This window comes from Maylandia zebra, linkage group LG3, assembly GCF_041146795.1.
Source record: "Maylandia zebra isolate NMK-2024a linkage group LG3, Mzebra_GT3a, whole genome shotgun sequence".
NCBI classification, from domain to species: Eukaryota; Metazoa; Chordata; class Actinopteri; order Cichliformes; family Cichlidae; genus Maylandia; species Maylandia zebra.
Window position 1 is genome coordinate 56,573,475 of NC_135169.1, and position 131,044 is coordinate 56,704,518.

Consider the following 131,044-nt stretch of genomic DNA (forward strand, 5'->3'; position numbering starts at 1 on the left):
TTCAGGAAACTCGTCATAGGCACAGGTAATCGATGGTTATTGTGAAAACTATCTTTAAATAATCAATCCCAGGTGTTAGGGGGAATATGCAAACATTGCCAGTGTTGATTGAGTTTATTTGTAATGTGTTGATTCAATAAATGAGTTCGAAGAATGAGAGTTGTTTTAGCAATTCAGAAATAAACTGGTGAGTCCACTACAAACCATCTCAGCAAATAAAAATGCATGTTTTTCTTTAGCTTCCTTTTCAGATAAGGATCGGCTCTAAACAGACACGTGTCTCATGGTGTTGCAGCTCAGCTGATGCCACAGCCGGAGGGAAAATGAGACTGAAAACATATGACCAGTTTAAATTACAACACCAGTTATTATGTGGGGCTAAATGAGGAATTCAAAGTCAAAGTCAACTTTATTGTCAATTCTGCCACATGTACAGGACATACAGAGAATAGAAACGACGTTACTCTCAATCCCTAGATAAAATAGCAAATGAACATTTAAATATAAGAGTGATTAAAAAATGCAGGTGAAATAATTAAAAAGTAAAAATTTTAATAAATACAATACAATTTTACATATAACAAGAAAGCTATACAATATACAATATAATGGGTAAATGACATTGGGTGTAAACCAGGCAGAGTAGTGCAAATAGGCAAATAGTGCAAATGGAGATTTGGTAATGTACGGTAAGAGATAGTGTAACAACAACGTCTTATGAGGTAGTGGCAGTCCAATGCTCCACAAAGTGACTGGTAACTGGTGCAGGCCAGTGAGTGAGTCAGAGTGTGTGTGTGTGTGTGTGTGTGTGACAGAGTTCAGTGAGACCGTGGAGGAGAGAGGGGAGAGGGGGCAGAATCGGGAGGGAGTTAAGCTTCCTGACAGCCTTATGGATGAAGCTGTCCTTCAGCCTGCTGGTCCTGGCCTGGAGACTCCGCAGTCTCCTCCCCGACGGCAGCAGCTTGAAGAAGCTTTGCATTGGGTGCGTGGGATCAGCCGCTATGCAAAGGGCTTTTTTAGTGAGACGGGTGCTGTAAATGTCCTGGAGGGAGGGGAGAGAGACACCAATGATCCTCTCTGCAGCTCTCACTATGCGTTGGAGGGTTCTATGACATGTATGTATATGAATTGTATAAGTTATAAAAATTATGTATGATACCACACTAATCACACAGCATGAGTGACATCAGACAGATGTGAGACCTCAGAGCTCCCTTATTGAAATCATGTATAAGCTTCATTTTCTTCTCACTGTGTGCTCTGAGATATTTATAGTCCTTCACTATTTTCACATCGACCCCCTGCATTGAAACTGGGGTCACTGGTTTCCTGGTTCTCCTAAAGTCCACAATCATTTCCTTGATCTTTGTCACACTGATCTCTAGATGTTTGTGTTCACACCGCATGACAAAGGAGTCCAGCCCAGCCCAGCACTCCATCTCATCACCTTCACTGATGCATCAAACCAACGAGAGTGAAGATAGCAGGTCTCTGTGCAGTCTCCATATTCCCTCTGACTCTGCAGTATCGCTGTTAGCTCCTTTGTTTTGTTTGCTAGCAACCTAACGTTCCTCATTACAATAGACAGGAAGCAGTACAGCCCCATACTTCTATTTTGTAGAAGTGTTTATCAAATAAAAGGGCTGGTGAGTCTCGATCAATAAAGCAGCACTGACATGCAACAACATACTGTCCTACTCATGATGTCCAAAGTAATTTGTTGGTACCGTAAATGAAGAAGAGGAAACTCGGGATCAGTGATTGAGATTTAGCTTGTATATAATACTTTATTATGGGGCCATTAAATTAAGAGTATGTCAATGAAAAATAAAACAGAATATGATTTGCTGTGGAAAGAAAGGAAAGGAAGGAAGGAATTACTAAAAACAAAAAAATATTCCAAAATAAAATTCTTTGATTGTGTGGAGTCATTTCTGACTGACTTGGCTGAGTCAACCGACAATAAACATCCTAGAGAGGGTGGTTTTAAGAAGCAAGAGTTGGATACCATTAGTGGATATTTAATGATGATACAGAAGTTCCTAATCCCAAAATAGATAAAGATTACATGACTGATGTGTTTAAAGTAGTGCGGTCAAAAATAACGGGTTAACGCAAATTAATCCGTTAACACGATTAAAAATGTTTAATGCAATTAACGCATCTGGAGTGCAGAATGACTCAAAATCACTGAAATGTTTCTGTCAACGCATTTCGGGCAGTTTGTCCAAGTAGAGTTACCTTCGCACATGTGCAAATGGGCAGTTGATCTGGTAGACGCATTTTAAGGGGCTGAAACTCCTCGACCCTTTGTTATGACCCGGCCTACGGGTAACCGGGACCCAACATGCAGGTGCGACTCCCCACTCCCACGACTCCCATGACAGGCCAGCAACACACTAACTAAAGGGGCTAATCAGCAGTTTATATTCTTCAAATATGAACAATGTCAAAATAACAAACAAAAAGGTTTCTCCCGTCTTCAGAAAGTAAAAGCAAACAAGACAATTGTCTAACCTAAGCTCCTACAAAAAAGAGAAAAAGGGCTTCTCACTCACTGCTGCAGTGCTCAATGTGTACACATGAATAAGACTTCACAAAAATGCTTTTAGCCCAACACAAAGATATCGTAATTACAAACAGCTCACACTGTACGAAAAGACTTTCTCACACAGATGCTCAGAACTACAAACAACTAGCTCTTTGTTGGGTGTAGAGCAGACAAGGGAGGGCGCTGTCAGCTGGAGGTTAAGAGGCTGCTGTCCATTCAATCATCCAATCCAGACTTCAAGAGCTTGTTTGAATTAGCCAATAAGCTCTCTAACCTGTTTCACCAGCAAATACACAGACACACCCCCACACCCAGCCTGGAGGGAGGAGATTCAAAGAACACACATACACCAATGGGAGGAGCCACACATCAAAACAGCCAGCGTGTGATCACAAACCACAACATTTCATCGAATCGAAACACCTTCATCTAATTTGAATGTATGTATTGTAATGTACTGATACCCTCAAATGAAACCTGAGAGTCTACAGATTATGTCTGTTATTTAACTATAATTGGAATTTGTTTCAGTAAACAGTTAAAAAAAAAAACAACTTGTGTGAGAGTCCAAATACATGTGGACGTACCTGTAAAAATATATCTAAAGGATTAATGGATAGTTTTAAAATTACAGTAAGGAAGTATGAGAGAGGAGCAAAGAGTTAAACTGATAGTAAATGCATTATAGACGGTATAACTAGAGTGAAGTGGTAAAAGAACTTGATATGCTAGTGCGTTATTTAGATAAAGAAAAACTTTGGTTTAAAAACTATCAGCAACAGAGGGGCACCACAAGCAGCTATTGACTGCACAGACTTCAGCCACTGCACAGAGTCCTGCCATTTTCAGAAGTTCTCTGCTTACTCTGTGATGGTTAGTTGCATCGGTCAGGGTAAAGAGATGGAGTCATATAATGTGGTGCACACAGAATCATCTGCAGCTCAGTGTGACAGACACCAAGGAAATAAATGTGGATCTTAAGAGGACCAGGAAACCAGTGACACCTGTTTTAATTCAGGGGGTCAAAGTGGACACAGTGAAGGATAATAAATACCTCAGAGTACACAATGACAATAAACTGGACCGGGTTAAAAGAAAAATACTACTTCACACTACAGGAAGGGTCAGAGCTGTCGCTATTTCCTGAGGCAGCTGTAATCTTTTAACATCTGTCAGACAATGCTCGGGATTTTCAGCCAGTGCCATCCTCAATGGTGTTGCATGCTGTAGTTGTGGGTTGGGATACCAACAGACTCAATAAACTCATCTGCAAGGCCAGTAACATTTTGGGGTGGAGATGCACTCTGGTGTAGGTGGTGTACGAGAGGTTTAAGGTTTATTTATTTATATAGCACATTTAAAACACCAGGGTTGATCAAAGTGCTTAACAATCAGCAAAAATCATCGAGTCATTGAAAGGCAATGCAAGGGAAAAAAGTTAACAAATAAACAACAAACACACCAAAAAAAATCAAAGGTGACAAACATAAAACAGGCCTGATGATGATTTAAACTAATTTGATTCAAAAGCCAAAGTAAAAAGTTGAGTTTTAAGACGCGATTTAAAGGAATGAATAGACTCAGAACTACAGGAGGTTGTTCCAGCGTGTCGGTGCTGCAATTACAAAAGCCCGATCACCTCTGGACTTCAGCCGCGATCTAGGTTGTTCTAAGAGCATCTGGCAAGATGAACTTAGTGCTGTCCTGGGGTTATACAAGCTGAGGAGTTCAGTCAGATAACTGGGTGCCAAATTGTTTAAAATGTTAAAAGTAAGGAAGAGAATTTTAGAGTATAAGGTATTTGACAGGGAGCCAGTGTAAATTAGCTAGAACTGGGGTGATGTGATCCTACTTTCTAGTACCTGTTAGAACCCGTGCAGCAGCATTTTGAACTAACTGCAGACGGTAAAGGGAAGCGTGTTGGAGTAGAGAGAGTTACAGTTACGAGAGGTGGATGTTGTCCAAGACGAAAACAATGCTAGATGATTCCTCCCACCCACTCCATGACATGCTGGCCAGTACAGAGGCATGTTCAGTGAGATACTGAGATTACCCAAATGCAATGCAGTAGCTGCACACCCTTACTATCATCTACGTTCAAAAAAGAGTTCAAACTAAAAGACAGCACATAAAACTAGGAAAGCAAACTTCAACTAATCTTAAGGGAACACAAACTGTAAGTGAGGACAAAACAACACAGGATGAGGCAACAAAGTCCCAACAGAGTCTCGTAGAATAAACGCACACCAGGAAAATTCCTCCCCAAACACCGGGGAACACAGCTGAATGGAATCAGACAACAAGACAAGGGGAAGCAAAACTAAACACAACAAACACGAGACGAGGGACTATCTAAACAAAACGAGTAGTAACAAACACTGAGAGCTGGGGCCCGTTCTTCGTACCTCGCTAAGTAAGTTAGCTGGATTTGATTGTTGACGATTTCGCGTGATCTTGGATCGTTCGGTTCCCCGAAGCTCATCCGGGACTTGCTGTCATAGCAACAGAGCCGTAAGCGTAAACCTGCTCGGGAGCAGGTTTACTTTATGTAAATAGGATTAGATCGCGGCCACGCAGGTATGTCCGCTTCATGTATACGAAAGCAACAGCGATATTTTTCCACTGTTTCACCATAAATAAATAACATCAATGTAACTAAAGATAATGCAGCACTTGATCCTTTTATTGATGTCACACAGATACATACAGGTCATTTCCTAAAAAAGGGAAATGTACTATTAACATTCTATTACATGTATGTGATTATTACAGATGTAATTCATATTTCAGAGTAGTAATTGCAAATTACTTCGTGTAATCAAGATGAGAGACCACGGCTATAAAAGCGAAGGTGGATTTGGGAAGCCTGTTGCAGCCATGTCCTGTCCGTATACGCGACCAACCCATTGCGGAAGGTGCAAGATTGATAAGGAGAGTCCTCAGAATTCAGCGTATATTGCGGGATAGACAGGATCCTTTAGCTCAGCGCGACAGTGTGCTCATTGAGAGATATCGATATTCCCGTGAGGGTATTATTTACTTAACCAACTTGTTGACGAGGGGGTGCAGGACCACCACCTGTCTTTTTTTGCTCTGCCCTTTTCTTGGTTGCTGTTATGAACAAACAAACAGATTATTTCAGGGTCTCTTTCCAAGAGACTAAAAGCAATATAAGTGATAAATATTACCATTCTGTAGAATATTCTTATATTTCACTTTTACCTGTTCCCATGTTCTAGTGGGTCCTGTTGTGGCTCTAATGTGAAAGGGGATATAATATAACATAATATAATATAATGTAATATAATATTGGATAATATAGTGTGAGATGAAATTACTTACGAGTTTGATTTGTCAGCAACTTTCTGCCAGCCCTCTCTCCTTGCTTTTGCAGCCTTTGCAGTGTTCCCTTGCGTTTTAATTGAACTCTGAAACTCCTGAAATCCCTCAATCAAGAGTTCTTGCTCTGCTGCCGAAAAATACAGAACGCGCTCCTTCGACATTTTCGCCGACCAATCAAAGGGTTGCCGATCAATGTTTCTACTATCGATGCGTAGCCCCTTTTACGACACCCAGTGATCTCACATTACTTCATCCAGCTATACTAATCGTCAACAGCAGGTGTGTTCGGAGAACCGGATTAGCGAGCTCACGGTTAGCGTGATGATTTGGTCTTGGATGTGTCATTTGATCTTGGATGTAGTAAGCGACGTACGAAGAATGGGCCCCTGGACAAACATGGACACATGACTGACAGAGAAGACAGAAAAGAAAACAAACACACAAATGAGACTGAACCAGAAACAGAAACACAAGGAAAGCAGGAAAAAACTGAGATTGAAAAACCTGACTGAAATCAAAAAGATACTGCACGAGTACGAAAGTATGAAATCAGAAAACATAGGGGAATTTTCACATAAATGGTTTGTTTACTCTGATCTGAAACAGTTGATGAGTTTGAAATGAGAGAAAAACCCAAGTGAACTACAAGTGAACCAAAATGGATCACTACAAACCACGAGACAATGTTCAGTCCACCCATCGTCCAAATGTGTCTGCGGTGGGAGCAATAAAAACAAATACAGGATGAAGCTGCTGTGTGACTATTGGAGAACACAGAGAATCCACTGCTAGTTGCTAGCCCATGCACACCTTTGCACATCTATAGCATTTTCCTAGATTGATATTGCAAACCACACGTTGCTACAGGTGGGCAAACAAAAATGATCAAAAATACAAGCTAAAGAAAACTGAAAACATCCCCCAAAACAGGGACTGTGACAGAGTAGGAACATAGATCAACACTTTCTGAAACACTCAGACAAACAACCATGCCACTCACCTTTCTACCTGATGCTCTGTTTGAACTTCATAAGCTGTCTTGACCATGTCTACATGCCTATATGAATTACTAACCTGAGATTGGCTTCTCACGTCACACGATGTCAGACGGGCTTCTGTACGAACATTGTTGTACTGAGATTTCCCCTGCAGAAGACAACACTGGGGGCATGTCGCTCGGCTACAACAGGAAACTAAGGCTACATTTTGCACTGAATCACCAATAAAAGACAGCAGAATATCATCAGCGTACAGTGAGATCTTATTGGAAGTGTGTCCTGTATTGTAGCCATGTATTTCTTTATGTTTCCGAATTGTTTCCGCCAACGACTCTAATGCGAGGCCACACAATAAAGGGCTCAGCGCGCATCCTTATCTCGTGCCATCAAATAGCTTAAATGGTTCGGAAAGGGTTTTTTGTTTGTGAGTATTCTGGCACACGGATTACTATATAACAACTGAATCCAGGAGACAAAATTAGGTCCAACTCCAAACTTACTTAATACTGCATATAGATATGACCATTCGAAACAGTCAAAGGCCTTTTCTGCATCAAGGCTCAGTATCACTAGGTCTGTGTGCGCACCGCGGATGACGTCAGTGCGCACACTGTGTCTGAGGAGGATGTGCGGAAGTGCTTCAGGAAGGTGAACGCACGCAAAGCTACTGGTCCGGACGGGATTCCCGGCCATGTCCTCAAGTCATGCGCGGCTCAGCTGGCTGGAGTGTTCACACACATCTTCAACCTTTCCCTCTCTCTGTCTGTAGTCCCAGCCTGCTTCAAAATGGCCACCATCGTCCCTGTACCCAAATCCTCCACCATCTCCTCATTGAACGACTGGCGACCTGTAGCCCTGACCCCCATCGTGAGCAAATGCTTCGAGAAGCTGGTCAGGGACTTCATCTGCTCTGCACTACCCGACTCACTGGACCCTCTACAGTTCGCATACCGCCACAACAGGTCCACTGATGATGCCATAGCCCTGACACTACACACTGCCCTGTCACACCTGGAGAAGAGAGACACGTATGTGAGAATGCTGTTTGTAGATTACAGCTCAGCATTCAATACCATCGTTCCCTCGAAGCTGGACAGGAAACTGCAGGATCTAGGACTGAGCAGCTCCCTCTGCAGCTGGATCCTTAGCTTCCTGTCTGACAGACGCCAAGTGGTCAGACTGGGCAGCATCACCTCATCCCCCATCACACTGAACACTGGTGCTCCACAGGGGTGTGTACTGAGCCCTCTCCTGTACTCACTCTACACCTACGACTGCACGGCCACTAACAACTCCAACATCATTGTGAAGTTTGCGGACGACACTACAGTGGTGGGTCTTATCACCAACAGTGATGAGACGGCTTACAGGGAGGAGGAGGTCAGCGCCCTGACCCACTGGTGTCAAGACAACCATCTCACCCTCAACGTCGCAAAGACAAAGGAGTTGATAGTGGACTTCCGGAGGTGCAGAGAAGTACACACCCCCATCACCATCAACGGCGCTGCTGTGGAGAGAGTGAGCAGCTTCCGGTTCCTTGGAGTACATCTGGCTGAGGATCTTACGTGGTCAGTACACATAAACAAAACAGTGAAGAAGGCCCAGCAGCGCCTCTTCTTTCTCAGGAGACTGAAAAGATTCGGCATGAGCCCCCGCATCCTCAGGACCTTCTATCACTGTGCCATTGAGAGCATCCTCACTGGATGCATCACCACCTGGTATGGCAACAGCACCACCTACAACCGCAAAGCTCTCCAGCGAGTAGTGCGGTGCTCTGAACGGATAATTGGAGGTGAGCTTCCCTCCCTCCAAGACATCTACAGGAAGCGCTGCCTGAGGAAAGCGGGGAGGATCATCAAGGACTCCAGTCACCCCAGCCATAAACTGTTCAGACTGCTTCCATCAGGAAGGAGGTTCTGCAGCATCCGGTCCCGTACCAGCAGACTGAGAGACAGCTTCTTCCATCAGGCCATCAGACTGCTGAACACTTCATAGACACCTCACCTTCACTACTGGAACTTCAACACTATGCACTCCATACTGTACAGTAATGCCACTGTTTTGCACATGTCTCACTCTGTATATTTTTATATATTTTATTTATTGTTTACTCTATTTAATTTGTAAAATATGTGTACACACACACACACACACACACACACGTAGAAAAATATTTGGTATACACATCCAGAAATGCATATACTATTATATATTGTACATATATTTATTAGTTTCAGATGTAGCCATTCTTGTATTTTGCTTGTTTACATTATTGTATTTTGCACAACTCTGTTGCTTGTGAAGCTCGCACACAAGAATTTCACTCACATGTGCTGTACCAATGTACCTGCACATGTGATGTGACAATAAAAGTGATTTGATTTGTATCTGGATCCCTAGAGGAATAAATAATGGTAAATGGCCTGTATTTATATAGCGCTTTTCTAGTCCCTAAGGACCCCAAAGCGCTTTACATATCCAGTCATCCACCCATTCACACACACATTCACACACTGGTGATGGCAGCTACAATGTAGCCACAGCCACCCTGGGGCGCACTGACAGAGGCGAGGCTGCCGGACACTGGCGCCACCGGGCCCTCTGACCACCACCAGTAGGCAACGGGTGAAGTGTCTCGCCCAAGGACACAACGACCGAGACTGTCCAAGCCGGGGCTCGAACCGGCAACCTTCTGATTACAAGGCGAACTCCCAACTCTTGAGCCACGATCGGCAGTGATGTCTGGCGATTGTGGGTTATGACGTCTCGGGTTATAAGATGCATGCCTTATTGGGATAAACCCTCTTTGATCTGGGTGAACCAGTTCACCTATGTTGGAACTAAGTCTCCTGGCTAAAGATTTGGCCAGTATTTTCTGATCTGTGTTCAATAAAGAGATTGGTCAGTAAGAACTCACCAATTCTGGGTCTTTTCCTGTCTTTGGAATGAGAGCCACAGTTGCTTCATTCAGGGTCTGTGGGAGTGCACCATCTTCCAAGGCCATATTAAACATTTTCAGCAAATATGGGGTTAGTAAACTGCTTTTTATAAAACTCATTACATAGACCATCAGGTCCTGGGCTCTGCCCGTTTTTCAGGGAGCGTATGGTATTAATCAATTCTGGACATGTTAAGTCTGCATCTGGAGATGTCCTGTCCTTTTGTGCTAATGTAGGCAAGTTGCATTTGCTTAGTAAATCCACATAATCACAGGGGTTGCATTACACGGAGATGTATATGTTCATACAACTGTCTAAAAGCAGTATTAATATCCTTATAAGAATTGGTCAACAACCCTGAGTCTGACCTGACTGCATGAATGGCCCTATCACTTTTTCTCTTCCTTAGATGATTGGCCAGTAATTTATGTGGCTTATCACCAAATTCAAAATAGGTCTGCTTAACATACATGAAGGCCCTGGAAATTTTATCTGAGAGCAAGTTATTGAGTTTATACTTCAGAGCTGATATTTTACTATGTAGCTGTACAGACGGTTGTCTGGCATTCACAGAGTCCAATTTTTGTATTTGAACCATGCGTTCCATGTTATTACGTTTACACAGCCTCTCACATATGCTTTAAACGTCTCCCACAATAATAGAGGTGATACATCGTCTTTGTCATTCATCTCAAAAAACAACTTGATCTGTTCTTCCAAATAATTGCAGAATGCTTTCCTTGTAAGAAGTTATTGGCTGACTCACCAATAATAGACAACACTGTAGTCCAATGGCCTGCTCAGTCATCAGATCTGTTTCCAGTAGTCCCTGGGATGTACTTGAAAGAGAAATTTGGATGAGCAGCTGTGACACTAGACTGAAAATATGTATTTATATTTGTTGCAAGTAAACCTCTGACAGCGAGTTACTGTATTCACTCTTACGTACATACTTCAAAAAATGTGGAAGTAATTTGATTGTAAACATTAATGCAGTGCTGGATAGTATTCAGGAAAGTGAGCAATCTGGAGCTGTGTGTGACAAAAGTACAAACTGCTTTGATGAGTTGTCAGATTGAAGTGAGGAGTGAATGTAGATGAGTATTGAGAATGAGTTTTCTGCTGTGAGATTCATGGTCAAGCACGTACAGGTCCCCAGACCTACCTTGCAGCATGTGCAGTATACAGACCAGGGATGTCAAATATAACACCTGGTAGCCAGAACATCAGCAGAACATCTGTCTACTACCCAGCTGCAAACTGACCAATTGAACGGTTTTATCGCGTCCTCCGTATGAACTCCTGTCTGGCAGGAAGATGTGTACTAAACTGGACATCCTCCCTTTGCCTTCTACGGTGTCTCCACTGGATGACTTTGCACGTCACTCAGTGAAGAAATGTCAGTTTAAAATGCAGCATGACGCTGATCATAAGAATCATGCAGAACTTTCTACCAGGTGAGAGAGTGAGGATAAGGAAACCATAGAGGCTGAGGTCTATCACACCAGGCAAGACCCCGGGTGCAGGCTGTGCAAAGACGCCACTGAGACAATCCAGCGCATATCCAGGCTGTCTTTTTGTTGTCATTCTTTAAAAAAACTATTTTGTAAGTTATTTTTGTTCATTTGTCATTATGGAGTCACTTTAGCTGTGGTTTCAATTTACTGAAAAGTTCATATTTACAGTTGTGGTCAAAAGTTTACATACGTAAAGAATATAATATAATGGCTCTACCGAGGGTCCCGTTATTTCTAAAACTCTGATTTTTCTCTGATAGTGATTGGAACAGATACTTTGTCACAAAAACATTCATGAAGTTTGGTTCTTTTACGACTTTACTATGGGTTAACAGAAAAAAGTGATCCCATCTGCTGGGTCAAAATTATACATACAGCAACATGAATTAGAAATTTTGGTGACTTAGAAAGTTGTCAGTGAACTGAGCTTCATAGCGTGGCCTCTTAACTTCTTGTGAGTGATTATGAGTGACTACAGCTGGTGACTTCTCCTAGGCCAGTTAAATAGGGCTCACTGGATACAAACGCCCACAAACGCTACAATGGGAAAGTCAAGGCAGCTCAGCATGGATCTGAAAAAGTGAACTATCGACTTGAACAAGTCAGGAAAGTCACTTGGGGCCATTTCAAAGCAGCTGCATGTCCCAAGAACAACAGTGCAAACAATTGTTTGTAAGTATAAAGTGCATGGCACTGTTTCGTCACTGCCAAGATCAGGAGGAAAATGCAAGCTATCACCTGCTGCTGAGAGAAAATTGGTCAGGGGGGTAAAGAGTCAACCAAGAATCACCAAAAGGCAGATCTGCCAAGAATTAGAAGCTGCTGGAACACAGGTGTTATTGTCCACAGTTAAATGTGTTTTGCGTCTCCATGGACTGAGAGGCTGCCGTGCAAGAAGGAAGCCCTCACTCCAAAAGCGGCACCTTAAGGCTCGACTGAAGTTTGCTGCTGATCACATGGACAAAGATAAGACCTTCTGGAGCAGGGGTGGGCAATTCCAGGCCTCGAGGGTTTTAGATCTCACCTCAAACGAAACTAAACAAAAATCGAGCTTTTTGGCCACAACGCCCAGCAATATATTTGATGGAGAAACGGTGAGGCCTTTAACCCCAAGAACACCATGCCTACAATCAAGCATGGTGGTGGGAGTATTATGCTGTGGGGCTGTTTTGCTGCCAATGGAACTGGTGCTTTACAGAGAGTAAATGGGATAATGAAGAAGGAGGATTACCTTCAAACTCTTCAACATAACCTAAAACCTTTAGCACGAAGGTTGGGTCTTGGGCGCAGCTGGGTGTTCCAACAGGACAATGACCCCAAACACACATCAAAAGTGGTAAAGGAATGGCTAAATCAGGCTAGAATAAGGGTTTTAGAATGCCCTTCCCAAAGTCCTGACTTAAACCCCATTGAAAACATGTGGACAATGCTGAAGAAACAAGTCCATGTCAGAAAGCCATCACATTTAACCGAACTGCACCAATTCTGTCAAGAGGAGTGGTCAAAGATTCAACCAGAAGCTTGTGGATGGCTACCAAAAGCGCCTAATTGAAGTGAAAATGGCTAAGGGACATGTAACCAAATATTAGCACTGCTGTATGTATAATTTTGACCCAGCAGATGTGATCACTTTTTTCTGTTAACCCATAATAAAGTCATAAAAGAACCAAACTTCATGAATGTTTTTTGTGACAAAGTATCTGTTCCAATCACTCTATCAGAGAAAAATCAGAGTTTTAGAAATAACGGGACACTCGATAGAGCCATTATATTATATTCTTTACAAGTGTATGTAAACTTTTGACCACAACTGTAACTAAGCGTGTTCTGTGGTCACCTTTAATTTTATTCACGTATCATGTTGCTGTCATTTTTAACTCATTCTTGTTTTAATTGGCATTTAATAAAGAAATACCAGTCAAAAATCTGTCCAACTGTCTGTGAGGTAGCTGTGGCTCAGGAGGCAGAGCAGCTCATCTGCTAAGTGGAAGGTTGGTGGGTCAGTTCCAGGCAAGATACTCAACCCAGGTTGCTGCAGATGTGTTGCATTCATTGTAGCATGAATGTTAGACAGCACTTTGACAGTTTGCTGGTGCATGAATGAAACTAGCTGCATAAGGTGCTTTGAGTGCTTGAGCAGAGTAACAACTAGTCAGTTTACCATAAAAGAGAATTTAAGGGTCGCATGTTGCTGACATAGTGCTTTATCTGACTACTAGTGAGTACAATAAAAAGAACTGAAGTATTTTATGGCAGTACATTTGCAAGACTTGCAGAATGTGTATCACTTTATGTGTCTGATTTCATGACTGTGACAGTTCTTGTGTTTCTACAACACTGCTGCTAGTTGGCTGCAATTCTGAGCTGACAGAGGAACTGACTGGAGGACAGGAAGTGCTGAGTCTTTTCCTGGGATGTTGACGAGGAAAAAAACTCAAGTCAAACCCACGTGCAAGCAAACAGAGAGAAAAAGTTGATGGAAAATGTTTGGAATAAATGCGTTCATCTCCAAAAAATGCTTTGGGGTAGAGGTAGGGGACAAAGCAAAGAGTGATTTAATAATATCATGTGACTCAGCTGCTCACTGGGTGATTATTAACGTGAAGTCTACGCAATTTAATTTTAAGGAAAAACTGTGCAACCTTTCCATGTTCAAGCACAGACACGTAACTGAATTGTTCTGGTTATTGGTGTGCAGATAAACAAGTGGCAGCATTTATAATAAAAGAAAAACTGAAATAAAGCGACAGCTTTTCACTATACGTCAGTGTAGAGCTCACCGAACCAACACAGGAAATAATCCACATTTAACGTCATAATAAAAGTTGCTTCGGTATAATCAGTATACTTTGTTAAATGTTGATTGAAAAATGTAATAATGTAATATACCGTTAATTAGGTTATATATGACATTAAGTGAAAAAAGATTTTGTGATATATTTATAAATGTAAATAACAACAATATGAGAAAAGGGAAGTAAGCAAACAATGAAACAAAGATCTCCCTCTTTGCTTACATCAAGGTCAACATATTGTATTACCCATAAAACGCACCACAAACACATACACAAAAAACATTTGCACCTAATTCTACAGTAAAATCAGAAGGATTTATTTATTAGTAGTATTTATTTATATTGATTTATATTTATTAGTAGTAGTAATAGTATGTTAATTCGGACTCGTTCGTATTGACCTACAGGCTCACTAAGTCAAACTTTTGAAGACTTTTACTTTGAAAAGGAAAAGCGAGGCAGACCTCCGTGTCCCTCACTGGGAGTTTACCAGGTGCATCGTGCACAGGCATGTGATGCTGTGCTGCTGACTGGTCGCAGAGGACGTTGCGCAGCTGCCTTGGAAATGTCAGCCCGGTCGGAGCGGGATTCTTGGAGCCACAAGTACCGGAGACAGCTTTCCACTGACGTCCAGCAGTACCGGCATATGACGGAGATACTACACCGGCCGAGCGGAATGGGTAATGAGACAGATCCTTCTCATGCTGCCGTTCACTACAAATTAGCAGATGCGTTTTATATTGTTTTTTCACAGTAATTGTGTGAAAGCCTGAAACTTAAAGACAAATTTTGTTTTGCTGTTTTCTGTTTATATAAGCAAATTATCTGTTGTAAAGCAGCTGACTGTGTGACTTACGTAAAAATATGTGTCTAACATCGTGTTCTGTTAAAAGTTCTTTGTTAAAGTTAAGTTCAGATACTCTTTGTCACTAAAAAAAATTACATTTAGAAGTAAAAGTAGCGTTCTAATAAGAAAATTTCCTGCTGTAGCTGATTGTACATGAGATCATGAAATTGCAATAAGTCACACATTAACATATAAAAGCAGGATTTTACTGTTGGTTTAGGTACTTTTATTTTTAAGGATTTTGTGTCCAATCCAACGAGCTTGGAAAGCAAAGCGACTGGACTTGTTTAAGTTTCCTAAAGACGTCCAGTCACATGAAGCTTCAACCTCTCATCCCAGAAGCATCTTCAGTTCTAACAATAAATGGCAGAGCCCAGGTATTTAAGCCCTAGTGGGAGTTGTCCCTGAGGGTGTTGACTCACTACCGGTCATGTGCCTCGTCACACGAGCCAAGGTGTGAAAAAGGCTGTGGGTCATTACAAGCAGACGTTTGATGAGTTTCTACCTGCTACATAAGGAATGACAGTGTTGTTCCATTTAAATGCATCTTCACCATTTCTTCAGGAAGCTTAAAGAAGTCCAGTCGCTTTCCCTTCCTCCTTAGACAACCAGAACCTGGATGACTGAGAACCTACACAGACATTTTGTGTCCAACTGCATTCAGTGGTTATTTTCGCTGATTACTTTTTCCACCAAAAATGGTTTAAATTGTGCTAAAAGAGTGGTGCTGTTGGCTAGTTGATTATTCAACTAATGTTTCATGTGCAGGAATGAACTGTTAGGTAGCTACATGTAGAACAAAACACCACATTTTAAACATGTTGTGTGCAAAAGTCCTAACCATAGCAACTAATAAAAATATGAATCCCCTCTCAGATGTATTATTGCAAAGAGTCACTGGATATTTGTAGAGTAATTTAGTAATTGAGTATTGTATTTAGTTGTATTCAGTTATTTCGAGACTTATTATGCAAACTTCAAGCATTTTATTAAATAAACAGTTGTTTGCTATTTCACAATATTATTCGATAGCTAAACATTTAATTACTTTGAGCAAACAACTTCAATTGTTCATTGAATATTGTTAGTTAAATATGAAGTTTAACAAATTAATTTTGCGTGACTGAACAAATAATCAGATAAATCCAACTGTAAAGGTCTTCTGTATTTTAGATATCATTTGCACATCTATAATTATGCTTTATCTTTCACAGGTTATTAACAAATGATTGTATAATGGTAAAATGTAAAAACACATAACACTTTATGTTTTTAGCAGTGCATGGTTTGTCTGGAGATGCTGTGAGTCTGAAGGGAACTCTGTCAGCGTATGAGGAAAACTTCCCAGTAGGTGAGTTTATCAATTCCAATTTAATGCTGTCAAACCATCTTTAACTAATTATATATATAATATATAAAATTGGTGATTGAATTATGAACATTCATTGAAATACTTGGAAATTCCACATTTCAAGAGCGTTACTAGAGACTATCACAACTATCACACGTTTTTTCCCCACAATTTTCAGTGTTATGATGCAAGTCAAGTTACAGTAAGTACTTTCTTGACAGATGATTGGTTAACACTACAAGTAAACGTGAGTGTTAGTGAACGTGAAAATGCTGTATCAGTGATGAAGTTGCTTATCTATGATGTGATCAAAGTAGAGCTGAATCAGAGTAGTTTACTATTCTTATACTGGTTAGTAGGTATTCTATCTTCTTAAGAACTACTAGAATAACTCGCACGTTAATGGCTTTTTTTTAATATCACATCATCACTGCATTGTCAATGACGTTTTCCCCTCCTGTAAGAATTCCACTTGGGAGTAAGGCTCACCTATCTATTGTTTCATTCAGCAAACTCTGAGATTTGGAGCTGAGAATGCCTGTCTGGGTCAGGTGTAGCTCATATGGTCATTACAAAATAGCCAATAACAGGTACTAGAGGCTAGACAGCCTTGGTAAAGGTCCTGGTAAAACCTTGATGCACAGTCACATTGCTAATAGGTAAACAGTGGCTGACTATATACAAAATTCCCTGCTCACCCCTGCAGGGGACATTTTATCCTTCAAGCTCGCGTCCTCTTACAGAGCCCTGGGAGTTTGAGGGTCCAGCGCAGTTTCTTAGCTCTTCCTAGGACTGCACTCTTCTGGACAGATATCTCCGATGTTGTTCCTGGGATTTTCTTGAGCCACTCGCCTAGCTTGGGGGTCACTACACCTAGTGCTCCGATTACCACTGGGTCCATGTTTACCTTCACCCTCCACATCTTCTCGAGCTCTTCTCTGAGCCCTTGGTACTTCTCCAGCTTCTTGTGTTCCTTCTTCCTGATTTTTTTGTCATTTGGTATCACTGCGTCTATCACTACAGCTGTCTTCTTCTGTTTGTCTACCACTACTATGTCCAGTTGTTTAGCCACCATTTTGGCCGTCTGTATCTGGAAGTCCCACAGGATCTTACCTCGGCCATTCTCGACCACCTTACTGTCCCGATTTGACCTTGAGACTACCAGGCCTTATTCGGCACACATGTTTCTGTTTCTGTGCGTCTTGCACCCTGCTGTTATGTGATGTATTATCTCAGAGCATCTTTACACAGCCTGCACCTGGGGTCTTGCCTGGTGTGATAGACCCCAGCCTCTATGGATCTTGTACTCAGAGCTTGTTCTTGTGCTGCCATGATTAGTGCCTCTGTGCTGTCTTTCAGTCCAGCTTTGTCCAGCCACTGGTAGGATTTCGGATGTCAGCCACTTCCTTTATCTGCCGGTGCTACATACCGTGCAGGGGCCTGTCCTTTCACGATGGTACCTCCTTTTGCTCCTCTTTATTGGGTTTCTGCTGCTTGAGGCATTCACTGAGCATGCAGCTGTCCATGGCCATCTTCCTGAGGTACTCGTGTGATCGATGTCTCGTTCACTCTTGGCATACAGCTTGATGTCCATGTACAGGATTGTTCCATTCCATAGTCGGTAACCATAGCCACTCTTTTCAATGATCTCACTGAGGGGGTTCAGGCCAATCCAGAACAGTAGTGGGGACAGGGCATCTCCTTGATAGATCCTGTGCGATGGGCTTGAAGTTGGTCTCTAATGTCCATCCCCATCGACTTCCTGATGAAGGCTTTTAAGGTCCTGTTATTCTTGGACAATTCTAGGCATTCCAGTATCCAGGTGTGGGCCATTGAGTCATGAGCCTTCTTGTAATCAATCCAGGCAGTGCACAGGTTGGTCAGCCTAGTCTTACAGTCTTGCTCTGTCTATCAGTACCTGGTGTTTCGGTTCTCTGGTATTCCTGCCAATTCGTTTCTCTTCCCTGCTTACGTATTGAGCCATGTGCCTGTTTTTCTTAACCTGCCTGACAGGAACTTCCACGTGATACTGAGGCAGGTTATTGGCCGGTAGTTGGATGGGACCGGTTATTTCTGGAGTTCCCTGGGGATCAGGAATCTTGGACCTTTGGTTAGCCATTCTGGGTGTCTCTCATTGACTACCAGCTGGATATCTGCCACTATGATGGTTACTGGATCCTGTTCAAGGAGGTTGCTGTGGTCTGCTCTTAGATCCACTAGCCACTGAGCATTGTTATTATGGTTTGCATCCTTCTCCCATATGCTTTTCCAGTGCTGCTCCGTCTCCAGCCTTGGTGGTGCTGTTCTCATATTGTTCCCTACTGAGAGTACACCTTGGATGGTTCTGTGCAGAATAGATGGTTTATTTTCCTGCCTTCTACTTCTCTGTGTATACCTCTTCAAGCAGCTGTCCAAGGCTGGTAGTCTTTGCCTGGGTGTCTTCAAGGCCTCAGGCATAGACAGCTTTCTGTGCTTCTTAGGCACCTTTCTGCAACTCCATTAGTTGTGCTACCTTGGTCTTGGCCTCTAGTCTCTTTCTCCATGGTGGGTACTGCTCCTTGTGGCTGTTCATCTTATAGTCATCTCACTGATCACTGCTGCCATGGTGTTCTGATCTTGGTAAGTGGCTACGGAGGGTCCAGGTTTCAAGTTTCCCCATGATCCTATTATGTACCTTGTCAATCTCTAGCTGTGAGAGCAATTCCTTCTTCTGAATGTTTGAACACTGAGCTACTAGTTGTTTTGCTGTCAGTCTGGAGAAAGTTGCACACCAAAAATAGTGATGTTTATAGAAGTTCTTTGAACCATTGTCAGATGCTGGGATTGCAAGGGTTATCATGTCAGAACACGCTATGGTCTCATGAAGTCTATTTTAGATGAGTTAGGAGTCAGTGTTTTTTTTAATGCATGATAAAACATTTTAGGAGGAAGACAAATCACCCTAACAAATCATATTGCTTTTAGTGGTACTTTGATCCTGGAGTATTACAGGAAATAATCTAACCTGTAAAACTGAAGTGACTTCAGTAGAAAATTATGAAACATTTTAAAGTGGTTTATACCTTGAACCCACAAGTTCCTCTTCAGTCACTTATTAAACTGTGAGAGAGACACTCAGTTTCATCATTAGCTCATCATTGGATGATTTTATTTACAGTGAACTCACTGGCAGTTTGTATTTTAACCCATGTGAGTTGATCTTCTATTGATCTTCTATTGTTATAGAGGCTTAATAGAGGTTTTGGCCATACCAGATCAAAGGTAACCAAGAGCACTCATTTTATGAGATCTCCTTGGGTTCAGTTTTGGAATTTGGCCGGAATCCTATTTGTAGGTTGAAGCCTATATGGAAACAGTTTATATGGAAATGATTGCGCCTCCCTTCGCTTTTCGAGAAAGCTCTGTATTGCAGTTGAAAGCCTGGTAGATATAGTGAGCTGTTGGGGACATGTTCACCCAGCCAGATATCATTGAGGCACAGGGCTGAACATTCGCTGGGTGAAATGAAAGAAGCATGGACCAGCCAATGTACGATCGGAAGGAGTTTAAGTTTCTCATCAGCATCTCCTAATCCTGTTGAGAGCTGCTCCAACTAATAGTTTTGCAGAATTCTCCAGATGGATGAAAGACAGGGTAAAGTTTTATTTAAAAACAAACAAAACAACCTGATTACTTTGTTGATGTGTGTGTGAACAGGAAGGAAGAGCTGAAAACTGAACAGATAAACACAAGCAGGAAAAGTAGCACTGAGCAGTATTCAGGCTGCTATCAGCTGCACCATCTTGAATATGGAGATTATTAATGACTTTCATTTATAACACTGTATTTTCCTAATTATTCATTCTGTGCCATTTACTCTTGTTTTTATGCATGGTTGAAAACATGTTGTATGGTTATATCTTTAATAGACACCACACAGCCATATATGTAAATTCAAGGAGGCATAAACTCATTTAATAAAATATGAAATAATTGGTCAACAGATACATTTTTTTAGCTGATTTCATTTTCATTATAATCTGTGTTGTCCAGTCAGGACAGGAAAGCTATGAAATCAGCACATTAGAGTTGATTCACTCATAGTCTTGTCTGTCACGTCTATATTAAGTGTGTGTTGTGTGTTTAGCTCTTCCTGTACTGCTGGATGTGGTCAGGGGTCCAGACCATCTTCCTGCAGATGAAAAGTCACAGGAAATGCTGCGAGGGAAACTGTGCATGCTGGAGGCTGACAGCTCCGAGGTCAATACCCTATTTAAGGTATAACTCCTGACTCATAACACACAGACACACACAAAAGCCTTCTATTGAGTATTTTAGTCCATTATATATGTGCTCCAACACAAAGTTCCTCCATGAATTGATAACAATGCAATAAATATCTTCTCCTTAGTTTGTTTTTTGTGTATTGAAAACTTAAAAGTGAGTGAAGTATCCCAGGAAGGCAACCGTCTTCTGGCCTGCCCATCACAGAAGCTATAAGGTGCTGAACATGGAGAACATTGTTGGCCATTACACAGCTTACAGTGTGGAGAAAAAATGTCTTCTTTGTACTTTTTGGGGGGAGGAGGGAGCAGTGAACGAGTACCTGAAGTGCTCATGGATCTCCATGAGCCTCATGGTAGGCACTGTTCCTATTCTGTTTCCTTCCTCGTGGAGTGTGGAATGTACGGCTTGACGTAGCAGCAGGGGTGGCAGTACTTTGTCTCTAAGGAGCTGCCAACTGATAAACCTTTTGGTCAAAGAGGTTATGAAATGTTGAATTTTACCTGAGGGGGTCGCTCCTTTAGTTTAGGTTGAAACTCTACCCCTGAGGTTTCAGTGAGCCCCAAAACCTCACTACTGATATTCTGTGGTGAAACATTTTATCCTAATCAAGTGATGTGTGGCTGCAACAGTTCCCAGTGTAGAATTCAGCAGGGATTGGCTTTTGAGGCTGCCGACACTTTGCGAGCTCAGCTCCAGGATTCTGTGGGAATTCCATGGAAATGGCCGGAGACGGTCTGCCAGTGATGCCTGTGCATGCTTGACACCGACACCGTTCATGTTTCAGAGGGAATATTCTTACTGATCACCTAAAGTGCTTTAGATTAAAGCTTTCACATTTAAACACATGTTCGTACAGTACTTTATTAACTCCATCTGAAATGCCAGCAGCACTGCAGTATGTATAGTATAGTATAACAGCTGTTTTTACTTCAGGGGCCACAATCGGCCTGCAATGAGAGAGACGGTTTTGTTAAACATGAAAGGGGGCAAACATTTTTGGTATTGAAACTATATTTTCTGTAGATTTATGGCTTTTCCTATTCATAACCCCCCCCCCCCCACCCCCCCCCCACCACCGTCATTCAATGAGCTAACATAACTTTTTCTGTAATTTTACTCATCTGTTTATTACAATGTAAGCCCACAGACTTGTGCTAACATATTTGTCCATCTTCATATTTCTTTAATACAGTGGCTTTCAGAAGTATCCGGCCACATTTTGTCACATTACAGCCACAAACATGAATCAATTTTATTGGAATTCCAGGTGAAAGACCAACACAAAGTGGTGAACACGTGAGAAGTGGAACGAAAATCAGACATGATTCCAAACATTTTTTACAAATAAATAACTGTTTATCAAAAGTAAACGTAATTATTCAGCAGAAAATTGTCCCCATTGCTGTTAAATAGATTAATATTGAACTCATTTTAAATACTTTATATTCTGCTCATTGTGCAGCCTCGTATTCTATAAAGCATGTGTTTGTGATACAAATGTAAAAAATGATTTTTCATTTAAGTGGCGATTGAGGAGGAAAAGCTGAGAGTGGCCATGTGAGGAGGTTTCAGACAAACTGATCAGGAGTTGAACCCTCTAAAGCGTACCCTGTCACTGGTGTCAGACAGATGTTTCACAACATCTTTTAAACATCTGTAACTCCTCATCCATTTTAATTGAAAAAGTTCAAACACTTCCTGACAGCTCTGCCGTGATATTAGGGTCACTACAGTGATCCTAGGCTCTGTGTCGCAGCGCCCCGGTGAAAACAAAGGTTGGTTGAGAGAAGAGTGAGTGAGTGTTATGGACCTCCACAGAAAACAGACATTTGTGTTCTTTTCACTGTGTTGTGTTTTGATGTCATTTGTGTGCACTGGCAGCCATGTGATTGTGGTCAGTGAGCAACCTGCCACTGTTTGAATTATTCGAGACACGTTTTGGGCAGATCATCATCATATATGTTTTCTGCTGGTTTTGTTTATTTTTAAATACTTATTCTGAAGTTTGCTTGTCTTCATGTGGTGTTGCTCACTCTCTGTCTCATACTTGAAAAACATCTGGAAAGTGGTGGTCTTTAGAGTTTTTATGGCTGGAGCTGTGAAACATTATTGGACCACGTTTCAGTTAAATATTAACTCTTCTCTTCTTGTTGTGCTGCCACAGCTCATTTTTCTGCTGTACTTCCTGTAACTGCTGTAAAACTGTAAAATGCGTTTTACTGAGACATGAAAAGTGGCTGTCAAAACCTTCAGTTTGATGTTTAAATGACATTCATTATGTGTCAGTTTGTTAAATGTGAGCATCAAATGATAATTGGATCAGAAGGACAGTTAAGAAACTTCAGTATTAACACTGTTTTCTGTTTTCTTCAGGAGCTGTCCGCCCATCTCATCTCCATCAACAGTGAAAGAAAAGCCATTTATGTGATGTTCACAACATTTGAAGACATATGGAAGTTCACCACATATTACAAAATAGGTATGGAGTACACTGTAGCGTGGCTCCGCCTGAGCTGTACCTGTAGCTGCACCTGTAGCTCAGAAGGTAGAGCAGGTCATCTACTGATCGGAAGGTTGGCGGTTCGATTCCTGGCTTCTCCTAGTCTGCATGCCTTGGGCAAGATACTAATACCAAATTGCTCTCCGATGCATCCATCAGAGTGTGAATGTTAGAAAACAGAAAAAAAAATGTGCTGGTGTGATTGGGTGAATGCACAAAGTTGTGTGAAGCGCTCAGAAGAGTAGCAAAGCATTATATTAGAACCAGGTGGAAGTATATGTGATGTCATCTAAGGAGCTTGGAAAGAAAAAGTAGAATTGAGCTGAGAGATCTATCGCTTTATCACCTCTTCAGGTTTTAAATCTTGTTCATAAAAGTAACTAAGTAATTAATTACTTTTGAAAATATGTAATCAGTAAAATAACGGGATTACTTTTTGGGGGAAGTAATCAGTAATTAGTTACTGATTACTTTTTTCAAGTAACTTGACCAACACTGCTAATGACAATTGAAGTTGTATAACTGGAGACAGACTATGTTCTGTGTGGAGTCGAGTGTGAGGGACTCTGTTTGGAGGCTATAGCTTGGACAGTGAGCCCAAGAACACCAGCAAATCTACAACAGAATGACTGAAGAAGGAAAAAAACGAGGTGTTGTACTGGCCCAGTCAAATCCAAACCTCAATCCAACTAAAATACTGTGACAAGAAGTTAAGAGAGCTGGACATAAACAAACGCCTGTTAACCTCAATAAACAGACAAAAGATGATGTAGATGTTGTAGAGATGAGGATAAAAGTCCTCCTTTTAAATTAATACATAAACTTCAAGTTATTGTTGCTAAAGGTGTTGGATTAGTGGAGTGTATTTGGTTGTTCCACACTGCTCTGGCATTTTGTCTTAGTTCTTGTTAATAAATAATGACACAGTGTAAAATGTCATGTTTTGTGGTACATCTTATCCAAATACCTCACACTGCCTTCTGTGAACATCCTCCTCTCCTCCAGGTTTCCTGCGCCATTGCATGGAGAACCTACTGCTAGAGCAGACGTTCTGGCTCAGTTCTTTGAAGGATGACTTTGCTATTGAGGTGACCATTCAGGAGGAAACACTTAACCTTTTCTACAGAGGCATCCTCCTACAAGAAGGTTGGCACTAAAATATCATTTTAGAAGGTGATTAGACATGATATCAGGAAACTGTAAATTAGTAACAAAGGTGTGCATTTACCTGGTAAAATCTTAGATGAGTGAAAGGATAAGTTAACTATTTAAATGAGTTACATATGTTTATATGCTGATAATTCCAATTCACACCAAACGCAACATCATTTTATATGCAGGCATTGAGAAAACACAAATCCTCCCACTCAAATGCCATGTTGTGTAGTGAATTTAAAGGACTGATATAAACTTGTTCTGAGAAATAATTTCACAAGCAGCCTGACTGAGGTCCATTTATTTAAAGGACCAGCCACACCTGTATCATTCCTATACCAAACAGTATAGGAACCCATGATATTGCTTTTTTTTGGGGGGGGGGGGGGGGGCAATTTAGTCATGGGTCCGCTTATTTAATTTATGGCCAGATCGTACTGTCATAGCTGAGGAGATCAGGTGGGCTCAGGAGGCCAGTTTGGAAGATCAAGCTCAGTGTGTTTATTTACAGTTAATGTTCAGCAATAAATGCAGGTGAGTGAATATTAGTCAGCTGATCTCAAAGCTCCAGCTCAGGCTGTTGCAGTTTTCCACGACAAAATGTTTTCTCTCTCTCTTTCCCTCTCTGTTGGACATTTCTAGCCCTCAGAATGTAGACAACAGCAGGAGCCAGTCAGTTTGTGCAATAATGTCACTAAGAGCTTTTTGTATTTTTAATGTCATTAATGTCCTTATGACCTCCAGCTTGGCTGGGGAAGGCGTTCCTCCAGACTAGCTGGAGGGCTCTGAGTATCCCAGCCACCAGGAGGTCTGGGCTGCCCCCAGTTTTTTAATTTTTTTAATACATGTGTACGGAGTTGCTGTTTTACTGTCATTATATAAGTAAACTTAGCCTGCTCACTCTCTTTGTTGTTAGGTTCATTGTTTGCCAGTTGCAGTGCTAGCCAGATGTTTGACAGTTCAACCTCTGGAGGAGACCTGTACTTGGAGCAGGGAGACATAGCCCAGTTCGAGCCTCCCTTCCTAGGCTCAGGGTGGACTGTTCTCTGTCTGGCTGATGGAGCGCGGGGCACTGCACCTAGACCTGCTCTGGAGCCAGTCATCCCTTTCCATCAGTGAGTTACAGCCACATAAAGGCCCGTGTGGACCTTAAGCAGTCTCATAGTAACTTTGATGTGAACATGAAGCACCGTAAATGAGGTCAGATAATCCCATCTGTCCACAGGTGGTTTCTCAAATCTTGTGCAGAAAGCATTTTAATAGGTGATGGTAAATCTACCTGTGACTTCCCTCTGCACTTTGGTAAGTGTTTGCATTATGTTAACTTCAGTTACTTTCATTTATCTCATATAATCATTTCCAGTCTAGCCTTGAGGTCACTGTGCTAGGACTAGGGCTACAACTAGAGCCTGGCTCACAGTATCGCCTCCAATTCATCCCAAAGGTGTTCTGTTGGATGGAGGTCAGGACTCTGTGCAGGCCGTCAAGTTCTTCCACACCATTTATGGAGCATGCTTTGTGCACTGGTGCAGTCATTTTGAAACAGGAACGGCCATCTGCAAACTGTTCCCACAAAGTTGGGAGCATGAAATTGTCCAAAATGTCTCGGTATGCTGAGCACCCCCAGACAATAATTCCCCCCCCCCCCTTTACCCAGCTTTACACAAAGCAGTCAGGTGGCATGCTTAACACTTTGTATGTATTGGGTTTGGTGATGTGACAGTTGGCCACACATACGCCACGTATACCATTGATTACATTTGGGCAAATATGCATTAGTAAAGTTGATTTTCCAGTTTTCAGAGATACTTATTGCTACAGAAACCTCTCTCACAGTTTGGGACTATCTTCATGCAGTGTCTCCTCTGTTTAGCCAGAGGAACCTGTCTAGCTAAAAAGGAGTATGATGCTGAGGGCCCGGACGAGCTGAGTGTGTCACCTGGTGATCCCATCACGATTGTGGGATTTTTGGTGCCTTGTTTTGATTGGTTCACGGGGAAGAAGGAAGCAACAGGAGAAATAGGTCTGGTCAGGACAAGCTTGGTAAAACCGTCCACTGACGCTTACGAGTGAGTGTAACAGCCGATACAGTATACAGTTATATTGTATTACACCATTTTAGGTTGAGATGATGACAGTGTGTACCTGTTTTCTTCTCTGTCACCACTCCAGCTCTGCAGAGATTTTTTTAGATGAAGAGGATTGGATTTTCTCGAGTCCGCAAGAGGAAAAAGTCATCGAACAATCCATTGCCATATTGAAGAAAAAATCTCATAATGATATTGGGCATAATTACAAACTAGGTGAGAAGGAAAAGGAAAACGGCTTACTGATACCTACCGATGCTCATAGTACATATGCTTACATACCAGTTAAATAAAATCTTTGCTGTAAATACCATATTTTGGTTTAGCAAGCTAGCTAGTGATTGTTGGATGACTAATAATAAAGACTGTGCAAGTAGTATTTTGTCTGTATGTCAGCAAGATTATGGAAAAAAGACCAGCCAGGAGCAGCTGTAACATGGGAAGAGAAGAAAAAAGTATTAAACGATGGAGCAGATCTAGGTCACCAAATTGCAAGATAGGAAAGTTATAAGATATTACAATTGGCTGTGTCTGAGACATTTTGACACAAATAGATGAACTCAGCCCAACAACAGGTTGTTTAGTGTGCCAAAGTTTGTGGCAAGAATAAAAACCTGACAAAGAACCGCCATCCAAGTCCAACACGAAGACCTGTAAGTGCTGCTGTCAGCATTGCTTAACTTCCATTGATGAGTTCATGGAGGCAAAATCTACAAGCATAATGAGGTGTTATATGAATTAGGGACATGAAAAATTGCAATCCTCCAAATGATTACTTACTTATTAAATGTAAATTTTTGACGTGTTGGTGGCATTTGAGGAAAAGTCTAAAAACATTACGTACCAACCAGCCTGCTAACATCTGTGCCATCTGTGAAATCTTGCTGCTAGCATGACTAAAATAATTCAGATCACTGTAAACTGCCACTGCTGTGGTTATGGTTGTGTTTGATTAAATATACAAAAACTGTTGCCATGTTGTCACAGATGAAAGAAACCTGTGTCTGGTGTCCTTTGCTTTACTGTGACAAAGTTACACTCTTTTTGCCTTTATAGGCTATTGCGCGCAAAGATTCCAGTTAGATCACCGTGCATATAATAATTTTATGGCATTTCTTTGTGTCTATGAATTTCAAGACTTTTGTGGCCACAGTCCAACTTCTCGCTTGTTTTGGATGCATGCAGTTCTCTGTCGCTACCGTTTTGTATAAATAAAGGTTCAAAGACAAGTATAAAGTACATTTGTGTATATAATTTGCACCAAGTTTTGTTTCTGAGCATTTATTTACCAGTTACTGAGGATTTTGTTGTTTACACATTCACTTTCTCATAATGGCTGTTGTTCAATCTTAGATATGGTCACTTATCAGGATTCTGAGAAAAAAACATCACGTAAGTATGACATTAGCATTTCTTTACTAACTGGCCTCCTGTGCATGCCATCATTATTGTCTCTCTCATTATTCTTTTGCAGCCAGCTTTTCAAGAAAAGTTGAGTCTGAACAGAAACAGTTCAAGACAAACATTCACAGGTTTCTTGATCAAGACAAACAGTCGACCCCTCATTACACCGTAACCAAGAGGGAGACTCTAGAGGAATCGGGCCTGGCTGCGGAGGCAAAAAGCCCCAAACTTCCCTCTTTCGTGGTGCAACCAGTTGAAGGGAACAAGAACACATTGATTCCACTCTTATCTTTTTTGGACGGCCGAGACTACAAAGTAGAGTTTGGCATTCTGTACGGACTGAGTTCTGAAAAACTGGCCTCCTCCACTTTCACTGGTCACTGTGATGAGGATGAACTGATTTCCTTTCTGGGTGTTGCCAGGGAGACAGCCAGGAAGAAACACCTTTTCTGGTCACAAACTCGTTTATGCTTCCTGTTGGGGAAGCTCTGTGTGGGTAGGTCAAAGTTCAATCAAGCCCAGGTTTATTTTGAGGAAACTCTCAGTGTCCCAAGAGAAGGCTTCACAGACCTCAGGCTGTTGGCCAGCATCTTCTCCAACCTTGCTGCAACATATCTTTTGCAGAAAAATACAGAAAGTTTCTTTGCTGTGACAGAACGACTTGTTGCCTTACTAATAGGAATCCCAGATTGTCTGAAAAGCTTAGAGGACAACTCTTCTCTTAAATACATGCTCAAGAAAGCTATCCTCTCTCACAACAAAATGGCAGAAGCCCGGGCTTGTCTGCTGTTGGCAAAGCACCACTGGACTTCTGCTATGGGAGCTCAAGTTGTTCCTTATCTGGAAAGGCTACTCATTCTTTGTGATGAAGCTCAAAGACCATGGAGGATCTCTCCCAGTCATGGACATCTGGCACTGGGAAAGCTTTACAGTGAACTTCACCGTCCCCACCTCAGTGCCAGTTCAGTCAGGAGAGCTTCTCTGCTGCCCTCTGCCACGCTCTCTGACTGTCTTGGCAGTATGGTTTTACTTTTGGACACTGTCGCTGAACAAGAAACCCCCGTTCCACCTCAGATGGCTCCATATTTGCACAAAGCTCTCACTTTTCCAAAGCTCCAAAGTAGAGAGAGAAACCATTACCAAATTTTGAGCCACCAGCTCACTGTTTGTCTTTGCCAACTCTATTGCAAACACAAGATGACGGGACATGCGATTTGCCATATGCAGGCTCTCATCAACAACAGTCCTTCGAGGCAAGTTTGCGTCTCTGTTTCAGAAAGAAAAGGTTTTCTCATCTGGCTGGCGTGGCTTTACATTGACAACAGTCAGCCTGCAGTTGCTTTGGACATACTGGAATCAATCCTGGCTTCGATTCCAGAGCACTGCACAACTCCTCAGGAAGGTGAGGGGGTTTCTATAAATCGCATTAAAAATTTAAAGTGTTTTTTAGTTTTCACCAAATTTGCACAGATGCCCTTCAGGCTGAGCCTCACAAAAGTTTAAGATTTGCTTCTACAAATATGTCCTTTACAGCAAGTTCACTGTAAAGCTGATAAACAGGAAGTGATATCATATTTTATTTGCTTTTTATATTCTTGATCCCAGATCTGTATGGACCGTCTCTTCCTGAGTTTTCATTTCTAAAATGTGTCATTTGACCTTAAGAGACTGGAATAAGCAAAGCTGTGTGTGCTGAGCTGTTTAGCTTTTTCCTTTTGTCTTCAAACTATACTTTGTTTTAAAAACTGCAGCTCATATTTCAAAGTTGTAATCTGCTGTTTCACACTCTTAAATGTAGTTATAAACCAAGGTCTACCTCAAAGGCAGATAACACACAACAAGTAGTTAAACTTCAGGAATGTCTAAAGACATAAAGACCTGGACGAGCTCTAATTTCCTGCTTCAAAATTCAGATCAAACTGAGGTTTTTGTACTAAAAATATCTGAAACATGTCTAACCAGATGCTTACTCGGGATGTTGTCACGTTGGCCTCCAGTAACAGTAAGAATTTTGGAGTCATTTTCGACCAGGATTTGTCCGTTAATTCATGTATTAAATATGTATAACTTTCTTCCATTTGTGCAACATCTCTAAAGTTAGAAACATCCTGTCTCAGAGTGATGCTGATAAATTAGTTCATGCTTTCATTACTTCCAGACTGCTCTACTGTAATTCATTATTATCAGAATGTCCTAAAATTCCCTGAAAAGTTCATCTAAAATGACACCCTTTGTACTTCTGTTTAGTTAGAACTAGATCAGGTGACTCTGAATCCTTCCTTAGTAATTGGCTTAGGAGTGTTTCTGCTTCACACTCATGCATCACTCAGCATTTAATGATTAGTTATTATTAACCTCTGCCTCTCTTCCACGTCTTCATTCAGAGTTACATCAGAGTTTAACCACAGCTTTGCACATATAACTATTTTGGTATCTGGGATCTTGACTAACTCATTTTGTTATATATATTACATACAGCTGAAACTTTTAAATAAAGAAAGCGGTCACCTTTAGAAAGACTCAGACCTTCAACTGATTAATAAAACTATGTGGAGTGTACTGTAGGATAAAGATTTAGCAAACAGGCATTTCTTAAATGTTAAAGTAAATTTCTTTAATGCAATACAAAGGTGTGGTTCTCAACATGCGGGGCGTGGCACTTCGATGTATGGGTGATGTTCGGAGGGCAGCAGAGAGCTACCAGGCTGCTATTGACATCTGCCAAGAGTTTGAAGATATGCCAAACGGGGCCGTAGCTCAGGCCAATCTAGGTGAGCTAGAATATCCTACTGCGCATAAATGTTTCGTTCCAACTATGTTATGACTCTTTCTCATCTTCATAAAGGGTTGTTGTGTCTGAAGGCTGGAGCGAAAACACTAGCAGAGAGGCATCTGTGTGAGGCAGTTCAGCTTTTCTCTGAGCTCAGTGAAGAAAGCAATGTGGAAAACTTTATCCCCGTATTGATGGAGCTGGGAAAGTATTATGTGAAGCAACAGCAGCTGGACTATGGGAAAGGATGCTATGAGTGGGCTCTGCTTCTGGCAATCAATGCTAACTTGTTAGAGTGTAAGTATGAATGTCACATAACCATAGCAGTATCTTATATTCTGTGTTAAAACTGTCCTTCTTTCTCTCTGTCACTTCGCCAGACGAGCTCGGTGTAACACGATGTCTGTGTCGTCTGTATGAGTGTAAGATTCCAAACCAGGTTCAGTGGATAATCTACAGTCAGCACCAAGTCCAGCTGCTGAGACGCACCGGATACAGAGAACAGGAGGGAGAAGCACTGGAAGCAATCAGCCAGATCTACCTTTCTATTGGCACAGAACAGTACGTGCATGTAGACTTGCAGTATGACTGGAATATGACATTCACTTACCTTTTATGCAGCAAAGTGCAGTGTTCTGTGGTTTAGATCAGATCGGGACTGAAAGCTGAAGGCTCCGGCAGTTTGAGAGCGAAGTGCTCTATTGAGGTCTTTATGATAAGACGAGGCCTGATTATTCCAGACCTTCCATTTGAGGAGAAGAATTTTAAACACTCCTGTCATGTTACTTTCACAGTGCTAAATGTGTTTTGCCCAGTGCTGGTTTCGGATATTTTTGTTTAGCTTTTCCATTCTACAGAACTCAAAGGGATCTATACACATTATAATTTCACACCGCTTGCTCCTCTTTTATCCTTCAAGCTTCGGTCCTCTGCCAGAGGTCTGGGAGCTTGAGGGTACTGTGCAGTATCTTAGCCATTCCTAAGACTGCGCTCTTCTGGACAGAGATCTCTGATGTCATTCCTGGAATCTGCTGGAGCCACTCACCTAGCTTAGGGGGTCACTGCCCCGAGTTCTCCGTTGACCACGGGGACCATGGTTGTCTTATTCTGCTTCTCCACCACTACTATATTTGGTTGGTTAGCCATCGCCAGTTTGTATGACTGTATGAGTTGGCTTGAAGTTAGCATCTAGTGTTGTTCGCCACATCCCCATTGAATTCCTGATGAAGGCTCTTGGTTGATCTTGTATAGTTCTACACATTCAAGGATCCATGTGTGAGGCATCCCATGACCAGACTTTCTTGTAGTCAATCCAGGTAGTGCACAGGTTGGTCAGTCTGATCTTACAATCTGCAACTATCTACCGGGAGCAGGACTGTCCAGCCTTCAGTTAGCCATTTTGGGTGTGTCTCATTCGTTAGCAACTGGTTCATTTGTGCTACCAAGCACTCATGGAGTACAGTTAGCTTCTTTAGCCAGTAGGCTTGTGTCATGTCAGGCTCTGATGCTGTCCAACTCTTCATGCTTGAGACTCTGTTTTGGATGTCTGCCACTGTGATGGTTACTGGATCCTGTTCAGGGAGGTTGCTGTGGTCTGCTATTAGCTACACTAGCCATTTAGCATTGTTATGTCTTGTTTCCTCCTTTCATGTGATCTTCCAGTGTTGCTCCATCTCCAGCCTTGCTGTTTTCATCATGTTCCCCTGCCATTTAGCGTATACTTAACCTGTGGTAGCTATAACTCAAGTGCTAGAGCAGGTCACCTACTAATCAGAAGGTTGCTGGTTTGTTTGCCGAATGCTCCAGTCTGCATGCCAAGTTGCTCAAGTTGCTCTCTGATGGATCCATCAGAATATGAATGCATGTGATTGTCAGATAGGAAGAGTATATAAAAATAGTTTTTTCCCACTGTCACGAAGTGTTTGCTCATAGGTGGCTGTATGATTGTGATGATTTTTTTCTAATATTGTAGGGTTTACCTTATAGTGTAAGGTGCTTTGAGGCAACTGCTGTTGTGAAGGGTAAATGAAATTGAATGGAATCAAATTAACACTGGGACCACTGTAGACCTTTAAAGTTATCTTTGAATTGTTTCAGGGCGTACCGAGCTGCTCTTGACTACACCAAGACCAGTCTGGGTATTTTCATTGACCTGGGCTGCAAGGAGAAGGAAGCATATGGCTGGCTACAAGCCGGGAAGATCTACCAGCTGCTGGGCCAGATTGAACTGGTGGACATTTATGTTCAGGTCTGATACCAGTGTTTTCATTTGTATTGTCTTAAACTTTTATTATTCTCAGAATTGCAAGTTTACATTGAAAACTATGTCAGCCATCATGAATATCTCTCAAATTCAATCCATCCATTCGTCTTCTTCCACTTATTCTGGGTCAGGTTATGGGGACAACAGCCAACTCCCCAGTCACTTCCTCCAGTTTATCAGGGACACACTGAGGCATCCCAGGCCAATAAAGAGATGTAATCTCACCAGTGTGTCCTGGGTCTGCGCAGAGTAGAAAAGTATTATAAAAGAATTACTCCACTTACCACAACTCTTAAGTCAGATAATCAGCAAAGAAAATGTGTGGATGAAAGAGCAGTCTTCACAATTTTAGCGATTTTGGCTTTGGCCAAAATGAAATTTGTTTATCATACACTGAAATCCTGTATTTCTGGTGTTTTCAGGCAGCTCAGGATGTAGCTTTGAGCACAGGAGACACAAGCTTTATCTTGAAGCTTCTTGAAACTGCAGGAGACATTTTCTTCGACAGCTGCCGGGACAGGGACAAGGCTGTCCTCTTCTACAGGGTACTTTAGAATAATGTGATTTCAGTCATTCTTATGTAGGATTAGATTATTTATCCATGTTTGTTAAAACTTTTTCAGCATTATTGTGCTATGATGATATTACTGTAATTTCTCCAAAATTGGTGCAAACTAATAAAAGCTCAACACTGTAATTATCATAATTAAATGGCTGTATTTTTATGTTCATTGCATGTAGGACCGTGCTCTGCCAATCGCAGTGAAGAGCAACAGCATTCACAGTAGACTGAGGTTGTGCAATAAGCTCACTGAAGTGATGTTCTGTCTCAAGCTGTACGGGGAAGCAGTGGAGTTTGCTCACATTGCAGCTGACATCAGTAAGAGTCTGGGTAAGCAAACCAGCACACACCGAAGTCGTTTCCATCTTTTGTCTTTCATGAAGTGTCAGCACTGGACCAAAGTGTATTCTCTGTACTTTTCAAAACTATTGCTACTATAATTAAAAGCACTTTAAAGATGCAGCTTCACCCAGTCCCCTTTTTTCAGGCTCGTCAGGTGCTGATGCTGACTTAAAATATTCAGGTTTAGGAGTTGTTGGTAGTACCCAGTGTGTACCTGTACTGTCACTGATTGCTAACCTACATAACACAGAACATAAATTAACCATTTTTAAAAACCCTTTGGATAATAGGTGTGTTGTCAGGTGACTACATGCTGAACTATGGAAGCATTAATGGCATGTCGGAGCGGTAACATTAACAGTTTTACAAACTGTACATATGTAAGGGGCTTCCATTTGTCCTACAGGTAACTTCGAATAGACACTCAACCAAGGGTTTCCTCAGCACACAATTATTGCTTACTAGTGTTTTCTGTTCCTGTCTATTGCCACTCAAAGCAAGAGTGTTAGTAGGTTATTTGCTAACTTTGTTTTGTAGCTTTTTTGTGGTGCTTTGTGCATCCACAAATCCCAGAGCCTGAATCCAGTTAAGCTGCTTTGCACTGCCCACAACAGTATCAGCTGTTATTTTAGATAAGCTGCCTTCAACGATTGCATTTTCCTTTTCAACATTAACTTGTTCTAAACATTAGTTTGTCTAGTATTTTCATTATCTCCTGTATGACCTGAGGCGCCTCAAGGTACTTTGAATTGTGAGATAAAGACGTTAAAATAATACAGAGAACATCCTAACAGTCAAACAAACATTTTCATTTTTAATGTAATTTACTTGGTGTTTGCAGTATTTTTTTCTTATTAATCTCTATTAATATAATGACGATAAAATTATAATGTCTTCTTTTGGTTTTAGTAATTTTGGGGTGTGTAATGACAAATTATAATAAATCATGACAGCTGTGAACAGCACGTATGATTAGACTCCAAAGTTTGCTCCTATGAAAACGTATCACTGGCTTACATGCTGACATTAGGTCCTGTGCTAAAACCAAATGAACTGTGTACATGTAGGTGAGCGTCTGAATGAGCGAGTGGCGTGCCACCGTCTGGGCTCACTGTACCACTGTCTGAAACAGTGTGAACTGGCTGAGCACTATTACCTGAAGACCCTGACCCTCTGCCCAACACCTCTGCAGTTCGATGAGGAGCCACTGTATTATGTGAGGCTGTACCAAACACTGGGAGACATTATATTCACTGATCTGAAGGTAATGGACTGGGTCATAGATGTGGGTTGTTTTCTGTATTTTAAACAATAAAATGTGAATCTGATGAACATAGTGATCTGCGATATGCCTAAACTGAAATCCTGCCTCGACAGGACCCTTTTGATGCTGCTGGATACTACCACTTAGCTCTCGCTGCAGCCATGGATCTGGGCAACAAAAAGTCTCAGTTGCAGCTGTGCACCCAACTCGCCACCATCTACCACAACTTCATAATAGACCGGGAGCGCTCGCTCTTCTTTTATCAAAAGGCACGAGGATTTGCTGCAGAGCTGAACGCAAAGAGGATAAATATTTCACCAGGCCAGCAGTACAGCAGCGCACAATACAAGAATATAGGACAGTAGGAGGGACACTGCATGAAGACAGGAGATGCTATTTGTTGGTACAGAGTAGACATGAAGCAACGTTGCACACTGAAGCTGCTTTTCAAAGTTTCACAGTTTTGTTTTCCAACATGATGATAAAGTCAATAATTCCAGAGAAAAAACAGATTTTTTTCAGCAGTTTAAATAATAAAACGTCATAACTCTGAGCCACCGTTGCTGTAAGACGAGCGTGCCAGCGGCATAAACCAGGCATATACTGAAATTTTTTTATCATTAAAATGAAATACATAATGAAATATTTATTTAATATCGTTTGTTTTAGGTCACATAGAGGGATCTTTGTCTCAAACCTAATTAAGCTCTTTAATTCGATGTTTCTTTCTGAGACGCACCGTGTTTGATGCTGTTTGCTTCCCTGAAATCTGAATGCCTGTGGGTCTCTAACTTTATCTTTGTGTTTACTTCATATTTCATTTAAATAGACAACTGTGAACAGGTACGTCCTGACACGTGGAAACAGGGAAACACTGTTCACTCGTTTAAAATCGACAGCTGGTCACTAGTGAACATCCCAGGCTGGATCTTATTCATGTAACTTTCTTTTTTTTTTTTTTTTATTAGTTTTTCTGTTTTCACAAACAGTACATAATTACATAACATAATAAAGTGTACAATTCAGAACCAAAAATAAATAAATAAATAAACAAAACAAATAAACAAAACAAAAAAAAACAGACTGATAACTAAGCACAGAACGACAGCTCAGTTCCATCTAAAAAATAAATAAATAAAGAGAAAATACAATACAGTACAATACCTGTGGTCTCAGTATTACGTTGCAGTTTGAACACTCAAAAGAATCCTTGTAACATAATATTAGAAACATCAGATTCCACATAATTCAAGTATGGTTCCCACACCTTAAAGAAATGATCTGTTTTTGAGTGCAATACACATGTAAAGATATTCCAATGGCACTAGATCCAACACTACTCATTGCCAACCTAAATCCATTGGAGTATTATATTCTTCTTTGCCGCATAGGTGAGAACACAGTACAATCTCCTATTATTCTTGGATATTAATCGCCGGCTGGGGAGGCCCAGTATAAGAGACAGAGGGTCCATCTCCAATTCACAACCGAAAATCTTCTCCATTTGAGATAACACATTAGACCAATATTCTTGCAATTTCAAACATGACCAGAAGCTGTGAGTTAGGGTACCAATTTCTGTCTTGCATTTGAGGCACATGGGTGAAAGGGTAGGATTATACTGATGTCTGCGAAATATGGATATATGCATTCTGTGTATGATTTTTAACTATTGCTTTGGTACGATTACAAACTGAGATTGATTTGGCATAACTCCAGACATCTTTCCACTCTTCATCATCAATTGCTATACCTAACTCCTTTTCCCATGTGCCTTTAAGCCTCTGTGACATCACTGAAAGTACAGAATATAAAGCCTTATAAAATATCTTATTCATGTAACTTTCTAAAGTGCACTTGCTTACTACTTTGATGTGACTTTGATGGGAGAAATAATTATTCAATCCCCTGTTGAATTTTTATGAAATGAATAGTCCTTTACTTCTGTAGTCTAATAGTTCTTTATAATAATTTCAGTTTGATGGAGAGAGACAGAATCTCAAAAAACTCGGAAACATTACAGTTACTTGAAGTTGATTTAAAAATTAATTTGTGCGTTTTTGATCCCCTACAAGCCAGTTTGACCCCAGTGTAATCTGTGCACCACAGAGTCAGTCAATTACAAACACTCCTACTCTCAGTTTGTTATGTGTACACTGCATGAGTGTGTTATGGGATCAGCCGCCTCAAGGTCAGAGGTCAAGTTTTCTGAAAATAGTTTGAATGCAGTAAATGAGTTATATGAGTGACAAGTACGAACAGTTCTAAAGACGTTCTCGTATTTTTAACAATTACCGGATGATTCCCAAAGAGTTGGTGATCAAATATTGTTGGGTCCTGAAAAAAAACTGGATCAGTGGACAAAAGAAGTCACGAAGCTGAAACGGTACATCTGAAAGTTGTGACTTTCACCTGCAAAAGGTCACACACACAAAAAGCAACAGTATCTTGTATAGTATCAAAAACGGTAGCTTGTGTCATATGAAGCATGTCAGTTTGCCTCCTGTTTCTACAGGAGCAGAGCAACTGCCAGTACAGTCCTGAAAACCTGGAGGAGCCTCTGTTGTGGTTTGGGGCTGCCAGACAGAATTTTGTGTTGCGCTGTTCATTTTGTCTGCTGTATTTTTCTTTATGTAAGCTCTTAGTGGCAGCTGACTAGCTGGAGACCAAATGGTACTGACTATAAACTGGGATTGGAGCATAAGAGAAAGCATAAATGTACTGTCAGATATTATCTGTCATGCTGTACCATCTAGAAAACATCTTGTTGGCAACAGCTTCATTCTGTAGTTTGGAAATCATTCCTAACCAACGCAGTAAAATCATCGTTGAATAGACTGAAGTCATGGATTAGCCTTCCGAGAGTCTGGAATCTCAACATCGTTGAGGTAGTGTGGGATTATATGGACACCGACAGGAACAAAGGAGAGATTGTTGAAAGAGTCTGCAGATCATCTACCTCCTTTAAGATGCTTGGAAAACTGTAGACCTGAAGACTATTTAAAGGAAGTACAACAAATGGCACTTAAGAGAGTGCCATTTGTTGTGTTGAAGAATAGAGATGGCCAGCAGAATTGTACAAACCCTGGTTTTGCCTCATGTACTGTTTTTCCATGTAAATTAGGTGCAGCTATTGATTAAACCTATTTCCCGTTTTCCTAGCAAAATATTAAAAAGTGACGATTGACCCAAGACTTTTGTATAGTGCTGGAAATAGTTGGGGTTTTTTTGTAAATCATACAATTTTAAATTCTAAATCTTTTCAGTTTTTATTCTTTAAACATTTTAGTGTTTCAGGAGATCAATCCTGAATTTATTTTTTATTTGTTTGTTTGTTTGTTAACAATAATAAATCTTTTTGGATGTCAGAAAAACAACCTACTGTCTTCTGAGTTGACACAAGGACAAAGTCATTAATATAAAAACAGAAAAACCATTAATGCTTCTAATGATGTCAGTGACACACGTTGTGTAGTTTACATTATTGGCTCTAAGAAGACGGGAAAGAGCTTGGGTTTGGAAAAATGCTGTGGGTGGAGTTACAAACACAGTTTGTACGTCATGAATCAGTTACCCTGACCTTCCAATGACACCAGTCTGAAACATTCTGTGGAAGCTGGTTTCTGCTACTGGAAACAAAAGAGTAACTCCAAGAATAACTCAACATTTCAAGTTAACAAGTAGAAATTTAAGAAAAAAAATTGATGTTAAGTTAAAATTTTGAGTTAGTAAAATAAGTTAAAATTTCTAGTGAGCATTGCCAGTCTTGAATTACGTAATTTCTTCCGCTTCTGCTTCAAGAGTGACAAGGACATTACGTAACTTCACAGCACTTCCTGACTGCCAGGGCTAACTTGAAATTTCGAGTTCACTCATCAGAGTTAAATGACTTATATGAGACTGTGAGACTTGGATCTGACAAAAGAAGCATTTGAGTTATTTAGGTGTAGGCTCTGTGACGAGCACTTCCTGCCTCAGTGAACACAGTTTTTTTATTAATATGTATTGTGAGGAGGATCTTGTTCTATTCTATTAAACCGATCATAACTTTGTTTATTGCACTGATGTTGAAGATCTTGTGGTTTGCAATGAATTTTGAGTATGATGCAGATAATTGGAGGCTGTTCATTAACCAGCCCAAAATATGTAACGTGTTCAGCTGCACATTTCCTTTGCATCTGTGCCAACTGGTCATTCTGTCTAGTTAAAAAACACCTATGAAAAAAAACTGTATCTTACTGAATATCTGTATTTTTTAACGTGGCATCACTGAATTCAAACATTCAAGACTTGAGAGATTCTCAAGTGCTCAAATTTTACACTATTCATATTCTGATTAAAATAAACTTAAAAAAATGTGGACAAGCGGTTTTTATGTTTTTAATCATATTTTCAATAACAGTATTACCATCCCCAGTAGCATAGACTTTTTTTAAAATTAGGATCTTTTCCTAAAATTGCATAAACAATAATCTCATGGCTGAAAACTTTGCTTTCACCATTTTTCAGTATTTTCATCTCTTGGCAGTATGTTATATGACTTTAGCTGCCAATGACCTGTTTTTGAGTCCGATAGCTGTGATGTCACAAGACAGTACTGGTCAGTTTTAATGATGGTGCTGATGAACATTTCTCATGACACTGTTGGAGCAACATTGACAGGGAGACTCAGTACTAGTTGCTTTGATTTGGTTTGGTAAAACGCCTACAAGAAGAGAGAAGCGATCACCCCCGATCAGACTGTTAGCACTCTGTTAGACCTCTGCCTCACCACCACACATTTAAATACAACAAGGGTTTTTACATGGACCTTTACATGGAGGAAGTGGAAAGGAAGGCTCTTGGCTCTTTCAAAGGAAGAGTACCCAGCCACTGGTACAGATATGTAGACGACACCTGGGTCAAAATCAAGACACAAGAAGTGGAATCCTTCACTGCGCACATTAACGCTGTGGATAAAAACATCAAGTTCACCAGGAAGACACAAAGGACAACTGTTTGCCTTTCCTGCGCTGTGCACATTGAAGAGAACGGCAACCTCAACATCGAAGTTTACCGGAAGCCCACACACACGGACCAGTACCTCCTCTTTGACTCCCATCACCCTCTGGAACACAAACTTGGAGTAATTAGGACCCTACACCACCGGGCAGAACATGTTCCCTCTAAGCCTGAAGGAAAAAAGTTCTTAAAGTCAGCAAAGAGGCACAGAAAAGAAGACCAGACACCAGCGAGGGAGGATAAGAAGGACAGACGCAACAACTTTGTCATCCCCTATGTAGCCGGTGTATCAGAAAAACTCAGGAGAGTTTTTTCCAAGCATGACATCCCAGTGCATTTCAGACCCAGCAACACGCTCAGACAAAAACTGGTTCACCCGAAAGATAAAACGCCAAAACACAGACTTAACAATGTGGTGTATGCTGTACAGTGCAGCGAGGAATGCCCAGACCTCTACATTGGAGAGACCAAACAGCCACTTCACAAGCGCATGGCACAACACAGAAGAGCCACCTCCACAGGACAAGACTCAGCAGTCCATCTGCATCTTAAGGATAGAGGACACTCTTTCGAGGATGCTAATGTTCACATTTTGGACAGAGAGGACAGATGGTTTGAAAGAGGAGTGAAAGAAGCATCTATGTCCACTGTGAGCGACCATCTTTGAACAGAGGCGGGGGTTTACGACACCAACTCTGAAGGAAACGGCTTCCAAGGCCTAATCTGTGGATCGACTTCCTTCGAGGCGTGGACGTCTATCAGCAGAGAATGTACCTTCACCTATCAGCAGAGAATGTCCCTTAGTCTGTAACACAGTCAAATATATTCTCAAGTAATATTCAAGCATGCCATTCAGCGTGTTAGTACGAGCTCGGGAGCAGCTTGGGAGAACAAGAAAACAGAGACTGCTTTAGATTGTCTTCCCAAATTGACTCAACTTTATTCACAAGTACAACAGTTTATATAGAGGGTAAAATTCATGAGACAGCAGATTATCAGTTTAAACCAGTACAGACCAAGATAAGGGAGCGTCTTCCTGCCCATGGGTGAAGAAGCATCCTTTGTGTAGTTTATCACAGTTCAGCTACAATTGTGATTATCTCAGCGACATATTTTCAAGGCACAAAACGAAGAGTTCTTTTATTAGTGAAATCTGAAACAAACCATTTGGCCTTCAACAGGCGTCTAAAAGATTAAGAAACTAATGTAGCTGAGGGAGTGATCTCTGTGGTATTTCAACCTTGTACCAGCCTGTGATTCTCACACATCAATTCTTGGGTCAAAGAGAAAAATAACTAAAACAAATGGGCCTTATTGAATAACAGAGTTTTCCTGCATAATGTCACTATAAAACAATATCCAGTAAATGCTAACCGTAGTGCTAAAATACCTAACAAACTCTCTGCCATCTATAATCCAGTTTTGAGATCCCTTCCCAGACGCCTTAACGCCCACTCACATCCTGGGCCATCTGACCACAGGAATTCGTATGATAAGGTGGGGCCAGGTTTCACAATGAACCCACCCGAAACTCTGGCTGATTGGGACCCACACCCAGTTTCACACCTTGTCTCAGGCGATTAGAGGATCATCAGGGGGTCCTTTTGTCCCTCTGTGGGGGGTCACTCCCACTAGGTTTATATCTGGGACTCTCCACCATTTGACCTTAGAACTGAAGAAGCTTCTCGGATGAGAGGTGAAACGTCTTCAAGTAACTTAAAGAAGTCCAGACGCTTTTCTTTGCAAGCTCCTTTGACTACGATGACCTGGATGACTGAGAACCTTCACAGACACTATATCAGAGAATTTTACCAGCTGATACAAACCACAGGAAGACATTTAAAGAACAGATCCTTGGCCATAACACGTGCAGACTTTGGTAACGGCTACACTTTATTCTGTTTCAATCTGGAAGCTGACAAAGGACATTCAGGGAATGTGTCGTTAATTAAAACTGGGAACGTGAGATTGGAAACCCGTTTCAGAAATCCACTACCCCGTACAGTGAACCTCTTGTGTTATTCTGTATTTGATTCAGTCATTGAAATATCTAACATGAGACAGGTGCTCTTGGACTACTATTGAGACAAAAACGGTCATGAACACTATAGAACTATCAGCCGTGGTCGGCGGCATTATCAATAAAAACACACATTTCCTAGGCGTGTTAGCCTATGATCAGCTAACCACTGAACGGCTTCAAAGACTCCCAGCTATGGGTATTGTAAACACCCACCCTTCTACGATGCCAGGGGAACATTGGCTTGCTGTTTATATTTCGAGAGACAGACGCGGTTATTTTTTTGATAGTTTTGTTCACTCGTTAGACAGTTTCCCCCCAGCAATAAAGATGTTTCTTCTAAAAAACTGTTCCACTGTTTTATGTTCAGGAAAACAAGTGCAGAAGGACTTCTCCATCACATGCGGTCAACATTGTGTATTTTTTTTTAATATCATATGCAAAATGGTGTATCTTATGCCCGCCTGCTTAACATGTATGGGTCTAATTTAATTTGTAATGATGCTATGGTGTGTCGATTTGTCAACAACATACAACCTGTTGCTGTATGCAGTGATTATGTGTGTGTGCAATGTGGATACTGATATGTACTAATGAGAATAATAATAAAAACAACATGAGAGCATGATTTAATCGAGTCAATGGTATTTATTATCAAATCTCGTATATATATATATATATATATATATATATATACACACATATATAGATTCATAACATACTTTGTTTAAACATAAATAAAAGACATCAAACATTAACCAGTAATAAAAGACATAAAATATTTAACAGTAATAAAAGAAAAGAAAAGAAAACAATTTAGCAGCAATAAGTGAAAAAAAAACCCATAACAGTAGAAAAACACCAAACAGCAAATATTTTTAGCAGAAGAACAATTTCTGCAATAAGAAAAAAACCTGAATTCAAAAATCCAACCACTCTACAGGACCCCCCTTTAATTTGTTTTTTTTTTTATTCTTTATTTTTTTTAGTGTACTATGTCGCAGCGGTCCACCAGGGGTGTTCTTTTTTGGTGTGTGTTTTAAAAAACCACGGTCTTCAGACAGTGACGTTAGAAAACGTCTTGTTCTGCTCAACGTATGCCCCGTGAGAGCGAGCGCGTCTCTAGGCAGAAACAGCGTTTTATACACACCCATACTAAATGCAGCCAGGGTGGTATACGTGAATGGATCAACTTGAGTACAACCCAGTAGCGTGTCACGATAAATGCTGCATGCTTTACGCAGGACATCAACATCGTTAACACAGTAACGCCTGAGTTCAGCCTGAAAATCAAAGGGATTCTGCGAGGCAACCTGGTACCATTCCATGAATCGCACCTTATCGCTTTCAGACATGTGCTCATAGCCGTAGAAGGAGGGATCTGGGTACGGGCCCACATAACGCTCATTATCCCTCGTATTAAACCTGTGTGGGAAATGGCTCTTCTGCAGGTCTTGAAAACCTAAAGCAGAGGGTATTTTGGCAAGGCCCATGGGCAAAAAGCTGAACGAATCAATCCACCGCTGGTCATAGTCCCTGTCATGCATTAAAATCACACGGCTGCCGCTCATTATGACACTAGGTGTTATGCTCTGTCTGACAAAGTACTCGAGGAGTATGTAGTTATCAAAGCCAGATGCATTATGTGCTATGAAAGTGTACCCACGAAACCTTGGGCGTCTGTAATGCTGCACAAACGCCTCCACACACTTTAATGTATTAAATGTGAACTTATTGCCCTTCAGATCAGACGCACACACAAAGTTAGCCTCGTGTTTACCGTTGTGGTACCGCGTCTCAAAATCATATAAAATGTATTTATCGTTAGGCTTCTGTTTTTCAACAGGCTGTATGAAACACTGATGGTCGGAGTCTCCTGCTAATTTAGGTTCGCGGCAGTGCTCGCATCCAGGCTGCGCACATTTGTGTGGCAATTTCTTGGATTCTCTATATGTGGTGCCACAGTGCATGCAATGTTTCATATGATCACAGGGGATCATCAGAGAATCTCATCATAAGGTATGTGCGCCAGTCTTAAGCGAGACCCACCACTACTGTTCTGAGCTACCGTGACAATAAACTCTAATTCATCATCACCGATAGATTCATCATTACTCTGCATAACTTGTGCAATTTGATCGAGAAACAGCTCCGGATCATACCGATCATCAGCGTTTAAAACAGCCTGAACATCTGAAGCCAGCGAGGGGCCACGCAGGACCACGTTTAGAACACTGCCCTGTTGGGATCCCGCCACAGCTCTGTCTATCACATTGGCTAAGCACTCGCGCACTCGCGCCAGCACTTGTTCTGGATGATCGAGACCTCTAAAATCAAGGCGTTCACGCAATTCGCGAGCATTAAAATTAGATATCTCTCTAATGTGTGACTGAGAGCGACTGCCGGACCCAGACTGCACAACGGGCTCAATTACAGCAGTATCTGTTTGTGAGAAATTTACAATGATTGAGGGTGTGTGTGGTGTTGCAGCATCACCAGCGGAGCCCGGACACGCATGTGTGGTTGAAGTAATAGTAGAAGCGGTAACAGGCTCAATAACAACTGCAGTAGCTGCAGCAGAGGTGACCCGGCTAGATTGTGCATCAGACGCAAAATCACCAGCAGCACCAGCTATATGGTTAGCATCAGTAACAGCAACGGCCCGAGCAACACCTGCTGTACTATCACTATTATTAGCAACAATAGCCCCATCAGCAATAGCAGACGTAGGAACAGTCTGACGAGGATGTGTATCAGATGAGGATGATGCTGCTGCACTACTAAGTCTTGCATGCAAAACTTGGCATTTGTTTACTATTTGCGCAGCCCACTGGTTATAAGCCTCAAAGTCAAACCATTTAGCTCGAGTGGAGGTACCATCATTGTGTTTGAATAATTTACGGGGTGGGTCCATGGTGTGGATTTTAAAAGTCAGCGATTTAAAAAGCGGGTACTAATGAGATCTAATAAACCCCAGGTACTGTTTATTGCCTGCCGGGTACTAGTTAGACCACCAGCTATTTCATGCAAGTCGCCCTGTGCTGCTTCTTGATGTTGGTTGAGTTTAGCGACTATTTCTTGTAAGCCCTCCTGTACTGCTTGTTGATGTTGGCTGAGTTTAGCATCGATCAAAGATAGGATATCATTTTTTGAAACTATATGACTCCGTTCAGCAGGCTGAGCATCTGGAAGCTTCATGTAAGCATCATACGCCGCTGATATTTGAGAGTCTGTTATGCCGCCTTCTTCGAAATCTATGTGTGAATCAACGCTCTTTCTGACACATTCTGGGGTGGTGGGTATATGAACTAGATCAAAATCTGATATACTGTACTCAAAAACATCAGAGAAATCGCGAGGTAGCCACTCACTCGGGGGTGTTGCAGGTTCGCTGATGAAGATCGGTTCTGACTCTCCACTGTTGCACAAAGCTCCAGGTTTTTGTTGTTCTGGGAGGTCGATACTGCTTAAACATTCCAAAAACGTCTGGAATCGTACGGTGTCCTGATCATTATGAGGAGGGGTGCTGTTCTGCAGTCTGTGAAGATAGATAGACATGTGTTAAAACATTTTATACATGTACCCATTTCAAACTGAATAAGCGTGTCTCCCTCTCTATCTCTTTTTATCTAATTTATATATGCCTATGCTTACCTTGTAGTGTGCGTTATTCGGGATGGTCCTGCTCCTCCACACACCCGGTTCTCTGGCGTGTGTAAAACGGTCAGTTTAGAACATTTGTAATTGTTTAAACCCCTTTTAATTTTTTTTCTTTTTAAAAAATAATACACAACTATACATCCCGTTGTATACACACCTGATGTAAGGTTGGGCTCTGTGGTCGCGGTGTCTGAATGTTTTCCTGCTCAGTTTGTTAACCCTGGAACAAATCAAACAAAAACGTTATTACATAATTTAAAACAATCGCTAGTTTAAAACATACATACGTTTAAAAATCCAGTAATGCTGTACACACCTTGTGCCTGTTAGAGAACTAGTTCCAGCTGTAAAAGCGCCCGTTTCTAAAGAAAAGGGCCCTGGGCCGTTCTCCCGAACTCCTAAAAATTAAGCTTTTGTTTTAGGAAAAAAAATAGTTTGAATATCCTATAATATGTTAACATAACACTTTTTAAAAATACAATAATAGGTTTTGTTTTACTTACCGTTTACATGTCCATGTTATAAAGAACAATGTTAGTGTTGATGATCGCAAAGAAAATGGTGTGCTCTGCAGCGAATCTTGAGGCGTAAATGGCTCAGGGTTTCGGGGTCTGAGCCTGTTTTTTATATATAGGGTGGGTGTTTCCAAAAAGAAAAGGTATGTCTCCAACCAATTTAAATGAGACCCTTCAGGGCTTTTGTCTTCTCAAGGAATTACAAAGGAGCCGATACTTCAGACAATAGGCGGGGTCGCCACCCGATTGGTAGCTACACCTGCCCCATTTACCTTGTCGAGGAATTACAAAAAGAGCCAATACCGGCCACTTTAAACAATAGGCTGGGCCCTTGTTCGCATGGTACTCTCAACTAGTGATACCCAGCGGTGGGCTTTTGCAATCCTGAACAAATTCAAACAATTAGCCAGCTGTTGAAAAGTTGGAGCGGGTCTGGGCGACTGGTTTTAGAAGTATCACTGTAGCGTTTATTTTCTAAAGGGCTGAATGTTATTTGCGACTATCTGTTGTGTTAAAAACTACTCTGAAACCATGAAACCCCTTGCAGAAGAAATGGCCCGTTTGATCCGTTTTTAAAGAAATAAAATGCTCGCATCGGTGCAAGGTGTGACACCGGAATCACAAAATGAGTGTATTTAAAAGACGATTAGTTTGAAAAGAGCGATACTGGCTGCTTATAGCATTTATTTTCTAAAGGACTGAATGCTATTTGTGACATTTACTGTGTTAAAAACTAGCTGGCTGGCTTTGTCTCACTCTTAGTTCAACATTCCGAAATCCCGATTTTTAAATAAAATGATCGCATCAACCCTGGAAAGAAAAACTAGTTAAATTAAAACTAAGGGTTTGATTAAATGAAACGCTTGTGAACATGCTGACATTACCCATTCAGAAGAAATTCCCATTTGTGCCATTTATAAAATAAAATGCATGCCTCACTGCAAGCTGAGACATTGTCAGATTTAGAAAATTAGTGTGATTAAAACACTATTACCAACACTTTTGACTAGAGCACCCCCTCTTTGTTAAGGCGCACTGTGAACCAAAACAGCTTCCACTCCGCCAAGAATGAAACAAGAAACAAAGAATTGCTTTTAAGAACACATGCATAACTGAATGTTGCGATACACCTAAGTGATAAAAATAGTTTAATTAAAAACCCTATGGTTTGATTAAATTAAAACCCCGTTAAAAACCTATAAACTCATATAACCCCTCTGATCCCCTGTGGTATTTCCACACGAACAACCATACCCCCACCACACCTGAACGCGCATGAGCACACGCACGAAACCGGTCAAACCGGTTGTCAAACCGGTTTGGTTGGCCGCCATCTTGGACTAGTGCCATGTATTATGTGAACTTATCCAGGAACTTTAGAAACTGCACCTTTGGTATGAATTTTAAAATCCTATGTCAACTCGTTCTGGGGTTATGACATTCAAGATAAAACAAAGCGATGGTTGAGTTCGGCAGGTTGGAGACTTCTGTGAACAGTGTTAAAGAGATGCTTCAACAGGTTTCTAAAGAAAAAATGAACAAAGATCAAACAACCTTGCTTGAAAGTTTCAAGGATGCTTCTTTTCAGGACTTTGCAGACTGCACTTGGACGAGATGGCCGATCATTACTGAGAATAGCATTAATGAAGCGGAATAAAGAAATGAAAAGGTGACTCTCACATATGCTGCTATGATCAAAGCATGGTTTTAAAATGGCTACAGTGTAGTCTCATTGTGTATCATCTGGTGGTTTAAAGGCAGAGTCGGAGAAAGCGACACTGTTAGCCAGATCAGGAGCCTTAAAATAAAAGCAAATTTCACAGGAAAAAGAAGCTAAAGTAAAAAAGGAAAGAAAAGAACTGGAGATAAAAACGGCTGTAACAGTTTCTAATGCTTAATTTTAGCTTTAACTACTATTAAAGCAGTTGTTATAGCTGGTGGCTAGTAGAAGCTACTAGTGAAAGGGGTTCGTGTCTCAGAGCATCTATTTGTGATGGAAGGATCAAGAACCTTACTTACCAGCAGCCAAGGACAAAGCAACGACATTTAACGCCCAAAGATTAACAGCTACTCAGCAACAAACAAATCAAATTTGAACCATTAGAGAAAAAAAAATACTCAATCTACAGCTACTTTTAGTATCCATCCATCTTCATCCGCTTTATCCGAGGCCGGCCTCATGTACTGTTTTTCCATGTAAATTAGGTGCAGCTATTGATTAAACCTATTTCCCGTTTTCCTAGCAAAATATTAAAAAGTGACGATTGACCCAAGACTTTTGTATAGTGCTGGAAATAGTTGGGGTTTTTTTTGTAAATCATACAATTTTAAATTCTAAATCTTTTCAGTTTTTATTCTTTAAACATTTTAGTGTTTCAGGAGATCAATCCTGGATTTATTTTTTATTTGTTTGTTTGTTTGTTTGTTAACAATAATAAATCTTTTTGGATGTCAGAAAAACAACCTACTGTCTTCTGAGTTGACACAAGGACAAAGTCATTAATATAAAAAACAGAAAAACCATTAATGCTTCTAATGATGTCAGTGACACACGTTGTGTAGTTTACATTATTGGCTCTAAGAAGACGGGAAAGAGCTTGGGTTTGGAAAAATGCTGTGGGTGGAGTTACAAACACAGTTTGTACGTCATGAATCAGTTACCCTGACCTTCCAATGACACCAGTCTGAAACATTCTGTGGAAGCTGGTTTCTGCTACTGGAAACAAAAGAGTAACTCCAAGAATAACTCAACATTTCAAGTTAACAAGTAGAAATTTAAGAAAAAAAATTGATGCTAAGTTAAAATTTTGAGTTAGTAAAATAAGTTAAAATTTCTAGTGAGCATTGCCAGTCTTGAATTACGTAATTTCTTCCGCTTCTGCTTCAAGAGTGACAAGGACATTACGTAACTTCACAGCACTTCCTGACTGCCAGGGCTAACTTGAAATTTCGAGTTCACTCGTCAGAGTTAAATGACTTATATGAGACTGTGAGACTTGACAAAAGAAGCATTTGAGTTATTTAGGTGTAGGCTCTGTGACGAGCACTTCCTGCCTCAGTGAACACAGTTTTTTTATTAATATGTATTGTGAGGAGGATCTTGTTCTATTCTATTAAACCGATCATAACTTTGTTTATTGCACTGATGTTGAAGATCTTGTGGTTTGCAATGAATTTTGAGTATGATGCAGATAATTGGAGGCTGTTCATTAACCAGCCCAAAATATGTAACGTGTTCAGCTGCACATTTCCTTTGCATCTGTGCCAACTGGTCATTCTGTCTAGTTAAAAAACACCTATGAAAAAAAACTGTATCTTACTGAATATCTGTATTTTTTAACGTGGCATCACTGAATTCAAACATTCAAGACTTGAGAGATTCTCAAGTGCTCAAATTTTACACTATTCATATTCTGATTAAAATAAACTTAAAAAAATGTGGACAAGCGGTTTTTATGTTTTTAATCATATTTTTAATAACAGTATTACCATCCCCAGTAGCATAGACTTTTTTTTAATTATGATCTTTTCCTAAAATTGCATAAACAATAATCTCATGGCTGAAAACTTTGCTTTCACCATTTTTCAGTATTTTCATCTCTTGGCAGTATGTTATATGACTTTAGCTGCCAATGACCTGTTTTTGAGTCCGATAGCTGTGATGTCACAAGACAGTACTGGTCAGTTTTAATGATGGTGCTGATGAACATTTCTCATGACACTGTTGGAGCAACATTGACAGGGAGACTCAGTACTAGTTGCTTTGATTTGGTTTGGTAAAACGCCTACAAGAAGAGAGAAGCGATCACCCCCGATCAGACTGTTAGCACTCTGTTAGACCTCTGCCTCACCACCACACATTTAAATACAACAAGGGTTTTTACATGGACCTTTACATGGAGGAAGTGGAAAGGAAGTCTCTTGGCTCTTTCAAAGGAAGAGTACCCAGCCACTGGTACAGATATGTGGACGACACCTGGGTCAAAATCAAGACACAAGAAGTGGAATCCTTCACTACGCACATTAACGCTGTGGATAAAAACATCAAGTTCACCAGGGAAGACACAAAGGACAACTGTTTGCCTTTCCTGGACTGCGCTGTGCACATTGAAGAGAACGGCAAACTCAACACTGAAGTTTACCGGAAGCCCACACACACGGACCAGTACCTCCTCTTTGACTCCCATCACCCTCTGGAACACAAACTTGGAGTAATTAGGACCCTACACCACCGGGCAGAACATGTTCCCTCTAAGCCTGAAGGAAAAAAGAAGGAACACACACATGTAAAGGAAGCACTCAAAACGTGTGGCTATCCTAAATGGGCGTTCTTAAAGTCAGCAAAGAGGCACAGAAAAGAAGACCAGACACCAGCGAGGGAGGATAAGAAGGACAGACGCAACAACATTGTCATCCCCTATGTAGCCGGTGTATCAGAAAAACTCAGGAGAGTTTTCTCCAAGCATGACATCCCGGTGCATTTCAGACCCAGCAACACGCTCAGACAGAAACTGGTTCACCCGAAAGATAAAACGCCAAAACACAAACTTAACAATGTGGTGTATGCTGTACAGTGCAGTGAGGAATGCTCAGACCTCTACATTGGAGAGACCAAACAGCCACTTTACAAGCGCATGGCACAACACAGAAGAGCCACCTCCACAGGACAAGACTCAGCTGTCCATCTGCATCTAAAGGTCAAAGGTCACTCTTTCGAGGATGCCAATGTTCACATTTTGGACAGAGAGGACAGATGGTTTGAAAGAGGAGTGAAAGAAGCCATCTATGTCCACTGTGAGCGACCATCTTTGAACAGAGGCGGTGGTTTACGACACCAACTCTCTGCCATCTATAATCCAGTTTTGAGTTCCCTCCCCAGACGCCTTAACGCCCACTCACATCCTGGGCCATCTGATCTCAGGAATTTGCATGATAAGGTGGGGCCAGGTTTCACAATGAACTCACCCGAAAGTCTGGCTGATTGGGACCCACACCCAGTTTCACACCTTGGCTCAGGCGATTAGAGGATCATCAGGGGGTCCTTTTGTCCCTCTGTGGGGGGTCACTCCCACTAGGTTTATATCTGGGACTCTCCACTATTTGACCTTAGAACTGAAGAAGCTTCTCGGATGAGAGGTGAAACGTCTTCAAGTAACTTAAAGAAGTCCAGACGCTTTTCTTTGCAAGCTCCTTTGACTACGATGACCTGGATGACTGAGAACCTTCACAGACACTCGTTAGACAGTTTCCCCCCAGCAATAAAGATGTTTCTTCTAAAAAACTGTTCCACTGTTTTATATTCAGGAAAACAAGTGCAGAACGACTTCTCCATCACATGCGGTCAACATTGTGTATTTTTTTTAATATCATATGCAAAATGGTGTATCTTATGCCCGCCTGCTTAACATGTATGGGTCTAATTTAATTTGTAATGATGCTATGGTGTGTCGATTTGTCAACAACATACAACCTGTTGCTGTATGCAGTGATTATGTGTGTGTGCAATGTGGATACTGATATGTACTAATGAGAATAATAATAAAAACAACATGAGAGCATGATTTAATCGAGTCAATGGTATTTATTATCAAATCTCGTATATATATATATATATATATATATATATATATATATATATATATATATATATATATATATATAGATATATATAGATATATATATATAGATTCATAACATACTTTGTTTAAACATAAATAAAAGACATAAAATATTTAACAGTAATAAAAGAAAAGAAAACAAAACAATTTAGCAGCAATAAGTGAAAAAAAACCCCATAACAGTAGAAAAACACCAAACAGCAAATATTTTTAGCAGAAGAACAATTTCTGCAATAAGAAAAAAACCTGAATTCAAAAATCCAACCACTCTACAGGACCCCCCTTTAATTTGTTTTTTTTTTTATTCTTTATTTTTTTTAGTGTACTATGCCGCAGCGGTCCACCAGGGGTGTTCTTTTTTGGTGTGTGTTTTAAAAAACCACGGTCTTCAGACAGTGACGTTAGAAAACGTCTTGTTCTGCTCAACGTATGCCCCGTGAGAGCGAGCGCGTCTCTAGGCAGAAACAGCGTTTTATACACACCCATACTAAATGCAGCCAGGGTGGTATACGTGAATGGATCAACTTGAGTACAACCCAGTAGCGTGTCACGATAAATGACGCATGCTTTACGCAGGACATCAACATCGTTAACACAGTAACGCCTGAGTTCAGCCTGAAAATCAAAGGGATTCTGCGAGGCAACCTGGTACCATTCCATGAATCGCACCTTATCGCTTTCAGACATGTGCTCATAGCCGTAGAAGGAGGGATCTGGGTACGGGCCCACATAACGCTCATTATCCCTCGTATTAAACCTGTGTGGGAAATGGCCCTTCTGCAGGTCTTGAAAACCTAAAGCAGAGGGTATTTTGGCAAGGCCCATGGGCAAAAAGCTGAACGAATCAATCCACCGCTGGTCATAGTCCCTGTCATGCATTAAAATCACACGGCTGCCGCTCATTATGACACTAGGTGTTATGCTCTGTCTGACAAAGTACTCGAGGAGTATGTAGTTATCAAAGCCAGATGCATTATGTGCTATGAAAGTGTACCCACGAAACCTTGGGCGTCTGTAATGCTGCACAAACGCCTCCACACACTTTAATGTATTAAATCTGAACTTATTGCCCTTCAGATCAGACGCACACACAAAGTTAGCCTCGTGTTTACCGTTGTGGTACCGCGTCTCAAAATCATATAAAATGTATTTATCGTTAGGCTTCTGTTTTTCAACAGGCTGTATGAAACACTGATGGTCGGAGTCTCCTGCTAATTTAGGTTCGCGGCAGTGCTCGCATCCAGGCTGCGCACATTTGTGTGGCAATTTCTTGGATTCTCTATATGTGGTGCCACAGTGCATGCAATGTTTCATATGATCACAGGGGATCATCAGAGAATCTCATCATAAGGTATGTGCGCCAGTCTTAAGCGAGACCCACCACTACTGTTCTGAGCTACCGTGACAATAAACTCTAATTCATCATCACCGATAGATTCATCATTACTCTGCATAACTTGTGCAATTTGATCGAGAAACAGCTCCGGATCATACCGATCATCAGCGTTTAAAACAGCCTGAACATCTGAAGCCAGCGAGGGGCCACGCAGGACCACGTTTAGAACACTGCCCTGTTGGGATCCCGCCACAGCTCTGTCTATCACATTGGCTAAGCACTCGCGCACTCGCGCCAGCACTTGTTCTGGATGATCGAGACCTCTAAAATCAAGGCGTTCACGCAATTCGCGAGCATTAAAATTAGATATCTCTCTAATGTGTGACTGAGAGCGACTGCCGGACCCAGACTGCACAACGGGCTCAATTACAGTAGTATCTGTTTGTGAGAAATTTACAATGATTGAGGGGGTGTGTGGTGTTGCAGCATCACCAGCGGAGCCCGGACACGCATGTGTGGTTGAAGTAATAGTAGAAGCGGTAACAGGCTCAATAACAACTGCAGTAGCTGCAGCAGAGGTGACCCGGCTAGATTGTGCATCAGACGCAAAATCACCAGCAGCACAAGCTATATGGTTAGCATCAGTAACAGCAACGGCCCGAGCAACACCTGCTGTACTATCACTATTATTAGCAACAATAGCCCCATCAGCAATAGCAGACGTAGGAACAGTCTGACGAGGATGTGTATCAGATGAGGCTGATGCTGCTGCACTACTAAGTCTTGCATGCAAAACTTGGCATTTGTTTACTATTTGCGCAGCCCACTGGTTATAAGCCTCAAAGTCAAACCATTTAGCTCGAGTGGAGGTACCATCATTGTGTTTGAATAATTTACGGGGTGGGTCCATGGTATGGATTTTAAAAGTCAGCGATTTAAAAAGCGGGTACTAATGAGATCTAATAAACCCCAGGTACTGTTTATTGCCTGCCCGGTACTAGTTAGACCACCAGCTATTTCATGCAAGTCGCCCTGTGCTGCTTGTTGATGTTGGCTGAGTTTAGCATCGATCAAAGATAGGATATCATTTTTTGAAACTATATGACTCCGTTCAGCAGGCTGAGCGTCTGGAAGCTTCATGTAAACATCATACGCCGCTGATATTTGAGAGTCTGTTATGCCGCCTTCTTCGAAATCTATGTGTGAATCAACGCTCTTTCTGACACATTCTGGGGTGGTGGGTATATGAACTAGATCAAAATCTGATATACTGTACTCAAAAACATCAGAGAAATCGCGAGGTAGCCACTCACTCGGGGGTGTTGCAGGTTCGCTGATGAAGATCTGTTCTGACTCTCCACTGTTGCACAAAGCTCCAGGTTTTTGTTGTTCTGGGAGGTCGATACTGCTTAAACATTCCAAAAACGTCTGGAATCGTACGGTGTCCTGATCATTATGAGGAGGGGTGCTGTTCTGCAGTCTGTGAAGATAGATAGACATGTGTTAAAACATTTTATACATGTACCCATTTCAAACTGAATAAGCGTGTCTCCCTCTCTATCTCTTTTTATCTAATTTATATATGCCTATGCTTACCTTGTAGTGTGCGTTATTCGGGATGGTCCTGCTCCTCCACACACACGGTTCTCTGGCGTGTGTAAAACGGTCAGTTTAGAACATTTGTAATTGTTTAAACCCCTTTTAATTTTTTTTTCTTTTTAAAAAATAATACACAACTATACATCCCGTTGTATACACACCTGATGTAAGGTTGGGCTCTGTGGTCGCGGTGTCTGAATGTTTTCCTGCTCAGTTTGTTAACCCTGGAACAAATCAAACAAAAACGTTATTACATAATTTAAAACAATCGCTAGTTTAAAACATACATACGTTTTAAAACCCAGTAATGCTGAACACACCTTGTGCCTGTTAGAGAACTAGTTCCAGCTGTAAAAGCGCCCGTTTCTAAAGAAAAGGGCCCTGGGCCGTTCTCCCGAACTCCTAAAAATTAAGCTTTTGTTTTAGGAAAAAAAATAGTTTGAATATCCTATAATATGTTAACATAACACTTTTTAAAAATACAATAATAGGTTTTGTTTTACTTACCGTTTACATGTCCATGTTATAAAGAACGATGTTAGTGTTGATGATCGCAAAGAAAATGGTGTGCTCTGCAGCGAATCTTGAGGCGTAAATGGCTCAGGGTTTCGGGCTCTGAGCGTGTTTTTTTTATATAGGGTGGGTGTTTCCAAAAAGAAAGGTATGTCTCCAACCAATTTAAATGAGACCCTTCAGGGCTTTTGTCTTCTCAAGGAATTACAAAGGAGCCGATACTTCAGACAATAGGCGGGGTCGCCACCCGATTGGTAGCTACACCTGCCCCATTTACCTTGTCGAGGAATTACAAAAAGAGCCAATACCGGCCACTTTAAACAATAGGCTGGGCCCTTGTTCGCATGGTACTCTCAACTAGTGATACCCAGCGGTGGGCTTTTGCAATCCTGAACAAATTCAAACAATTAGCCAGCTGTTGAAAAGTTGGAGCGGGTCTGGGCGACTGGTTTTAGAAGTATCACTGTAGCGTTTATTTTCTAAAGGGCTGAATGTTATTTGCGACTATCTGTTGTGTTAAAAACTACTCTGAAACCATGAAACCCCTTGCAGAAGAAATGGCCCGTTTGATCCGTTTTTAAATAAATAAAATGCTCGCATCGGTGCAAGGTGTGACACCAGAATCACAAAATGAGTGTATTTAAAAGACGATTAGTTTGAAAAGAGCGATACTGGCTGCTTATAGCATTTATTTTCTAAAGGACTGAATGCTATTTGTGACATTTACTGTGTTAAAAACTAGCTGGCTGGCTTTGTCTCACTCTTAGTTCAACATTCCGAAATCCCGATTTTTAAATAAAATGATCGCATCAACCCTGGAAAGAAAAACTAGTTAAATTAAAACTAGGGGTTTGATTAAATGAAACGCTTGTGAACATGCTGACACCACCCATTCAGAAGAAATTCCCATTTGTGCCATTTATAAAATAAAATGCATGCCTCACTGCAAGCTGAGACATTGTCAGATTTAGAAAATTAGTGTGATTAAAACACTATTACCAACACTTTTGACTAGAGCACCCCCTCTTTGTTAATGCGCACTGTGAACCAAAACAGCTTCCACTCCGTCAAGAATGAAACAAGAAACAAAGAATTGCTTTTAAGAACACATGCATAACTGAATGTTGCGATACACCTAAGTGAAAAAATTGTTTAATTAAAAACCCTATGGTTTGATTAAATTAAAACCCCGTTAAAAACCTATAAACTCATATAACCCCTCTGATCCCCTGTGGTATTTCCACACGAACAACCATACCCCCACCACACCTGAACGCGCATGAGCACACGCACGAAACCGGTCAAACCGGTTGTCAAACCGGTTTGGTTGGCCGCCATCTTGGACTAGTGCCATGTATTATGTGAACTTATCCAAGAATTTTAGAAACTGCACCTTTGGTATGAATTTTAAAATCCTATGTCAACTCGTTCTGGGGTTATGACATTCAAGATAAAACAAAGCGATGGTTGAGTTCGGCAGGTTGGAGACTTCTGTGAACAGTGTTAAAGAGATGCTTCAACAGGTTTCTAAAGAAAAAATGAACAAAGATCAAACAACCTTGCTTGAAAGTTTCAAGGATGCTTCTTTTCAGGACTTTGCAGACTGCACTTGGACGAGATGGCCGATCATTACTGAGAATAGCATTAATGAAGCGGAATAAAGAAATGAAAAGGTGACTCTCACATATGCTGCTATGATCAAAGCATGGTTTTAAAATGGCTACAGTGTAGTCTCATTGTGTATCATCTGGTGGTTTAAAGGCAGAGTCGGAGAAAGCGACACTGTTAGCCAGATCAGGAGTCTTAAAATAAAAGCAAATTTTACAGGAAAAAGAAGCTAAAGTAAAAAAGGAAAGAAAAGAGCTGGAGATAAAAACGGCTGTAACAGTATCTAATGCTTAATTTTAGCTTTAACTACTATTAAAGCAGTTGTTATAGCTGGTGGCTAGTAGAAGCTACTAGTGAAAGGGGTTCGTGTCTCAGAGCATCTATTTGTGATGGAAGGATCAAGAACCTAAGAATCCCTTACTTACCAGCAGCCAAGGACAAAGCAACGACATTTAACGCCCAAAGATTAACTGCCACAGCTACTCAGCAACAAACAAATCAAATTTGAACCATTAGAGAAAAAAAATTACTCAATCTACAGCTACTTTTAGTATCCATCCATCTTCATCCGCTTTATCCGGGGCCGGGTCGCGTGGGCAGCAGCCTAAGCAAAGAGGCCCAGACCTCCCTCTCCCCAGCCACCTCCTCCAGCTTATCCGGGGGAACACCAAGGCGTTCCCAGGCCAGCCGAGAGATATAATCTCTCCAGCGTGTCCTGGGTCTGCCCCGGGGCCTCCTCCCGGTGGGACATGCCTGAAACACCTCACCCAGGAGGCGCCCAGGGGGCATCCTTGTCAGATGCCCGAACCACCTCAGTTGGCTCCTTTCAGCACCATTGATGTTAAGTTAGACTCTTTTTCTCCAGTTGATCTTTCTGAGTTAACTTCAATAATTACTTCCTCCAAACCATCAACGTGTCTTTTAGACCCCATTCCTACAAAACTGCTCAAAGAAGTCCTGCCATTAATTAATTCTTCGATCTTAAATATGATCAACCTATCTCTAATAATCGGCTATGTGCCACAGGCCTTCAAGCTGGCTGTAGTTAAACCTTTACTCAAAAAGCCATCTCTAGACCCAGCAGTCTTAGCTAATTATAGGCCAATCTCCAACCTTCCTTTCATATCAAAAATCCTTGAAAGAGTAGTTGTCAAACAGCTAACTGATCATCTGCAGAGGAATGGTTTATTTGAAGAGTTTCAGTCAGGTTTCAGAGCTCAGCACAGCACAGAAACAGCATTTTTCTTTTTTAACACAGTGCTATGAAAGTATTTGCTCTTCTTTATATATTTATATAAATGTATATATATTTATACTATATTTTGCATATTTGTCACACTTAAGATGTTCCAGATCAAATACATTTTAATATTAGACAGTAAAGATCCAAGAAAATGCAGCTGTTAATTAATTGCATTTATTAAGGGGAAAAAGCTGAACTTACCTAAGCCTGTGAAAAAAAAAAAAATAATTGCCCCCTAAACCAGGTAACTGTTTGTGCAGTAAGAATGCCAGTGAGTCTTTCACCTTACTGTGGAGGAACTTTTGTGTGTACTTTATTGTGCCCCGTGGGGAAATTGCTCTCTGCATTTAACCCATTCACTCAGTGAAGCAGTGGGCAGCCATTGGGCGCCCGGGGAGCAGTGTGTAGGGACGGTACCTTGCTCAGGGGTACCTCAGGGTAGCTGTTAAGGGGAATCGAACCCCCGACCTTCCGATCATGGGGCAACCACTCTACCTACTGAGCTATCCCTGCCCTGCCTTGTATACTTGGGTCTAGTCTTCTTTGCAATGAGACAAAATAAAATGAAGAAATCAGCCACCCTGGAGTGTTTTCCAGCTCAAAGCCTCAGATTTAAGTCCAGACTTTGGCCAAAATCGTTTTTTTCGGTCGTTTAGAGGTGGATAGTGGAGGAAACTGTGCTGAGGTGGACGGATCATAGTCCTGTTGAATAGCCAGAGTGCGCCTGAGCCTCAGAGCATGAACTGATGGCCCAACATTCTTCTCTTTGTTAGAGAGCAAAACTCATGTTCTTGCTGCATGAAGTGACAAAACCAATCAGGCTTCAGGGTTTGTTTGTTTTTTTCTTAATTAAATTGTCATTTAAAAACTGTATTTTAAAAAAAATAAAAGCTTCTTATTGGGTAAAATTTATATGAGCAAAGGGTGAAAAGGGATGTTTTCGTACAGAAGATACGCCACATTTTATTTGATGATATACACACATGTATATACTGTGTAATGCATCTTTCTATATCTAGTTATAGTGATACACAAGTCTATGTGTAGATCTACAAATGTGATGAAAAAAACAGCATATCGACATTTCTGGTGTGAAGTTAGAAAAACTGGACGCAGAGACGGTTAAACTATAAAAATACACCAGCTATCAACCAACAATGATGTTACCAGAAATGCTCGAGGTCTTAGGGCTGCAACTAATTTGAATTATTGTTGAGTAGCACACAGTTTTCTTAAAGTTTAAGCACTTGTGTGCAACTAAATGATAATGAAAATGTCGGTGTATGGAGCAGAGGATTCATGAAAGCTTGTTGAAATCTTGAGTTTGTAAAGTTTTTAATGGACTTGTTCAACATTTCCTAACATTGTTGGAATTTGAGCCCAAGCAAATTCAGGCACTGCACAGACACGCAGAGATCCTTTGCAGAGCACGACTGGGTTTTAGAGTTTAGGCCGCAGAGACCCAAGCACAGGTTTGTCTGAGCAGAACTCCTTCCACCAGGATGGACGTTCCAGCACTTTGCTGCCCTGCATTACTGTGGACCACATGTGGTTGTAAATCTGCAGGAAGAGGACAAAGGAAAAGTGTTTCTTCACGTATTTAACACGGATTCTCACGCTTATTATCTGAGATTACTTGTGTTGCGATGTAGCCAAATGTAAATAAAAGGGAAATGTTTCAATGTCCTTGAAATTTGACGGACAGCAACGTTTTTACGATACAGCTGGATTTTCTGTGTTTGTATGTGTTTACCTGTCCATCAGCGCAGCCAATAGGTGAGTTGAGGATGAAATCGGTGGGTGCCAGGACATCCACTAAGGCTACTGCATCATCCTTTAGCTGTGAGAGAGACAGAGCAGATTTTACAGTCAGGCCAAGCCATCATTTCTTCAATGTCCTTCTGTTCCATGAAGACATTCCCAAAGTACAGGAGAGCACAAGTAAGGCACTGTTAGACCATACGAGTCAGTGCATAACTACATGGTCCAAACGATGGATGGAGTCGCTTTGAGGTCACCGACAGATTCTGAAGCTTTGAGATTTTTTGCTGTCTTTGTGTTTAGAAATCAAATGTTGTGAATCACAAATCTGACTGAGACCCAGGATACGGCCTTCTCCGGTGGACACGTTAATCAAAATGTGGACACGCCCTGAAGCATACCAGAGTTTTGACTTTCATGGTACCAAAATAGTCAAATGTCAAGTTTAAGATGAATGTGTAAGATTATCTGCTTTACTCTGTCAAAGGAGCCACTCATGTGTTTTTATTCCTCATCTCTTAACTCATAAATACAAACAGCTGAATAAAGAACAAAAACACGACAGTACGAAATGCACACGTGTGCTTATTACAGCAACCGCATTTGTAATTGCTTTGATAATAAGTGGAGCTGTGCCCTATACATAGGAATGTATATGCATTTCTGTATACTTGAGCAAATTCCTGTATATCTGCCATAAACAGATCCGGCCTCTTTCTCGTGTACCTGGGAGCAGAGAGTGAGGATTGCCATCTGGACCAGCTCAGCAGGCTTACGTCCACTCCAGTAATTACCTAGAAACAACAACACTGTGTTACCACATCACTACGATGAAGATTTCTCCGTGTATACAGCATCGAGCCCACTACATACCCTGGTACAGTGTCGCCATGTGGCTGCTGAGGCTCCACAGCCCATACAAGGCACAAAGTTTCCTTAATACTGGTCTGAGACCAGCTGGTGTGTCCTGATTAGTGGTCAGCTCATGAAATCTCTGCAGGCAGGTGTGCTCAATGTAGGCCAAGGCCAGTGACCTGCAGTAGTAAACCTGTACACATACATACATTTAAGTACACTGAAGACATAAAAACACAGAAACAGCTGATTTGTAATCTAACCACGTGCACGTGTTCTGGACGTGTCAATCCGCAGGCCCACAAAACTCCTCTACAGGAAGCTGATTGTGGCTTTTTAAAAAGTCTAAACCTCTGATCCTCTGAGTCTCACCAGTAGATAAAGCAGAGTTTAACTGGAGCCAGTGTGGGTAAGGGGCCTTACATGCCTGCTCACCCTGGTATGAAGAAACCTGACCAGCCTAAATCAGATGCTATCAGTCCCATCTGTTAGCGGTTGCTGCCCACTTGTTATTTGTGGGATGATTTCAGTAGCCTGGACAGCAAGGAAGGATTATTTTTTACCTGTATTTGTCCCACTAAAGAATAATATTCAGACTTCTACGTTTCACCAAAGATGAAAAAGTGAACGTTCACTATTTGAAGCAACTTAGCACGAACAAAATAACAATCAAATCACCTGAACTAAACTTATTATACTATACTGACCAATCTGCTCTGAGCTCATGCTGACTCTGTTATTATGTTTGGTAACAAGAGGTTGGAGAAAGGATGAGCACAGAACGATCCTGTTATTCCAGGCCGAGCTCCTGGACGTATGATGCAAATCAAAATCCTTCTGATTTAAGCTTTTAGCACAGAACAAATGAGCAGACAAAAAGCCACAAATTAGAAAATCACTTCACAGGTCGGACTGCAGCTCCCCCTCTACTGCTGCAATGTTCAGCTGTGACCGTCTGAGATCTTCTGAACTGCTCATCTGACACAAGATAAAAGGGAAGAAGCTCAAATCTATTTTACACCCCACTTTGGTACCTGCTCACCCTTTCTCCCCCCTCTCTCCTACTGAGCGTCACATCTTTGCATGTTGACCATCCAACCATGTAACCATCAGTGTCCACCCACTTTTATTCTACTTCTCTCTGACTCTGAGTTTAAACTTTAAAATCACTTCATTACAGTTTCTTTGCTTTTCCCAAGTTCACATCACACTGAAACATTCAGTCACATTTGGCTTCATGTTTCACTCAGTTTATTCTAATTAGATCTGTGTAATTTCACATGAACATTTCTGTAACATGAACATCAACTCAAATACAGAGTAAGACTTTCTTTTACTTTTAAAACTCTGTTAGGTTAGTTATTTAGTATTTATTTGTTTATTTCAGGCACGTTCTTGTTGCCTAAAATAAACTTCTCTGAAAGTCAGACACAGGGTACTCAGCTCTGTTATTAGAATCACTGGTATTGTAATTTCTGATTCATTGTACTGGTAAACGTAGACATATTTATTTGTATTTATTTATGTATTTAATATGTGACACACACAGAACTCAAGCATTAGAACAGATATTTCAAACTACATTTCTTATTTATATACTGATCAAACTTATATTTTGATTTATATTTGACTAAGAACAAAAACGCTTTATCATTAGGAAATATGCTAGCCCTGCGATGGACTGGCAACCTGTCTGGGGTGTACCCTCTCCCTGTGGCAGCTTGGATAGGCTCCACCCCCCCACCACCCTGATGAGGATAATTGGAGGAGACGGATGGATATTAGGACAGAGAAAAGCTCTGTTGTCTTTATTAGGACTCAGTCTCCTTCTACCCCAGGTCACATGACAGAAGCAACAGCTAGTGGAGGAAACTGTGCTGACTGCAGACAGAAGTATGTTCTTCTGCACAAAGTGGGTGGCATTTCATCAGGTTTCTGTTGACAGTGTATATATTGTGTTCTGTGCATGTGGACTGTCCAGAGAAACAAAGACATTCATTGTGGAAAGAGATGTTGACACTGTATTCCCCAAATGTCACATTTCAGATATTATCAAGTACACCGACTGCTTCACTACTGACTGATCCATGGATCGAGGAATCAGGGAAGCCGTTTGGTTTCTGTAACTTTTGGTGCAGTATATACAGTACTGCAGATACAGGCTAATGTCTGCATCATGGTGCTGCACAGCCTGCTATGAATATTTCTGACCTGATCTGTTTACTATGATTTACATCCTGAGTAGACGATATAAGGTTGGAGTGGACAGACAAATCTTAGAGTCTTAGAGGCAGAACATTTCATAGTGTTCATACTCTTTTCCCCAGACCATAAAAGCTTCCTGCTGACTAAGAAAAAAAGGCAATCAAGTTCCAAGGTCCATCACTGACAGCAGCACAGGCTGTGTCAGTAACAGGTCATCTCAAATACTGGGTTCATGCCAGTCTGGAGTAAGTTCATCTCAGATCGATGAATCCAAATCAAACGACCTTTAGCTCAGTCTGATTTGGATAAAAAGCATCAAGTTTCTGTCCAAATTTCAGCCAGTGAAGCTGCATATGATGCTGAATGCCACCAGAATCAGATGTTTGGATGTATGTGTGTGTCTGCACACAGTCATTGGTCTTACTTGGCAGTTGTTACGGGCTTCAAAGTCATCGTTGCCCGACGCTCGCTCTTGTTCCAGCTTCTTCTGACTCTCCTCCAGCAGGAAACACACAAGCCACTTATAGGCTGCCAAAGGCACTGACAGACAAGGGGGAGGATGTTAGCTACACTGGAAAGGTTTCAGTAATATAGTCTGTAGTCAAGCTGAACCAGTCACAGCAGAAAGGCAGATACATTTACATGTTTATGGCCAACTATTATAAATCACAATCAGGCAGCTTACAGTGCAGAGAAGCAGACACATGCGGCTCTATCAGTTCCCCTTTTTATTTATGTTCCTTTTTTCTTAAATGTTCCCCACCTCCCCTCCTTTGTAATCACATCGATGGTGTTGGGTTAGCACCAGCGTGCAGTGTGGAGTCCTCTCAGACCCACAGCAGAGGGCTGAGAACTGACCCCAGATCCTGAGGAGGGAGCCTGTTTCTTACTGGGTCAGCAGGGAAATGAATATATGAATATCAGGGCTACGTGACTAAAGTTCACTACACTCTTGTTTGTGGAACATATTGAAAATTACACATTTACCTCATTTGCAAATCTCGCTCTGTTTTAAAAGGTTTAGTATATAAGAGGATCTGAAAGGAAGAAATTCCACCATCTCATGTAAAAGTTGATTTGAAGCTGTAGCAGAAAGTAACGTACCTGCAGAATCCACACAGTCGTCCACTGTGAGTGCAGTGAACCTGCTTTTGAGGATCTCCTGAGACTCCTCCAGAAAATCCACGGTGTGAAAGGGAGACTCAATCCGCACACCATCTGACCCCCCATAACCAAACACCAAAGAGAGAAGCTTTAGTGACTGACCCAGCCCATCTATTGACCTTTACTGCAGGTATTTATAATCTGCTGGTGAACAGAGGACTGACCACGCTGTTTTGCATGGAGCCAGGAGAGCAAATAGCTGCTGGTCTGTTGCAGCAGTACGTTGTTGTCTCCTTCATATGTGCAGTTTGGGTCATTGTCATCACGCAGGTCACCCAACCGATTCACTGAATAAAAAAGGAAACACTGACGTATACACACAGTACTGTGCACAAGTGTTAGGCAGGTGTGAAAAATGCTGCAAACAAAGAAAGCTTTCAGAAGAAATGATGGTTTATTGGCCCCAAATGTATTCTGCAGCAGGACAACAAGCCCAAACACACAGGCGGTCATGGAGAGCTATCTTCAGCGTGAAGAAGAACAAGAAGTACTGGATGGTCCGGCCCCCACAGAGCCCTGATCTCAACATCGAGTGTGTCTGGGCTTACAGACAGAAGGATGTGAGGACGCCGACATCCACAGCAGACCTGTGCTTAGTTCTCTGAGATGTTTGGAACGACCTACCAGCAGAGCTCCTTTAAAAACTGTGTGTGGACATAGAAGAAGGCAAAGGATGGTCCCACCAAAGATTGATGTGATTTAGCTCTCTCTCGATACCTACTGCAACCATTACCGATCTACACCACAGCAGCAGTGATCAGTGAGATGCTTGGCTACAAGCTCAACAGTCAAACAGAGCAGTACCCTCCATAGAGAAGGAGACTAGAGGCTAAGCTCAAGGTAGCACAGAGGGAAGTTAGCAAACTATCGGAGCTGCAGAAAGGTGCAACAAAGAAAGTGCCTAACAAGTACAGCAAGCTGTCCATTCCCGAGGCCTTGGAAACTGCCAAGCAACGACTCACAGCCTTGACCAGCCAAGGAGGTTCACCAGAGAGAACAATGTTGCTACAAAAATGGTGAGAAAAAGCCAGTTAACAGTGGAAGAGAGACAGACCATCATGACACTTAAAAATATAGGTCTTTCCTACAGAAACATTTAAAAGAAAGTCAGTGAATCGATTCCTTCACCATCAAAGGCACTCAGGAACTGTGACAGGAAGAGGTCTGGCAGACACAAAGACACAGCTGAATCAGAGGACAAGTTTCTGAGAGTTAACAGCTTGTGTGATGGCGGCTCACAGATCAACAGCTTCAAGCGTAATAGCGGTCGTAGTGAGCAAGTCTCAGGTTCAGCTGTGAAGAGAAGACTTCGAGCTGCAGGTTTGACAGGACGAGCTGCAGAAAGAAAGCCAGACGTCAGACTAAGACTGAGGCTCGTCTGGGCCATGAAATGCTACCATTGGACTACTGAAGACTGGAAGAAGGTGTTATGGACTGATGGATCAACATTTGAAATCTTCGGTTCGTCACGCAGGATCTTTGTACGCCGTCGAGCAGGTGAAAGCTCCACAGTGTGTGGCATCAACTGTCAAACATGGAGGAGGAAGTGTGATGGTCTGGGGCCGTTTGCTGATCCAGGGTCAGTGATGTGTACAGAGAGAGAGGCTCCCTGAACCAAACTTTAACTTTACTGGCAACCAATGAAGAGAAGCTAAAACTGGAGCGATATGTGACCTTCTGTTTGTGCCAGTTAAAAGTGTTGCTGCAGCATTCTGCACAGTCTAAAGAAACAAGCAAAGAGACTTTTACAATAATCCAAACAGGACGAAATAAAGGCATGAAGAATCATCTCAAGATCCTTAGATCAGGGGTCTCAAACTCCAGGCCTCGAGGGCCGGTGTCCTGCAGGTTTTAGATCTCACCCTGGGTCAACACACCTGAATCAGATGATTAGTTCATTACCAGGCCTCTGGAGAACTTCAAGACATGGTGAGGAGGTCATTTAACCATTTAAATCAGCTGTGTTGGATCAAGGACAACTTAAACCTGCAGGACACCGGCCCTCGAGGCCTGGAGTTGGACACTCCTGCTTTAGATGATAAAAACGGCTCTGAACCAGCCGTTTGGAGTGATGCTCTGTTGAACTGTTGAATATGACACTGAGGTTCGATTCAACAGAAGAGTCTAAGAAACTGATATGCTGTCCAATAATCAAATTATTAATATTTTCATTCATCCAAAGACAAACATTTAAACATAGGATAGTAGATTTTTCCAGAGGTGCCACTTTGTCTAAAATAGAGTTAGACTGACTGCTGAAGGATGAAACCTTTGAGTCCACATCACTAAGTTTAAATCAGCATCAAACATGGCAGAGAACCTTTCAGCAGCATCCTGGTTTATAATTTGTCTTGGAATAAAATGACAAAATAAAAAATATGCAGCTGTGGTCACTCAGATGCAAACCCTCCACACAAACAGCAATTATAGTTAAATCCAAGGAGAGAACAAGGACCAGTGTCTTTATATGACTGGGACCAGAAACATGCTGCCTAAAGTGAAAAGATTCTGTATTTTTGGATGAGTGCCTCCCTTTTATGGCACTGGTTTGGTCAGGATGCACTGTGACGGGCGTTATCTTCTCTAATCTTTTTTGAGAGGGCTTTGCAGATTATTTTAAGATCAACATTAATATATTGGACAATAGCTGACATGCAGACTTGGATCAAACCAATGTTCTGATTAGTAGATGACCTGCCCGTCCTCCTGAGAGACAGCCAGCCCTAAGTGAGCATGTGCAGGAGTGATATTGAGACAGAGAGAGACTGACTGGCCAAGTATCCGTGTCCACCACAGGCCTCCCGGCACTCCTGGATGCCTCTTTGAGCAGTCCATGATCCCAGTGGTTTGCTGGAGCAACCAATTGCATGGATCTCTCTGCCCATCCCTGCCTGAGAAACACAGATATATTCAACTTTACTTCACAAAAACCGAGCACTCCAAATACACACATGCTGCATGCTTACTCACTGTGTCACTGTTGTCTTTCAACATCTGTCCAATCTGAAACTCAACAAAGTTCATTATGATGGATTTGGTGAAGTTATCAAGAGCATAGGCTGCCGCCAAGTACGGAATCAGACGCCATTGCTGGGAAAACACACAATAAGTAGATGGAATTTAATAACAGCAGCCACACTCACTCACTTACTTACTGTTGCTGTTCAATATTAAAAAACATGATTCCCACAATACACTGATGGACTCAGGAAACTTTATACCAAACCTTATTTACTCTGCACTACGTCAGCATACAGATCATTACATAAATCGTTACTGTATCTGAATCCTTCTTATGTGAGGATTTATCATTTCTGGATATTCAGTAGTTGAACTGCTTTTACATCTTCATTAACAGCAGTGTGACGGTGTGTCCCCGAGGAAAGATTCAAAGCTTCCAGTCCAGATTTTATAATTCATCCAACTTCAGTCGTTTGTTTTATTGTTACTTGGCATCCATTTCCATAATGTATAAGATGTTTTAATGATTCAATTATACTTTAATTCCAATAATAAAAGCCTAAGCGCACACAATAGTGATGTAACTGCTACAAACAGTAACTTTAAATCTAAACAGAAACTCACCACAGACCTAACGCTGAAAATAAGAATGAATAAAACAGCTCTGACAGTGGTTAATATCTAATCTATGGATGGCTCCTAAGCAATGATTATTTTGTAAAACCGACCACGTTTTAGTCGCTTCAGCAAGGCAAGCTGGTCTGATGGGCTCTAACAGTAACTGTCAGCAGTCCTTCAATCACAGTGCTCACATGCATAAATGTGCACAGCTTCCTCATTCTGATAAAACCAGGGATGCAAAAATCAACCTAAGGTCCTGTTAAAGGTTTTCACACCACTGCTACGTTGGAGCAGTTGTGTGCATGTGCAACTTTAACATTTCAATCCGAGCTCCTCTTGGTCGGCACTAAATCAACATGAACCAACAGCTTCTCTGTTACTATCAATACCTCGCCGGTCTTCGTTTCTTCCTCTGTGAAAAGTTTGTGTGTCATCCTCGACAGTGCTCTATCTTTCAATTCACACATTAATAATGTTACTCGGTCTGATTATTTTCAATTGCGCAACATTAATCGTCTCCGTCCTTTTCTCCGCCCACGTCGCTGCCATTCTTGTCCACAGCCTTGTTACTTCCTGGATTGATTATTGTAATTCACTTCTTTTTGGTCTTACTCAAAAATCCATCCACAAGCTCCAGAACTCTGCTGCCTGTATCATCACCAGGACCCCTTCTATCCACCACATCACTCCTGTCCTGCAGCAGCTTCACTGGCTCCCGGTCAAATATCGCATCAATTTCAAAATACTCTTGCACACATTTAAGGCTATTCATCATCTCTCTCCTCCATATCTCTGATCTGGTTAAGATCACCGCCCCATCTCGTTGTCTCAGATCTACTTCTTCCCTTTCACTCTCCGTCCCCTCCCCCCGTCTTGCCACCATGAGGAGCAGGGCTTTCAGCTGCTCTGCTCCACGACCTCCTGATTTAAGAAACATCTCTTCCTTCTCTCTCTTTAAGTCCCAACTCAAAACCCACTTGTTCAAAATAACTTATCCTACATAACCTCTCCACTCTGCTCTTTTATTAGTTTATGTCTTATGCTTTTATGTTGCTTTTTATTCTACTGTGACCTTGAGTGTTCTGAAAGGTGCTTTCAAATAAAATGTATTATCATCATCATCATCATATCATCATCATCATATCATCATCATCATATCATTATTATATTATTATTATTATTAAACTAAACTGGGGATTATAGATTACATAGTATTAGTACACTCTGGTGTTATCTTTCACATTTTGTGCGGCTAGCTTAGTGCAGGCAGCACCAATGAATCAGCTGCTAAGAGATGAGGCAGGAAGTCTAACTGAAGGCAGGAAGGTCTAATCCCCAAGGATCCTGAGAAGGGACCGGACCCATCCATCTGCTGGCCAATAACCTGCCTCAGTAACACACGGGGCCTCCTGTCCAGCATCAGAGGGGCAAACATGAGCAGGCAGCTCGCTTACTAACATGCTGTCTATCTGCTGATTCCAGGTCTTTCTGCAGCTCTCCACAAGTAGTCACTGACTCTTGGACAACTCTTCTCATATTTCATTTCACCCCTCTGTCTGAAATCTTGCACCTGGTCGTGGACGGTTTATGTGCTCACTCGAGCCTTCAGCAGTTTGGAAATTCTCGTTGACATCAGTACGTTTCCCAACAATAAGGTTGCAAAGGTGTTGAGAAAGCTCCCTGGGGTTAAACATCGAGAGGTTTCCTGTGTGACACCTGCTTATGAATGAATCAGCTGGTATTAATGTTGATATTGTGGCAGTGCTGTCTTCTAATTACTGACAGGTGGCAGCTGTCAGGCTTCAGTGTCCTAACTTTCCATGCATTTGGCACCTCACTTCCTTCATGTGTTCAACACCTTTTCCCTGTTTCACATGTAGCTTAATTCATAGACATTTATGGTTTGATTTTTTTGAGTAAATTGAATATGTTGTTCCCAACACCTAGTGAAAATGTCAAAGACACTTTCACAAATATATTTAGTTAGAAAACTGGGTGAAACTTATTTTACCCACTAAATGTTACCTTTACCTGATATTATTACCTGTAACTGGTACTCTAAAACAGGGATTTCCTCTGTGTCTGTGGGTCCAAACTGTCTCCTGGCAGCTGAGAAGCGGATTGCCACTGTCAAAGCCAACTTCAGGTTGATAAGAGCCATCCTGGTGATATACACTCTGCCCCCTGATAAGGCACCAAGAGATGCCCCAAAACGCTTTTTAGGGTCCTGGAAGAGACAAAAGAGACACTGATGAGGACTGATTAAAAACACAGCAAAGATATTATTATTATTAGTTATTCATAAAATGTCCGTGTGGTCCTTCACAGGATTGCTGAATTGCATTTCTGAATATGAAAACATAAAATGATTATTTAACTGCACTGCTAATGTTCTTACACAAAATCAAAACTTAAATGTGAATTCATTCATTTCTCGATCCCACAGTTCCAGCAACTACATGCCATTCAAATGCTGGGCAGGCACAGAGTACTGACAGAAATATACACACGTGCGTGAATATTTATGCCAGTAATATGTGCTGCTCTGTTCTAAACATTTCAGGTGATTATTAAGGTCAGTGAAACACTGCTGTAGGAGACGGCCTGAGGCTTTGAACTGAATCGACCTTTAAGCACCGTGTCACAGTCTGCTGATGGCAGAATTATTACAGCCTGATTGCAGAAATCAGGCAGGGTAGGATGTTAGCTTTGTTAGGGATCTGTTAAAGATCTTTGTGAAGGCGCCCATAAGCTGGTCAGCACATGCCTTGAGTACACATACCATCAGAGGCGGCAGCCTTCACTGGGTTCACTGCACTGGGCACTTGGTCTAATGTGTTTTTCCTCTGTTGGCACATTCCACGTACTGTGAGTCCGTCTTTAACCATGCTTTGTTAAAATCACCAGCACTGATGAAAGCCCCGTCCACATGTATCTGCATGTATTTGGTGATGATACTGTGCACCTGGCATTAGCCATGCTAACGTAACCCAACCACTGCAGGAGCCTTCTTATACCCTGCACCCTGCACTGCGTGGTGTTGGATGAGGGTGCACAGCAGAGACGAGTCGGACACAAGTGTTCGATTTGTGGCTGGACTGCACAGTTTATTCAGACCAGGGTCGGGCGATATGTAAAAATTTTCCAACCAACAGTCAATCCAACAATCGCCCATGGGCGATATATTCTTTTTGATGGGCGGGGCAATGTAATTATGCGCAGACGGATTTGCACATTTACAACACGGACGAAGTCCAAACATGGACGAACTAGTTTCCAAAAACAAAAAAACCTCGCTGTCAGCGTTAACGCGGCTTAAACGCAGTCATCACGATTAAACATGTTAACACGTTCGGCCCATCTGGAGCGCAGAACGAACAAACTTTGGACAAACTGCTTGAAATGCGTTGACAGAGACATTTCAGGGATTTAGACTCAGTCTGCACTGAGTACGTAATATCGGATCGGTCCATCTCTACTATATACCACGATGGCGGCACACACAGTTGGAGCAGCTTACGGCTCTCCGTCTCAGTTCTGCTTTCAAAATTTGCTGCACCCGCCAGAGCCTCTGATAAGTGGCCTGACAATAGGTTGGAGATGGTTCCAGGGGCTTCATGACATAAGAAGTTAGTAGGTCTGTAATCCTGGGGGTCTTCGGTACAGGATTGAAGCATGATGTTTTCCACAGCACTGGGACCCTCAGATTCAGACTCATCTTGAACAGTTTATGAAAGACTCCACAAAGCTGGGGGGGGCACAGGGCTTGTGGACATCGGGACTTGCCTTGTCTGGTCCAGCAGACATGCCACTCCACACCTCTCTCATGCTGCTGGACTTTCCACTCCACCTTTCTTCTGTAATTGTTCTTAGCCTCTCTTATCTTGCCCTTAAGAACACCTGAACCATTCTCACCTCCTCTTGTTATTTGGGTAACAATGGACCGTCCAAGCTGGGACAATGGACTAGGTGCAAAAGGTTGTGTTGATACACTCAGTAAGCTCATTGATGTCCTCACCATGATTTTCACAGAGTGTCGCCCAGCCTATCACCTCAAAACAGCCCTGTAGTTCTGCTAAGCCCTCCTTCATCCACCTCCTCATACTTCTAGTGGTCACAGGCTTGCCTTTCACACAATAGGCACAAAGCGGGGAGCGAGATGAATCAGGTGGGGGGCTGTGGGGTTAGGCGAGGTAGGAACATAAAGAGCCCCCAACATTCTCCAAAAGTTGATTCTGTTCATCTGGACGTAGTGTTTTGTGGGAGAAACGTTTCGTCACTCATCCAGGTGACTCCTTCAGTCTCAGCTGACTGCAGCTTTCAATCTTATAAACAGGACATTTGCATAATGTCTGAAACCAACACACTGAAGGAACAACATTACATGTGGGGGGGGGGGGGGGGGGGGGGGGGGGGGGGGGACTCCCAGCAGCTTTCAACCGCCGGTTGTCAGAAATGCCGCTTGCAGCCAGCTAAGTGACTGTATCTCTACATTTGCTGTTGATAAGTGTTTTTAACCGCTAATAATTTCAATAACTTATAAATAATTAGTTCTTTAAAGAAAGAGCATCTCTGAAATAAACCCATTGTTCTCTAGAATATGGTTAAAGGTTATATCTAAAAAAGCTAAAGCACAGGAAATCAGGCTGTTGAGTTTGAAGTGCCTTCTTTGGCTGCCACTGGAAATCTGCACGGACCTTAAATGGTGTCACGTAGCGACCATCAGGAGTCAGATCTCCGGTCTTATTCAGCAGGTTCTCGCGTGGGATTCTCACATTGTGGAACATCACAAACCTGTTGTGAGAGAAAGACGTAAATGTTACAGAAAAGAATTGTTACACATCAAAGAGCGAGCCATTCAGTGGATCCTAATGTTTCTTTGTTTCTGGTGTGCAGGCAGGTCAGGCAGATATTTGTTGTTGTCATCATCATCATCATCTTTTTTTTTCTAATTTTTAGTCTTATGGCACCAACACATTTAAAAGAACAAAAGTTGGGATGGAGGCAACAAAAGACTGTAAAATGAGGTGGTACATTTTCTCAGAAAGTAAAGATGGGCAGAGGTGGAACCATTTCTGAACACTGCTAAAATAAAATTGTGAATATCATCATCTACAGTACAAAGTGTTAACAAAAGATTCTGGAGCAGTTTTCTTTTGTTAACACTATATTAACAATCCAATATTGGATGACCATCATCTTTAGGCCCTCAGGTGGCACCGGATTATATTCTATTATTTACAATATAGCACAGGGCACTGAATTGGGTGATTCCCACAAAGCTGTGGTTAGTAAGTCTAGGTCATATTCTCCAAAACCAAAGAGACCTCGAGGAATAAATGGGTTTTTTCAAAATTCTCATCACCAGTATGTGTCTGGATCAATTTTTTTATGTTTTTCGTTAATGTCATAAAAATCCTTATCATATAAAACAGATATAATTCTGCCATGCTATGTAAAATCTCTATATTTATGCCTAATATTATTATATATGGTATTTAACCAAAGAAAATATTTGAATTTATTGAAAATTACTGTGTCCACGCTAAATGTTTCTCATCACCTGCTCAATAAAAAGTACTGTGTCCCTTTAAACTGACCAGCAGTCCCACAATGCATCTCTTCAGAGATAAAATCCAAAATGGACATGTGGTCAGTTGTTCCCTCTTCTCTTACTTTGTGATGTTTTTGTAATGTTACTGAATCTTCTGTCGTTATCATTACCGATATGAGATTATTCTCAATACTTTTTTAAAGGACAACATGGAGCGTCTGATGGTCTTCTAATCCCGGGTGGGATACTGTGGATCCAATCTGAAGTAAAGTCCGGGTTCAGACTGAGGCCAATGTCTGTCAGTTCCTGATGACTTAAAGTAATTAGTGCGTTGCAGAAGGACACAGCATTTTGTAATTTTAAAGTCTTACTCTTTACTGGAAGCATTAAATTACTTTGGTCAGAAGCACATCGATGGTTTATTATCCCCTATGTGCTGATGCTTAGTTATATCTGTGGATAGGCTTTGTTGGTTATTACAAGGTCTGGGCAAACACACAAACATGATTGGACTTTTGCCCTCAGAGATCTCTGATCTGTCCCTTCCTGGGAGGCATTCTCACTTGATATTGGCTCTCTGCAGTATCACTTACTGTTCCTTTTACAACACATAGATAAGGTTCACAAAAATACCACTATGTAGCCAGTTTAATTAATAACTCATAACATCTTATTTTATAAGTCTAATCTTCATGTGTTTTATCTTGTTCGATCACCTGCTTTTTCACAGTATTCATTCACGTTGTCTGTAGGGATTCACCAGCTTAGCTCGGTGCTCCAAATGTTTAGTTATGCACAGCTACTTTCAATACCACTGATATTTAGACTCTTTTTGTCCAATTGATCATCGAATTAACTTCAACAATTACTTTCACTAAACCAAGGGTTCAGTTGAGGAGGTCATTCAGCCATTTAAATCAGCTGTGTTGGATCAAGGACATCTAAAACCAAAAAAGACCTGGATGACCTCTGCTTCTACATTCAGATAAAACTGAGAAATCGAGGAGGATGCGGATGATGTTGATGATGATTTATTTTTCACTTGCAGTTGCCTGCAGTGAAATTAGACCTCTTCCAGCCATACATACATTACACAAACATCACATCGGTGAGACAGGTCAGAACAGGTAGCGTAAAGAAAAACAATGAAATGTCCCTTCTTCTTTTTGCGTTATCAATTGATCCATTGGTGATTAAGCTGCGAGCTGACAGTTGCATTAAGGGCATCATGAGAGCTGACCAGGAGCACAAAATATCCTTATATGCTGCCGACCTCCTGCTGTGTATGTCAGAGCCTTTATGCTCTCTTCCCTGTGCTCTCACTATTTTTGAATGTTTTGGCAAACTTTCAGGTTACAAGTTGAACCTGCATAAACGTGAACTTCTCTGTGTCCACTCTGTAGCCAGGAAGGTTTCATTTTCAAATTTTCAATTTAAAGTTAAATCAGAGTATGTGACCTATCGGGGGTTAAGGTTACCCACTCATACAAAGGTCTTTATGAAAGAAACTTTGTCCCGCTGCTTGAGAATACTGAGACAGATCTTCAGAGATGGACCAGTTTACCACTGTCATTAACTGGCTGCATCAGTTCTACCAAAATGAACATACGACCCAAGTTCCTTTATTTGCTTGCTACTTACCCAATAAGTATTTTATAACACTGACTAAGCATATCTCTGCATTTATTTGGAATGGCAAAAGTCCACGAATTCGTAAAGATTTCATGCAGAGGACTAGGCCAAACTTTCAGTCTTATTATTGGGCAGCAAATATTCGAAATATGCTGCACTGGATGAGTAGTTTCACTACAAAGACTCCATCTTGGCTCCAAATTGAGTCATTGAGTCAAACGTGCCTATGAGCTTTGTTGAGTGCAGCTCTCCCATTAGAACTGTACGACTATAAACGTAACCCTTTGCTGTATGACGCTCAGAATCTGGGTGCAATGTAGGAAAAGGTTTGGGTTACCCTTAATGTCAATTAAAGCACCGATCAGCTCAAATCATATGTTCCCTCCATGATGGACTCTGCCTTTAAATAATGGGAAAGTAATGGCCTTAGAAATATCAAAGACCTTTTTGTAGATGGGATTGTTGCCTCATTCACGCAGCTCCTGAAGCAGTTTAATGTTCCTCTGGAGCATTTTTTACGCTATTTACAAATTCTCCACTTTGTAAAGAGTCAATTTCCTTTATTTCCGGAACTACCTGAGGAAACTTCTTTGGATAAAATTATTAATATAAACATTCATAATACCGCCCACCCCTAAGACACAGTCATACAGTCTACATGTCAAATGTGTGGTTAAAAAGATTCATGAAGATAACTGTAATGTTCTTTCAGTACTCTGAAACACTGTGTACCATTCCAGCACACCAACAACTCTACCTGGTGACTGCAATAGCCAGTGAGAACATATTTCCACAACATCAAGGGCATCATGTCTTTATTTGCTTGTGTTTTCCATCTTATTTTACAAATGCAGCATTTGCAGTCACCTACCCATTATCCAGTCCATTCTGACCCAGCTTCTTCCCCATGTCTCCGACCAGCACACCAGGCAAAGCCAGCAGGGTCTTGGGATCTCTCAGCTGGAGCAGAGTGATTACAGCTTAACTGGCTGTGTGTCAAATAATACACAAATCTACACAAACAGCTGAAAATAACACACAGTATAAGATACCTGCAGTATGACTTTATTTGACCAACTCTGCTGATCATACATGATTTCTAACGCTTTTAGAAATCGTGGTGTTCTCAAGTCTTTTCAGACAGTTATCATTTTTAAGAAATAATGAAAATAACACACCATTTTGCTTTTATTTAAAATAAATAGTCTTTTGTATGAATCTTCCTTTTTGTAAGGGCCGTGCAGCCCACGTTGTAGGTTATGCACAGCGCACAAGTGAGCGATAGCAGAGAGTCCAGGCAGGGTAGGTTGACATGAGGATTTGTGACAGAAGAATAGCATTAAGAGTGAAAAGGAAAGGTTTATCTGGTGGAAGTGAGACCTGCTGACAGGATGACAAGCTGGAGGTGGCAGAGTGGAAGATACTAAGGCTTCTTTATTGAGAGTGAAGAGAATGGACCAAATTAGGAATGACATAAATTAGAGAGACAGCACAGGTCAAGCATTCTGGAGACAAAATTAGACAGACATGCAAGCAACAGGAAAAGAGGAACCACAGAAAAGATTTACATGTCCTCCAGTAAGGGAAGACATGTAGAGGGCTGCTGTAACGAGAGGATGCTTGGGACGGGGTGAGACGGAGGCAGATATCTGCTGTGGTGCAGCTGAAAAAAAGCTACTTGAGGGACGCCATCTGAGCTTGAAAAATGATCAGGTACTAGTGATGGGCAGAGCGAGGCGTGTACGGAGGTTTCAAAACAATCTGAATCCCATCTCCACAGTGACACCTGCTGGCCAATTTGGCTATTGCAACCCTGTGAAACCGTAACACAGACAAGTCCAGCACAATTCCTAACAAAGCTACTTAATCCACCAGACTGTCAATAATGGAGACCACCACACACTTTGGGGAAATCCCCGCACAAACAAGGCAAGAAAATATTGAGCCTGCTGCAACCATAATGAACAGGGATGGGAATTGAGAAAACCAGTTCCCAGTAGTCCAATTCCTTGGACTTGTTAGTCTGCCTATCGATCCAGTTCTAGCACTCGCACTACAATCAGCTGATTTCAGTCCGCGGGTCAGAGGAGGAAAACAGCGACACAGTCTAGAGCGTGGACGTTTACATTTATTGCACAAAAGGATGAGATAAACGGTAAAGTGGGAAACTCCTCACACTACTTTGGCAAGCATCTGCTAATAGAGCATGCTAACGCAAAGCTAGCTAAGAACACAGAGTGAAAGCTGAATGAATGCCGAGCCCAGCAGCCATCTTTTCTTTTTGCAGTCAGCTTTGAATTCTACTAAGACAAAGACCTTAGAGATGGAAGATTTGTGCTGGCGTGTGGAGTTGTAGCCTCGTTGTTATTTTTTATTGTTAGCTTTTTTATAGAGCAACTTATGTAACAAGTAGTATAATAAATAACCTTTTCCCAGGAGTAATTAAGTATCATACTGCATTATTTTTAAGTAAAGTGTTCTGTGAAACGTGTAATAATGGCGTTTTTAATTAACAACTCTAATCACAACAAAGAAGGTAAACACCTCAACAACCGTGGACACACATCTGACCCACAGCATGGAATTAATCTGCATGACTGTCATTTCTTTCCTGCTGCTTAGCAACGGCGGTGACTCTCAAAACAAAGTGAACAAGAACCCAGTGAGAATCGATAAGAGAACAGATAAGGTATCAAACTGATAACTGATATTGATAATGGAATCAGAATCACTACATTCTTATCAATTCCCATCACCAGTAATGAACAGAGTGCTTCAGCAAAATCCTCCCTCTGTTAACATTTGTGTTGCTCACAATAACTCACTAAAATAAAACATAAATGATAATATTAAGTATAAACACAGGTTTTTTGTTAGCTTGCTCACAGCCCTCAGAACTTTCTAGGAGCCCATGTCATCAGGTTTCCTCTACACACTGTCAAGTAAAGCAAGTAGCTGGCATGTGTTAACTTTTATTTTTAATTAATTTAAAATTATATTTAAATGAAAAAATTTAATTTGTTTCCTTCTTCAGAAAAACAAACATTTGTTTACAGGGTCTAATTCTGATCAAATGTTACAGTCCATTTCATGCACGTCCATCAGCTAAATCATCCTCTGCTGAAGCGCACCGAAATCTAGTTCGCTCTGAGTCGCGTGAGCTGGATGATTTGAACCACACTGAAACATCAGCACCTCAGAAGCTCGACACAGTGTCAAAACAGCAGTAGTGAGCTTCACATCCCTATCAGTTAATAGAAACTTAGCTGTGAGGTCTCCTATGGCTCTAAACACTGTTGTAGTTGATGGTCTTATTTGAATAGCTACCTGACAACACAAAAGCTCTTGGACTTTCTGATAGTTACCTTGTACCTTGTGATGCAAGCAGCCATTTCTTTAAAGATATTCAAATTCACTAGAACTCACCGGGACAACAAAAGAGTGCAGTCCGTGGCACACCTGATCAGGTGTGTAGAGCTGAGCATACACCACAGCATGGGTAGCAGTCTTTCCCAGGTTCCCCACCCAGAACTTTGCAGCCTCAAAGTCCGGAGAGTTGATCACGAACTCCTACAGAAGAGAAACAGAAATCAGTTCAAGTGAGGAGAAATTAAAATTCCTCCATGTGACCCTCAATTAGTCAAATGAAAAGTCAGCTATTAGAGACTTACACTGTATGACCTAAGAGGTGCGCTCTCAAATGCCCTCATAATTTTAAATTAAAATTTTATTTGATTTCATTATTTTATGACATGATCGCATGAAACGGCCAAAAGTCGACAGTTAAAATTAAGCTCACAACTTTAACAAACTTATATAAAAGTCTTAAAATGTAATGTGGTTGGTTGGAAGTGGAAGAGAAAGCTTAGCAACTTCTAGATAAGAGCCCAGATGAAGCATTTCTGGAGGGTGTAGCTGTAAAGGGGAGTTTTTCCTTCCCACTGTTGCCAGAGTGCTTGCTCATCAGGGGTGTCTGATTTTGGGGGTTTCTGTATTATTGTAAGGTCTTTATCTTACAGTATTAAATGCCTTCAGGCGACTGTCGTTGTGATTTGCCACTGTATAAATAAAATTGAATTGAACTGGATCTACAGGGCAGAGCCCCACACCGTAACCACAGTGCAGTCAGACAAATGCCATTTTCCAGGCGACCACCAAACCAAGACTGCTCGATCAGATCAGCAGTAGGAGAAGCAGTATGAGAAAATACCTACTGTTAGGTATTTTAGCACCATGGGAGCATTTACTGGATATTGTTTTATAGTGACATTATGCAGGAAAACTGTCATTCAATAAGGCCCCTTTGTTTTAGTTATTTTTCTATTTGACCCAAGAATTGATGTGTGAGAATCACAGGCTGGTACAAGGTTGAAATACCACAGAGATCACTCCCTCAGCTACATTAGTTTCTTAATCTTTTAGACGCCTGTTGAAGGCCAGATGGTTTGTTTCAGATTTCACTAATGAAAGAACTCTTTGTTTTGTGCCTTGAAAATATGTCGCTGAGATAATCACAATTGTAGCTGAACTAATAAACTACACAAAGGATGCTTCTTCACCCAAGGGCAGGAAGACGCTCCCTTATCTTGGTCTGTACTGGTTTAAACTGATAAATCTGCTGTCTCATGAATTTTACCCTCTATATAAACTGTTGTACTTGTGAATAAAGTTGAGTCAATTTGGGAAGACAATCTAAAGCAGTCTGTTTTCTTGTTCTCCCAAGCTGCTCCCGAGCTCGTACTAACACGCTGAATGGCATGCTTGAATATTACTTGAGAATATATTTGACTGTGTTACAGACTAAGGGACATTCTCTGCTGATAGGTGAAGGTACATTCTCTGCTGATAGACGTCCACGCCTCGAAGGAAGTCGATCCACGGATTAGGCCTTGGAAACCGTTTCCTTCACCTACCAATCCTGGAGACCGAGCAATACTGGAAGACCATATGGGAGAAGGACGATACTTAACAACAACGCTCAGTGACCATAAGAGCAGACCACAGCAACCTCCTGAACAGGATCCAGTAACCATCACAGTGGCAAACATCCAAGAAAGAGTCTTCAGCATGAACAGCTGGATAACACCAGGCCCTGATGATCCAAACCCACTGGCTGAAGAAGCAAACTGCACTCCATGAGCACCTGGCAGCACAAATGAACCAGCTGCTATGGAAAAGACATGCTCAGAAGGGCTAACGAAAGGCGAAACAGCAGCTACTGGTAGACAGAGCAGTAGCCCGAGACTGTAAGACCAGACTGACCGACCTGTGCACCGCCTGTATTGACTACAAGAAAGCCTCAATGACTCAATGCTCCACACATGGATCCTGGAATTCTTAGGGATCAAGGGGACCCTCAGAACCTACAGTGGGGATGTGAAGAACAACACTAGAGGCCAACTTCAAGCTAATAGCGCAAGTGGCATCAAGTGCACGATCTACCAAGGAGATGCTCTCTCCCCACTGTTCTTCATAAGCCTGAACCCCCTCGGTGAAGTCATCAAATCTGGCTATGGATACCGACTACGGCATGGAGTAATTGTCAGGCACCTCCTCTACATGGATGACTGTACTCCAAGAGTTCACGAGACATTGATTAACTGATCTATACCACTAGGATCTACAGCAATGACACTGGAATGTCATTCGAACATGAGAAGTGTAGTTGGATGGTAACAAAAACAGGGAATAATCAGCTAGTCAAAGGAGGACAAGCCCGACCTCAGCATGCATGAAGGGTTTCACTCCAAAGCACCCTGAGACTACACGCTAAGGCGAAGTAAGGTTGCTATGGGCTACTGTGTGTAAAAAACACTTTTCAAGATGAAACTACAAAGATCCATGAGTACATTAGGAAGATGGCCACATCCGATTATGTGTTTAGTGAATTCCTCAGGCAGCAGAAACCCAAGAAAGATGAAGAGCGAGAAGTGGAACCATCATGGAAGAAGAGGCCCCTGCATGGCATGTACAACCAGCAGACAGAAAAAGTGGCTGATATCAAAAATCCCCAGGAAGTGGTTCCTGTGGTACTCTGAGCATTTGGTGCAGTAATCCCAAAAATGGGAAGTTGGCTCCAGCAGTTCCCAGGAATGACATCCAAAACCCATCCAGATAAAGACTGCCTGCAAGGTGGTGTGTGTGTGTTTTCAGAGTGTACTGACCTGAGTAGAGGGGTCATACTTGGCCGTGGTCCTCATGGCTCTGGTGTTACTGCCATGGCTCAACTCAGTCAATGCAAAGCATCCAAAGATCTATAAGCACATATGTAACTCGATCTAAATCTATACAAAGTTTTATGAACACAACAGCAGATAGTAAGCAGTCGACTCCTTTCTCCTCTTACTCAGGATTCGCTGTCTTACCCTCATGTCTTCAGTGTTTTCAACAAATTTCTTATGTCTGCTTGACCCTGAGTTGGCAACAGTTGCTCCAAACATCTGAAACATAAAAGGTTTTGAATCTAACTGAATGACACGATAAAAGAAAAACAAATAATAACAGCTATGTGAAGATATTAAACAAATGAAAGCTTTTCCCCCAATTTTAAAAACTGATTTTAACACAACCGATCTTTATGCAGAATACCCTTTTAGTGATGTTTTGCTAAATGCATCCTGGAGAATAATAATAGTGGCTCAATCCACAAACTAGAAACTTCCTAATGTTTGTGGAAATACAAACAAACAAACCAATCACACGTTCTATGGTTTAAAATTACAGTGTTGCTTGTCGCTTGTTTTAGAGTGAAAACAGCTGTGGCTTTGCAAGTCATAAACCTTCTTAACATTGCTCAGAAACACAATCTTAGTCATCTCATATAACATACACTGTGTGTCTGTGTGAGGACATTTTACTCAAACACAATTACCCCCAGGCTGAGGAAGAGCTTAGCAACCAAGGCCCAGTCATACATGCCCAGACAGTCGTCGAGGTACATCGCTTTCCAGGGATTGGCCATCGCCTCTTCCTTGGTGACAAAGTTGTACCGAAGCAGCTGCTTCATTCTGTGAATTTTCATATGGAGTTTTATTGTCTTTAGAAAGTACCGACTTACAGAACAGAGGACACGACAGGTGCTACATAACTTCAGCTGTAGTTTACCAAGTAGATACCTCAGAAAGGTCAACTCTCTCTTTTTCTCTATGGGGACATCTTCACCAGGCTGACGGGCAAACAGAGGGTCGTTCTCCAGTGTCCTGAACACATGTTGCTGTAATGTGGAAATGACCAGACAGAGTAAGACAAAGTGAAATCCACCTGACAAAATGCTGCATAGTTGATAGCCATGGCTTAATGGAAAAGAATATGAACATTAAAAGAGGTGAAATGTCTCCATGTGATCTTGTTTGCATGACATTCATTGTATAATACAGTTGTTTAGGATGAAAAATGTCAATATCACAAAGTTAAATCTAAGCTGATAGCTGCTTGAGCTTTCATAATTGAAAAGTATTTGTCGCATAATTCTGCAGATGAAAGTTGAGCCCTGCTCTGAAAACTGCCAGCGTTTGAAGAAGAGCTGCAAGAAGCTAAAGTGTTAGCCAAAGAGGAAGGCATTACGAGCGGCACAGATGTAGCAAATTCAAAGGTTGTTCTTCAGCCTGGAAATGGTAACAAGAACGTACAAGAATCCCACATTCATCTTAACATCAACTTATCCTTTATGTTAAGATTTTATTTTGGACTACTTACTTTAGGAACACTAAGGAATACTTCAAAGAACCTCCTTAATCCCACGGACACATGCTCCATAGAGGAAGCAGAGTCTGGGGACGAGGGGGCGACTCATCCTCCAGGACGGGTGAGATCACTGAGGCAGTTAAACAAATGCTTAGTGGCAGAGCTCCTCGGGTGGATGAGGTTCACTGAGGTTCTTGAAGGTTCTGGATGTTGTAGAGCTGTCTTGGTTAACACACCTCTCCAATATTGTGTGGAGATACGGGGGCGGTACCTGAGGAGACAGTTCCCATTGGCAGGGAGGGAGACCGAAGGGTGTGCTCCAACTATAGGGGGACCGGTTCATAATTTGAATGGAAGAAGAAAAATGTTCCACTTGGGTGGTCTCAGATTTTGTGTGGCTTTTCCCAGATGCCCACTCCGGGTCAGGGACGAGTTGCTGCCCCAAGTAGAAGAGTTTAAGTATCTCAGGGTCTTGTTCACGAGTGATGGGAGCAGGGGATCAACAGACGCAGTGGTGCTGCAGCTGGAGCGATGCGGACTCAGCCCAGGATAAGCAGAGGAAATTGGATAGATGGATGGACTACTCACTTTAAATATTTCATTTTTATATTCATCCACCAGTTGGCACCACTGTTTACTAACGTAGGCAGTAATTTCACACTTTACTGTTTTCTGTAAGTGTGCCTTGCTGTTGAAATTAGAAGTGCATGTCACTTTTTATATTGCATAATAGTGAGAGTGTGTGTGTGTGTGTGTGTGTGTGTGTGATGTTCAACTTCAAATCTTCCTTCACAGAAGGCCACACTCTGAATAATGATAAACCGTGAGTAACCTTTCAATGCTTCAAAGATATCTCAGCAGTAAGAATCAAAAGCAACAGCAGGAAGAAGAAACACGAAAAGCTGGAGGAGTACCAAGGGCTCAGAGAAGAGCTCGAGAAGATGTGGAGGGTGAAGGTAACGGTGGTCCCAGTGGTAATCGAACCAGTCGGTGCAATGGCCCTCAAGCTAGGAGAGTAGCCCCAGCATGTCTCAGGAACAACATATCTCTGTCCACAAGATATGATGCTGCACCGGACCTGTGTGTGTGTGTGTGTGTGTGTGTGTGTGTGTGTGTGTGTGTGTGTGTGTGTGTGTGTGTGTGTGTGTGTGTGTGTGTGTGTGCTCAGAAGCAGAATCATGGAGAAGTGTGATGATTTATTCTAAGAGAAGTGAAAACGCAATAGTTAAAGGTGAGGATGTAAATACATCCTCCTGTCTATGCTCCAAGTGAAAATCTCTTGGCTTCTCAGTGGCAAGTTACAACAGTTTAGGCTTACCATATGATTTTCCTGATCTCACGCAAACGCTGTTTAATACACAATGCCGTGAGTACAGCCTGTGCTGTTACCTTGAATAGATATACATCTTCTCCATCTATAAAGCGGACCATGTCCTTCCAGCTGAAGGAGGCTTTGTTCCTGTAGACATCGAGTGGGCCGCTGGGGAGGTCAGCCACGTCACGGTTCATCATGTTTTAAGGCACTGTGCACTCTGAAGAGATACAAGACAGAAGAAAATGGGACAGTAAATGAACAGAACTAGTCCTAGCACTGGACCCTGTGAAAGCACACTTTAATGTGTGCACTGAAATATTATGCTCAACAGTACTGAATGCTGCAGTGAGGTCAAGCACAAGCACAGAGATGAGTCCAGAGTCAGAGGCCTTACTAAGACAGGTCCTGTGCTGTGATGAAAGCTGACTGAAGCGCAGTATCAGATATTTCTTTTAAGAAAGTGTACAAGTCAGATTAAATGCATTAATGTACACATTTTAGTGGCCTTGAAGATTCAATAACATAAATGTAATGCTGGGTTCAAAATTGTGCATTAATACCTGATAACTAAATACCAATATTGCACAATACCTTGTGCAATACTTTTTGTAAATAGTCAATGGTGCAATAGACCTCAATACTTGAAATGTGCAATTCACTTGTATTTTTATTCCTATTTATTCCCTTTGTATATTTTATTTATATTTGTCTGTGTGTGTGTGTGTGTGTGTGTGTGTGTGTGTGTGTGTGTGTGTGTGTGTGTGTATATATATAAAAATATTCTGTAACTGTAACTTCTGTCGGTGCTGTGCTTTTTGGAAATCGAATTTCCCAGAGGGACCCACCCGAGGGATTAATAAAGTTCTATCTTATCTTAAACTGCACACGCGCTTGATTTAAAGTATAATTTTAATGACAAGTTTTTTCTTCGTTGGTTTAGTGACGCTATGCAGGTACAGGTCAGTCACCCACGGGAGGCCTACTGTGGCATTCACTGAGTGTCTATTTGCACACAGTCTGATTGTAGATTTGACCAAAGTCTTTAGCAAATGTTTTACAGCTAGCACATCAACAATGACTACTGCACTTCAAATAAGCTCTTTCGTGTTGATATCGGACGCACAGACGGACTTTTTTACGGCTCAAGAACATCACCGACGATCAAAGACCAGCGTGACCTTTATACCTTTTTGTAACTTATCAGCTGCCAAACGCGGACCAAAGTTCAAAGCTAACAGCGTCTGGACCCGCTAATGCGCGTGAAGGAGTTCCACGGCGTTGTGCTCAGCGTCACCTGCTGTGGACTGGCAGGTGTGCAAAACTAGAGAAGTGACGAAAGGAAATCCTCAATGTTGATTCTGGTCATCTGGACGTTTTCATCGAGAGAAACGTTTCGTCACGCATCCAGGTAACTCCGTCGGTCTCAGCTGACTGCAGGTCTCCCCAACATTATAAAAGTAAAGTCTTCACTTGAATAAGCCTTTAGGTGCATACGTCACGTCACGTCTCATATCTTACCGAACGCTGCGGTTGTCACGCCGGCGTGTTGCTGGCTTCTCTGTCAGTTTCCCAACTGAGCTGTGAGCTACGCGTAAGAAGGTAAGCAGGAAAAATGACGCTTCCTAACAGCGACGACAACACTTCCTCTCTGCATCCTTCAGAATAAAAGTATCCTCTAGCGCAGTGAAAAGTAACATCATTTGTTACATTTTAGGAAATCCATGCGGAATCACGTGATCACATCGCTTATTACTAACGCTGATGTTACACTGATGTAACATATGCAAGACTCCAACGTTAAAATATCACTTTATGAGTTGATTATTAGTCTAATCTATTTTATGATGGTGATTGATAGGTTTGGGTAAACTTGTAATGCAATTGTAACCGAGGACAAGGGATGAGTAAACGGGGCAAAGAAATAATTGATCATTTATTTATTACATAAGTTAAACATACAAATTCCCAGTCGTTTCCAGACAGGACTTACAACACATCCTGCTGATATCCCAGCTGCACATGAGACTTACCACACAAACTGTGCGAAATAATACTGCAACCCGTCACACCCCGCTTAGCGACACTGCAATCGTGGCACACACTGCAAACAATTCGGGTCTCAGCGCAGCTGGGAATCAGTGCTATGTATGGCCTGTGATCTGAGAGATAAAGGGAAGTGGCACAAACAATTAAAATAAAAAAACAAAAAACAAAAGAGAGGTTAGTCCGCCCTTACAAAACTTACTCTCAATCAATAACCGCCTCTACGGCTGGACGGACTAACCAAAACAAAATTACAAATCAATCAAAAGAACAAAAAAAAAAAAAAAAGGACAGCAGAGACAGCACAGCTGGAAAACAAACAACATTATCAATTAAAATATTACCCAATAAAATAGCAATTTTATAAAACCATTCAAAATCATGAAGCTAAAACAAACACTCAATATACCTACAATATTGATCAGTTTCCCTGCGCGCAGTCGATCTAGGGCTTGATCAATTCTTCTATTAAAATTCGTGGTCACACTAAAAAAGTCCAATGACACATTAAAAATAGGCACATGCAAAAGATCCAAACAAAAATGGCAAAAGTCTCTTACCGACAGTATACCCACTCGCACCTGAGTGAATTAATTGCCTCTGGTTTTTTTCCACAGAAGAGCGCTGACTTCACCCCATACACCCACTACCTTTTCACAGCTCTTCAGCCAATCACCTGGCAGAGAGCAACAAACTGCCAGGTGACACTTGTTACAGGACGATCTGATTTCCTCGTGTCAGCATTGTTCCCACATCATCATAATTAATGTTGTTCCAGGTTCAACATTGCAAGTGACCAATCACCTTCTTGTGACGTCATTCCTTTGCGACTTCGAAATACCCGCCTTCGATTATTTCGAAATACAAGTGAAGAAGCGAAAAACCGCCGCCTGTCCGCCGAATTTGAAGTCAATTTAGGATACTTTCCTTTAATAAACGGTAAGCATTATACATATGTTCCTCACTTGGCTTGCTGTTTGTTTGCTAGCGATAGGCTACTTGACGACAGCATTAGCTAACCAGTGTTCCCCAACTTTTTGGGTGTTTCGTGGCCCGGGGGTTGGGTCAGGCAAAATTGCAGTAGCTCCCCTGATCATTTTACAAACATAAGTGAAGAGAATCTGGACTAAAAGGCCTAGACTTATGGTTGTGTGCTGAATCTATGAATCAAACTATCACCTGGAAACATAATTAACTGGTCCATAGCTGTGAAACTGGACATGAGTTCTTGATTCTATGGAGATTAACAGTAATCCAGAAATTTACAAATTTGTCCTGGTACATCGCGTAAATGTTGTCCCAGGGACATCGCGTAAATGTTGTCCCTGGGACATTGTGTAAATGTTGTCCCTGGGACATCGTGTAGATGTTGTCCCTGGGACATCGTGTAAATGTTGTCCCTGGGACATCGTGTAAATGTTGTCCCTGGGACATCGTGTAAATGTTGTCCCTGGGACATCGTGTAAATGTTGTCCCTGGGACATCGTGTAAATGTTGTCCCTGGGACATCGTGTAGATGTTGTCCCTGGGACATCGTGTGATAGCTTGTAAATAATGGAATGAAAATTATTGATTGTTATTAACTTGTGAAAAAGAAGTGTAACAAATCCACATGTTATGTTCTTACACCCTTACAGAAACTGTGACTCCTTCACAATGTCAGGTAAATGTCAACTCATGTTGAATAATCAACCAATCAAGCCTTTTATTATCACATGCAATGTTATTGTACAATTTACTTAATGAATCGTGTTCCTTAGTTCTGTTTTTATTTATATGTATTTATTTATTTGTTTTATAAGGTAATAGATGGCCTAATCTATTTGCAGTGTGAGGTATGTTGAAAAGCTTGTTTGATCATAATGACATAGCATGTTTACGTTTTTTGTAATGTATTTGAAAACATAGGTGTATTTATGTTATTTTTATAGAATTTCCCTCACATTTATCCAATACCAAGCCAAATCACTGGAAAAATTTTGGATGGGTCCACAAGAGCACAAAGTGCATACTTTTTGAAGGTATGACTTGGACTGTGGTAACTATGTTCTTATCACAAAGGGTTTATAAGTTGCCACTATAAACAAACAGCATTTTCCAAAATTGAAGCCTTGTCAGAAGAACCTGAAAAATACCTTTCTGAAACCTTTTCTGTGTAAAGACTTGTTCAAAAGCAATGCACACAGATTAAAACATTTCTGTCTTGGCCAACTGATAAAGAACACCAAAAATTTAGTGGTGCGTGTTGAGTCTGTGGTCTTGATTTGTTTTGTACACACTATAGAAATTAATTAATGTAAACCAAAAATGACACTTTCTATATGTTTGTGTATCTGCAGAATTAATTACAAGTCTCACCTGACAAGCTTTTGCAGTTTTGCAGTGTCATTCTTGACAGAAAAACATACTTGTCACATTATTTTTATTTCCAGAAAAACATCTTTCAGATGTATGAGAAATTGATTGGAGCCTGTCTGGAAAACGGCAGCCACTGGACCTTGTTTGTAAGTTGCACAGATTTTGCACTCTCTCTAGTGCATGATACTTTTCGGTGTCCCTCGTTAGGAAAGCTCAAGGCCCAAGCCTACCATATCCATCTTTTTACAAAACAGTTTTGTGACATACCCAAGAGGACCATAGTCTATATGAATTCATTTGGCGAGTCGGAGGTCAGAAAAAGTGCGGTGTTGAAAAACTGGAGGTAATTAATTAACATATTTAACATAACATATTTAATTTAATTGAAATCATTACCGAACGTGGTTATTGATTTCTCTATATGCTTTTTATTTGTAATAACTGCGATCTCTCAGCTCATTTGCTTCAGCAAGAGGCTGCGCTGGAGAGTGGACCTTGTCACATGTGAGCCACCCACATCAACAGGATGGGAACTCATGTGGAGTGCATGTCATAATGGTACTGAAAACTATAGCTTTAACCTATATAAGTAATGTTTACATTTTTGCCTATTCAGTTTTTAAAGCCTTAGAGGCAGGATGGTAAAATCTCAATTTTTTTTGTAGATTGAACCATTTCAGCAGTAATGCTTTGCTTTGGTTGCTCTGTTTTTTTTTTTTTCTCGGGGGGGGGGTTAAAAACAAACAAACATTTCTTTGTTAATCTAATTCTTTTTGTTCTTTTTTTTTTTTTTTTTTTTTTTTCTTCGTCAATTATTAGTTTGCCCAATCTCTCATTGACGGTAAAACACAAGTGGAGGAGTACAACACTGAAATCACAAAGCTCAGGTCCCGACTTTGCCACTACTTATTTTCCTCAATAGGTAAAGATAAAATTAGCTGCCTTCTTTTTCTCTAACATTGGAAAATGTAACTTGTACTTAAACAAATTATATTTTGCAGATCGAACTAGGAAGTGCAGTCAGTGCTGGTGTGTGATTGCAGCCAAAGACCGGGTACACTATGACATGTCCTTAGCCATATAGATTGTTTATTTAATGGACTTTGTTCATTTGTTTTTTGTTTGTTTATTTCTTCTTCTTTTTTTTTTTTTAATTCACAGGTGCAGTGCCAGAAATGTGGTGCATACAAGCACATGCGTTGTTCAAAGTCTGTTTGTGGCATCTGTATCTTCTGTGAGAGTAAGTCACAATATAACTAAACAACGTCCAAAAATGTTTAAAGTGAATTTTTTTTTCGTAATTTTGCCTTTGCACACCAGGACTGTGTAATTAAAGTGGACGTTTCAAGATCCAGTTTTTACACAAAACTATTTTAGACATAACTGTGTCGTATTGTGGGGATTTCTCTTCACAATTAAATTGATATAGTGCTGTTTATATCATTCTTCTTTATGTAACAGCACAGTGCAGCACAGCAGAGGGAAAGGAGTTGTGCAGCATAGTGGGTGGCTATACAGGAGGAGCAATAGAAGTAGCCAGTGAAGAATGTCATCAGGGAAAGCATCAGGCAGCGAATGACAAAGGAAAAGTTCCTAAGGGAGAGAACATCTGCAGCAAATTGACAAGTAACAGTGAGATAGGAAGACTGACAGTCAGAGATGAAGGTACACAGACTGAAGACAAAGAAAAGGAAACAGAAGTATACGGCACAAGTCTGAGTACAGATAATGCTGCTGCTGATGATGTTGACAGGATCGATGCAGATACAGAATTCCAAACTGATTCAGAAGGAACTAGTACAGTTTACAGAGTGCATGGTCGCTTATCTGTACCAAGCTCAAAAAAGAAAACCTACACAATAACAGAAGACGAGATCAAGCGCAGAATCAACGCAGAGAACATGTCAGTTCATGTTTTCAGAGGTTTGATTGGGGTAGATATACATTTCGTGATTTTGATGTCACCTGAAATAAATCCGGGTTACTCGTATCAATGAAGTGACAATGTGGCTGGAAATTGTGCATTTGCTGCAACATATACACAATTACACCATGTAAACAAAAGCATTTAACTTTGTGCGCATGTGTGTGTCTCTCTCTGCTCTTTTGGTGTTTGCACTTTTTCTTTTTTAGGGCCGTAAAGCCAAACTGCCCGCAATGATTCTTGACAGGCCTAAGAAGGCCAAAACTAAAGTAACAGTGTTTAGTGTTCTGAGTGAAGAGGAGGCTGGGGAGCTAGCCCTCGGGTTTGCCGGAAGATTGGCCTGCGATGTCACAACAGACATGGTCTGTAAAGGCATCGACCATTCAAGTGCTGATATGACAAAGTAAGTTAGTAAAACAATATGAAAGTTGTATCTTTTTTGGTATTATTTGTCATTTCCCCGTATTTGGGTTATTGGTGTAACATTGTTAATCTTACTTTCTAATAACAGACAGACTCTTCTCAAAATCCAACACAATCTTAAACATGAGCTGACTGATTCCTCAACCTTCAGTTTGCTGACACACACCTTTGGCCCCGCTGCACTGGATTCTGTCATTTCATTCCTGTGTGAAAAACTTGATCTTGTCTCTTAAATAATGAAACCTTTTGTGACTTTTGTTTGTTCTGTAAATCAGAATCTTGAAAATTGTTCATTGTTGTTCTAAGTTTGTGTTAACTATTTGGCAAAAATGATTGGTTCCTAATCCAAACAGCATAATGACTGTTCTAACACATATCTTAAAAATGCTACAAAGAAAGAAAATTATCACATATGTTTCAATATGAATGTAATTGTGTCACACTCGGTTTGTAGTAACTTTCCTGTTTTATTTTGAGTTTTGGTATGTTTACACTGTTATTTTTATTTCCCGTGTGTTCGTCTTCCCTTATTAGTTTTACTGTATTTAATTAGTCTGATTTAATAACTTATAATTATTTACTTTCCAGTGTTTATATATGCTCCTCGTTTGGATTATTGTTTGTTTGAGTTCTGCCTGTCTTTTCTATTAAAGATTTGGACTTTTGGACTATTAGTGGACCTCGTAGGTTTTTATTCTGTTCAATTGGTAATTGACTGGGTTTAATTTAGTGGCCTGGAAAACAGGCCGGAGGGGTCTGGTCATTTTAACCCCCTAAGACCCGAAATCTTCCATGGCATGCATTTTTAATTTCTCTTTGATATTTGGGCCGATTGGAACCCGATGAATGTAAAAAGAAAGAATTACCAGGTTTTGTTTTTTTTACCTAATTTTTGTTTCTGAGAAAAATGAGAGCCACATATGAGGACATTAATTTGAAATTTCGATAGAACAGTTGCAGTATAATGTCCTCGTAACTGTATATCAGGCACTTGTTGATCAAGATTTAGTATTTTGGTCTAAATAACCCAAAATGTGATGTCCACATGTGTGGACGCCAGGCTGGAGTAAAGTGTTAGAGCTATTTATACCTATGTAAACTTTTATACACTGGTTTTTACCTGTCTTGTTTCAGAAAGGTTTAAAAGGGTAATGTACACAGTTTATTTGTTTATTTATTTGTTTGAATTCAACATATTTTATTAAAGTAATTGAGCTTGAACACAGAAAAAACTGAATCAAATAATCATAAAATCAAATCACTTGCATATACTGAAGTCTAATCTACTCTGAGCTAATGCCGGTTTCCAACACTAATGATCGGGTGAAGGAGAGAGATGAGGGTGTGCACGGCCACTGGTGCTCTTATCCCTGTTCTTTGTGATACAATCCAACAGGAAAGCAGTCAAACCCTTGGACATTAGCCAAGTTAACGTTCACAAATATATACACACAGAGGAACTCTGAGCCCCAATGTCAGCATTAGCACAAACATGCCACTTCATACCAAATCTCAGTGTGAGGTCAGGTGTTAGTCTCATTCCATTATTCTGGCTATATTTTCTTACTCATTACTATTAAACTTATACTTAAGACTAACTATTAACAAAATCACACCCCAATAACTCTGTTATTACACTTTGTATTTAATCATAAAAAGGCTGGATGTTGAAACCTTTTACTTCTATTTTGTATGAGCCAGGATTCTCAACAGCTGATACTCTATGTCCAAAAAGTGACAGGTATCGTTTTATGGAGCAAAAAACTTAAGAGCGCATATTTTATAAATAATACCAACAATTACAAATGCAGACCTTTAATAGTAATAAGTAATCCTTTATTTATAATGCATAGCAATATAAAAATAGTAACATATGAAAATATTACAATGGGCACAGATGAATTTGTATCAAAAACAGCAACCAAGCCAAAGTAATGAATAACACACATAAATAACAACTGCTTGAGAGACCAAACAATTTCTTTTCAACTGTTCCTTGGCAGAAAGTTAAGACAGCTATTCAGCTTTAGGTTTCAATAAACAGAAGTAATGGATGCAGTCCCTTTGAAATGTCACACAAAAGTCTACTTATGCATATACTTAGCTTTAACTCTTCTCTTTTTTGTTTTGTATTCCAAAAGGTTTTCATTTTCTCCAGAGGATGTCTCTCTTTCAGTGGTTATCGACTGTTCACATTCATTTTCACAGACTGTTGGAATGTCGATGCTGGCCGAACGTTTCTTGCTAGAATACAATGGCCTAATTTTGCGTGCATTCTCTGTCGTCTTTATTTCGTACTGGCATATACTTTTGCCTACTTGTTTTGTTTTTAAGACATTTGTATGCAGTTCATCTATCATTGCAGTAATACCCTCTGGAATGAATGCCCACTGTTTAACTGTGTCTAAAACAGCATTTAGTTTTCCAACTGCATCTTCTGTGCATTTTTTGTCTGTGCTTTCAACTACAGGAGTGTCATTCAAAGTTGATAGAGGACTTTTCAGAGAGTTTTTCATTTTTTTAAAATGGCTACAAGCCACCTTCAGGCAAGCACATGTGTTATAGTGAGAGAACGTACAACAAGTGCACTGAAGTGTTTCAGCCGATGCAAAAAAACACAGATTTCCAAACAAACTTGGCATTTTTATCACTTTCAAGTCCTCACAGTGTACAAAGTAATGCCTTTCTTTCACTGCAATTCTTGCCAAGGTAGAAATGTCTGTTTCCATGTTTGGATAGATGTCATTGTCAGCCTCTGCTAATTTTGCAAGTAACACTAGATGCTTGCAAAGAAGTCCTCGTAAGCCATATGTACAGTTGCAGTAGGACTCAACAGGGCAGACGTCATACACCATGTCTTCTCTTGACTCAGATGGGACTTGATATGCATTAACTCCATGGCTGTTCTTGACTGTAATTTTAAGAGCCCAACCACTTTCCATCAGTCTTGAAGCAGAGTCTGAAACTTGAGACAAGGGGTCAGCAAACCTGTTTTTCATGCGGCCCACATCTTGCAGGGTTTTTATGACTGAGAAGTAGTCGTCGGCCTTCCCTAGGAGCACTTCAATCAGATCATCCAGACGCCTATTCTTGTAGCCAGATAAAAACTGGTATTTCAGGCGGTGGAAAAATCTGAAAAACAGTTATTTGAAATGATTAGTAACTGTAATTGAAGGAATTTAAAGTTTTAATCAAGACTGTATTATTTTTTTAAAAATTGGAATACCTATTGCACACGTCTTTTATAAAGGAATGCTCTGTGCCGGTTTAGCTGATTTAGGCAAATCCACCTACTCTGTTTTTTGTTGTGATAACATAAAAAACGCTGCTAGAATTTAAAGGATTTGCCTAAAACCTGTTCTGGCAATGACATGACGAACCTACTCAGTTTAGCCTCTTGGATTAAAGCATAATATCTTTTTTTCAGCAATACAATTGAATGAGGTCAAAATAATAAATCATACCTTTCAATCACATTGTTTGTTTCAGAACGAGCGTGACTGAAGCGACGGCCGTAGTCACACCACATGTGGCCAATGCCTTCCCAGTGCTTCTGAAAATACTGGCACACCAAAGGGTATTGCTTAAATGTCTGGCAGAACTCTGCTGATGTGGCTTTAAAGTCGTCCTCCTAAGAGAATTGGATGCAACAGAATATATTTCAATCCATTTAACAGACCTATTGAAATCTTTAATATTATGTATTGAAGCCCTTTTCCTTTTATTGAATAACATTAAGAATTTTAAGTTATTAATAATATGTCGTGTTTTTGTATTAAGAAGCAATTATTTCTTCTCTTACAATGGCTAAGAAGGAACACTAAACCTATAAGCATATTTGGTTTCAGCATCTGTCTGTGAAAGAATCCCACTCACAAGTTCTACTGCACAGTGGGTGACACAATGATGGTCTGCACAGCTTAAGTACTTGTTTTGATAAGCAAGATAAGAAGCCAGTTTTAGAAATTGTTTCAAAAATCTATTTTGTATCTCTGTAACTTTTTTTAGCAACTGAAAGTTATTATGCTCTTAATGTAATCAAGAAATCAAAATGTGAAATAGACAAATTACACTTACAGATGTGCAAGCTTTCAGCTTACAAAAGAAAGAAATGATTTCATTTCTCTTTTGGGTGTTAGAAAGCCCATGGACCCCGGACTCTGATTTTGAAAGCCATCGATTAACAGCCTGTGAATGTAAGAGAAAAAAAGTTAATCTGGAGAGAGAGACAGAGGAGCAGCTGTACAAAAAGCATAAAAGAAAGCTGACGTCCAAAAATAACTTTGTCACTCACTGGACAAGAGGACCTGTGCATTACAGAAATCAACCAGGCAAACATATTTTTAAATGTCAAAAAGAGCTTTGGGAAGCAGCCACCAGAAGATGAGTGCACTGTGGTCTTAAATGGATGGACATAGTCACTCAACATTTTATCCCTTTATATTCATTAACCTGAGTAGGTGAATATCACAATGAGGCAAATCATGACAACAGGACCCTGTTGTAAAAATGTGTTTCAGGTGCATCTTAGACAATGTGAAAAGAAAACAATGTGGTTTACCTGCAAGACATGGTACCAGCATAGAAGGATAGCTGACTCTGGAAAAACCTTCTGCAAAGCATTTATTTCCGCAAAGTCTTTGTCAACCATAAATGCTCTACAGAAAAAAAGAAAACACTAAATGAGATTAAACAGTATGAAAATGTTTTTGCTATCTCAAAGCACCACTTCAATGCCAAATTAAACATTTCAACTCACAAGTAGATATATAAAATACTGCATACAGCCTATAGGAATAACTTTAACAACTGGAAAGGAAAGTTTTTTGCAGCCCATGCTGCAGCTATAGCATTAGATTCTGGCATGTTATAACTTTTTTGAAAAGGAATTATTTCAAAATCAATAGCTGTCAATGTATTATTTACCTCGGGGAAGTTGGGAAATGCTCACAAACTATTCCAAGAACAGTTTCCAGGGTTTTCTGACTTTCGTTGCTGACAATAGCATAGGCCACAGGGACTCCATGCCCATGATCATCTCTTACAACAAGTGTGAATAAGGGAAATGAATACTGGTTAACGCAGTGCGTGGTGTCAACAAATACTAACTGTTTTGCATAGTTCTCCATGTTTGATTTCATTACAGGTGTCTGCAAAACAATCATTAGTTCTTGGTCAGATGTGTATGGTTGATAGAAGAGAACATGTTCTTGATGTTTTCCATTAAGTAAGGTATGTACACTTTGACTGTCTCCACAGTTAAAGTGCTTCTTCCTCATCATGCAGGTTCTAACACTGTCAATGTCACGTGGTGTGACAAAATGCTCTCTGTTGTGAAGATCTCTGTGTCCATGTTCTTTGGCCCATTTATGACATTCGGTTAGTATGATGGCTGGCTTAGTTCCAAGGGAAAGCAGTTCCTCAATCTTCCTCCTCAAATCACTGGAAATATTGTTGAAATGTGCGTCTTTTGGGTCCTAAGGATCATGCCCATCATGCTTATCATATGTACGCTGCACGATGACTGTGTGGTCTTTCCAACATTTGAGTACTTTAAATGAAACATAGGCCTTACAGCCCACTGCTCTGTAGCTGTTTCGACTTTTTTTCCCAGCTCTGATGCAGTTGAATTTGTAATAGTCTCTTTTCCTGTCTTTACCTGAGGCAACATTTAAACATTTATAATGTCCATGAAGGGTTAATGAGTTCAATTTTTCTAACACAACACTGAATGGGTCCTCCTGGCATTGTGACACATGCACACAAAGTTGTGTGTCTTTTCCAGTTCTTTTTTTTTCGTCATTCAGAACACTTCTTCTAATTATGTCGTCCATTTCTGGTGGAAAAATAACGAAGGTTTAATTAGTCAATATTCATTAATTCATTTTAACTTGTTGTGGGGTTTTTTGCAATACAATGTAAATATTAAATATAATATTAAAAAAAATATATATATAAAATAATATAAAACAAACAGGGGCTAAAAGAAGCTAAACTTTCATATGGTATGTCTCTGGCAACTTTAACATGATGTCCCAGGGACAACATCTACACGATGTCCCAGGGACAACATTTACACGATGTCCCAGGGACAACATTTACGCGATGTCCCAGGGACAACATCTACGCGATGTCCCAGGGACAACATCTACGCGATGTACCAGGACAAATTTGTAAATTTCTGGATTACTGTTAATCTCCATAGAATCAAGAACTCATGTCCAGTTTCACAGCTATGGACCAGTTAATTATGTTTCCAGGTGATAGTTTGATTCATAGATTCAGCACACAACCATAAGTCTAGGCCTTTTAGTCCAGATTCTCTTCACTTATGTTTGTAAAATGATCAGGGGAGCTACTGCAATTTTGCCTGACCCAACCCCCGGGCCACGAAACACCCAAAAAGTTGGGGAACACTGGTTAGCTAATGCTGTCGTCAAGTAGCCTATCGCTAGCAAACAAACAGCAAGCCAAGTGAGGAACATATGTATAATGCTTACCGTTTATTAAAGGAAAGTATCCTAAATTGACTTCAAATTCGGCGGACAGGCGGCGGTTTTTCGCTTCTTCACTTGTATTTCGAAATACTCGAAGGCGGGTATTTCGAAGTCGCAAAGGAATGACGTCACAAGAAGGTGATTGGTCACTTGCAATGTTGAACCTGGAACAACATTAATTATGATGATGTGGGAACAATGCTGACACGAGGAAATCAGATCGTTCCTTGTTACAACCCTCCCCTTCAAAGGGCATCGGCGACCCGACGATGAGCTGAAAAGAGAGCACACTTAAAATTTTGCTCATTTTATAATGGATTGTGGCAATTTAAATGGGTTTGAGTGCTGTCCAGCAGTCTTCCTCATTGACCTACGAGACCCTTGCGTCAAGCTGGCAACATCTTCCTCCCCAGGTTCTAGGTCCCCAGAACAATCCAAATGGGGCACCCCCACATGTGTGGGACTCAACGTCCCTTCCTCCAACACTGCAGAATCGCCTCCATCTCCCTGTTCTGTAAACATCTGTTCCACTTCATCAACCATACTGTTATTTGTGGCCAACATTCCGGTTAGATCATCCTGTTTTGACATTTGTAGGCCACTATCTTGGTCTCCATCCAATTCCCTGATTGGAATGTTTCTCAACTCAGTTCGATGTACTTGTCGAAGTGGACCAGTGTGCCCAGCAGGAGCGACTGAATATACTACGCCATGATAAACGCCATGAGTTTATCTTTGATTTGACAGAAGATTGGCAAGATGGCGCCGGTGTGTGTGGCTGCTCGTCTGTCACTGCCAAGTTTGTTCCTGTTTATGTTATTTTTAATTTGTGTCATTCATGAAACAAAGTCTCTGCTGAGGTATGATCGCCAGACACTATTGGACCTCAAACCTGTGGTCCAAAATATTGTGTCCTTTGGAGCTGGTGGGCAGCAACCCCTGCCCCCATTTGCATCGGAAACCCCGGGTTACCTGTACCGGGTTCCCACGCTACCTTCCCGGCGAAAGCGTCCTCGTCGCCGGGGTAAACGAAGCGGTCGCCTGGTGAAGCTAAAGGTTTACCTAAAGAATTATTCTGCTCTTTTCCGACCAGTGCATGGATTCTTGCCAAGGCTGTTTGCGTCTCGGCGTTTTCTGGATCCTGTTGATACCTGTTTGGTGCCTGTGGTCGGCTTTGATGATGATGCTCCTCGGCCTCGCTGCCCATGCCCTCCCAGGCTAAACCTCCACTGTCAACATTATCGGAATCTGAGATCGCTGCGGCGGGTTTCTGGACCTCCTGAACCCCGAGCGCCAACTCCAGCTCCCGCTAGGATTGGCCTGGTGAACGCCAGATCACTTTTAAACAAAACTTTTGTTCTTCGGGACTTCTTCAGTTCCCGTGATCTGGATTTTCTGTGTGTGACTGAGACGTGGCTGAGTGTTGGTGAGTCCAGTGTTCTATCTGAACTTTTACCTGTGGATTGTTGCTATTTTAACTCGCCACGGACGTCAGGCAGAGGTGGAGGCACAGTGACTGTTTACAAAAAGGATTTTAAATGTAAGCAGTGTTTTCTACAGCCTTCGTTCTCCAGCTTTGAACTTGCCTCATTTGAGGTGAGTCGTACAAACCCGATTTTCTGCGCTGTCATCTATCGCCCCCCGAAATACAATAAGAACTTCATAAACGACTTTTCTGATTTTTTAGCTGGGATTATGCCCAACTATGATAGTGTTCTTATTGTTGGAGATTTTAATATACATGTATGCTGTCCTGATAAGCCACTGGTAAAGGACTTTTTAAGCCTTATTGACTCTTTTAGCCTGGTACAGTCCGTACGTGGCCCTACACATGAGCACGGACACACACTGGACCTTGTTCTGTCATATGGTCTGCCTGTCACTGACTTGGAGATTTGTGACTGTGCACTCTCAGATCATATGCCTGTGTTATTCAACGTTGGTTTGACATATACCGCAGTTAAACCTGGCGCTGCTACTCGGTGCTGTCGGGTTATTAACCCCGCCACTGCTGCGCAGTTTTCTGCTGCTTTTAATCAGCTCGGCGGGCCTTCTGACTTTGTTTCCTCTGACACAGAAGACCTACATTCCTGGTTTAATTCTTGCTGTCAAAAAATCATGGACTCTGTGGCTCCTTTAAAAACCAGGCAGCTTAAGGCTAAACCTGAGCCTTGGTTTAATGAGAGCAGTCGTGCTGTTAAGAGGGAATGTCGTCGAGCAGAACGGAGGTGGAAAAAGGATAAACTGCATGTATCATTTCAAATTCTCAAAGACTGCTGGCATCGCTACCAGAACACTGTTAAAGAGGCAAAAAGGGAATATTTTGCAAATATTATTTCTTCCAACTGTCATAACCCACGTGTGTTATTTAGGACCATTGACACTGTTCTTAATACTCCTTTGAATGTCTGTTTGGAAGTTTCTCCTGAGATTTGCAATGATTTTCTGAACTTTTTTATTGAAAAGGTTGTCACCATCAGGGCTCTTATCACAGCTCCTGACTCTGACCCCTCTGTCTCTGTCCCTTGCGCTGCTGTTTTCACTCAGTTTGAGCTTGTGACGCTCTCCTCTTTAGAGGATGTGGTTCGCCATATTAAGCCCACAGGTTCCCCACGGGATCCTGTCCCTCCACAATTCTTTAAAGAAATTTTTCCTAGTATACAACAGTATGTCCTTGACATTATTAACAGCAGTCTGTCTTCTGGTGTGGTTCCTGCAAATTTCAAACATGCAGTAGTACAGCCACTGCTTAAGAAACCTGGCCTTGATCACACAGTTTTAGCGAACTATAGGCCTATTTCCAAGCTGCCTTTAGTCTCCAAGGTTTTAGAGAAATTTGTTTTTAGTCAACTGAAAGATTTTCTAGATGAAAATGGAATCTTTGAGGTTTTTCAGTCAGGTTTTAAAACCCTTCACAGCACAGAATCTGCATTACTAAGGGTTTTTAATGACATCCTTCTGGCATGTGATTCTGGTAACCATGTTGTTCTTGTCTTGCTTGACCTAACTGCTGCCTTTGACACAGTAGACCACAATATTTTAATTTCTCGATTACATGATGTAGTGGGTATTGGTGGCACTGCACTCAATTGGTTTAGGTCTTATTTGTCAGATAGAACTTTCTCTGTCAGCCTTCTCGGTTACGAATCGTCTTCTGCTCCTCTGTCATGTGGTGTCCCACAGGGCTCAATTTTATGGCCACTGCTCTTTTCTCTGTATCTACTGCCTCTGGGTTCTATCCTTAGAAGGCATGGGATCTCATTTCACTGTTATGCCGATGACTGCCAAATTTATTTGACACTAAAACGCAAGGATGCCATCTCCATAAAACCTCTCTTGACATGTCTAGATGACATTAAAGCTTGGTTGGCTCGAAACTTTTTAAATTTTAATAAAAAGAAAACAGAAGTGTTGGTGTTTGGACCCAGTGGTCCCTGTGAGTCCTCCTCTGTTGTTTTAGGATCCCTGGAAGTCTATTTTAAATCTGTTGTTACTGACCTTGGTTTTAAGTTGGACAGTGATTTTAAATTGGACAACCAAATCAGAGCAGTGGTGAAGTCCAGTTTTTATCATTTAAGGCGACTGGCAAGACTAAAATCTTTTCTTTCGAGGCAGCACCTTGAAACAGTGATCCATGCTTTTATTTCTTCCCGCCTGGACTACTGTAACTCACTTTATGTGGGGGTCAGTCAGTCATTGCTCTCACGTCTGCAGCTGGTTCAAAATGCGGCTGCACGACTCCTAACAGGAACTCGAAAAAGAGAGCATATAACCCCCGTGCTGGCCTCTCTGCACTGGCTGCCTGTGTCTTTTAGAGTTAATTTTAAAATTCTTATGTTTGTTTTTAAATGTCTACACAGTCTTGCCCCGCCTTACCTCTCTGAGCTTCTTCATCCCCACATACCCTGTCGGTCTCTCAGGTCAGCTGACCAGCTGCTCCTGGAGGTACCGAGATCCAGGAGGAAGCTCAGAGGGGACAGGGCCTTCTCTATTGTGGCTCCAAAATTATGGAATAATTTGCCCATGCATGTTAGAGAGGCCCCTTCACTGTCCACTTTTAAATCACGTCTTAAAACCCACTTTTATTCCTTGGCTTTTAACCTCAGTGAGACTTAGTTTCTTTTTTAATGCAGTAGTTATTTAATTAATGATTTCACTCTTCTTTTATTTGTTTTTTATTTATATCTCATGTAATTTTATTTTACAGTTCCAATGTACAGCACTTTGTGTCAGCTGTGGTTGTTTTAAAGTGCTTTATAAATAAAGTTGATGATGATGATGATGATGATGACCAGGAGGAGGTCGCACTACTTGAAAGGGCGTGGGATCCCAAAAATCTTGAATTTTATTGCGACCTCTTACAGAGTGGTTTCTCATATACACCAAATCGCCCTGCTCCAAATCAGGACTAGCACATTTAGAGGAATTCAAATCTCTCTGAACCCTTCTCCTTTCTAACCGTTGCTGCACAACATCATATGCAGCAGCCAAGGACTTTTGGTGTTCCTGTACCCACTCTTCAAGAGTGACGTCCTCATCAACTTCACTGCCAACACCCAACCAAAAATCCACTGGCAACCGTGGCTCTCGCCCGAACATCAAATAATATGGAGTCATACCAGTTGACTGATGTACTGTGGTGTTATACGCATATGTGACTTGGGAGAGATGCCGCGGCCACCGGCGCTTTTGTTCAGGAGGCAGGGCACGCAGCAAGTCATGAAGTGTACGATTAAATCGTTCACATTGACCATTACCTTGTGGATGATAGGGTGTCGTCCGACTCTTCTCTATCTTATAAATTTTACACAGCTGTTGCACCAAAGCGCTTTCAAAATTTCGCCCCTGATCAGAATGTATACGGCTTGGAGGCCCAAATAAATGAAACCAATGCTTCACTAAAGCCTCTGCCACTGTACTGGCTCGCTGATCTTTTGTAGGGACAGTCTGAGTATATTTAGAAAAGATGTCAGTCATTACCAAAATATTCTCTTTACCATCAGTTGAGGGTTCAAGTACTGTAAAATCAATTGCCAAAATTTCATGAGGCCGAGATGCAGAAATACTACCCATAAAGGTTTTAATCTTTGGCACAACGGCCTTAGAAAGAACACACCTTTCACAATCTCTGCACCATCTCTCAATATCTGCATACATGTGCGGCCAATAATATCGCGAGCGCACCAACTGCAGTGTACGCTCAACCCCTTGATGGCCATGCTCATCGTGGAGTAAACGAAGGACGCGGCTCTGTAAACACTGTGGCAGCACCAGCTGGTCAACCTCCCTCACTCCATCAGGAGTATGAGTGCAGCGATACAACACAGACTCCCTTTGTTTCATCCGCCCCCATTGACGGACCAATTCCCTCGAACCCTTACCAAGACCATCTCTTTCCTTTGAATCTGGCAACCTGGCCACCTCCCAATACTTTAAGAAGGGACCAATCACAGGGTCTTGTTTCTGTAACGTACAGAGATCAGAGAAAGAACAACCAGGTAAAACACTTATCTCTGCCTGAACACTGGGAATCATCTCACACTGCACTCCAATATCATTAGATAATGGACCATCCAATTCCATTACAGTTCCATGTAGGCGGGACAATGCATCTGCATTAGCATTCTGAGCCCCAGGCCGGTATTTTATGGTCAAATCAAAAGCGGCCAGCTCTGATGCCCACCTCTGTTCTGTGGCACCTAGCTTTGCCGTGGACAGATGGCTTAGTGGGTTATTATCTGTAAATACAGTGCAACGATGACCCAAAAGATACTCCCTAAACTTTTCAGTGACGGCCCACTTGAGAGCTACAAGCTCAAGCTTCATGGAACTATAATTTCTCATATTCCTCTCTGTAGGCTTTAAGCTACGACTGGCAAAAGCTATTGGCCGCAATTTACCCTCATACTCCTGGGAAAGCACTGCCCCTAGACCCCCATAGCTTGCATCTACTTCCAATGTAAATGGCTTCTGAAAATCAGCAAAAGCAAGCACTGGTGCAGAAACCAGAGCAGCCTTGAGCTGATGAAAACTTTGTTCACACTCCAAATCCCAAGAATCCAATAACGGTTTTGGGGGGTCCTACCTTTTCTACCTGGAGGGAGGAGTGCAGAGACCAATCTATGCAAGGGAGCAGCCATGCGTGAAAAACCAGCTATGAATCTCCTATAATAACTAGCAAATCCTAAAAAGGAACGCAGTTCTGCTAGATTGCTGGGCGTTTTCCAATCCCGCACTGCAGCTATTTTATCTGGATCAGTAGAAACTCCTTCGGCAGACACCACATGCCCCAAATATTTCACTTGCCTCTGGAAAAACTGGCACTTGGAGAGTTTCACTTTAAGCCCCTCTTTATCCAGACGAGAGAAGATTTCTTCCAACCGCTCCAAATGCTGTTGCACGGAGGATGAAAAAACAATCACATCATCCAAATACAAAAGCACCGACTGATGTCTGCAATCTCCAAACAAACGCTCCATCAGGCGCTGAAATGTACTGGGTGCATTACACAAACCAAACGGCATGCGGTTGAACTCAAACAAACCAAATGGGGTACAAAATGCAGTTTTAATCTTATCCTTCTCAGCCATTTCCACCTGATTATAACCACTAGCCAGGTCCAAAGTGGAAAACCACTGAGCACCAGTCAAAGCATCCAAGGATTCTTCAATCCTTGGCAGAGGAAATGCATCCTTTCTGGTCTTGGCGTTTAACTGTCTATAATCGACACACATGCGTAGACTTCCATCCTTCTTTTGAACAAGAACTATTGGGGATGAGTACGGACTACTACTTTCTCTGATGATGCGAGCTTGCAGCAGCTGTTTGATATGATCCCTTGCCAGTTCATACTGAGACGGAGGGATTCGCCTGTATGGTTGTCGCACTGGTGTTTCATCTATCAAAGGAATTTCATGAGTGATCAATTTACTACAACCAGCATCCAACTCATTCTTGGCAAACACGCCGCTATACTTCTGCAATAAAACTTTTGCTTGCCGTTTCTCGCTCTCCTCAAGACTTTCAAATTCAGGCAGATCCAATTCCGCTGCATTGTCTGCCATTGTATGACTGGAAATATAAGCTGTACAACACTGTGAATTTACAGAGACCTGTATTTCAGAGTTACCCTCTGCTAGCACACTGGCCAGTTGAACTGTAGCAATCACCCGACGAGGTGTCAACCAGACATCAGTTTTACCCACATTAGTAACTGGAACAAAAGCCTCCCCTCCTTCTCCCTTTACCAATGAAGGAGACACCAATAGGCCTTCCGGGAGAAAACCATCATCAGGCCCGAGGGGTTCAATCAAGAGGTCAATAGGTGTATTCACAGGCATCTTTGGACAGGTAACAGGAACATAACTTTGCGTTCCAGCTGGAACACAGAAAGACTTCTTACCCTGTACTCTAACACGATGGGGTTCAGGAGAATTTGCCATGGCCTCCATCATTTGGCAGTATCTCAACGCTCTTCTCCAACCACGTGGCGCAGTCTTCAAAACTGGAGCTTCCCAGAGGTCAGAACCATATTGTTTACACAATTCAGAGTAAAGGGGGTTCAATACATTCATTCCTAACACACCAGGTACAGATGTCTTTTTCTGTGCCATGTGGCTATCTGTTGGATCTCCCACAATCAACACCCCTCGACGAGGTAGGTGAATTCCCAGGATTGTAACATCCAACTCAATATACCCAGAATAAGGAATTTGTAGGCCATTAGCTGCTTTAAGTCCCAACCAACCACAGTCTTTAAGCTTTTTATCACTGAGATGAGAAAAGTTATTTTTAAAAGAGCTTTCTGTGATTGTTGTGACCATGGACCCTGTGTCCAGCAAACATGAAATAATAACCCCACCCAAATCAACCTCCCCTTCCAAGCATTCACCAACTAGATGACCGAGTTCTACATTACTGGAGCCTTGCAACCCTCCCACCAGTGTGTGGCTCTGTGCACTGGTGGGTACTAGTTTTCCGCCACCCCAGTAGTTTGGCCATCAGCCCTAGCTGCTCTTTCATGCTGATTTCCATCAGAATTGGGTAATGTCGGGCAAAATCGAGCAATATGTCCAATTTGCTCACACCTAAAACAAATGGGTTTACCATTCACCGTCCTTCTACGTCGAGAAGTGTGATTGCTAGAAGCAGCCACCTCCTGTGGGTTTAATGCCTTAATGACCAACTCTAATTGTGTCTGTTGGGCTTTAAAAAGGGACACCAACTCAGCATATTCTGATGTTCTAGAATCTACACTTTCACAAGAAGCTTGCATATCTGCAGAGACTGAAACAGACTGATTATATCTAGACCTAAAAGGCTGATTCTCATACTGTGCCATCCACCTGGTCGCTTTGGCTCTCGCCTCACGAATCGTCCACTGTGGGTTGGCATTAATCAAATCTCTCAGCCTGATCCTCAATGTCAGATCTCTAACACCATCACAAAATTGATCACGCAGATCTTTTGAAGCTTTTCTTGCAGCTTCCTCATCCGTTTTAATAATCTGGTCCATTAAGGCCATCAAGGAATGAGAAAAGTCAATTAAGGACTCGCCTTCTAATTGTTTACGATTGAAAAATCTGCGTTGCAAAGAAATGTGGGAATCTAAGCAACTGTACATTTCTTTCAGTGTATCAAAAATTTTCTCAACATTTTCTTTCTGTTCCTTTGGCAAAAACTTTATCTCAGTGCGTGCAGTACCCTCTAAATGGTTAAAAATGATTTGAGCTTGCTCTTTTTCTGTTCTGCCTCTCGTGCGCACAAAGTCTCTCATTTGCTCAATCCACTCATCTAGAGTCAGTGAGCCCATATTGTCCAACTTCCCTGAAAATGTTGGCAACTTTCTATCCTGTTGTACGTATACCACAGGATTGGGTCTCACAGTCTCTGATTCACTTCCTGTAGCTCCTGTTGATGTAGAGGGCCTCTCTGTACCCACAGATGCTGTTTTCAAGTCTCTAAGTTCATTCTCCAACTCCTGTATACGTTGGGCCATTGTTTGTTGCTCGCTTCCCTCCATGATGGCAATCGAGACCTGGCTGCTCCTTCTCTCCAATCTTACAAACCTGTCCCTGCTGTCCTTACAAAATAACAAAACAAAATGGCCACTCCCTTGAATCCTGTCGACAACGCCAAAATGTAACCGAGGACAAGGGATGAGTAAACGGGGCAAAGAAATAATTGATCATTTATTTATTACATGAGTTAAACATACAAATTCCCAGTCGTTTCCAGACAGGACTTACAACACATCCTGCTGATATCCCAGCTGCACATGAGACTTACCACACAAACTGTGCGAAATAATACTGCAACCCGTCACACCCCGCTTAGCGACACTGCAATCGTGGCACACACTGCAAACAATTCGGGTCTCAGCGCAGCTGGGAATCAGTGCTATGTATGGCCTGTGATCTGAGAGATAAAGGGAAGTGGCACAAACAATTAAAATAAAAAAAACAAAAGAGAGGTTAGTCCGCCCTTACAAAACTTACTCTCAATCAATAACCGCCTCTACGGCTGGACGGACTAACCAAAACAAAATTACAAATCAATCAAAAGAACAAAAAAAAAGGACAGCAGAGACAGCACAGCTGGAAAACAAACAACATTATCAATTAAAATATTACCCAATAAAATAGCAATTTTATAAAACCATTCAAAATCATGAAGCTAAAACAAACACTCAATATACCTACAATATTGATCAGTTTCCCTGCGCGCAGTCGATCTAGGGCTTGATCAATTCTTCTATTAAAATTCGTGGTCACACTAAAAAAGTCCAATGACACATTAAAAATAGGCACATGCAAAAGCAAAAGATCCAAACAAAAATGGCAAAAGTCTCTTACCGACAGTATACCCACTCGCACCTGAGTGAATTAATTGCCTCTGGTTTTTTCCACAGAAGAGCGCTGACTTCACCCCATACACCCACTACCTTTTCACAGCTCTTCAGCCAATCACCTGGCAGAGAGCAACAAACTGCCAGGTGACACTTGTTACACAATATTTATTTGTTTTAGAACAAAGGGAAACTGTCTTATACAGCACACCACAAACATACAACATATCGAGAACATTACCCCAAACTCAAACCCTACGAGTCCCTTTCCTCCCCGTCTCCACCCCCACCCTCCTTACCAACACATATATGCTTTGCAGCATAACCACAACATTCCAATGACACCACAGGTTAACGTCATGAATAAGGAGAGAGGTACAATAGGTCAGTGCTTTAAAACAAAAAGAAGAAAATTACATTAACTCGCCTATTGCACATTCCTGAGTAACCTTTTGGTCTGATGGGTAATCTTATTTTGAAAAGTCGTTCTGTCTGAAGACTATTCTGAAATACATTCGAAAATTACTTTGAAGGATATTATTACTTGCTTTGAACGTCACCTGTGCGGTTTTAAATTCAAATCAATTCCATGCATTTAATAACTTGTGAGTTTAAAAAATGATTATTTGTGCGTTCACGAAACCAAACATTATGCATAATTCTTATTGCTCTTTTTTGCATTGTGTATATTTTTTGTAGAGAACTCTTCTAAGTGTTGTCCCAGATTCCAACACAATAATTTACAGTGTGCAGTAAGGTGTGTGCAATGTTTTATTGTTCAGGACGTGCCTTGCTTTTTCCAAAATCCTTGTGGTTTTTGCCATATTGTTACATAGTGTTTGACACACACTGCCGGTCAGACGTTTGGACACAGCTTCTCATTTAATGGTTTTTTCTGTATTTTCATGAATGTTTACACTGTAGATTCTCACTGAAGGCATCAAAACTATGAATGAACAAATGGAATTATGTAGTAATTGTAGGTTGTAGGTTGTCAGAATATGAATGTCAGTTAGAAAGCACTGAAAGTATAGATAATAGTATGGGTGAATGTGCCGTGTTGCATTGAGTACTCCAGGAGAGCATCTTCATACATTGTTATTAGGGAATTCAGAGTCTTATTCTTCAGAGGACGAATGTCAGTGTCTGTCTTATAGATTTCTTCATAACACACTGTTAGACTTGTGTGTCTTTAATGCTAAAGAGTGTCTTATCTGTGATTGTCATCTTGACAATCGAGTGCGGGCAGGTTACAGAAACTTCAGCAGGTCCAAGTTCAATTATCACTCCCTCCAAGAAATACATGACACTAGGATTTTCAAGTTACTGATTAATTTAATTGCTACCTGGCACTTTAACATCACTGTCATCAGATTCACCATCAAACTGTGCAAAATGCATCATATTGTACAAACAAGCATGCATCACATCATACAGACGGCACAAATTGAACTATAAACGTGTGCCACGCAGAATAAACAAATAAACAAACATACCTTGCTGCACACAACAAAGAGGGAATGAGTCAGTTTGCAGAGCAAAGCTCTTCTTGACTTAGATCTGCGGTCCATGTCCCCTTAACCCTTGTGTGGTGTTCGTATTTTTGTTACTCAGCCAGTGTTCATGGGTCTGGTGGACCCGCAAGAGTTTTGGCTTTCCAAATTAACACTATCAAACAATTTTATGTTAAATTACTCAACAGATGTTTACTTCATCCCAATTACAAGCCATATGAACAGCAAACATGGTTAATTTTTTCCCTTTACCTTTGTTAGATCACATTTATGAATTAATGTGCTTCTCGTTTTTCTTTTATATAAAATGTTATAAATCAGAATCAGAATCAGAATCAGAATGGGGTTTATTGCCAAATGTTGAGCAGGTTTACAACATTAGGAAATTGCTGCGGTGCTTCAGTGCAAACATGGTGTCATAAATAGCACTTAAATAGACATGGAAAAAAATAAAAGTAGGGATAAGAATTAAAAGTGCTACGTGGAAAGATATGTGCATGAGATATACATGAGATATATACATGAGAATAAGAATTAAGAGTGCTACGTTGAAAGATATATACATGAGTGCAGGTGGTGATCAGTGCCAAACATAGAATGATGCAGTGACACAGCGTAGGGTCATGTGTTAGTGGTGGGAACAGTCATACGGTTATTGTTCATGTGTCCAACAGCAGAGGGGAAGAAACTGTTCTTATGGCGAGAGGTTCTGGTGCGAATGGACCGGAGCCTCCTGCCTGAGGGGAGCAGGTCAAACAGACTGTGTCCAGGGTGAGAAGGGTCAGCTGAGATCCGAGCTGCACGCCCCAGTGTCCTGGAGGTGTACAGGTCCTGCAGAGATGGGAGTCTGCAGCCAATCACCTTCTCAGCAGAGCGCACAACACGCTGCAGTCTCTGTTTGTCCCTGATAGTGGCTCCAGCGTACCACACGGTGATGGAGGAGGTGAGGATGGACTCGATGATTGCAGTGTAGAACTGCATCATCGTCCGTGTTGGCAGGTTGAATTTCTTCAGCTGCCTCAGGAAGTACATCCTCTGCTGGGCTTTCTTGATGACGGAGGTGATGGTGGGCTCCCACTTCAGGTCCTGGGTGATGGTGGTACCCAGGAAGCGGAATGAGTCCACAGAGGTGATGGTTATAATCAGTTATAATCAAGTGGAGTGAGTGGAAAGACACAACACATTTACACGTGAAAAAATAATTAATTGTTTAATTTTTCTTTTGAAAAAAACTGAACACGGGTCTCACAGACCCGAACACCATACAACGGTTAAGCATAATTCATTTTTTTGTGGACTGTAAACTCCTCCCACATTTAATATTGACTCCTGGCAGGAATGCAGTGCGACACTAAAACAGGCCCCCAGGCAACACAAAATGTAAACATATTTGCGTTTTCTCATGTAGTGTTAACACAAATAAATTATTATTCATAAAAATAGGCTTACTTAAAATTGTATTTAAACAAAACACACATGCAATAATGATGTAATAATTATGGCAGTTATAAATGATGGAGTGGACTCAAGAGCAGACCTTGAGACAATCAAAGTTCAGTGCATTTCCCCCAGTGTTTCAACAGGACATCTACAAAATCGCAGGGGAAATGGGACCCCAGAGGTAAAAGGAGGAAACCCAGGGAAGGTCTGAACACAGGAAGCAACAAAGAAAGTTCCTTTAAGGCAAAAAGCTAAGGTGCCAAATAATGTCTACCTGGAATGAGTGTCACTCAGGAGCACAGACAACCTCAAACAATCACAGAAAGACAGGAAAGATAGAAACTGATGCGGAGAGAAGACAAAAGCTGGCAACATCAGCTCTGGAGAACTGAGGCACCATGAAAGATTAAGTTTAGTTGAACAAGTCTCAGCAAAGGACTACAGCAAGTATGCTTTGAAAGAACTATAGAACATTCTCTGAAAGACTGTATTGCTCAAACGAATATATTTCTATAGTTTATCACCGAGAAAAAAAAAGGTCTCTGATTATTCTGTGGGTTTACTGCTCATGTAACCTAAAGTTCACAAGGACAAATTCATCATTTGTCAAATAACTCGGAGTTTGTGCTGGAGGATGAACCTTGGTAAAACTGCCCCTCATCCTTTGCTGTTGACTCACCAAATTAATTTCATTTTTATTCTACCAAATTTACAACAGCAGCAGCAAAAGAATCACCATCATTTGTTGATGAACAGAATATAGATATATAACCATAAAGATAACAGACTCCGATGGCCCGTCTCAGCAGAACGGAGCTCCAGCTGTGAAAAGGATTAGAGCAGCATCCCCCCGAGCCTACATGCTGGTGGTGGAGATGAAGGTGGCTTGAATGGAGCTTGAGTGATGAGAGGTGGAGATGAGGTGGATTGGACAAAATGTGTGTGCAAAAGACAGATGCACAGTAAGATCTCGAGAACACAGCATGGATGCTGATTGGCCTGGAGAAGGTGATTAGCCTGGACACACAAACAGCTTGACACTGTGAGAAAGTCAATGTGATAAACCTTAGATTCATCCAGCAGCACCTGAGAGCGGACAGATGTAGGCCATAGATCTTTCTAATTGAATTTACACATAAGCTTCATACATATTTGTCATACTTTTGGGGACAAACCATCCAAAAGGCACTTAGAGCAGCCTTCGCGTCACCAGCGGCCTGGATGTCAGTCTTCCAGTGGCATCAGTTTCCTCACTTGACAGCCTCATAAATATGGATAAAATATCACAGTTGCCCCCTAGTGGCTTGCTGCAGTATAGGTATGATCCTTTTAACACTGACAAAGGCTGAGACCCTACAAAGGGTCCCTTTGTAGCAGGGGTCACTAACTCCAGTCCTCGAGGGCTGCTGTCCTGCAACCTTTCCATGTGTCCCTGTTGCAACACACCTGAATAAAATTATTGCCGTAAGTCATTAACAAGAGTATAGAACTTGACAGCATGCTGACGTGGCAGCCTCTAACCCTACTCAAGTAAATTTAAGTGTTAGGAAAAGTGTACTTTTAAAATACTTGCACCATGTTCATTCACTCATGAGCTGCTGTAACATGAATCAAAGGGCTGAACTGCCACTTCAGCATGCAGAGCACCACTTTCTATCCCTGAGTTGCCTGACGTTTTGTCAGGATGGCTTTAAGGCATCTAAACTTTTCCCTTGGCCTCACCAAACTCCTCCCACACCCGAGTTTTTGCTTCAGCCACTGCCTGAGCCGCATTCTGCTAAGCTGCCAGTACCCATCAGCTACCGCCAAAGTCCTGTAGGCTAACCAAGCCTGATTCAACGCTCTCCTCAGCTTGATGGCCCCCTTCTCTGGTGTCCACCGTCTGGTTCAGGGGTTACCACTGTGACAGGAGCTGACTGTAGCAGTCTCAGCAATGGAGGTGCTGAATATGGTCCGTTCAGTGTCCCCAGCCTCCATAAAAATACCACCAAAGCTCTTCAGGCCTCTGCCAGGCGTCCCCAGCAGAGGCCTGCTATAGCTTTGGACGTGCCACGTCTGTCCAGCGTCTTCCCTGCCACCCGATCCAACTCACCACCAGGTGGTGATCAGTTGACAGCTCCGCCCCTCTCTTCACCCAATTGTCCACGACATATGACAGCAGATCTGATGATATGATGCCACCCTTATGTTCAAACATGGTGTTCATTATGGAAAAACTGTAGTTTCCACAGAAGTCCAATAACAGAGTGTGAAAGACGCACGGCAGACACGACCACTCGCTCATGCTTTTCAGCATACTTTTATAAACCACGGTTGCTGTTACACACAACACGGCTACATCTCTGCAGCTCACTGCCGGACACATACCAACAACAACCACAACAGTCAGTCAGCACAGACTTTAGGCCGGCGAGGTGTGAGTGCAGATGCTGTTTCTAGTGTAAAGCACTTTGTTTAAATGTGCTATATAAATAAAGTTGTATTGTATTGTATGCCGTGCAGGTGAGTCTGCCTCCCCTGCAGACCACGCCCTGCACACAGAGCACTGCTCCAGTTCAGATCAGGTCCCAGTCACGCCCCTCCAGGTCTGATCTGATGCTGAGAGGAGGGAGGTTGGGGAGAGAAGGGCTTTGTCCACGACACAGTTATCTCTGTTCCTTGTAGATACACTGAAATAGGAAAGGAGGCAAATCCTTGGAAGCTGTAATCCAGTGGAAAACTCCTTTGAGGTTATACGCCAACATGGCAACAATGAGCAGAGACAGATATAAAACTACTGTGTGAGTCCACAGTGTTCGGGCGATGGCTGCTCCTCTAGCAATTCTTGCTGTAATTTCCAGCTGTGGAGTCCCAGGGCAGCGCTTATGTCCTCTTCCTCATGTAAGGAAACCCCAAATGTTCCTAGGCATATTCTTTTATACTCGCCCACATGCACCCTCGTCTTCCTCCTCCCCTCTTTCTCTCTGAAAGTCACATCTCCTGAGATGACAATCACCCAGTGTCCAGACACATTATCCTCTCTCTCTGACTTTTCACCACTTTAACTACAGCAGAGGTTACTTCATTAAAATCATCTTTAATCATTTTAACATGATTTCTTTTTAGCTCAGTTACACAGGAATGCTTTTCCTCACCTTACTCTGTCAGTCACAGTATCCTCAACTTATTTTTAAAAATCATGTTAAAAGTCAGGGATTCTTACATCTTACTGTCTTTTACAATCTCTCTCTAACACACACACACACACACACACACACACACACACACACACACACACACACACACACACACACACACACACACACACACCATATCTACCATGCTCCCAAACACACACAGAGACAGGGACACATCGTTGCCATAACAGTGCCAATTTTCTTACTCATCATATTTATTCTTTATTTCTTAATAATACTGTGATTAGATTTGAGCAGGATTAACTGTTGTCATGATCACATGCAGATAGATGTTATAGCGCTCTATTACCTGGATATTAAGTCCTGTTGTCTCTCTCTCAGATGTAATGAGAGGACTTCTATCCCACCTCACTCAGCATACCTCATGGTCATTGCCCGGACACTTTTTCACTTACCTTTTGTTCTTTGCATATAATTAGCGTCCCTTCCACTCTTCTAAGTTGCTCCACTCTTGCTTTTTGTGTCCTGTATAAATAGCATTGTTGTAGATAGCTCTGGGTTAGTGTATCTACTCAGATCCACCCTCTGTGTGTTGGTATACATGCCAGCATACTTTAATAAACACATCACCAGTTAGGTTCTAAGAAGTTTTTGTCCAGCGCTGTAGAAATCCCTTTGCAGGTATAAAAATACAATGTTACATCCATCAAACCTTTTTATCTTTGGTATTTTTTGTAGATTTGACTAAAGAAGGGAAAATATGTGTTTTTGTAACAAGCTGCTTATAAGACTGAAAATTAGAAAACACAAACAAAAAGCAGCAAATGACCTTCAGAAAGCTTTTCCATTTATAGATGTGCTTGATGTTTGTAGCCTTAAACTAAAGCCAGCTAAATTGTGTTTTAATTTAAACTCCTGTCACCTCACTCTCTAAAGACAGGAAATAACACGACTCCTTCAAATGTGGAACTATGTCTTAACAGATATCAGCTATTCGCTAATCCTCAGAGTATTTAAAAACATCTTAAACAGAAAGAGAAAAATAATGTCGAAGAAAACACAGACTCGTTACTTGCCTTTACTTAAAATACAACAAATGAGAAAGGTTTGTTCATGTCATTCTAGAGGTCCCAGGCCTTATCATTCAAGACATGTTTAAGCAAGCAATATAAATGAAGCACAGGGAAGGCTGAAAAGTACATATAGTCAAGATTTGCATCACTGAACACATGAAAAGAAAAGGTTTTTTGAATACTACACATTTTTGCATCACAATTGCTAATCTAACTTCTTAAAAATGTATCTTATTTCTATTTTGCATGTAACATTATTAGTTTTCAAGGTTTCTAATGACAACACAGCTGTTAATGTACGGGAGTAAAAAGAATAATATTTTCCTCTGAAATGAAAACTTATTGGGTTTCACAAAATGGAATCACACACACATAAAGTAGCTACAACACTAAATGTACGAGTATATTTTGTTATCTCCTGGTTTTATAATAAACCCAAACCTGCATCATAGTTTCAGCACACGTTAAACAATGTTTGTTCTGTTAATCTGTTAGTCTGTTTAGAGAATAAAATATATGATTTCATTTTCATGTGTAACTGCTCTACATGTCTCCTGTGACGTGGTTCACGTTCGAAGGAACAGACTGACAGAGTTTTGACGTTTTACATTATGACGCTGCATCATTGTTTTTGCACATTGAGATGTGTGACAAGAACGTGAGGTTGAGACTGCTTTACATATGATGGGAGCTTAGCTATTATTGCCAAAGACAATTAAAGTGCATGTTGCTTACCCACTAACTTAATGGCATATACAGCAATTCATAAAACATACATTAATATAATACTTTGCCCTATAATGCCTTTGTCTTTGTTTATTTACTTGTATACTAAGTAAACAATCCTCACATCTTTAAGACAAAGTGATATAACTGACCTCAAATTAAATAGGTTATTATAGGTTATTTAACAAACCAGGCAAAGTTTAAATGAATTTTCAAACAAGTCTTGCATTGAAAACAACAACAACAACAACAACAAAAATTGCCGCTCTTTCATAAATTCATTCAGATAACCAGTTCAGCATGAAATTTGGCACTTTTTCCAGCTTTCCTGTTGCACACACGGCTCAGTCATGAGCACGAAATCGCCTGAACATATTCTTTTTGTGTGGTATTTACTGCGTAAATGAGTCTAAGCAAAGAAAAGGCATGAAAACGATGGAAGCCTGTCTGATCTATGACTTAGTCGTTTAATATACTGTCCCCAATTCATATCCTCAGGCTTGAAAGCAGCACAGGTGCTGAAGCCAATCTTAAGCTGACTGAATTGATATTAAAATATTTTGTTCCTATTGTCCGAACAATTAAATATGTCATTTGATTTGTGCTTGCTGGTGATTTGTGCCAGTGTCAGCTGTAAAGTGTCGTAATTCTTAAACTGACAAACGGCTTTTTAAATATCTAATTGTCCAAAAGTAGCAATGAACCACTGGAACATGGACAATGAAAATCCCTTAGGTTGTGTGTATGTTTCTGTAGTTTTCTAACCTCCAAGCACAGGATCCTGCAAATAACTAAATACAAAATCGTGTGTATTGACTGTGCAACCACTGTCTTTTACAGAAGCTAGCATACCGAAGAATCATGGCTGTTTTCTCAACAGCAACCAAATTGTTGTGATTATGTCGATTTAGTTTGTTAATAAGGAAATAAGTTTTAGGTGGAGATCTGCAAACTTTGCCTAACACTACGCAGCTTTTTGTGTTTGCATTGATAAAACTGCTTCATTTGCATTTCCTATATGTGCAGTTTGAAGTTATGTGTGAGGACCACAAAATGGAAAACATGTTAATGTTATGCCCAAATCTGTAAAAGTATCAGTGAATTAACACCCCAAACGTTTGCATTTAAACAAATTATGAGTTTGAGTGTATAACAAATTCGTTAGACCACCAAATGTCACGTTTATACCAAAGTCTTGGTAATTATTTGTTTTCTGTGTTTCTGTGCTGGTCAGTCCACCAGTATGCACAAGCTGTGTAATCAGAATTATATGTTAAGTGTTAAAATATAATTAATGTTGTTACCCATGGGTTTTCAAATTTACTGGTTAACACAAAAAACAAAATAATAATAATGATGGTAATAATTGTTATGCACTTTTTTATTTAGTTGCCAAATTACATTTTTTTTCTTGCATTTCTGAACAGAAGTTTTACTGGTTGAATATTATGATTCATTCATTTTAGACTTTTTAGGAAAGTCCAATGTGCTGGATTAATTTTGGGTGTAAAAATGTTAATTTAGTTTATTATTATAAATAACAATATGAATTTATTTGTAAACAGGTTTCGACAGATTTCTAAAATATTTGTGTTTTGTTCTTATTCTGACAGGAGGCCTAATAAACTTGTTAACCAACGTAGAGAGGAACATGTTGCAGAGCTGCACAGTTTGCTAATGAATGTGGTCACATTCTCTGCAGTCGCTTTCCAATAAATACACGATTTTTTTCAGAGCCAAACACCTTGTTCATATATTTTTTTTATGACAAAAAGTAACTAAGCTTGATCCATTTCTTTGCCTAAGTTAGCCCTAGTTGCTATTAAAAGATACATTTAAGCTTATCAAAATGTTTATTTGATTGTGATTAAAATACGTAGCAACTTATTTAATATATGCTTCAAAGATTTGAATGTCTCAGTGTGTATTTAAGACTATAAAATGAACTTATTGTTGTTTTTTTCAGTTGTTCCCTGCAATGACTTCTTGTGATTACAAAAATCAACCTAACAAACTGACTTCTCATTACACAACAGCAGTAGAAAGTTATGGTACATTATGAAAACTAGTGGTTGGTTGAGTCACAGCTGGGAAACAAATTTCAGTTATTTTGATTTAAAAGTGGAGGAAACATGGAATACGGGATTAACCGGCAGTCAGCAGTCACATTGTAACAAAGTATTTTGTTCACCAGTAAACAACAAAGAGTCTTGTTTATGAGTAAGACTGAGAAGCAGCAGAAGAGGCAGACGTTTATAGGGTTGGCCAGGCTGAAAGCATTGCTTACAGCAGTGTGAGACAGAGGGATACTGTCAACGTTACTCTCTTCTGGCACACTGGCTTAGCTGAGGATATACTTTCTTTGGTTACAACCTATCGAGTGAAAAGCTGACTGCCTGTCTTGTTAGAAATGTGCTGAGGATGTGACGACTCAAAAAGCAGGATGAATTCTGTGTAAAACTAAAGATTTATCTTTCTTATAAAACAGACACAGTCATCCTTTCACGTATATTTGCATACCAGAAGAAGAAGGTAGTCAGAGTCAAGATTAAAGCTTGCCAAGGCAAGGAAACTAGTTTTTACAAATGAAAGTGTATTTCTAAAAAGATACACACTATTTACCTGGTCTCACTCTCTCTCTGTATTTGGTCATTTAAATAGAGAAATAGAGATATAATACGTGGAGATGCAGATGTAATTTCAATTCTGTTCGGTGAAGAATTATAAAGAACAGTTAGGCCATAAAGCTTCCTCGTAAAAATGAAATATGCTGTAGATAAAGCACTAATGCAGTACAGACAGGTGAGACTCTACCAAATTGAACACATTTGTGCTGGAATTTGGTGGTAAAGTAACATTTTAGACAAAATAGACCAAAAAAACTTTATATGATGATGGCGCTGATTTCAAAAGCCAAAGATTTTTCCTTAGAACACTTTTCAGGACAATCATGCAAACACATCCAGCAGAGCACACTTAAATAGCCTATAAAAGTAACACTAAAGCTGTTTCTCATTGTGGATCGAAACATTTTGCATTAAAAAGCAGTCGAGTTTGTGTTTAAAGTGTTGTGATTTTATTGGGCGAGGTCTAGCTGTACACAAACTAATATTATCTTTGAAAAAGATCCTTGAAGGCTACTTGACATTAAAAATGTAACAATATACTAAATCATTTGTTAACGCAAACTTTTACTTTCATAACGTTCGTCTCTGTTTTATACAAAGCCAGTAAGCTGCACAGTCATCAGTGAAGTATTTTTGAAACATTAGCATTTTTGTTTGGCATTGTTGTAAGAAAGTACTCAAGCCTAAATTTGTCTTACCTTTTAAGAAGTTAATAATGGTATTGCAGCAGTTACATATGAACTCAGTAACATGTGTTTAAAAGAAAAAACATAAACCTGTCCATATTTGACCTGTCCATTCCTGCTGTTGACATTCCCAAGGTAATGCTGGTTAAAGATGATGTTACCCAAAATTAGTAAATTACTAAAGCGCCCTTCATAATGTTTGGGACAAAGTTTTGCCTTTGGACAACTCCACAGTGGATTGTAAATTAAAAAAAACTGTGATTGATGAGCTGACAGTCAGCTCTAATTTAAAGGGTTTAACAGAAAAATTCAATGACTTGTTTTGCAAAGCCCCATTTTCAGAGGTTCAAAATTTCTGGGATAACATAAATTTATGTCTTAACATCAATTTTAAGACACTTTAAAAAACGAAGGACTGCATTTTTCAACCAATGTCTGCTTGAAGTCTAGAAACAATGGACATCAGCAAATGTTGTTTCCTTTGAGTTGCTCAGCTTGATCTTTACTCAAGACAAAAATAGATTTCCCTCTATGTGCTGACATACCACTTTGGATTTAATCCTCAGTTATTATGAAACTGTGGCCCTCTTCTACAGTGTGTCCTGAGCTCTGGCTCTCTCTCCTACCCCCTGCTGGTTGCAACAGATGGCTGTCAGTCCCTGAGCCCTGTTCTCCTCGTCGGCTGACTGTTGGGGCTTGCTCTCTATGTTTCAGGGTCTTTACCTTAACACCTAAAGCTCCTTGAGGTGGCTGTTGTGATTTGGTGCTTGCTGGGTTGAGACATGTGAGACTTGGGCATGGAAGAACGTCCCGTTTCTTTTACCTTGAGAAACTGTTGGGTTGCTTTTTCAGTATGATTTGGGTCCTAATCTGTTTGCACTGTTAGTGCTGTCTGATCATTTTCTGTCTGAGCATCGTTTGGTTAGGTCTGAGCAGAGAATAAAGCGCTGCACACTTCACAATGAATTCTGCTGCTTCTATCAGCAGTCACGTTGTCAGTGACCCAGTTTCACTGGCACGATGCTGGCTCCACCATGTTAGGCAGATGCTGTGTGTAACAGTCACAATTGTGTGGTGTCTCTTTAAGACAACTTAAGTTAATGTTAATGATGTCACAAGTGTGCGCCACTGCTCTCTGTAGTGTGGGAGAAGTGTGCTTGCACATGGACGTATGGACTGAGATGGACCTCATATCTTTATCTCCTAACTCAAAGTAACGTTACAGGTTGTATGAACACAACTCGCCTTGTAAGGTTGGTGAAGAGTGTGTTTATTAAAGGATGAGCACTGTGTATTTTTGCGTTTTGTGGGAGAAACATTTCGTCATCACCAGGTGACTCCTTCAGTCTCAGCTGACTGCAGCTTTCAATCTTATAAACAGGATATTTGCATAATGACTGAAACCAGCCCACTGAAGGAACAATGGGCTGGGAGGTCAGTTCCTTAATCTTAATCATGCAGATTCTCATGACCATTGATCAACAACCACTGATCAAAACCCACTGATCAATAACCATGAGCACCATTCACAGAGAGTTGGGGAATGGCTGCAATCACAGCATTGTAAGATGGTGACAGATGTACCCTTAGGCCCCCTCCTCGATTCAGAGATGGTCTTTCTCTTTTCACGTAAATGGCCTCCGTGACTCCGCCCTCAAACCAGCGTTCCTCCCTGTCCAGGATGTTACATCCTCATCATTGAAAGAGTGTCCACTGGCCTGTAGGAGTAAATAGACTGCAGAGTCCTGGCCTGACGAGGTGGCTCTTCTGTGTTGTAGCCAGAGGTTGTTTGGTTTCCCCGATGTATAAATCCTGGCAATCCTCCTGCACTTAACAGCTACACTATGTTACTCTGTTTGTGTCGGGGGACCCGATCCTTGGGGTGGACCAGCTTTTGGCGCAGCGTGTTTTGGGGTTTAAAAGCCACAGAGACCCGGTGTTTAGAAAAAATCAACTGCTCCGATACTCCTGACACATACGGGATCACTACAGGTTTTCTCTTAGTCAGCCGTTGTCCTTCTCTCCTGGATTGGCTGGACCTTTCCAGCCAATTTCCTGCTATTTATAAGGTTGGGGAAACCTGCAGTCAGCTGAGACTGAAGGAGTCACCTGGATGAGTGACGAAACTTTTCTCCCACTGAAAACGTCCAGATGAACAGAATCAACCTTTGGTAATGTCGACGTTCTTCACCTGCAAGATTTTGTTTTAAAATTACAGTAAATTTACAGTGAAACACTTTGAATTATGATTAACCTTCAAATATTATGTCTGCTTTCTTTTTCACTAAATAACAGTGAAGCAGGCCTCACCTGCCACAAAAGCATCTGTCAGTCAATTGTTCCATTTATTTTTGAACATCTGAAAGGTGGGGGGACTACGCCATTTTATACTATACAGCTCATGCATAATTTTTGTAAAACCCCTTAAATTAAACCTGAAAGCTTGCACTTCAGTAACATATTGATTTGTGATTTCCACAGTGGTGCTGTTTAGAGGCAAAGCTGCAAAAATGTGCTGTCTTTGCCCCGAACATTCTGGAGGGCGCTGTTTTTGATCCCAAACGATTGATTCTCGATATAATGTAGACACAACCTTCAAGGGTAGTTTTAGTAAAGTGCCTTTAGAAATGTGCAGATTTGACAACCCAATTCAGCATTACACATATTTAGAATTTCCATATTTACACAGAGAACAGAATTGAAAATGAGCTGTTGCACTTTGTTTGCACAATTTTACTTTACGACAGTGTGTGGGAAAAGTATCCTCACGTTCATCACTTTTTAATTTTTTTACATCTTTGTAGCTCAACTGCAATAGGGTCCGCGCAAGACTTATAGCAATGACAAAAACAGTTTGCTTTTTATTCAGTGAAATTAAAGAACTTTTCTAACTTCTGATTGAATTCACGACCTCTCGTCAGGACAATAATCCTCACGTGTATTCGCATCCTATGTGACTCTGTTGGACTCTATCAGATTTGATCATTCTTTGAAAATCATTTAAAAAAACAACAGGGTGTTTTAGTGCTTTTCCACAAGTCCATTTTAGATCCATGGAAAGAGGTATTTGTGTTATTTTGTTCCTTCTCTTGTTTTTTGAGGAAACGACATGTTAAATACACCTCAGTAGCAAAATCAACGCGTCCAGTGTACCAGTTAATTACTATAAACTTTATAAATTCGGCATTAATCATAGACCTATTGTAGTTGATTACATGATGTAGATGATTTTAAGTTCCCATCATGTGTCTGTGTATTGTTAGTTCTTCAAGGTTTTGTTTTGTATCTAAAACTACATTTTGTTTACTTGATTTTGCTCCTCAGTACAGAGTGTTGTGTTTATTTGTATTTGTGTTACTTTCTTGTTGTTTAAACCCTTGTCTTCCTTCCTGTCATGCCTCGACAACTTCTCCTTATTTGCATCCACCTTCTGCAACTAGATGAGATCACACTCCACCACGCATTGCTCAGTATACTCTTTCACCAGCTCCACACTCAGGGTGTCGTGGCAGAATTCAGCCATGGCCTTCCAAAGCGGTGGGTCTAGGAACATCTGGCACATCACATGACCCTTCAAGGTGGCAGTATGGCGCTGCAGGTGGTACAAGAACTGCTGTCGAGCCAGGGCGAGGTCTTTACCAAACATGTCGATGTTCAGGTAATACCTGGTTAAAGAAAACATCATGACTGTGTGAAAACAGTTTCCCATTCTTAGCAGTATGATTGTAAATGCAATGACCACATTATAGAAACAACACGTTCTCATCCCAAAACGTAACGTTCGACGCCATGTGCCAAATCGTCGGTATGTTACGCAGTCGGACACATGAGAACCATTTGGAATGAAACATGTAAATTTATTTTGCTTTCTCATCATTAATCGCTTTGGAAACACTATCTAATACAATTGAGACTGTGGTTAAGGTTAGGGCTGCAATACACGGTGCATATCATAGGTGCTATGGGACGCCTCAGGACGTGACAAATCGTCAGTATGTTACGCGTTGGGAATAAGAACGGTCTCTATAGAAACTATCTGTACCGTGTAGAAAAAAGTGAAATTGTTGTGCTCCCTAGTGATACTATTAAAAGTTGCTATTATAGACAATGGTTCGTGTTACTGTCAGTACACTTGCTTCAGCAACATCCATTTAGTCCTATCAATAAATGAAGAAGGAACATTTACCAGTCATCTCCAATGGGGACCCTGAATGGGAAGGTACAGAGGCTGGCCACAGTAGGATTGGACACATCATCCACCATCCAGTCAATCTCCTTCTTTAGTAGGATTGCCATGTTACTGGGCAAAAGCTTGAATGGCTGCCAGTCTTGAATGATGGTTGCGTTAGGGAGGACCCCGTGCATCAGGTCACTGTTTAAGTACAGCTGCTGGATTGCTGTATGGTCCAGATGCACTGGAGGAGGACTGGAGCAAAAGGTGGACAAAGTGGATTCATTGTCTCCTTCTAGACCAAATTCAGAGAGATGCAGCTTGAGGTCTTCAGCTCTGAAGCGCATCAGCAGGATTCCCTGGAGAGAGAAAAGGCAGCATTGAAAGCATGCAAACAGCCCAAAAAGGCTCATGATGACTAAGAAGCCATTTAACATCAGGACAGATCAAAGCATTTATTTACTCTACCTGCTTAGTTATGATGCGGTACTTTTCAAAGTCCTTTGGTCCAAGCTTATCATCACGGGTCAAGCGGCATACTTTGACCTCTGGATACCTAGATTTAACCAGCTCAGCACAAAAGCGTAGCAGAACACCTGCCACGCCCTTGCCCCTTTCCTGGGGGGCAACACGGAGACCTTCCACCAGCATGGTCTCCCCCTCATCGATGACACAGACAGACTCCAGAGCAATCTACCAAGCAATCAAACAAAGGAAGATAACAGACAAGAAATTACAAGCCATCACGCTGACATGGATACCTTTAATTACTTATTTATCTAAGGGGCCAACTCTGCTAGTTTGTGAGGAAGTCATATCTAGTTGCCGGGTGTTTTACTCAAGCTCATAGTAGCAAGTTTGGCGGTCCATTAATAGGAGAGATAATTTACTTAATTATGTGCTCCAATCAACAAACAGCATTCAGATATATGTTTTTTTTTTATGTTTTATATGTATAGTAGATGTATATGTAGAATGCAACCTGCTGAGGTTTCAGGCTGGCTGGGTCATTTATCAGGGTGATGCTTTACAGCCATTTATCCAGTGAACTGAACTTTTACTACTGAGTGAACTTACCACTTTTCCATGTTTGCGTGCCAGTATAACTGTACGGTTGGTATCCTGCAGCCAGCTAGTGTATCTAGTAGGTAGATAGTCAAGGCCTCCATAGATGTCCTGGCTCATAGCCATGATTTCATCAAAGTCCTCCTCAGTTGCCACAGTAAACTGAAGGCCTGCCTGGGACAGGGCCTCTGGGAGCTGGGGCATATTCAGGCTGGTATCAATCTTCATCTTGGAACAACTGATAAGATAAAAATGGAAGAGATATTATTGTGGACTATATTAAATCATATTTTGTGCTTCAGAGCGGGATGTCATTCTCGCGTAATCAAAAATAATTAGCCACAGATAAGTAAATCATTTTACCATTTTCTGAAAGCAGAATATAACAGACCTCAAGGTGTATGGCTGGTGAACCAAGTTCACCGATTCCATCCTTAGCAAAGGGGACAAAACATTAAACACTTTAGTATTAACCACACCAAGAGACACACATTCATTATTCAAAGGCACTAACCAATAGGAAATCAAACATACATGAGAAGAAGAATTAGGAGCTGATTGCTTCTGCAAATTGGATTGCAGATTTTCGCATTAGTGGAGAGGCCGTGCATGTAAAATAAGAGGTTCTATCTCGGACAGAGTCCAGAAGAGTCCTTGTTCATTAACCAAATTATTTAACAGCACATGTTTTCTTTCTCACAACACTGTGGGAAAGCCCCTGGTTTGGACCGGGTCTATCGTTGGTTCCATTCAAATACAATCAGTGCTCAAATGCTTTACGGATCACGTCTCTGATGTTAAGTAACACATTTTTCAATTCAATCCAATTTTACTTATATTGCAATAGTTCACAAAAACAGCCACTATAGGTGCTTTATATTAGAGAGAGAACCCCAGAAATAAGCTGAGCAAGATTTTGGTGTTGATCGGGAGAAAGAACTCCAGTCGAAGAAAAGTTCAAGGAAGAGCCTGCATAGCATCAAATTATTATAAAGAAACCCAAAAAGTGCAGATTTGGGGAAGAAAGGTTTTGGCCATTGCAGCACAAAATCCAAGATGAACATGTCCTACTATGCATAGTAGAAAAAATTCAGCTTAAAGACAATAAAGCCTTTCTCTTGAAATTACAGCCCCACTTCAAAGACTGAAATATCTCTCTTTTACTACCAATGAAACATCAAGGAATGTGAAGAACAATAGCTGCACATCACTTTGAGAGGTGATCATGAATTGGGACGTTTACCTTACATCAACCTGACATCAACCACCTCGGTAGACATACCATTGCATGTCAATTTGTGTAGCAGTGGGTGGAAAATACAAGACTGTGGCAACAGCAAACCACAAGGCCTCAAACACTGAACCACAAAGGGAAAAAGAGGGATTTTGCCGTATGTTCAGAAGACACAGATTGTGCAACCTCTGAAAGAACATGATTGGAGCAACTTGGTCAACAATCTGCCAGCAGTTGCCATGAAAGAAGTGTTAACGGGGTTTTAGAGTTTACTTTCAGCTGGAAAAGATGATTCACAGTACAATAACATACTCGCAGCAGAGTACAGCCAGAGGCATAGACTGCACATCAAACCACGAGCAACTACAGTGAAGAAAATGAAAAGATCGTTGCCACAGAGTTATGACCCCAACTACAGACACAGAAGTGGTGAAATCCTGTGGTTCTGAAAACTCAAGTCCAATTCAACCACAGTTGTGGCTGAATCACAGAAGGGCAAGCAGAGAAGATGGCTCGTTTTTAATACTGTTTAATGTCGTATCATATTCTAAACATCATAAGTCTGTAGTGGCTGTCCTGTGTGGACCACATTACTACAACCTTTTCAAGCTTCATCTTATCTGCATCACACATGTTGGCCAAGCAAACTCGTCTGTTATGAATCTAAATTAGTGAAGATCATTTACTGGCTAATGCTCTCTGTGTTCCCATCTGAAGCATAGATCCTAACTGATCTCAGAGCAGTGAAAGCAGATTCAGCGGCAGCTTGCCAGGCATGCCATCATGTGCAAGCCACCAGGAAAAAAGCTGCTGGCCTCTCAGCTTGCACAGCTCCAGTCATTGTTAACAGGAGATGGACAAAACCGTCAAAACACAGAGAGCTGCAGTTTTCTATGAGATTGAAAGAAGCACAGTTTTCAGTGGCAACAACCAACTGTGGCCACAACATGGCAGTAATGTTAACTGACAGGTTAATATTACTGCCAGCGCTGTCTGAGATGAAAGGAGATAGATCGCTTTACTTTGGTATGTTTTAATTTATGTCTATTTTTAAACATTAGACTTTTGTATGACAGAGTATTGGGGTCACATTAAGAAAAAAATATTATTGATCATTCTGAGAATAAAGTCAAAATGTGGAGATTATACAGTTGTTTCGACAGCTGCTGTACCCTCTGAGTTTGTGAAATTGTTCTTCAGAATCGGTTTTAGTAACAAGGAAGGACGTCGTTTCTCTTTTAGCACATAAACACAGGGTGCTGAAAAGTATAAAGATGGTGGAGAAGCTACATGTGGTCAGAGAAACCACACAAACCTGGTCGAGTGGCTGATTTGCTTCACTGACTCATGTAAACAAGTCATTTTGCATAACGACTGTGATGGTCTGTGTTGAAACAACAACTGTAATCTGCATGTTTCAACTTTTTTCTCAAAATTGTATTTCAACTTTTTTTTCAAAATATTGAATAAATTGAATAAATTTCGACTTTATTCTCAAAATGATCAATAACATGTTTTTTCTTAATGTGGCCCTAAAACTCTGTTGTACTTGTCTTGCAGTATCACAAATTCTGAAATGTACAGTTTACAAATGAAGAACAGTTGCAAACTTTGCATAACAACCCATTGTAGACTACAACTTTTCCACAGTAAGATTAACCTCAAGCTCAAAGTGACAAAATCACACACAAAGAAAAAGAAATGACATTTGATTCAATATCTACCATTACAAAAACAAATATTTATTGTTCAATGTGAATACATAAGAATGCCATAGGGGCACTAAGGAGAAGCAACAACCTGTCCACATATTTCAGCATCTGTCAAACACAAAGCTGCTATGTTAAGCAATACATTTGTCTTCAGCCTCCACACACCTGCAGTACATAATTCTGTACTACTAGAATTGCTCACACTGAACACTTGTAATTATAAAATGTCAAAAATGTACAAAAATGGCCCAAGAGAATCAGATAACCTTTGATGAAAATTTAAAGAAAAGTAAAATATATGGATGAAATGTATAAAGACGTAACTCTGAGAGAATCCTGGAAAGTAGAGGAATGCTTAATTTGTACGCTAACAATAAACAGTGCCTGTAGTAAAACGTTGCACCGTCATTAGGTCGTATTTCTGTGTAACAACTGGATGTTTGTTTGTGGATTAATGTTCTAGATTTGAACCCCTCAGAACTTTGTGTTCTCTGGTTTCTTCCATGAATCCAAACACATTCATGTCGTTGGTGATATTTTTAATTAAGGTTGATGCAAAATAATTATGTCTTTAATGGAAGGCAGACTAGAGAGACTGAGACTAGTAAAGCATGATATATTTATTGTTTTCGTTATTGTGGCTGAGCTGGGTTATTATAAGTCTGTTTGTCTGGGTTTGTGATGTGCTGAAGCACTGGAGTGTGGACAGTTCATTGGGGAAGTGCAGGCTAACACAGAAATGCTAAACTTGTTCCTACAATCTATTAATCGGCCATGTGAGCTGCAAGGGCATTTGCAGTGAAAACACTGTCTGGTCACAACAGATTGAAATGTACACATTGGGGACGCTGGTATTTTTCCACCATGCCTTTGAAGCTGTGAGATGAGGTGCCATGCTTGGCTGAGTATCCTGGTCCTACCAGTGAGAGGAATGCTATTTTATTTTTGCCTTTCTGTCTCTCAAACACTTCTCTCGTGTTCCTAATGGTTCTCTCTCAATGGCTGGCAGTGTTCTCCAGACAAAATGGAATTGGGCAACACTGACTGACCATCTAACGTGCAACTATCAGTGCGGACCTACGTCTAGTTTTTGTCCGAGCTGCCCAAAGGAGCTTTAGAACTGGTGGCATGAAAACACAGCGGGAAAAAATGTAACCAAAAGATTCACAAAAACAAGGACCAGACCATGATGTGACTTTATTGGTGAGTCATGAAGAACACGCATTATTCAGTAATTTCAGTTCAGAAAAAAAAGGCTGCTGTTGGAAATGTAGGCAGTGTGCCTTTCACTCACAGAGCAGTAGTAGTGGTTATAATAAACATACACAGCATTTTAACCAAGGTGACAATAAGTTGAAAAGACTGTTCCTGGTATTAAATTTCTTACACTGGTCATCTTTGGTGTGAACCACAGTGTGAACAAACTTTTTGCTTTTATGCATCAGTAATGCTTAACAGTGAAGTGTGTACAGCTGCAGCTGTACTGAGGTTTACCCACTGTTGGGAGTCTCTATGTGTTATTCACTCAATACACGATTTTAAAGCATGTATAGGCTGTCACATGCACAGGTGGCAAAAACTGGAAAATGCTGGAAGCTGAAATGCCACCGAAGCACATCGCCCTCCATAAAGGCAAGGACAGCAATAGCTATCATTCAGTTTTATTAGTGCTGTCAGCGCTAAGCTTATTAAAATGCCGTTAACGCCATAACCACAAATCTCCATTAGCGAGTTACCATGGCATCAACGCGTTAGCGCGGTTAGCTCGTTGTGCATTTCACAAACGAAGAACAGTTTCAAACTGCGGTTATGGTGTTAAAGTCATTTTAACGAGATTAACGCTGACAGCACACATTTTTATACATTTTCTATGTGTGAACATATTCAGCTCTTTACAAGCAGAGAACGAGCCATGTGCTCAGCACACATTGTTGTTGTTATATGTTGTAAACATGCAGCCTCCTCATTGCACTCAACTGAGAAAGTACACTGACATTCTTTAACAACCTATGAAAAACGTTAGCTCACATGGTCAGTACACTCTGGTGAAGTCACATGTCACATACATTCATAATGAACATACCATCTTTTTTCTCTGCTAAGAAGCAAGAAAATATATTTGGAATGTTTCCAGCTTTCTTTTTTGTGTTTTGCACCAGTTAAACACAGAATTGTTTGGGCCATCACACTGAAAAGAACCCCAAATAGTACAAAACTCAAAGGAACACACCATGGATTCAGTTGGTTGGTCAAGTGATGACAACATGGACACCAAAATGATTCATGTCTCCTGGGTGCATCTGTGGCTCCAGTGCTTCATGCCAGTAGCCTCCATGTTGATGCAAAGACATTAGCATATCACTCTGTTGCATGATAGCAGGATCCGTTTCTCCCACGCAGCCCCGCCTATACATGAAACACACCATTGACACAAAGGCACCAGAAAATCATTAGTTTGTAAATCTGTCAATAATCATTCTGTGCTTGTTGTGATGACATTAAGACAACTGTGTCCTGCACTCAAACTATGTCACCTACGCTGGCTGGTTCTGTGTAGGATTAATAACAATTCAAGTAAATGTATAAAGTAACTGCACATTTCTATCATAGCCACAGCTAAGCTGATGTTGTTGTGTAACTGTGGAGAGCCTCGTAATCTGGTCTAGTTGTAATTTGTAAAGATTACAGAGATTAATGTATTTTAATAAAAGTTATTAACAAAGGCAGTTCTATATTGACACTGATGTTCCTGTCCCTCAACAGACAAATGACTAGTGCTCTCATTTTTGTGGTTGTGGGGTGACTATATAAAGAAAAACATTCCAACAGCACAGCCAGTGACTGAGCAGTCTCAAAGATCAATAGTGATTTCTATCGTAAAACTATGAGAAGTGATGACCTGAAACTTCACCTTCACAAATTATATTAAATGAAGTTTAATAAAGTAAATAAAGATGAAATGATCGAAAAGCTTTTTAAATACTAAAGTGGCCAAAACTGAATTCCAAAATGCATCTAAGAGCCTTCTGGGGGCAGCTGTACAGTTTTTTAGGATAAATGAATTGCAGTGCAATAAAGATGGATCCATACATGGGGTTATGGAAACTGTTAGATTTTTTTTTTTTTTTTGGAGATGAAAGAGTCTTTGTAAAAGCCTCAGCATTTCCACTAACTATTAATTATGATTGTGTATTGATGGCATGAAAACTTTTGCTTTTTCTTACAGTGAGCTGTTTGAAAGTGTCTGGATATTTAGTAGAATTCCTGGTAATGAAGAGAAGTCTGATGAACCCACTAAGTAGGTGATAAGCTGGTGAGGTAGAAGTAGACAGAAAATCCCCTCTGCTATATTTAAGAGCATACCTTGCACACACACATATGTGTTTGTATGTGTGTGTGTGTTTCTTTAGAATTCTCACTGAAGGCATCAAAACTATGAATGAACACATGTGGAATTATGTAGTAAACAAAAAACTGTGAAATAACTCGTGTTTTATATCTTAGATTATATCTTGGTAATATCCACCCTTTGCTTTGAGTCCTGCTTTGCTCCCTCTTGGCGTTCTCTCCATGAGCTTCATGAGGTCGTCTCCTGAAACGGTTTCCAACAGTCTTGAAGGAGTTCCCAGAGATGCTGAGCACTTGTTGGTCCTTTGCCTTCACTCTGAGCTCCATCTCATCCCAAACCATCTCCACTGGGTTTAGGTCAGGTGACTGTGGAGGCCAGGCCATCTGGTCAGCACTCCATCTCTCTCCTTTTTGGTCAAACAGCCCTGACACAGCCTGGAGGTGTGTTTGGGGTCATTGTGCTGTTGGAAAATAAATGATGGTCCAACTAAATACAAACTGGATGGGATGCATGTGGCTGCAGGATGCTGTGGAAGCCATGATGGTTCAGTGCGCCTTCAATTTTGAATAAATCTCCAACTGTGTCAGCAGCAAACCCCCCCCCCCCCCCCCCCCCCCACACACACACCATCACATCTCGTCCTCCATGCTTCACATTGGGAACCATGCATGTAGAGACCATCGTTCACCTTTTCTCTCTCACACAAAGACTCGGCAGGTGGAACCAAAGATCTCAGATTTGGACCCATCAGACCAAAGCACAGATGTCCTCTGGTCTAATGTCCACTCCTTGTGTTTCTCAGCAGCTGTTTGACCATAAAGGCCTGATTCACACAGTCTCCTCTGAACATGTAGAGATGTGTCTGCTACTGGAGCTCTGTGTGCATCTATCTGGGCTCTGATCTGAGCTGCTGTTAACTTGTGATTTCTGAGGCTGGTGACTCGGATGAATGTATCCTCAGCAGCAGAGGGGACTCCTGCTCTTCCTTTCCTGGGGCGTCCTCATGTCAGACAGTTTCATCGTGGTCTTGATGGTTTTTGTGACAGCACTTGGGGACACATTCAAAGTTTTAGCAGTTTTACAGCCTGACTGACCTTCAGTTCTTAAAGTAATGATGGGCTGTTGTTTCTCTCAGCTGATTGGTTCTTGCCATAATATGAATTCTAACAGTCGTCAAATATGGCTGTCAGCTGTGCACCAACCTGACTGCTGCACAACACACCTGATGGTCCCAACCTCATTAAGAAGGCAAGAAATTCCACAAATGAGCCCTGACAGGCTCACCTGTGAGGGGAAACACGTCAGGTGACGACAGCATGAAGCTCACTGAGAGAAGGCCGAGGGTTTGCAGCGCTGCCAACAAAGCAAAGGCTGGAACCTAAAATATAAAACATATTTATC

The 131,044-nt window shown here is 41.1% G+C and overlaps 5 protein-coding genes and 2 long non-coding RNA genes across 21 annotated transcripts; 2 read left to right on the forward strand and 5 right to left on the reverse strand.

Moving 5' to 3' along the window:
• The first annotated feature begins 14,660 nt into the window (after positions 1-14,660).
• Positions 14,661-39,315, forward strand: LOC101478034 (SH3 domain and tetratricopeptide repeat-containing protein 1). 2 transcript variants are annotated; one of them, XM_004574801.4, is made up of 19 exons: positions 14,661-14,822; positions 16,266-16,340; positions 20,467-20,597; positions 22,980-23,085; positions 24,112-24,252; positions 25,178-25,376; positions 25,487-25,563; positions 26,135-26,330; positions 26,434-26,564; positions 27,702-27,740; positions 27,823-29,154; positions 30,383-30,523; positions 30,598-30,819; positions 30,903-31,083; positions 32,620-32,770; positions 33,208-33,330; positions 33,527-33,677; positions 34,757-34,953; positions 35,067-39,315. In XM_004574801.4, exons 1-19 carry the CDS (start codon positions 14,708-14,710, stop codon positions 35,316-35,318), a joined length of 3,960 nt encoding a protein of 1,319 aa, XP_004574858.3. In that variant the 5' UTR covers positions 14,661-14,707; the 3' UTR covers positions 35,319-39,315. The 2 variants fall into 2 exon arrangements, with proteins under 2 accessions (XP_004574858.3, XP_023010134.3); XM_023154366.3 differs by having other exon boundaries at positions 16,269-16,340.
• Positions 39,316-54,149: 14,834 nt separating this feature from the next.
• LOC106676027 (uncharacterized) lies at positions 54,150-55,801 on the reverse strand. Of its 2 annotated transcripts, XR_001342166.4 has the most exons (4): positions 55,023-55,801; positions 54,864-54,926; positions 54,700-54,751; positions 54,150-54,583 (listed from the first exon to the last, which is right to left on the reverse strand). It is a non-coding gene; the product is annotated as an uncharacterized LOC106676027 (long non-coding RNA). The 2 variants fall into 2 exon arrangements; XR_013097126.1 differs by lacking the exon at positions 55,023-55,801 and having other exon boundaries at positions 54,864-54,998.
• Positions 55,802-59,384: 3,583 nt separating this feature from the next.
• On the reverse strand, positions 59,385-86,662 carry LOC112430458 (peroxisomal acyl-coenzyme A oxidase 3-like). Of its 10 annotated transcripts, none has more exons than XM_076882504.1 (21): positions 86,442-86,662; positions 86,274-86,346; positions 85,848-85,976; positions 83,892-84,034; positions 81,935-82,032; positions 81,691-81,826; positions 81,185-81,259; positions 80,984-81,073; positions 78,246-78,389; positions 75,691-75,779; positions 72,331-72,427; positions 69,678-69,860; positions 67,022-67,141; positions 66,822-66,942; positions 64,216-64,338; positions 63,992-64,105; positions 63,312-63,427; positions 60,701-60,875; positions 60,554-60,621; positions 59,820-59,906; positions 59,385-59,626 (listed from the first exon to the last, which is right to left on the reverse strand). In XM_076882504.1, the coding sequence occupies exons 4-21, from the start codon at positions 84,012-84,014 to the stop codon at positions 59,507-59,509; spliced, it is 2,079 nt and encodes a 692-aa protein (XP_076738619.1). In that variant the 5' UTR covers positions 84,015-84,034; positions 85,848-85,976; positions 86,274-86,346; positions 86,442-86,662; the 3' UTR covers positions 59,385-59,506. The 10 variants fall into 10 exon arrangements, with proteins under 10 accessions (XP_076738619.1, XP_076738616.1, XP_076738625.1 ...); XM_076882501.1 differs by having other exon boundaries at positions 86,421-86,662; XM_076882510.1 differs by lacking the exon at positions 85,848-85,976.
• LOC112430399 (uncharacterized) lies at positions 85,167-91,239 on the forward strand. Of its 2 annotated transcripts, XM_076882523.1 has the most exons (13): positions 85,167-85,225; positions 86,639-86,799; positions 87,498-87,523; positions 87,663-87,695; positions 87,792-87,881; positions 88,293-88,364; positions 88,473-88,561; positions 88,674-88,776; positions 89,038-89,140; positions 89,220-89,272; positions 89,380-89,458; positions 90,352-90,545; positions 90,654-91,239. In XM_076882523.1, exons 1-12 carry the CDS (start codon positions 85,167-85,169, stop codon positions 90,357-90,359), a joined length of 876 nt encoding a protein of 291 aa, XP_076738638.1. In that variant the 3' UTR covers positions 90,360-90,545; positions 90,654-91,239. The 2 variants fall into 2 exon arrangements, with proteins under 2 accessions (XP_076738638.1, XP_076738639.1); XM_076882524.1 differs by lacking the exons at positions 90,352-90,545; positions 90,654-91,239 and having other exon boundaries at positions 89,038-89,105; positions 89,380-89,457.
• A 610-nt stretch (positions 91,240-91,849) lies between these two features.
• On the reverse strand, positions 91,850-97,287 carry LOC112431019 (uncharacterized). The gene is made up of 6 exons (XM_024799559.2): positions 97,066-97,287; positions 95,492-96,401; positions 95,127-95,223; positions 94,643-94,753; positions 94,030-94,196; positions 91,850-93,697 (listed from the first exon to the last, which is right to left on the reverse strand). The coding sequence occupies exons 2-6, from the start codon at positions 95,845-95,847 to the stop codon at positions 92,650-92,652; spliced, it is 1,779 nt and encodes a 592-aa protein (XP_024655327.2). The 5' UTR covers positions 95,848-96,401; positions 97,066-97,287; the 3' UTR covers positions 91,850-92,649.
• Positions 97,288-106,240: 8,953 nt separating this feature from the next.
• LOC143416857 (uncharacterized) lies at positions 106,241-107,064 on the reverse strand. 2 transcript variants are annotated; one of them, XR_013097104.1, is made up of 3 exons: positions 106,917-107,064; positions 106,764-106,836; positions 106,241-106,479 (listed from the first exon to the last, which is right to left on the reverse strand). It is a non-coding gene; the product is annotated as an uncharacterized LOC143416857 (long non-coding RNA). The 2 variants fall into 2 exon arrangements; XR_013097103.1 differs by having other exon boundaries at positions 106,241-106,658.
• A 6,998-nt stretch (positions 107,065-114,062) lies between these two features.
• On the reverse strand, positions 114,063-130,207 carry LOC143416852 (histidine N-acetyltransferase). 2 transcript variants are annotated; one of them, XM_076882520.1, is made up of 5 exons: positions 128,525-130,207; positions 123,361-123,586; positions 122,752-122,976; positions 122,299-122,642; positions 114,063-121,777 (listed from the first exon to the last, which is right to left on the reverse strand). In XM_076882520.1, exons 2-5 carry the CDS (start codon positions 123,574-123,576, stop codon positions 121,549-121,551), a joined length of 1,014 nt encoding a protein of 337 aa, XP_076738635.1. In that variant the 5' UTR covers positions 123,577-123,586; positions 128,525-130,207; the 3' UTR covers positions 114,063-121,548. The 2 variants fall into 2 exon arrangements, with proteins under 2 accessions (XP_076738635.1, XP_076738636.1); XM_076882521.1 differs by lacking the exon at positions 128,525-130,207 and adding an exon at positions 123,712-123,729.
• Between the last annotated feature and the right edge of the window lie 837 nt (positions 130,208-131,044).

What these genes read in the sequence shown, in the direction of transcription:
- LOC112430399 (XM_076882523.1), top strand. Translation starts at nt 85,167, where the DNA reads ATGTTGATTCTGGTCATCTGGACGTTTTCATCGAGAGAAACGTTTCGT. An exon ending in ATACTTTCCTTTAATAAACG is followed by an intron (nt 86,800 to 87,497) that starts GTAAGCATTATA and finishes ACACCCTTACAG; the next exon opens with AAACTGTGACTCCTTCACAA. An exon ending in TGATTGCAGCCAAAGACCGG is followed by an intron (nt 89,273 to 89,379) that starts GTACACTATGAC and finishes TTTAATTCACAG; the next exon opens with GTGCAGTGCCAGAAATGTGG.
- LOC112430458 (XM_076882510.1), bottom strand. Translation starts at nt 84,014, where the DNA reads ATGATGAACCGTGACGTGGCTGACCTCCCCAGCGGCCCACTCGATGTC. An exon ending in AAGATGTATATCTATTCAAG is followed by an intron (nt 82,033 to 83,891) that starts GTAACAGCACAG and finishes TCCACATTACAG; the next exon opens with CAACATGTGTTCAGGACACT. An exon ending in AAGCCCGTAACAACTGCCAA is followed by an intron (nt 60,876 to 63,311) that starts GTAAGACCAATG and finishes GTATGTGTACAG; the next exon opens with GTTTACTACTGCAGGTCACT.
- LOC101478034 (XM_004574801.4), top strand. Translation starts at nt 14,708, where the DNA reads ATGTCAGCCCGGTCGGAGCGGGATTCTTGGAGCCACAAGTACCGGAGA. An exon ending in CACCACATATTACAAAATAG is followed by an intron (nt 23,086 to 24,111) that starts GTATGGAGTACA and finishes CCTCTCCTCCAG; the next exon opens with GTTTCCTGCGCCATTGCATG. An exon ending in CCGTCCACTGACGCTTACGA is followed by an intron (nt 26,331 to 26,433) that starts GTGAGTGTAACA and finishes TCACCACTCCAG; the next exon opens with CTCTGCAGAGATTTTTTTAG.
- LOC143416852 (XM_076882520.1), bottom strand. Translation starts at nt 123,576, where the DNA reads ATGAAGATTGATACCAGCCTGAATATGCCCCAGCTCCCAGAGGCCCTG. An exon ending in ACCGCATCATAACTAAGCAG is followed by an intron (nt 122,643 to 122,751) that starts GTAGAGTAAATA and finishes TTCTCTCTCCAG; the next exon opens with GGAATCCTGCTGATGCGCTT. An exon ending in GTCCCCATTGGAGATGACTG is followed by an intron (nt 121,778 to 122,298) that starts GTAAATGTTCCT and finishes TTCTTTAACCAG; the next exon opens with GTATTACCTGAACATCGACA.
- LOC112431019 (XM_024799559.2), bottom strand. Translation starts at nt 95,847, where the DNA reads ATGATGAGGAAGAAGCACTTTAACTGTGGAGACAGTCAAAGTGTACAT. An exon ending in AGCTGAAAGCTTGCACATCT is followed by an intron (nt 94,197 to 94,642) that starts GTAAGTGTAATT and finishes CAATTCTCTTAG; the next exon opens with GAGGACGACTTTAAAGCCAC. An exon ending in ACAAACAATGTGATTGAAAG is followed by an intron (nt 93,698 to 94,029) that starts GTATGATTTATT and finishes ACTGTTTTTCAG; the next exon opens with ATTTTTCCACCGCCTGAAAT.